Source organism: Salvia miltiorrhiza, chromosome 6 (genome assembly GCF_028751815.1).
Source record: "Salvia miltiorrhiza cultivar Shanhuang (shh) chromosome 6, IMPLAD_Smil_shh, whole genome shotgun sequence".
NCBI classification, from domain to species: Eukaryota; Viridiplantae; Streptophyta; class Magnoliopsida; order Lamiales; family Lamiaceae; genus Salvia; species Salvia miltiorrhiza.
Genome location: NC_080392.1, coordinates 15287091 through 15408462, shown reverse-complemented (window position 1 = coordinate 15408462; position 121372 = coordinate 15287091). Strand labels below are relative to the sequence as shown.

At 36.3% G+C, this 121372-nt stretch overlaps 9 protein-coding genes and 1 pseudogene across 14 annotated transcripts; 8 read left to right on the top strand and 2 right to left on the bottom strand.

Moving 5' to 3' along the window:
* The first annotated feature begins 3486 nt into the window (after window positions 1–3486).
* Window positions 3487–6403, top strand: LOC130990143 (pentatricopeptide repeat-containing protein At5g48910-like). Its single transcript, XM_057914347.1, has 2 exons — window positions 3487–4511; window positions 5506–6403. The coding sequence occupies exons 1-2, from the start codon at window positions 3654–3656 to the stop codon at window positions 6331–6333; spliced, it is 1686 nt and encodes a 561-aa protein (XP_057770330.1). The 5' UTR covers window positions 3487–3653; the 3' UTR covers window positions 6334–6403.
* Window positions 6404–6565: 162 nt separating this feature from the next.
* Window positions 6566–10642, bottom strand: LOC130990142 (probable galactinol--sucrose galactosyltransferase 2). Of its 2 annotated transcripts, XM_057914346.1 has the most exons (13): window positions 10488–10600; window positions 10151–10268; window positions 9673–9886; window positions 9350–9585; window positions 9174–9264; window positions 9042–9090; window positions 8864–8955; window positions 8677–8787; window positions 8459–8581; window positions 7806–8358; window positions 7514–7716; window positions 7120–7426; window positions 6566–7024 (listed from the first exon to the last, which is right to left on the bottom strand). In XM_057914346.1, exons 3-13 carry the CDS (start codon window positions 9861–9863, stop codon window positions 6692–6694), a joined length of 2289 nt encoding a protein of 762 aa, XP_057770329.1. In that variant the 5' UTR covers window positions 9864–9886; window positions 10151–10268; window positions 10488–10600; the 3' UTR covers window positions 6566–6691. The 2 variants fall into 2 exon arrangements, with proteins under 2 accessions (XP_057770329.1, XP_057770328.1); XM_057914345.1 differs by lacking the exon at window positions 10151–10268 and having other exon boundaries at window positions 10488–10642.
* Window positions 10643–14968: 4326 nt separating this feature from the next.
* On the top strand, window positions 14969–17647 carry LOC130990554 (MYB-like transcription factor ODO1). The gene is made up of 2 exons (XM_057914778.1): window positions 14969–15090; window positions 17269–17647. The coding sequence occupies exons 1-2, from the start codon at window positions 14969–14971 to the stop codon at window positions 17645–17647; spliced, it is 501 nt and encodes a 166-aa protein (XP_057770761.1).
* A 14495-nt stretch (window positions 17648–32142) lies between these two features.
* LOC130990141 (pentatricopeptide repeat-containing protein At1g51965, mitochondrial) lies at window positions 32143–35528 on the top strand. Of its 2 annotated transcripts, none has more exons than XM_057914343.1 (3): window positions 32143–32999; window positions 33274–34559; window positions 35255–35528. In XM_057914343.1, exons 1-2 carry the CDS (start codon window positions 32253–32255, stop codon window positions 34477–34479), a joined length of 1953 nt encoding a protein of 650 aa, XP_057770326.1. In that variant the 5' UTR covers window positions 32143–32252; the 3' UTR covers window positions 34480–34559; window positions 35255–35528. The 2 variants fall into 2 exon arrangements, with proteins under 2 accessions (XP_057770326.1, XP_057770325.1); XM_057914342.1 differs by having other exon boundaries at window positions 35215–35528.
* Window positions 35153–37404, top strand: LOC130990553 (pentatricopeptide repeat-containing protein At2g37230-like; annotated as a pseudogene).
* A 5886-nt stretch (window positions 37405–43290) lies between these two features.
* LOC130990140 (calcium-dependent protein kinase 32-like) lies at window positions 43291–47586 on the bottom strand. 2 transcript variants are annotated; one of them, XM_057914341.1, is made up of 9 exons: window positions 47137–47586; window positions 46413–47047; window positions 45723–45846; window positions 45492–45635; window positions 45144–45296; window positions 44916–45031; window positions 44640–44807; window positions 44151–44381; window positions 43291–43831 (listed from the first exon to the last, which is right to left on the bottom strand). In XM_057914341.1, exons 2-9 carry the CDS (start codon window positions 46890–46892, stop codon window positions 43676–43678), a joined length of 1572 nt encoding a protein of 523 aa, XP_057770324.1. In that variant the 5' UTR covers window positions 46893–47047; window positions 47137–47586; the 3' UTR covers window positions 43291–43675. The 2 variants fall into 2 exon arrangements, with proteins under 2 accessions (XP_057770324.1, XP_057770323.1); XM_057914340.1 differs by having other exon boundaries at window positions 46413–47136; window positions 47218–47474.
* A 25142-nt stretch (window positions 47587–72728) lies between these two features.
* Window positions 72729–75030, top strand: LOC130990138 (remorin 4.2). The gene is made up of 2 exons (XM_057914339.1): window positions 72729–73349; window positions 74693–75030. The coding sequence occupies exons 1-2, from the start codon at window positions 72894–72896 to the stop codon at window positions 74873–74875; spliced, it is 639 nt and encodes a 212-aa protein (XP_057770322.1). The 5' UTR covers window positions 72729–72893; the 3' UTR covers window positions 74876–75030.
* Window positions 75031–89666: 14636 nt separating this feature from the next.
* Window positions 89667–95190, top strand: LOC130990137 (uncharacterized). Of its 2 annotated transcripts, XM_057914338.1 has the most exons (9): window positions 89670–92048; window positions 92123–92441; window positions 92521–92620; window positions 92701–93397; window positions 93504–93601; window positions 93686–93818; window positions 94082–94384; window positions 94463–94564; window positions 94659–95190. In XM_057914338.1, the coding sequence occupies exons 5-9, from the start codon at window positions 93504–93506 to the stop codon at window positions 95067–95069; spliced, it is 1047 nt and encodes a 348-aa protein (XP_057770321.1). In that variant the 5' UTR covers window positions 89670–92048; window positions 92123–92441; window positions 92521–92620; window positions 92701–93397; the 3' UTR covers window positions 95070–95190. The 2 variants fall into 2 exon arrangements, 1 of the variants encoding a protein (XP_057770321.1); XR_009090842.1 differs by lacking the exons at window positions 93504–93601; window positions 93686–93818; window positions 94082–94384; window positions 94463–94564; window positions 94659–95190 and having other exon boundaries at window positions 89667–92048; window positions 92701–93496.
* Window positions 95191–96074: 884 nt separating this feature from the next.
* Window positions 96075–99159, top strand: LOC130990136 (guanylate kinase 2). Of its 2 annotated transcripts, none has more exons than XM_057914336.1 (11): window positions 96075–96499; window positions 96906–96941; window positions 97046–97144; window positions 97239–97315; window positions 97391–97520; window positions 97610–97972; window positions 98046–98167; window positions 98258–98393; window positions 98476–98524; window positions 98607–98712; window positions 98796–99159. In XM_057914336.1, exons 2-11 carry the CDS (start codon window positions 96939–96941, stop codon window positions 98911–98913), a joined length of 1203 nt encoding a protein of 400 aa, XP_057770319.1. In that variant the 5' UTR covers window positions 96075–96499; window positions 96906–96938; the 3' UTR covers window positions 98914–99159. The 2 variants fall into 2 exon arrangements, with proteins under 2 accessions (XP_057770319.1, XP_057770320.1); XM_057914337.1 differs by having other exon boundaries at window positions 96764–96941.
* A 14143-nt stretch (window positions 99160–113302) lies between these two features.
* On the top strand, window positions 113303–114592 carry LOC130990552 (uncharacterized). The gene is made up of 2 exons (XM_057914777.1): window positions 113303–113381; window positions 113694–114592. The coding sequence occupies exons 1-2, from the start codon at window positions 113303–113305 to the stop codon at window positions 114590–114592; spliced, it is 978 nt and encodes a 325-aa protein (XP_057770760.1).
* The last annotated feature ends 6780 nt before the right edge of the window (window positions 114593–121372 follow it).

Below are 121372 nucleotides of genomic sequence, written 5' to 3'. Positions count from 1 at the left end.
CCAATTGGGTTAAGATCTAGGTCGGGTACAACCCGGGTGTACGGTACATCCAGGTTGTACAGGAGACCACCTCTAAGTTGATACAAAATTATTCGGTACACAACCTAATTAAGAGGTATAGTTAATCGAGTCCAAGGGTTTTTTAGAACAGTAACTTCGGTTGATTTGGAAATTAGGACAATAACTTTCGGACTTGTAAAAATAGGACACTAATTAATAAGTGTTGCACCCGCAAGACATTTCTCTGCCAATTATCGAATTTTCGGACTTTTCCGCACTGCCCAAGCACATGACAATCCGCATGGAGGGATTGATTATGTGGCAAACACGTCATTTTTATGGCTCCGGGTAGGATGTCATGTACTTGGTCCGTGCGGGAAAGCCTGAAAATTCGATAATTGGCCGAGAAATGTCCTGCGGGTGCAACGCTTATTTATTAGTGTCCTATTATTACAAGTCTGAAAGTTATTGTCCTAATTTTCAAATCAACTGAAGTTACTGTCCTAAAAAACCCTCGAACTCTAGTTAATCAGGTCAATTTACTGGATTTCGAGCTAGTTCTTTCGGATTATCATAGGTTATTTAGGTGAGTGCTAATTGAGTTGAAAAATTTTCAGATTAAACAAATTTCCAATTCTAACCTTACACGTTTGGGTTTCGAGCTAGCCCATCGGATTAATCAGGCTCAAAAATTTATTTTAAAAAAATTAACTAATACTCCTCCCGTCTCGCAAAGCTTGACAAGTATTCCTTTTCGGATTGTCCCGCGAAGCTTGAACACTTTTCTTATATGGAAATTTTTTTTCGCTTTATTCACCTTTTCACTTTTTCACCCATTATACTTAACATACAAAATACCAACTCTTTAAAATCCGTGCCGAAAAGAAATTTCTCAAGCTTCGCGGGACAGAGGGAGTATTATAATTCTTTTGATAATATTAAATTTGTAATAAACAAATACAGGCATAATTAAGTAACATTTCAATATCAACTTACATAATAATCCCTCCGTACTTATAAAAAAGTATCCATTTGTAAATGACACGATTTTTTATAAAGAAGTTAAATGCGTTGTAAGTGGAGTAAGAGTCCCACTTTATTGAGAGTGAAAAACTTACTAAATATAGACTGGATATATTTTATGTGAACGGACGAAAATAGCAAATTGGATACATTTTATGAGTACGAACATCTAAATATTTTATGTTAAGTATTGAATTGAAAATACAAAGAAGTAAAATGATGAGTATAACTTTCTAATATTGAATCAAAATACATCTCACAAACTTTTGAAAAAAATATATTATTATACTAATTTTCATAAACAAAATAATGAATTTGAAAATCAAATAATGAGAAAATTTTCATATAATTTAGTAAACACATTATTTTCGGGTCAATCTTATAGGATTTAGGTTGTTTTATGAGCTATTCAAACTGTAATTTTATGGGATTGCAAATTTTCAACCTTAATCCTCTTAAATTAATAGACTAATCGAATCAGTTCACGAGTTTCAGGCTGAATTGACGATTTTCGGGCTGGATTAACATCCTAGATATGAGGTAAAACTAGTCACATTACCATTTTAAAGATAAAATAGCCACTAAGATTAAAAAATAATTTCCACGTTAAAGTATATATTTGCCTTTCTTTTTGTGAATTACATAGGAGCATCCACAATGCTTGTTGCTTAGAGGGGTGTCTTAGGAGTGGACCCCACCTAAGACACACCCTTCTCCAATGCATTGTGTCTTAGGTGGGTGCTTAAATCCCCATTTCCACAAAATTCATATTTCTACACTTTTATTTTTAAAATTAAAATTTCATTAAAATTAAAATTCTACATTACAATAATTTAAATAAAATTAAAAACATAATTAAAATACGATAATAAAATAAAAAATAACATAATTTCCTAATTTAAATAAGCCCTCGACGCTTGAGCACTTCTTGGACTAGGTGGTTGTGCAAGGCCAATTGTGCATACGTCATACCCGTCGTGTCCTTGTTCAAGAGCTTCATATCCATCTCCTCCTGTTTCATATCGGCTTGCATTTTTTTGACCTCGGCGATTTCCCCCGTTTTGAGAGCATGCTCCCGCATGCTTTCGGCCACCTTCTCGAGGGCGTCGGAGAACGTCGATCCTCCTCCCGAAGACCCTTCTCCCTTCTTCGCCTTGCCCTTGTCTCGCTTTGCTGCTTTTTGGCCTTGGGGTCTCGCCATGACACTCGGCTCCGAAGAAGTAGTGGTTGCTCCACCATCGGAGCCCTTCGACTTTTTGGCGGAGTGGACATCCCCGGCTTGCGACGTGAATCTTTGGCAGTCACGAAGCACTTTCCAAGCTTTGACGTAGGAGAATTGCTTCTTGAAATTCGCCTCGAACATCGTCTGGGCTTGTTGGAAGATTTGATCGTCGCTCATACCACTCCCCCAATTGTCCTTGCAAGTGTTGTAGAAGCCCTCGAAGAATTTTGTCTCCCTTTGGACACGGGCGAAGTGGGACTTGAGATGATCCGACTTTCGCGGCGGCGCTCCCGACGTATTGAGCACGTTGAACTTCTCGGCGATTGCTCCCCAATATTGGAGCAACTTTTGGGAGGTCCCCAAAACATGATTGTGGGTTGCCTCCGCCCACAATATTGCCACGAGCTCGGACTCCTCGCTAGAATATGCAGCGCGGGTGCCCTTGGCTTTCGGCTTCGCCTCCTCCGGCTCTTCTTGAACGTTGGCGTTCGCCGCCGGCGTAGGAACATTTCCCGTAGCCAAGACATTGGAGGCTTGTGAAAATGAAGCAAACCCCATCATTGGAAGCCTCGTTCCGCCTTGTTGTTCGAGGTATTCATCGAATTCACGATCCATCTTTGGAAATGTAGAAGAGAGAATTATTTTTGGGAGAGAATTGTAGTTGAAGATGTTGGTGAATTTGAAAGAGTGGAAGAGTGGTATTTATAGAAGGGGAAAAAAAGAAAAAAAAATAAATTCAAAATAGCCGTTGAAATCAACGGTCGATTAAAAAAAAAATAGCAAACGGTCGAATTAATTCAAAATTAACGATTTTTGTTTTTTGTTTTTAAATTGGGAGCGTCCGAAGGACGCGCCATACTCTCTCCTCTCTCGCCCCGGGTCCAGGCTTCGACCCCGCCTCGCATCTGGGCGCGTCTCCAGCGCGCGGCCTCTTCCTTCGACGCGGGTCGATCCCGGCTTCGACCCTTGTGCTGCAGTTGCTCTAATGGATTTTTGGAATGCTATGAAATTAAGGGTAACATTGTAATTTGTAAGAATGGTAACTTTTTTGTTCTTTACAATTACTTTTATCTTCATAACATGAAAATGACTATTTTAATAGGATTAAGTCACGCACAAATTTTGTTTGATAATATATTTTTTTTTACTTGATTTTTGTGATAATTATTGAGAAGTCATGCATGTATCATGGTTTGTCTTAACTTATTTAATTGTCAATTGCCAATTATTTGGTCTGGGCCGGTATGGATTGAAGAAAGCCCAGATTTGAAACTAAAATTACAGTATAATTCTATTGCGAGTTGCGAAGCAAAATATTGGAAGCAGAGGAGAGCAGCAGCGCAGAAAAGGAGAGCTGGCAGAAAAAGAAGAAGAAAGATTGGCATTACTGATCAAGAAATGTCCCAACATGAGACTTCTCAATCAAATCCACGCTCACATTCTCACCCATCCCCACCTCTCTCCCTCCACCTACGCTTTCTCTCTCTCCAAAATCCTCTGCTTCGCCGCCTACCGCGATGTCCACTACGCCAAGCGCCTTCTCTTCCAGATCCGCTGCCCTAACATCTTCGCCTACAACACCCTCATCAGAGGATTCCTGCACCACGCCCCCTCTGCGGAGCCCATTTTCCTCTTCAGGAGATTGATTCGATCCAAATTCCCGCCCTCCAACACCTTCACGCTGGCCTTCGTCTTCAAATCCTGCTCGATGCTCCCGGCGCTCCACGAGGGGCGCCAGGTCCACAAGCACGCCATTACCTCCGGATTGGCTGGGAATTCGTTCGTGCAGACCTCGCTGCTCAACTTCTACGCCAAATGCGAGGAGGTCGGGCTGGGCCGGAAGGTGTTCGACGAAATGTCTGACAGAAACGTGGTCGCGTGGAGCGCCATGATCGGGGGCTACGCGAGGGTTGGGAAGGTGAACGAGGCGTTGGAGGTGTTTAGGGAGATGCAGAAGGGCGGGGTGAAGCCGGATGAGGTGACGATGGTGAGTGCTATCTCTGCGTGTGCGATGGCTGGAGCGCTTGATTTGGGGAAATGGCTGCATATGTTTATTGATAAGAAGGGGATAAAGAATGATCTTGAGGTGAGCACGGCGCTTGTGAATATGTACGCCAAGTGTGGGTGCATTGAGAAGGCGCGGGCTGTTTTTGAGGCCATGCCCGTGAGGGATGCAAAGGCGTGGAGCTCTATGATTGTCGGATTTGCTATCACGGGAATGGCAAACGAGGCGTTGGAGATGTTCCAGAGAATGGGAGAAGCTCAGGTATTTCTTTGGGATTTAGTCATTTCAGTGGTATTTGCTGTGGCAGTGCTTATCTTATTTCTAAAATTATTTGCTTTCGAGATTATGACCTTATGCAGGGTAACCTTGCTCTTTCTTATCAAGTTTGAACTTCTGTCGCTTAATAATAGGGTTTCAGAATATTTTCGATATTAGTGTATGTATTGTACGTACGATGTTAATTATTTAAGTTGGTTTGGAATTTTACACCAAAAATACAATTTAGTGGTTTGTATTATGTTTAATATCGATGGAGTATAGGTTTTGTTCGTGAAATTTGATTAAAATCCAAAAAAATACAAGAAAGCTATATTGAATAATTGCTGCTTTAGCCAAATTTTCTGTTTTGCACTATCAGATTTGTAAAAAGCTAGATTTATATGTTGCCATTAAAAAAAATTCAGGTGAAGTAATAAAGATTTTCACTATAAAAACTCATGTATAAAACTCAAAAGATAAGAAACATTAAATGGATTTAGATAATTGTCTAGTTGAATTAACTAGTTTGAAGTTTAGAGAGGAATCTTGCAAGTGCGTGGAGTGAATATATTATTTGCTATTGGTTGGTTATTTTTGGCACGTTAGTATAGTTATTGTGATTCATGTTCAAGATTCGAGCATGCATAGCCTCAGATTGTGCTGATGCTTGTGATTGAATCTTGGCATCTATCATCATGACTCGTTTGTAAAGTGCATTGTTTGGATTAGTCTCTTCTCTCTCTCTCTCTCTCTCTCAACCTTGTTATAGTTATTGTGTTCCATGTTGAAATTTGAGCATGGATATGTGTTAAACAACCTTCATGTCAATTCTTCATGAGTAGTTTGTAATGTGCAGTGTTTGGAATGCTCTCTCTCTCTCTCTCTCAACCTGTTCCATGTTCAAGTTTGAGCATGGATAGTCTCAGATTGTGTTAAATCTTGCCACCCATTCTTCATGAGAAGTTTGTAACGTGCATTGTTTTGAATTTTATGTCAGGTTGAGCCTAACCATGTGACCCTTATTGGAGTGTTGTCGGCATGTGCCCATGGCGGCCTTGTAGCCGAGGGGAGGAAATATTGGTCGAGCATGCTTGACTGTGGGATGGAGCCGTCTATGGAGCATTACGGCTGCATGGTTGATCTATTTTGTCGTGCAAACAAGGCCGAAGATGCATACGAATTCGTGGCAAGCATGCCCGTTGCTCCTAATCCAGCAATATGGCGAACATTGGTGGTCAGTTTCAAGAAGAACAAGATGTTCCACAAAGGCGAGGAAGTAGCTAAGCAGCTTCTTCAGTTGGAGCCACATAACGCAGAGAATTACATACTGCTTTCGAGCTTGTATGCATCTGCATCAGATTGGGTTAAGATGAGTAGCGTGAGAAGGCAGATGAGAGAGAGGGGGATCAAAGCTGTGCCCGGGTGCAGTTCCATTGAGATCAATGGGCATGTGCATGAGTTTGTGATGGGCGATTGGTCCCATCCTGAAGCTAAGGACATAACCGATTTCATATGTGAAGTGTCGGAGAGGGTTCAGGCCAGCGGTCATGAACCTTGGATCGCGTCTGTTTTGCAGAATGTTGGTAATGGGGAGAAGCTGGATGCTCTCTGGGAGCACAGTGAGAGGTTGGCCATTGCATACGGTCTGTTGAAGACGAAGGCGCCTGCAACTATTAGAGTAGTGAAGAACCTTAGGGTCTGCGAAGACTGTCATGAAGTGACAAAGACTATAAGCAAGTTGTACAATCGCGAAATCATCGTTAGGGATAGAATTCGGTTCCACAAGTTTGTCGATGGAGTCTGCTCTTGCCAGGACTTCTGGTGAATCTTCATTCATTGTTTGATTTCAAGATTCTTGGCTCCTAATTCAGAGTGGAAGTTTTGGATCACATTAATTTTGGTGAGTTTCTTCACATACAACTAACTGTTTTGAATTAAGCCCTTTTTCTTATACAATTACAAGTATTTGCTTCATCTTCTTCAATTATTCATTATCTCTTAGTGTAACTCTCCATAAACTCGATAAAAGAACCATGAGAGAAGAAATAGTTAGACGATGACAAGAAAAACATAGATGATTTTATTGGAGGAAAAAAGGCTAAAGCTAGAGAGAAAACTACTCTCCGAATGGGACGAGGCCATCTCGGACTAGGATTTGCATCTAGATAGTAAGTATGCACTACTTAAACTTGGATTTCAATGGACCATCTATGCATTTCCTCTTTGGGAACTGGGATCATCAGAGTTGCCAATCCGCTTGCTGCTTCGTAGTTAAACTCAGTTTCGACATTGTCCAGGGTGCATCTCAGTGGCCGTTGAGAGCAGTAGACTCCGAAGCGCCCGCATCCTCTAGCCTTGAGTGCAACTATAGCGACAGACGATCTGCTTTCAGTTGAAGCCTCTGAGTCATTGTTGGTTATGGAAGTATTGTAGACTTCAAACTGCTCGACAGCAGCACCGGAGTTGAACATGTCGAGCAAGCCAATGGGAGCGAAGGCAATGCTGTCCGTGACATTCTGTTTTGGGTAGATGAGGTAGGTCGTCAGTTAGAGTAAGTAAGAAGCCGGTGCTCTGTTAAAAATGGAATGCGGGTGTGTGATGGAAAACGTACCTTCACAGGGCAGAAGTGGAAGAGTTCGTATTCGAGAACCTTGAGTGTGACAGGCAATGAAGCCCCTTCTGGCAGCCGAACTACCTCTCCTGATCTATGAGCATAGGCTACAGTCTCACCCTTCCAGTCCGGTCGAGCTATTTGAGCAATTGAATCGACATCAGTGGCTCGAACAGAGCCAGTGAGAGTGCCGGGGGAGGCATTATGGATACGCGTCTTCTTAGTTACTTTGCACCACCCTGCGCCCTGGCAGTTGAATACGCCAACCACCCCGGAGCACTTGTTCACGTTCCAGATTTTAAGCAAGCTGCAAAAGACATGGTGGAAGTGGACATTAGTTTCTTGGTTGGTGATGCAGGGATAGAAGGCGTTAGGAAGAGATGATGCAACGAACCTCGTCCCATCTCTGGCTGGGTCGACAAAGAGGCAATCTAGTGTGGGTCGTCCGGGCAATGATGCTCTGAGAATTGATCCGTCGGGGAGAACCAACTTCTTCAGAAGCTCGAAGTTGTGGTTACCAGGCTTGTCGCTGACATAGATAGCACACCCTCCCACGGATCGAGCTGCAGCGTGGTACTCAGCAGCTGGATGCAGGCTCTGTAAAAACAAGTGTAGGAATCAGCATCTCACAATGACAGCATGAAAAATTTGATGATTTCAAAGAACTATAGTCGAGTAGTACTCACATGGAACATGTCCCAATCAGGCTGCATGAATTCACCCAAGAATACAGTGTTGTAAGCTACTGAAGAAATGTGAATGGTGTGTGAAGCAGGATCACGAGGGTAGAAATCGTCGGAGGCTCTAACTATAGCAGTCTGCTTGGCACTGTAGAGTCCATCAGTGTTGTGGCACATGCAAGCGATACAGCCGTTGTCTGGAAAGTTGCGTGAGACAGAGGCTTCTAGTGCTTGGTGATAGCTACGAGTGAGAGATACTCTACCGCCATGGCCAGCACCGAGAGTCTCAATGATGTTCTGCACGTCGACTTTGACTCCATCCACACCACATGAAGACAAATAGGCGTGAAGCTCGTTGTAAAAGTTGAAGACCTTCTTAGGGTGTACCAGGCCCAAGCCATGAACAGCAAGGCTATCCATGACAATGTCCGGCTGGTTGCCTAGAACACCAGGAGACTGCACCGGGTATGCCAAAGCTGTTTCGTAGTGTTCCATACCAGAACCGGAGGGTTGCACCCCGCCCCAGTAACCTGCCAGAGCGTGCCAAACGTAGACGTACCTGAAAGTATACAGCAATAAATAGTAAGTCGTTATGTTTAGCTCGATTTGATCTGATAAAACCATAACTTCCTAGGCAAAAGTTTACTTGGTGATCTTACTTGACATTGTGCTGCTGCTTTGATGTTTTCACGACCTGCTTCAGACCGGATTCTTGCTCATCGGTTTGTCCGTTTTTCTTGAATTTTTCGTTCTCCTTTATTCCTGTTAGCCTGTTTGCAAACCTGTAGATCAAACATTGGAGATATCCTAGATAAGTTGCCTGAAGTTCACAAAGTTTATTATACTCGGAAGAAATTAACAGTGAGTTGTCTCTTACTGGGCTCCTTCTTGTACAACAGCTTCTGCGGCATCCTTCACCTCACTTCCGATTTGTTGCCAGCCATCGTCTATGATGAGAAAACGAGGAGGTGTGCCTCCCTCCGACAAGCTGACAAATTAAACACACAAGGTAAGCGACTTAGTTCGCGTTCTACAAGTTACATTCAAAGCCGACAAGAACTTACCTCTTGAGCCCTTCTTCGACACCCTCTGCGGTGACATCAGTGTAGAAAGCGTCCCAGGTACACCAGCCAAACCAGTCGATGTATGAGGGCATCTACACAGTCGGAATTCATACATATAAGCATGCTCTGTAATATTTTTCAAAATCTTGAGCAGTTACAAAAAACAATATATTCTCACCTTCTTCTTCTCTCGGTGCTGAAATGTTTGCAAGTGTTTCTCCACAGCTCTGTTTTACACAAATTTCTCCATATTAGAAAAAGAAGCAAGAGAGTGTGAATTGAAAAGAGGTTGGCAAAACAGAGTACTTACTTCACAGCCTGATTGATGACTTCAAAAGGATTGGTCCCAGCATGCATGTAAACAAGGTAATGCCCTTGATTGGTTTCAACAGCATTATCGCCTGCAGCAGAATTATATCAAACAATGAGTTTGGTGCGGTTAAATGATTCTTCTCTTGCCCATATATTGATGGAGCTCGAACTCACCACTCTCGAGGCAAATCTCAAGCTCGTTCCTCTCGTTCCCCTGAAGAACAGCGCGAAACTGCCCTTCGAGAAGAGGCAGGAAGACTGTGTATATAGTGGGCCTGTCTTCGCGCTCATCGTCTGTACTCTCAACGAGCATGAACTGGGTCTCCAACGGAATATCCCGCCCGCAGGTTCCCATTCTCTGCGTCATCCACCACAGCTTGAAACGGAATAGGCACATGAAGCGCACACCCCTTTTTCCAGAAAAACCAGTTTAATTATATTTTGGTGTTTGAGAAACGAGTTTACAATAGAGAGAGGGCGAGGGCGAGGGTGCGTACTCTAGAACGCCAACTGGGAAGACGTGAAGGCTCTTGCTATGAGAGGCGGTGGCGCCGATGAATGCGCCGGCAAGGAGGCCCACGCCTGATCCTGGAGTCAACACAATGTTATCCGCCACACCTGTAAGTATGGTTTTCCCATGAACCATAAGCTTCCCTTCATTCACACAGATCTTTGGTGTCACCGTCATCTTTCCACTCGCCCTCCAATTCTCTGTCGTAACAATGTTTAAACAGTTATATGGAGTTAAGGAGGAGGTCAAATTCAAAAACAGAGCTTCTTTGTCCACTTTTCATCAAAATTTCTCTTTTGAGAGAGACAAACAAACAAGGAAAAGTAGCTGGAAAAAGGTGAAAATTGAATCAAAAGAAATGAATCAATTTTCTCTGAAGATGGAAGCTGGAAGTACAATCGGCCTTGATAACTGAAAATGATGGGCAGAAACAGAGAGAGACTAATGCAATTCGAGGAAATCACCAGCTCGACAGAGCTTCGACGATGGAGTCGAAGGTACAACACACGCTAAACGTACAACCACACTCTCTCGCAAACGCACAAACGGAGGAGAATATCGATCCGCAGCCAAAGCAAAAGCCTGACGTACAATCATTTTCTTATATAGTTGCACCAAATTAAAACGAAGAAAATCACGGATTAAAAAAAAAAAAATCCTCGAATATTCCTCAGTCAGCTAAAAATCGTAACTGAATATCCTCTGCATGCATCTACACTACGATTCGACTGGAATGACATAACTATCGTGAATCATGGAAAAAGACTATTTAAACATTTCCAAAAATCCAGATATTTTTACCTAGCTTTGAGAAGCTTGGTTGTCTTTCAAATGCAAACGGGTACGTGTAAATCTGCAGAGTTGAGAGATGGAAGAGAAGTGAAAAGGAAAGGTAAGTTGAGACGGAGCTAAGTTTATTGTGAAGACGAAACCACCTGGCGCTTTATATATGGTGATGAGGGTTAAATGTCGAGCACTTCGTCCAAGAACCCCAACCACAAGCTGACACGTAATCTCTACTTACTTGTCACCAAGGGGAAGCAAAATGCAATCACTCCACATGCCAAATCCACGTACCCCCCCCCCCCCCCCACACCCCAAGTCCTTTTGTATTGTACTATCTCTCCGTCTATAATTTTTTTTTCAAGACAATCGATGAAATAAATCTTTTTATTTTTTGATTATAACAATACTTCATTTGTCCCTACTTTTTCATATTTTCAATAGGGTTAATTACGCGAAAAATCATCAACTTTGGGTGAATTTTCAAATTTTTCATGAACTTTTTTTTAATTAAATATTCCCTGAATGTAATCGACTGAGCAATTTTTCTATGGTTTTTTCCTCCGGTTAAGCTCCGGGCTGAGCTGGCGCCTACGTGGCATTACATGAAACTACGTTGTTTTGATACATTATATTAAAAGACGTCGTTTTGACTCAATTACGCATCAAACGACGTCGTTTGATTGTTAGGGTTAAATCAGATTTAACCCTAAATAAATTTCACCACCCTAAATTACATTTCACCATTTTTGCTTGACTGCAACTGTTTGGAGAGAAATTGACCTAGGTAGACGATGAGATATTGTGAAGAAGGCGCCGAGAAGAAGACGTACGAGGAGATATTGACAACGAGATTAGACGCGATTTTGCGAAATGGGGGACAGGTATCTCGCTTTACCATTGAATAGAATTTGTCGCCCATAGTTTTTGCCGCCCTTAGCTCACTGAAAAATTGAGTCATTAGGTTAGGGGTTTGAAATCTAAACTTTTCATGCGTGTGAATCTATGATTTTCATTGTCCATTGCATTGAATTTCTGTTTTTTTTTTTTTTTTTCATTTGCAGTGATGAATTTGGTTTGTACATTCATCATGGTGGGAAGTTTGTCAACTTAGGTGCAGGTAGATTGTACTCTGGTGGTGATGTTGTAGGTATATTCGGATTAGATAAAGATAGGTTTGAGTACCTTGACTTAGAGGACGAAATCAAGAAGCTTGGGTATACTAATGCTGGTGGTGTTGGCTCCATTGGCAGAGCACAGAAACTGTGCTCGCCATGTCTATATGAACTGGAAAAAGCAGTTCAAAGGAGTGGCATTGAAGAACATGTTTTGGCAAGCTGTGAGGGATGCAGCAATGGAGACTCTGAAAACTGAAAATCAAATGGCATATGAGGATCTGCTTCAGAGAGATCCTACCAGGTTTTGTAAAGCCTTTATTTCTACATGTTGTGTCAGTGATATGGTGGATAATAATGTATCAGAGACTTTTAATGGGTATATTCTTAGTGCTAGGGGGAAACATATCATCCATATGTTAGAGGAAATTAAAAGTGGGTTGAGGGAGAGACAATATAAGAAATTACAACATGTGAACATTGTCACTGATTCAATTACACTAGCTGTTAGAAAGAAGCTTGAGAAACTTAAATCACATGCTAGGTATTGTACTTCTCACCCTGGTCTAGGAGGAAAATATGAGGTCTCAAACAAAGAAGATGGGTTTATTGTGTCTCTTCATGAGAGGACATGTAATTGTAGGACTTGGGAGATAACATGTATACCTTGTACGTGCTATTTCTGCTATTCATTTCATGAAGGAGGATCCAGCCACATATGTGCATAAGTACTTGAGCACGGAAACATACTCCCTCCGTCCCAATAAAAGTGGCCACTTTTTTTTGGGCACGGAGATTAAGAAGGAGATAGTTATGTTTAATTAATTGTGGTCCACCAAAATTAAGGATTTAATTAAAACTTCTTCTTCCTCTCACTGCATTTGGGCGATGGTGACAGTGTCGTCGAACCAGCCGCCTGAAATCATCCCCAAATCAGACTTCCGACGATGGCAGAAATCATCCACAAAAATGAGGGGGTTTTTTTAGCCAAATCAATTTAACAAAAAATAAGCACAAATCATCCCCAATCCACAAAAAATAAGCACAAATCATCCCCAAAAATGAGGCAAACCGCAAGAAATGAAGCAAACCATCTCAAATCTTGCAAAAATCTTCAAAAAATGAAGCAAATCTCAAACAAAAAATGAAGCAAAATCTTAAATCCCACGAAGATGTCGACTTCGTCTGAAGTTACAGAGCGGTGGTTTTTGAGACAAGATCTAGTGCTCCTCCCGTGGGCGTTTCTATGGCGTAAGGCCTGAGAAGAGAGGCAACGCCGACTGGAGAGGCGGAGCGGCGAAGAGACGGCGTCGACTTCTGACAGCCAAATCGACGGCGGCGGCAAAGCCCTAGCCCCAAATCGGCGGAAAAGCCCTAGCCCCAAATCGGCAGCGGCGGCAAAGAGCTAACCCGCGCCGCTCTCCGATTCGTCGACTTCCGACGGCCAAACCAGTGCAAACCCTCGCCGCCGACGAGGTGAGAGACGAGAGAGGGAGTTGAGAAGGTGACAGGCGAGGGTGTTGTGTTTTTTGAGGGAGAAGAGGTGAGAGACGAGAGAAGGAGTTGAGAAGGTGACAGGCGAGGCCGCGAGGGGTGGCCGGCGGTCGTGGCTGACGGCGGTGCTCTCCGCCGGAGAAGAAGGAGGCGGTGCCGGTGGTGTGTTGAGTGTGGTGAATGATAAGTGAGAGAGAGATGAGTGAGATAGTGGTAAATAAATGAGATTTAATTAGAGAGTCCTAATTTTAATTAAGTGAGCTTAATTAAATACTAATATTACTACTTTTAGAAAGTGGCCACTTTTAATGGGACAAACCAAAATGGAAATGTGGCCACTTTTATTGGCACGGAGGGAGTATTTGAAAGGCCTACTCATTCCCACTTGAGCCAATCAATGGTGAGAGGCTATGACCAAAGGCTCCTGGATATTTAGTTGAGCCCCCACAGGTGAGGATCATGCCCGACAGACCAAAGAAGAAGAGGAGAAGAGACAAGGATGAGAATGACCCCAAAAATCCTTCGAGACTGAGAAAGATAGGTACTATGATGACATGCGAAGGGTGTTTACAAGTTGGGATAATTCAAGAGGATGTACGAATGATGAAGTAGAGAAGCTTGATGGTGAGAAGAGAAAGCCTGGAAGACCAATAAAAACCCCACTCCTTGAACCCATAGAGCCTACACACCCAAGACTCTATAGAGACCAGAGAGTCCATAGAGGTTGCATCAAGAGGAAGGGGCAGGGGCAGGGGCAAGCCCAAGGACAGTGGCATGGGTAGGGGCAGGGGCAGGGATATTGCAATGGAGAGACAAGAGGTAAACCTTAATACTACTTAAGTTTGTTATGTTATTTCCTTCAATTGATCTAATTTTAAGTGGATTTTCTTTAATTCATTGTGGGCAAGCAAAGGAATATGACATTACATTGGAGAAGAAACAAGCAACTCATATGTTGCAACTGGCAGTTCAGAGCAACAAATCCCAAGAGAAGAAGAGCTATCCATCCAAGGCCCTATACTAGAAAACCAATCCAACACTTGAAGAATTTTTGAAACTGTTTCACCATGTTTTTTATGTTTTCTTTTTGCCAAGACATGTGCTTTTATGTCAAGTGATTAACATGTTGAACTTGTAGCTACTTTTGAATTCAGTTATGCCAAGACATGTTTATTTGCCAAGAATGCCAATCCAACAAGTTTGTTACGTTATTTCCTGTCTTTTGTAGCTAGTTTTATGTCAAGTATTGATCCATCTGTTATGTCTTTTAATTCAATTATGCATAACCTTTCTTGCCCAAAAACTTGATGTTAAAATCAACAGAGAATTACAGAAATCCATTGAAATCCATTGAAATCCATTGTAAAGGAGATTAAAATGAGATTACTGGGAGATTATAAAAGGAATGGTAAGAAATCACCATCAATCCTAAGCAACAAAAGACTGCATTACAACATAAACAACTCCAACAACACAAGCACAAATCAACATATTCTTCTTCAAAAACTTGTTGCTCTTATCCTTCTCCATTTCGAGGAGTCTTAATTCATCCTCCAACAATCTAATTCTCTTCATAATTTCCTCCATATATTTCTGTAGGCGATAGCATTCTCCAATCCAGAAGTTTAATTTTGCAGCTTCATCATCTTGATTTCTAGGATTTATTTCAGGATCTACCCACTCAAAGAACCCACATTGTTTCTACAACAAAAAGATTGTTTCTTTAAGGAAAACTCAAAAACAGATATAAACTCGAAAGAAAATAACATCACAATCACCTCTTTGTTGGAGCATCTCAAGAATTGTCGCCCAAGATTGAGACGCATTCTTGACGTTTTCATCTCCACTCGAATTCCGCATGTACATTCAGGGAATGAAAAGAATGTAGCCATGGAAGAGGCGCCTGAAGATGAAGATGCCGAGAAATTCATTTCAATTGCTCAAACCCTAATCGACGTAATGATTGCAGGATTGCGGGATTTGTTAATTTGCCCCAATCTATACCTAAATCGGTTATTAAAAAAGAAGGGGATAAAAACGACGTAGTATTACATGCCTTTAAACAGTGTCGTATCTTATTACTGCCGGTGAAGCCACGTCAATTTTCAGATAACTTAAAGGGTACCATATCAGCACTCAATTTAGGGCTTTCTCAAAATCATGGAAAAATTGTTCAGTCGATTAAATTCAAGGAATATTTAATAATTAAAAAAAAATCATGGAAAGTTTGGAAATCCACCCAAAGTTCATGATTTTTTGCGTAATTAACCCTTTTCAATACGAATTAAAACAATACAAAACTAATTATAACAAATTTTCACCACTTTTATTTGTCACTCCCTCATAGAAAATTTTATTGTGGAATGAGGAAGTATTATGTAATTCATCCATTCATGAAAAATAATACTGCTCAAAATGGCACAAAATTTAATAAATTAGCTGAGTGTTGTGAGTGGAATAAGAGGTCTATTTTTATTGTAATTCTATTTTTTTTTGAAATAATTGTAATTCTAATTTAATTAACTTGTTTCATTAATCAGTCCTGTAATAACAATACTACTCTCTCCGTCCCTGAAATAAGTTCATCTTTTTCTTTTTTGGGACGTCCCCCAAATAAGTTTCTTTTTCTTTCTTTCCATTTTAGACAACTACCCACCACTAATAATACTTTATTTATTCTTATTTTTAACTTTTTCACCACTCCCAATACTAATTATAACACTTTTTCACCTTTTCATCACTCCTAATACTAATTATAACATATTTTTCTTCACTATCAATACACTTTACCACTTTTCCTTAAAACTCGTGCCGTCCCCAAAGAGGAACTTATTTTGGGGACGAAGGGAGTACTAAATAAAGGCTAAATTGAGGAATATAATTAATAAGATATACTTATAAAAAAGAAAAAGAAATATGAAATGAGTATATTTTTGTTGGAAAATAGAAGAAATATCCCATCCTAATTCTGATGACCCAAAATCCTTAGCTTTTCTTTTCTCTAGACTAGACTTTTTGCTTGAACTTAACTGTTAGAGTTCAATCTTTTAGCTAGACTGAAGTTTATGGTTAACTGAAGCTTCTTGATGTCGAAGACCGAAGAAGTTAAAGACTGAAGACTTAGAAGATCAAAGCTCGACTGAAGATAGAACAACTTAAGGGAGATACTGGTGATACGAAGGACATCGTGAACTAAAGACGTTCATTTAACAAGAAGACAAACTAATTGAAGACAACGACTGTTCAAGCGAAGGACAAAAGCTCTAACTGATTATTCAGTTAAACTAAAGTCTCACGTGCAAACACGTGTAAACAACGGAGCTTCGACTTGAGTATATCAGTCAACATTTTTCATCAGACTGAAACGCTGGCACCCGCATTAAATATTTCTGCAACAACATTAAATGCACCTGATATGAAGATCGTCCTTTCGAGTACATCAACTTTCATTTTTCGTGCTAAAAATCAGAAGCATCATGCTCCAAGGACAAAAAGGACTCAGACCTTCAACCAATCAAGAGCTAAGAAGATAGAAGCCTCAGCCCAAAGCACGAAATATCTCACAACGGCTAAAATCCTAAAGACCATCTCTCCAACGGATATATTCGGGACTTCACCTATAAATAGAGCTTGAGGATCACCTTCAATCTTAACCGATTCAAAGACTAACGCTGAAGCTCTGTCAAAATTCTCAAGCCAGCCTTAACTTAGGCAAAATTTTGAATCGAAGAAGAGAGTACTTAAACGTAGTAAAATCAGTCTTACTGATTACCTAAACTCTCTTAGAAATAATTTAGGCAACTCCTGTTGTATCCTAAGCCTAGAATCGATTACTTGAGAGCCTGTTCTCAGTAATCTTAGTTAGAAGATTTTGAACCCCTTTTCAACCGAGAGAAAGAGTGTTTGAGTAGAGAGGAGTTCAAACCAGTGCTCTGACTCCAGAGATCTTAGCTAAGCGCTGGAAAAGGCATTTGTGTGTCTTAGCGTGCTAAGAGTGAGCTAGAAATCCAACCCAGTATGTTGGTACTGAAAATCCGTCCCATTGATTATGACACACTTTTTATTTTAATTTGTTTAATCGATAATAACACATTCTAAAAGTAGAAATGATTAGGCTCCTTAACTCTTCTTAATATTTGTGTCTAACTTACTTTACACTCTAATAAGTGTCATGTCTGTTTTTGCATTAGGTGGTCTAAAACAGCGACACACTTTCCGGGAAGGACAGACAACGAGATCAAGAACTACTGGAACACGAGGATCAAGAAGAAGATGAAGCTCAAGGGATTGGACCTCGTCACCCACAAGCCGGTCCAGACGAAAACTCGCGATTTTAAGACGAACAACGGAGAAATGCAGCGTCATCAAAACCTTGGATTTCAAGAAACTACCGTCTCATTAATCCCAAATCTCAAAGATTATGATGATCAAATGCAGCATAAGACAGAAGAAGGGTCGCCCTCGAATCAAAGCAGGGATGATTCTTGCATCAAGAATTCGGACATGGGATCTTCACTTGTGTTCCAAAACAAGGAATCTTTGGGGAGTTTCACCATGGATTCTTACTAGAATTTGATGGATAATCCGTTTTTCTGGGATTGTTTCACCGGTTTGGGAGAGAGTTTTCCATGAGTGGAAATATAAAAATTGAGAATTTATTGTTGTTAATTATTGTTATCGTTGGTGTAATGTGCATGTAGTGAAGGTCAATATCTTTTTTTTATGTGTTCTACATCACTCACTTAATCTTGATTCTTTTTTTTCTTTTTTCTTTTTTTTTTTATTATTATTATTATTATTATTATTATTATTATTATTATTATTATTATTATTATTATTATTATTATTATTATTATTATTTCTTTCTGTCGCACGAGTCCTATCATGGGCGAAAATTTTATTATAGGCTTGATTTTATGATTTGGTTTGTTTTAACTGACATATCTAAGTTATCATTACTTACTATATAGTGTACCTATTGTATCATTGTTGGATTTGTGTTGCGAAAATTGTCAGAGTTCTAAATTTTTGACAAAAATTTGGGTGCAACATGTTGGACCATGCAACATGATGATCAATCTGCAGCATATGCTCCAATTCGAATCCTTTATACCATTATATTGTATGATGCAAGACAATTTTTCTATTCTTGCGATTTGATAACAGGGGCTTTTACAAAATAATCGATAACTTGACAACTTTATAAAAATAACAAAAATATAGAAAGATTGTTTGGTAGGTGCTGAAGCCCCCTCACTTCTTAATCGAGTCCATCGTTAATGTTCAGGGACGGATCTAAAGGCCAGGCACCCCAGGCCGTCGCTCGGTCAATTTTTTTTTGTTACCTATAAATGTATGATTTTAATTTTTTTTATTTATATATGTTAATCTCGTCCGGTCATAATTATGTCATTTCAAATAATTATTCAAGATTCAACTCGTTTTCTTTATTGAAATTTTATTAGATTAATCATCCGGTGAAATTTCGCCCGGTCATTATTAAATTTCTAGATCCGTCCCTGTTAATGTTGCAGGGTAGATTTAGAAAGAAAGCATAAAATGATAGTATTAGCATTTTATTGTAATAATATGTTGGAGCAAATAATATTTTTGGGATGGTTAATACATAAACTTCGAATTTTTTGTTAATGGTTTCAACTAAAATTTCGGATACAGTTAACGTTAAGATGCTAAATGTATTGCATGATATTTTTATACTATAAGCTAGTTACGACTAAAAAGCAGAGTGAGAATTTGTTTTGTGGACAAAAATTTAGAGGCAAGTGGGAATATGTTTCGTGGACGGAGTGAATATCATTTATATGAGTTGGGTCTGGATATGGATTCAAATCAGAGTGCGGGTTAAAGTTTAAATGAAGGTGTAACCCGATTGTACGGTACACCCGAATGTACTCAAGACCACCTCTATTTTTTTTTTTTACTCTTTTATGTAATGTAAAGGTCTCGCTTACATGTGAATTGCTTATTTAATTGTAAATTAGGTACCCCACGTAATTCCAAAAAAAAAAAAACAAAAAAAAAATATCTAGCAAGTTCTTCCAATAATTCCCAATAATATCAAATTAATCAAGTTAGGTCACTCAATTTATTTCACATATAAATGTTTCAAAACGTCATTGTTAAGCTGATGTTTACCTTTAATAAAGCAATGATTGCGTGTTTTTTTTTGTTTTTGTTTTTTTTTTTTTTTTTGAGAATGACGCGTTATTTTTAAAATGATGGGATCAACATAGCAAGACCAATTATTACACGGTTTTTAAGGTCACGAAATTGTACACTTGTTCCATTTACATGCATTTTTCCATATATACTCCCTCAATGTTAGATGACCAGAAAAGTTCAAATAATTAATCTTATTTTTAATTAAGATTTAATTTTTTCTTCTTCTTATTCAGGACTAATTAAAATTTAGAGATAATTGCACGTAGATACATTAATTTTGATAAGAATTTATTTTTAACACAAATTTAAAAAAATTTAATAAAATACACAAATTTTAATTGTCGTTTAAATTTGACTCGGTCAAATCTTAGAATGTTCAAAATTGTCCACTCTTTCAAAAAAATTTTTGCACAAAAGCCTAATTTCAAATTTATGTTTACAAAAAAATTCACTTTTGAATTTGACAAATGTCCGAGATGCAATGTATACATGATTATTCTCCAAAAGATGGAGGATACAAGAGATAGTCTACGAGACAATCTCATATGGTGTGAATGATAACTTGAAGGACATGTTCGTCGGGAAGAAGATATAGAAAATATTCGTGAAATTATCATTAGTATTGAATATTATCAAGTCCATATTTCAGAAACTGTCGAGTTCCAAGCAACAATAAGGAGAATCCAATCAAGTATCCATATCGAATAATTATCCGGATTCATAATTTCTTTGGAGTCTCCTCCCACATAGGATTAATTACTTAATATATTAAATATTTTATAAATCCTCAATAAAAATCCTTTCCGATACCATTTTTGACGAGAGCGTGGGATTTATTTTTTAATTTATAAGAAAACATATTCATCAAGGTAATTTATTAAAATTTTAGCCACAAATTTGAAAGTGAATTTTTTTGTACACATAAATTTGAAAATGAGCTTTTGTGCAATTTATTTTAAAAGATGGGATATTTTTGAACATTTTAGGATTTAACGGAGTCAAATTTGGACGACAACTAAAATTCATGTATTTTATTAAAAAAAATTTAAATCGTGTTAAAAATGGATTTTCATCAAAATTAGTGTATTTACGTGTAATTATTTTTAAATTTTAAGATATTTATTGTAGACTTTTACTAGATATGTGGTTTTTAAGGATATGTTTACTTTGTCTATTAGATTGATAGAAAATATACAATTGAATATCTAAAAGTTAGATGATCAGATAAGTTTAAAATTACTAATTTTATTTTTATTTATCATATCAATCAAAATAAATATCCTCTATGAAATTTCATATATATATAAAGGATTAATAGTGATTCCTCTTATATATATAATGATTTGTTAGTCACCTTTCCTGAGCATTGAGCACCACTAATGTTTAATTTATGTTGATATTATTATTTTTTATTATATATATTTATTTTGATTCTAATACCTAGAAATTATTATTGTTCAATTATATTTTCCCTTTAACTTTAAATAAGTGAATGAAAAGAATGAGTTGAGATTTGATTTTTATGTAATTTATTTTTATGCTAATGAAAATTCCTATGTATTAAAATCAAAATAAATGCATAAATTAAGAAAAAAAAATATGAGTAGTGTTCACTCACAGAATGTGACTAGCATATCATTCCTCTACACGCAAGATATAACACTTCTCTAGTTTAATAACATGCAAATCATATATTGAGATTTTTCATATTTCTTTCTTCTACCAAAAATATGACATTTTTGTTGATTCTAACATCTAGCAAGAGTGTGAAAATTTTCTTTTTAAGACATGATTCTATATTTTTTTTAATCTTTACAAATATTTCTTACTTACAAAAAAAAATGCATGACCCCCATTTAATTCAATTGCAATTACTCATTTCATATAATGATGAGACACTTTTTTTATTAAAATATATACTCATAAAAAGTGTCATTTTTTTAGTGGACGAAGGTAATTTTGTACTTGTACTTTAATTTGTTTTCTCAATTATATGGTTTACATCCAAATCTAATACTCCCTCCATCCCCAAAATAAGTTCCTATTTGGGGACGGCACGGGTTTTAAGGAAGAGTGGTAAAGTGTATTGATAGTGGAGAAAAATATGTTATAATTAGTATTGGAAGTGGTGAAAATGTGAAAAAGTGGTATTGAGAGTGGTGAAAAAGTGAAAAGTAAAAATAAATAAAGTACTCCCTCCGTCCGCCAAAAGTATGGCACTTTGGCTGGGCACGGAGATTAATAAAATTGGTGATGATGTTGATGTAGTGGAGAAAGGGTCCCACCACTTTTTGAGATGTGTGGTGGAGATTGAATTTGGGGTGGGTTTTTTGTAAATAAAGAGTGTTTGTAAGGATAAAATATAAAGGTGGATGGTGGGACCATGACTTAAAAAGGAAAGTGGAATACTTTTTGCGGACGCCAAATATAGTAATTGTGCCATACTTTTGGCGGACGGATGGAGTATTATTAGTGGTGGGGTAGTTGTCCAAAAATGGAAAGAAAGAAAGAGGAACTTATTTGGGGATGTCCCAAAAAGGAAAAAGATGAACTTATTTCGGGGACGGAGGGAGTACAAATTTGACGTAGAAAAGTAGCAAAAAACCAAACCGTCCAAATATGTACCGAGAGCTATGTTTTTCAAACTTCTTTCGCTAGTAAATATTGATCACCCATAATTAAACCTTTAATTAAAAGATGTAATTGTGCTTGAAATGAAACCTAACAGTGCTTGAATTAAAAGCTGTAATTTTCGCTATGTAGTACTCCCTCCGTCCCACTCCAATAGGCTCATTTTTATTTTTGGAATATCCCATTTCAATAGGCCCATTTTTTTTTGAGTAAAAAAGTTGTACATAATTGGTGTGGACCACACCACTTTACTACCACTTTCCTACTTAAAAAATAAGTTTTCTTAGCCTCCGCACCCAAAAGAAGTGAGCCTATTAAAGTGGGACGGAGGGATTAGTAATTAAAAGATGTAATTGTGCTTGAAACCTTTTTCTTGTTAGTGACATGGTTACGGTCGTGGTTTATCAATCATGGCCCTAATTTATTATTAATCAATATGTGTGGCTCCTAATCTTCGCTTAGAGTGCATAGATCGCTAGTCAAACAAATATTCAATTGTTTAAAGTCGTTTGGTATTTTCTTAAACTTTAAAAGTTAGTATGTTATTCACAGGATTTATATAACTATTATCTCTTGCTGCAGTGATGTAAATTTATTTTTCAGAAATTTTACATAACTAAAATATTATTTATATTATTTTATTCAAGGAGAAGGTTTTTTTTTTTTTTTTTGCACGAAATTCGTCCACGCTACAAGCAAATTGTCTACACATCTACGAAATATTATTACCATTTATGTGAGGGCACGTGTTGTTTTTGAATTGAAGGTACCACTCGTGATGCCGAATGGCAAATTGTCGCATTCGAAAAAATTGTCGGGGCTACCGATGGTACTACTCCGTAAAGCATGATGAGTTGTCTTCTTTTTATAGTAATAAACTTCCATTTCAGCAGAGTTGTCTTATAAGTTTTAAGGGTAAATATCATGAAAACCCCTGAACTATACTCATTTCATCAAAAATACCCTGAAACTTTCGAAATGTTTTCTAAACCCTCAAACTATCAGGTTTTTATCAAATATATCCTGCATTTATTTTTCAGTTACAAAAAACGTGATGTGGCTCGCCGGATGCCACAGTGTAATTTATATTCTATTTTTTAAAATGACATGGAAAAAACGACTTCGTTTCGTACCATATTCTACCGCGTTTATCCCTAATTCTAGGTTATTAGCATGAATTTCAAACACGATATGAGTCAATTTTAAATTTCAGAATGAATTTTTTAAAATAATATGGTACGAAATGACGTCGTTTTTGCCATTGCATTTTAAAAAAACTAAATATAAATTACACTATGGCATCCGGCGAGCCACATCACGTCTTTGGTGATCGAAAAATAAATGCGGGATATATCTGATAAAAATCTGATAGTTTGAGGGTTTAGAGAACATTTTGAAAGTTTCAGGGTATTTTTGATAAAACGGGTATACTTCAGGGGTTTTTATGATATTTACCCAAGTTTTAAATTCTAATCAATAGTAGTATGATTTTCTTTTCCAATAGTAGTAAAAGTAGGGGTAAACAAAATCGAATTGAAATGAAATGTTTTAAGTTATAATAAAATATATAAATTATTTTTGAAAATAAAATAATCCGCACCTACTATAAAATAAAGAACCTAAATCTTAAAACATAAAAAAACTTAACTTTGTATTTTCTATAATTGAAAACCAATTTATTGTTTATAATTGAAACCGACCACAATTGATATTTCAACTATTATAAATACACAGTTAAAAATTTATGTTTTTATCCCTAAAAAAAATTATGTTTCTAAATTCAAGTTCTTTATTGTGTATTTGATGTGAATTATTTTATTTTAAATTTTTTTTGGCATTTCCTTGTATTTTGATTTCGTTTAATAATTTTATTCATTTATTTATTAAAAATGCCATTTAATTTCAATGTTCGCCGTACAAAATTACAAATTTAAATAGGAAGTTTTTATTATTAACACAAAATTACATATACAAAATTATTTCATCTCATAGTCCAAGTTAATTACCCAACAACAATATAAAACTATACAATATGAAGATCCCTAATTTTGTTTTTACCATATCTTCTTCTTTTTCTTCTCATCGTTCTACATTTTCCAATCTAATTCTTATATCTTTACAATTTGTTTTGGAACTTTTAAAAAGAAAGGAAATAGAAGAGAGCCACTACGAAGAAGTTCAAGGTAGGATTACAAATGCTTTTAGGACATTTCCAACCTTTTACACTGAACTTAAACCACAAAAATACTCTTTATATATTTCATCACCATTTACTTTTTCCATTTTTCAATCATTTCCATTTTTTTTCTCAAAGTATACATTGACTTACAAAAAAAATTAATCGTTAATTTCGTATAATTACTTTATATACTATGTACATTTTTATATTATTAATGGGCGTGTAAAACATGAATCGACCCGAACTGATTTCATACTGAAAATTGGCCCAAAACTGCCCTGATTTTCACCCTTTTTCACATGTTACTTAGACATCAATTCATATACTTAAAAGTTTTTAACTTATATACTTGAAAGCTTTCACGACGGAATCAACATGCTTTCATGACAGAAGAAAATCTCAAATCGACTGATGTTGTGATGAAACTGCCAATTGCCACCACTACCTACCTGTTCAAGTGAGCTAAGTCATTAAAGATCGAATGCCTACTGCTAAGGGAATAAAGTCTGGTATATTTGATTTGAATGGAAGTATAACTTCACTTTCTACCTTATTATATCGACATTCATTCATTGTTATTAGGTGCATTCTCCTCTCGTAATGTGTAGATAATTGGTAGCAATTCTGAGGAGCTACAAAAAATGTTTGGGAAGCATTTTTTCTCAAAGTATATCATTATTTCGTCTCTCTCGTCTCTGTTTCCTCTCAAATCACGCCAGGCCTAAACCCTTCGATATCTCTCCTCATCCTCCTTCAAATTGCTTGTCATCGCGGCTCAGCCACGATTATTGCCGTCCATACTATCTCTCGAAATTTCTAAACCTTATCCCGATTGTTGTCAGCCGCGATTGCCCACGTTGTCAAGACTCTACCGCCGACCGGTCGAACACTTAACAACAGTCAATTGGACCGCTGCCGACACAGTTATTCAATTTCTCGCCTAAATAGCAAAGTCCAGCCACCACCTCATTCGCCCATGCTTTTTCCATCTTTCTAATTCTTATTCTTTCTCTACCCTATTCACCTAAATTTTTGGAAAAAAAAATCTGTAAAGTAAGTCGACGAAGAAATTACGATGAACACAAAAAATTTACGTGGTTCGGGCTGAAACCCTACATCCATGGGACCAAGAAAGGGAGCTTCTATTATTGATTCGCGAACTGAGAATTTTACAAGGTGTTACAAGTGTTGACTGGTGTTACTACATTAGACACCCAATTGCTCATTATATAGCAAGCTTTGAAAATAACGAGCTGTAAACAACCATCAAAGAAACCGTTATGCAAAACTGTTATGACTTTTAGCTCTGCAAAGGAAACTTTGACTCTGTCTCTGGAGTGTTGACTCTGCCTTGGCAACTCTGACTCTGATATGCCTCGGCTCTGACTCTGGCAGCAGCGCGATCTCTCTGCTCTAGCAGCGGCGCGGTCTCTCTGCTCTGGCAACCTCACCAGAGTAAACATTACAACACCAGAGTATACAAACTAGATTATAAGCTTACGAAATCATAAACAACAAATCTCCACCTGATTTCTAAGCTAATAATCGACAACAATAACAAAGGCTCCAGTTCTTCCTCCGAAACATTTTAATTCTGTATCAAACTTCAAATCAGCAGATTTACCAACTTAAGACAATGCTCAAACTTAGCAGTAGGCAAAGCCTTAGTCAGCGCATCAGCTGCATTCTCCTCTGTCCCAACTTTCTCCATCTTCACCAATCCTTGATCAACTATATCTCTTATGAAATGCATTCTGACATCTATATGCTTAGATCTCTCATGAAAAGTTTGATGTTTCATAAGATACAAAGCACTCTGACTGTCACACTTCAAAGTTACAGAACTTTCCTCAATACCAAAATCATGCACTAATCCTTTGAGCCACACAGCTTCCTTGACAGCTTCGGTTGCAACCATGTACTCTGCTTCAGTGGTTGATAATGCAACTACAGATTGTAGTGAAGATTTCCAACTAACAGCTGATCCAAAGAGTGTGAAAATGTAACCTGACTGAGATCTCCTGTTGTCTGTGTTAGCAGCATAGTCAGAGTCAGTGTATCCCATCAAGAAAGGCTTGCTGATGTCTTCCTTCCTCTGGAACAAAATAGCTTTGTCTGCACTGCCCTTTAGATACCTCAGCACCTTCTTGAGAGCTTCCCAATGCTCTCTACCAGGATCCACCATATACCTGCTCATAACACTTATAGCTTGTGCAATGTCTGGCCTAGTGCAGACCATTGTGTACATCAAGCTTCCCACTAAATTTGAGTAAGGTATATTTATCATTTGGTGTCTCTCTACATCATTATTTGGCTTTTGTTTATCTGAGAGTTGAAGCTGAACAGCTAGGGGCACTGTAACAGCCTTTGATTCATGCATATTGAATTTCCTTAACATCTTCAATATGTAATCTTTTTGACATAACCATAGCTTTCCAGCCTTCCTATCTCTCACGATATCCATCCCAAGAATCCTTTTAGCTGCACCAAGATCTTTCATTTCAAACTCTTGATTCAAACTATCTTTGATTACCTTGATTTCAGCCTTATCTTTGCTAGCTATTAACATGTCATCTACATATAGCAGCAAATATGCAACACTAACTTTATTCCTTTTCTTCAAATAAACGCAGCTATCATATGCAGATTTTGTGAATCCCATCAACTCCATATGCTCATCAAACCTTTTGTACCATTGCCTTGAACTCTGTTTGAGACCATATAAGCTTTTCTGAAGTAAACACACCTTGTTGCTTGTCTCTGGATGTACAAACCCTTCTGGCTGGGCCATATGTATCTTCTCCTCCAACTCTCCATGTAGAAATGCGGTTTTAACATCCATCTGCTCAAGCTCCATATCAAACTGAGCTACAACTGACAGCATAACTCTGATGGAAGTATGCTTAACCACAGGTGAGAATACTTCATTATAATCAATTCCCTCATTTTGAGTGAAACCTCTTGCCACCAATCTTGCTTTGTACCTGGTCTGCTCCTTCCCAATAACCTCAATCTTCTTCTTGAAGATCCATTTGCAGCTTACTAATTTCTTGTTCAGTGGCTTTGACACCAGTATCCAGGTACCATTCATTTCAAGAGAGTTCATCTCCTCCTTCATGGCTAAGAGCCATTGTTCTCTCTCTGGTCCCTTCATAGCCTCTGCATAGGATTTGGGCTCCTGATACTCCAGCTCCTCTGCAATGCTTAGAGCAAAGTATACCATCTCAGCTTGGTTATATCTCTGAGGTGGCTTGGGCTGCCTCCTTGCTCGATCCCTTGCTAGTTGATATGAGCTTAGATTGTCAGGGTTGCTCCCAACATCTTCATTATCTGCAGCTTGTTGAGGGACTTCAGTTGCTCCACCTGATTCATTATCAGCATGGTTCCTATCAAGCAATTCATCCAACAGAATTTTACCATCTGCATTTTCTTTCTCTGGATCAGATCCTACTTTATAAGGCATGAGAGCTTCATCAAAGACTACATCTCTGCTGATGTATACTCTCCCCATTCCTGGTTCAGTGCACCACAACTTGTACCCCTTCACACCCTTGGGGTAGCCCAACATTACACATTTTAAGGCCCTTGGTTCAAGCTTCTCTTGTCTAACATGTATGTATGCTCTGCACCCAAAAGTCTTCAAATGTGAATAGTTGGATGTAGAACCATACCAGAGCTCATCTGGAATTCTGAATTCAATAGCGGATGAAGGAGATTTGTTGATCAAATAGGCTGCAGTGACAGCAGCCTCTGCCCAGAATTTCTTTGGCAGCCCCGAGTCAAACAACATACACCTTATCCTTTCCAGAATGGTCCTATTCATCCTCTCAACAACCCCATTCTGCTGTGGAGTTCCTGGGACTGTCTTGTGTATCTGGATTCCCCTTCCAGAGCAGAAATCATTGAACTCCTTGGACACAAATTCCAAACCATTATCAGTCCTCAAGCACTTCACCTTGGTTGCCTTTTCAGTCTCCACCTCATTACACCACACTTTGAATTTCTCTAGTGCCTCAGTTTTATCCTTCAAGATGAAAATCCACAACTTCCTAGAGTAATCATCCATTATAGACATGTAATATCTCCATTTTCCAAGACTTTCAGTTTGTGTTGGTCCCCACAAATCAGAGTAAACATAATCCAGATGAGCTTTAGATGTATGTTTACCTGTATCAAATGGAAGTCTCTTGCTTTTGCTTAAGATGCACTGCTCACACATGTCCACCTTGAATGGAATAAGGTTGCTGATCTTGTTCTGCTTCAGCAACTGATTGAGCCCTTTCTCTCCAACATGAGCCAATCTTTTATGCCACAAGATTGATTCATCTTTCTTCATGGAGTCGGACTGCCCTGTGATGGCTGTTGCTTCAAGGTAATATAAACCATTCCTCCTCATCCCCTTCAAAATGACCTTGTTGTCTTTGGTGACAACAACTCCACCCTTTACAAATCTCCATTCATACCCCTTCGTTTCAAGAGATCCAAGGGATATCAGATTCCTTTTCAGACTAGGGATGTACCTCACCTCCATCAAAGTCCTGATGGTGCCATCATGCAGTCTGAACTTTATACTCCTCTTTCCTTTGATTTCACAGGTCTGGTTATTTTCAAGAACTACTGTTCCTTCCGATTGAAATTGCAAATCAGTAAACCAACTTTTAACTGGACACATGTGGAAGGAGCACCCTGAATCCAGTATCCATTGGTCATCCAAATCACCTTGCATCACATTCAAAGCCTCTGCAGTGTCACACTGCTCTTGCTCCTTGGGCTCTTGCTTCTTGGTAGTGTTGGACTGCTTTTGGCTTTTCTTCCAAATGTGGCAGTCCCTCTTCCAATGGCCCGACTTCTTGCAGTGATAGCAAGTTTGAACATCATCATCAGAGTTCTTGTTTCCCTTCTTCTGTTTACCCTTCTTGAATTCCTTCTTGGATTTCTTGGATTTATCCCCTTTCTGTTTTACAGTCAAGCCCTCACCAACAACCTCTTTCTTGTGAGATGATGTTGATGACGCCTTCTGCAGTTCCTTAGATTTCAGAGCAGACTGAACCTCCTCCACAGAGATGTCACTTTCTCTCCCATACAACATAGCATCATTGAGTTGATCATATGAACTCGGGAGAGCATTGAGTAGGATAATTGCCTGATCCTCATCTCCTATTCGCACATCAACATTTTCAAGATCATCAATGATCTTATTGAATACCTCCAATTGATCATCAATCGATTTTCCATCCAAGATTCTGTAGGAGTACAACCTTTGCTTCAAGAACAACCGATTCGCAAGAGATTTTGTCATGTAAATCGCATCCAACTTTGCCCACACCGCCGCTGCAGATTTCTCCCTGGCTACCTCCCTCAAAACCTTATCACCTAGGCATAGGATGATAAGGCTATGGGCCCTCTCACGCATTTCTGCTTTCTTGAGTTCTGCCTCCACAGCTGCCACAGAATCCCTTGTAACCGTCGATGAAGAAGATTCATCATCCCCTTTTAGAGCTGCCGCCAAACCTTGCTGGGTCAACAATGCACACATCTTGATACGCCATAACCCAAAATCATTCTTCCCCGTAAACTTCTCGGTCTCAATTCGTGGCATCGACATTCCTGCGTCGGTTGTGGATCAATATTCCCACAGACGGCGCCACTTGTAAAGTAAATCGACGAAGAAATTGCGATGAACACAAAAAATTTACGTGGTTCGGGCTGAAACCCTACATCCACGGGACCAAGAAAGGGAGCTTCTATTATTGATTCGCGAACTGAGAATTTTACAAGGTGTTACAAGTGTTGACTGGTGTTACTACATTAGACACCCAATTGCTCATTATATAGCAAGCTTTGAAAATAACGAGCTGTAAACAACCATCAAAGTAACCGTTATGCAAAACAGTTATGACTTTTAGCTCTGCAAAGGAAACTTTGACTCTGTCTCTGGAGTGTTGACTCCGCCTTGGCAACTCTGACTCTGGCAGCAGCGCGATCTCTCTGCTCTGGCAGCAGCGCGATCTCTCTGCTCTGCCAGTAGCGCGATCTCTCTGCTCTGGCAGCGGCGCGGTCTCTCTGCTCTGGCAACCTCACCAGAGTAAACATTACAACACCAGAGTATACAAACTAGATTATAAGCTTACGAAATCATAAACAACAAAATCGAATAAAAATTCGAGTAATTTCAAATTCGAATAATTTCTGCTGATTTTTTATTTTTGTGTGTATTTGCTCATCTCTTGTGTGAATTATATAGATTAGATCTTACTGTGTGAATTGTAGAAAAAGTATTTCAATCATTACTCTCTTATTTTCATATTTGATTTATTCGTAGATTGATTTTTTTTCTTTCTATTTCAGTTCATAATTTTTTGTTGATTGACTTATGGAGAAATTATATTAATTGAGAATGAAGATTTGGCAAATAGAAGAGATAGGAAACTGATTCGGCAAAAAGCAGCACACGTTTATTCAAACGGCAACTGAAATTTTGAAAGTAAAAACTATAAAAAGAAATTGCCGGGAAATTGTTACCGTTTATATAGATATAGATATAGATTTATTTACATATTTTTCTATTTTTTTATATAAAACTTTTAGAAATTCAAAAATACAATCTTTGTTATACTCCCTCCGTCCATGAAAAAGAGTCATGTTTTCCCTCTTTTTTATGTCCACGAAAAAGAGTCATGTTTCACTTTTTGTACAATTATACCCTCCATGGACTTCAATATTTATATTATTTTGCCATTAATTCATCTACCTCAATAATTAAAAATCATTCACTTAATTCCTTAATTAACACTAATCCTAATTTTTTAAATCTTCCAATTTCGAGAAACCCTAGCTCTTATCTTATTCTTGACTCTTGAGCAAAAGAGATTGCCACTGCTACTGGACCAAGTGCTCCAAGCTTAGGGCAAATGCCTCATCCGCCGACGAGGACGACGGCGCCGCTGGGAGCTCGCAAGTCCCTCGCTCTCGCCCTACCTCTTGAACCATGGTGACAGGGAAGAAAGAGACCGGAAGGCCACACAGCAATGGAAGGGCATTGGGGGCTGCTGGAACCTTGTGAAACATCCCCGTCGGCGGCGGCTCGCGAAAGAACTCCAAGAGGATCTCCTCCACCTCCTTCTCATTCCGGCTTCATTTCTTCACCCATTTCTTCACCCATTTGGAATTTGTTCAATTTCTTCACCAGCCCGGAGCTCCATCCGCCACTCGTCGTCACCGTCGCTCCCTCATTCGGCTGGAATCGCTGCCGTCTAAATGCAGCGCTACCTCCGTTTACATCTTAGGGTTGATCATCTTCTTTCTTCGATTTAAACTGAGGCAGAGTTCTTTATGTTTTTTCTTTTTTCCTACTCGAATGTGTTGGATGTAGTTTTCGTTGTCTATGTGTTGGATGTAGTTTTCTTTCTTCAATTTGGGAAGTTTGGTGAAGTGGAGTCTCTAATTAAGGATTCGTTCTGTTCCAGTCTTGAATTTCTTGTGCTCATTTCTTTGGATTGTTCTATGTGTAAAAGTGATGGTGCTTTCAGTCTAAACGTTAAGGGTGTTAGACTGAATTCAATCTAATTAAGGATTCGTTGTTCCCAGTCAGAGTGTTAAGGGTGTTAGATTGAATTCATGTTTCAGTCGAGATTTTCCTTGGCTTTAAGTATGAATAACTTCAGAAGTTAAATTGGGATTAAGCAATTAAAATTGTCATTAACACTACCCCTATAAATTTACTTTTACTTCACTTATATCTATTTTAACAATTTTCTTGAAACCCGTGCCGAACCCCAAATTAGACTCTTTTTTGAATACTTATTTTATTCTCTTTTCTACGCAAAAGTAACTGCTAAAACCTATGCAGTGAAGCTAAGGGCATCCACTATGGTGCTACCCCATAGTGGTGCCACCTCAACAATTACCTTATTTTTCTACAATTTTATATTTTCTCTACTATAACACTACCCACTTTTTACTATTTATGGACCCCACAATAAGAAATAAAAAAAAAGAAAATAAGAAAGAATAAGTTGAGGAAAGGAAGAAATAAAGGCGAAAATTAAAATAGGAGGAGTGAGAAATATGTTGGAGTCCCACCATGTCAGATAAGGAACCGGGTCCCAAGGGTGCCACCTAGATTCGAGAACCCCCCATAGTGGCTGCTCTAAGTGAACCTATCGACTGAAGCTCCCCACCATGCGCTGCCATCTCCGCCACCTCATCCCTTCCTCCCGCCGCGCATATGCCACCAAATACACCGGAAAAGTGGTGACATCCACCAACAAAGGCCGCATCTCCGCCATCGAAGTCGCTGTCACTCCTCCGACGCTCATCTCCGATGTCCGCGGCTACCCACTCCCCCGCCGCGAGCTCATCGTCGAAGCAACCAAACTCCTCCAATCAAAATCCGTCACGTCATCGTCCGATTCCTTCCTCGACCTCTCCGAATACCTCCAAGCCCTAAACGTACCGCCAACCACCTCTGAAGTGTCTGAAATTCTCAAAGCCCTTAAATCCCCAACCCTAGCCCTCGAGTTTTTCCACTTTTGCCGCTCGCATATCCCGAATTACCAACACAATGCCTTCACTTATAACCGCATTTTGTTGATTCTCTCGAAATCATCTCTCCCAGACAGGATTGACAAAATGAAAGAAATTGTTGATTTAATGGCGAGATTGAGGACTGCTGGGAACATCTCCACCATCAATATATTGATTGGGGCGTTTAATACCGTTGATGGATTGGAGAAATGTTTGGAGTTGTTGAAGAATTGGGGTTTGCTGTTGACTTGTTACACTTATAAGTGTCTTGTGCAAGCATATTTGAGGGCGAACGATTTGAATCGAGCATTGCAGGTTTATGCGCAAATTCGAAGGAAAGGGTACAACTTGGATAGCTTTGGTTACAACATGCTTCTTGATGCACTTGCTAAAGATGGAAAGGTTTGTATACCCATGTTATTGTAAGATTTTTCATTGATTCTTTAGATGGACGTATCTCTTAGTGTCTATGCAATTCATGTTTATATCAAGGTGCATGAGAATTGTATTTTATGAACATTGTGCATCGAGATGAATATTTAAAGTGTATATGTGCTTGGTTAAATTTCTTCAACAACATTTTGTAGATGTTTAGGTATCTGCATGTAATGTAGTGTTATATCTTGGGATGCCACAAAATCTAGTTTTGTTTGTGATGTGACGCGCTTCATGTCAGGTTGATGAGGCAAACAAGGTGTTCGAAGACATGAAAAAGAAGCATTGCAGGCCTGATGAATATACATACACCATTTTGATAAGGATGAACGGAAGGTTGGGCAAGCTGAAGGAGTCCGTAGCTTTATTTGAGGAAATGCTATCAAAGGATTGCAAACCGAATTCAATGGCTTACAATACTATGATGGAAGCACTAGTTAGGAGCCGAATGCCAGACAAAGCTATGATTCTTTTCTCCAAGATGGTGGAAAATAATTGCAGGCCTAATGAATTCACGTACAGTCTCATTCTCAACGTTTTAGTTGCAGAAGGACAGCTTGGTAGAATGGATGAGGTAGTGAAGATATCAAGCAAATACATGAATAAGTCAATCTACGCGTTCCTGGTGAGAATGCTAAGCAAACTAGGCCATGCAAACGAAGCACATAGGTTGTTTTGTATTATGTGGAGCTTCCACGAGAAGGGAGACAGGGATGCCTATCTCTCCATGTTGGAGAGCTTATGCAATGGTGGTAAAGTTACCGAGGCTATAGACATGTTGAGTACAACTCACGAAAAGGGAATAATGACGGATACTTTCATGTACAACACGGTCTTCACTGCTCTTGGAAAGTCGAAACAAGTAGCTCACCTCCTCAATCTGTACGAGAAAATGAAAAAGGACGGGCCGCCAGCAGACATCTTCACCTACAACATTCTGATCTCTAGTTTTGGTAGAACTGGAAGAGTTGATGAAGCTGTTAGAATCTTCGAAGAGCTCGAGAATAGTGATTGCAGACCAGATGTTGTATCATACAATTCATTGATTAATTGTCTGGGGAAAAATGGTGATGTGGATGAAGCACACATGAGGCTTAGGGAAATGCAAGAGAGGGGTTTGAATCCTGATGTTGTCACGTACAGTACACTGATAGAATGTTTTGGTAAGACTGATAAAGTTGAGATGGCGTACAGCTTGTTTGATGAAATGCTTGCTGAAGGCTGCTGTCCTAATATAGTTACATACAATATCTTATTAGACTGTCTGGAGAAGTCTGGGAGAAGTGCAGAAGCTGTTGATTTGTATTCGAAGCTTAAAGAAGAGGGGCTGACTCCAGATTCAATCACTTATGCTATTCTTGAGAGATTACAGAGTGGTTCGCATAGAACGCATAGAATTCGAAAACAGAATCCAATTACTGGTTGGGTTGTTAGCCCCTTGAGATGAAGCCGTTCTTGCTGCATATTCTTTTTGCCCAAGCTGCATCGTGAGATCCTTTATTATGCCAGTTCTCATCTCCAATTTGGGTAACTATCTTAACCTTTTCTCATCTCCAATATTGTGAAGAAATAAACTGTGGTTTAAGAACTTATTTTTAGAAAACATATAAACTATAGGTGTTTAGAAATTTATTTTACCAAATACTTTTCAAGAGCTTAAACATATAAAGTCAGCCAAACAACCCCTCAGTAAGGGAAGGGGTTGCAGAAAAGATAGCATGGATAGCTACTTCACGAAGAAAGTTTGTTAGTAAGCTATAAGGACTGTAATTTTTTGTGCTGACCGCTAAAACAGAGGATTCCTTGTCTTGTTTGTATATATGAAACTGGACCTTTAAATAACAAAACTCAGATATTCTTGCTCTTGGTCTGCATTAGAGATACTTATATAGTCAAATAAATTAAGTCGGCTACAAATAGTTTGATACAAAATCCTCAACACAAGCAAGAAACAAAAACATCAACTTGTGCTACCCCTTGGATTTCTGAAGTCTCGTCCTTTCAAGTATGCCTGATTTTGTTTTACTTGTTATATTCTCATCGACTATAAATGCACGAGATGCTATATCTTGAGATAATATTTGGAGGCAGTATACAAGTTATTATTGGTTTGCTTGAACATGAGATCATTCACAAGCGCGAAATCTCAAAGGTATTTGAAATCTTGTTTTATTGTGTGCAGTTTGATCCGTTTGAAATGAAGAATATTTTTTCCAATTCAGATTTGAGGAGGATGTTGAAACGGCAAAGTCATCTCCCAGCAAGAAGAAACTTTCTAGAGTATTCTCTGAGGACTACGAGATAGTGCAGAAGAAGATATTTGATCCACGAGGATCTTTTCTGAGCACGTGGAATAAATATTTCCTAATCTCATGTCTGATTTCCCTCTTCGTGGACCCCCTCTTCTTCTATTTACCCAATGTGGAGGAAGAAGCGTGCATGCAATCATCCCTAATAAATATTCCTACTGTTTCTGGTGGGGACTGCGGAATCTAAGGTCACTTAATTCATTCATTATATATGCTAATGCTCTCCATTTTCGTTCAATGTGTTTGTGTTAACAATGTTTGTTTGCAGTGGACCGGATAAGATGTTGAGTGAGGGGATTGAACCAACTAGGCACACCTTCAACATTTTGATTTGGTGTTTTTTCTTTCAGGGAAGGTGGAGACTGCGAATAGGTTCTTTGAGGATATGAAGACGCGTGAGATTATGCCGGATGTGGTAACATATAACACCATGATTAATGGGTATAATCCGGTTGGGAAAACGGAGGAGGCAGGGAAGTATTTTGTGGAGATGAAAGGTAGGAATATTGAGCCTACTGTAATCACTTATGCGACTTTGATCAAAGGGTATGTTGCAGTGGAGAGAGTGGATGATGCATTGAGGTTGGTGGAGGAGATGAAGGGATATGGGATTAAGCCAAATGTTGTTACCTATTCAACCTTGTTGCCAGGGCTGTGTGACTCGGCGAAGATGTCTGAGGCTCGGAGTGTGTTGAGGGAGATGGTGGAGAAGCACATTCCACCTACTGATAACTCTATTTTCATGAAACTGATGCTTGGCCAGTGCAGGGCGGGTGATTTGGATGCTGCAGTTGATGTGTTGAAGGCGATGATCAAGCTGAGTATTCCGACTGAAGCAGGTTATTACAGTGTTCTGATTGAGAATTGCTGCAAGGCTGGTCAATATGATAGATGTGTGAAGTTGCTGGATAAGCTCATTGAGAAGGATATCATATTAAGGCCTCAGAGTACTTTGCATATGGAACCGAATGCTTACAATCCGATGATTGAGTATCTTTGCAGCAACGGCCAGACCGCCAAGGCTGAGACCCTTGTGCGGCAATTGATGAAATTGGGTGTGCAGGATCCCATGGCCATGAATGCTCTCATCTGTGGGCATTCAAAAGAAGGGACACCCGACTCTGCATTCGAGCTTCTCAAGATCATGCTTAGGAGGAAGGTTGCTTCGGAGAAAAGTGCTTTTGATTTGCTTGTCCAAAGCTACTTGACAAAGAAGGATCCTGCAGAGGCAAAGGCCGTACTGGATAGCATGATTGAGAATGGTCATTGTCCGGATTCTACGCTATATAGGTCGGTGATGGATGCCTTGTTTGGAGATGGACAGGTGCAGACGGCAAGCAGGGTGATGAAGACGATGCTGGAGAAGGGGGTGACTGATCATGAAGATTTGATTTTTAAGATATTGGAAGCTTTGCTCATGAGGGGCACGTTGAGGAAGCCCTCGGGCGAATTGAGCTGCTGATGCAGAGGGGCATTGTGCCCGACTTTGACAGCCTGTTATCCGTGCTATGTGAGAAGGGGAAGACTATTGCTGCGTTAAAGGTATTGGATTATGGCATGGACAGGGACTATAGCTGCGAGAAGGTTCTGGATACTCTGCTAGCTGCTGGGAAGACTCTCAATGCATATTCAATATTGTGCAAGATTATGGAGAAAGGAGTGGTTACTGATTGGAGCAGCTGCAAAGACTTGATCAAGAATCTGAATGAAGGGGGTCACATCCTGTCTCGGATGATTGTAGGGATGGAGAAGCCAGCTCGTAGCAAGAAAGGAGATAAAAAAAGCAGCCATGGCCTGAAAATTGATAATTTTAGTATTAGTTTTGAGTCATCTTGAGGTGAGAATTTGATCCCTCCATCTTTATTATGAACTAAGGTTTCTGTGTTTTGAATTATTTTGTAGCATAGAAATCCTTTTTTCAGTTAATAACGCAGTTTTCATCCAGAGTTGATTTTCATTGCTTCAATCTGATTTGGGTGATTGTAGTAGACCTGGATGTATATCTCTACAAACAGGATAAGGATTTTTGTTTGATCTGATTTATCAGTATTTCTGTGGTTTTATATCGTGCTGTGTGTGGGATTGAGTTCTTTTTTTTTTTGAGGTAAAACCAGAACTTTCATTACTAAGGAACACGAATGTTCAACATGGCTCTGGAGGAGTGAGAAAGGCTATTGTAGAAACTGATTGCCAAAGGTTGTTTTGGAAAAAAGAGAAAGCTATTGGAAAAACAATTCACACCATCTCTGCAAGCCGCCAAGGGAATGAGTTTGCCGATACATTAGCAAAAATGGCTCTTTGTAATCGCACTTGTCCTACTCCTGTTCCTTAGTAATGAACTAAAAAAAAACATTAATTATTGCAATCACTAAACGAATGATTATCTATATGAGATTCTTATTTCAAAACGAAGCCAAAGATTTTTGTCATATTAATTTAAACTTCATATCAAGCTAAGGTTATATAGCTTGAAGCTTTTTGATTTTTTTCTTTTCTTTTCTTTTTTCCTTTTTTTCTTTTTGGAATTATAAAAATAATCCCAAAAAGGTAATAATAAGTCCATCAAAAACATACCCATGAATTAAAACAAACTATAATAAAATTTTATTAAGTCTTGTAACTAAGTTCTTAAACATGTCTCCGACATAGGCAATCTTACTTTGCAGATTTGTTGGATTTAATTGTCTATTTAATTTGCATAAAATTCTTCGCTGTCGAAATCCAATGAATTTTGATGATTAAACTCCACAATCATTTGACTATGTGGCCCACCACTTTGTAGTTTTGTACACTTGTAAAACAAATCGAATCTTTGCTCATAAGTCATATCTAATTCTTGACTAAATCGTAAATCATAGCACACCTATATAGGGCTGGGAATCGGGTCGGGATCGGGTACCCTACCCGAAAAAATCGGGTACCCGGTCCCGATTAAGACGGAAAATCGATACCCGATCCCGAACCCGAAAAAAAATCGGGTACCCTAATACCCGACTCGGGTACCCGAGTCGGGTATTCGGGTACCCTAATTACCCGGTCAAAATTACATGTTTCAGGTCAAACTGTGTAAAATCGGGTATTTCGGGTATTAGGGTACCCGATTTTCCTTAATCGGGTATTAGGGTACCCTAATACCCGAAAATACCCGATTTTTTTTTTTAAATTCGAAAATGTAACCACTAATTTCATGCCCAATTGAAATTGAAATTGAAATTGAAATTAAGAAATTAAAATTTAATTAAATTGAAATTGAAATTAAGGAATTACAATTTAATTAAATAATTTAAATACATTTAATTAAAAAATCGGGTATTTCGGGTATACCCGATACCCGATCGGGTATACCCGATACCCGATTTTTTAACACCCTAAATACCCGAACCCGACCCCGACCCCTAATTTTTCGGGTATAGGGTACCCGATACCCGATTTTTTCGGGTCGGGTATCGGGTACCCGATTACCCGATCCCGAAATTCCCACCCCTACACCTATACACCCCACACCACCTTAAAATAAAAATAAAAATAAAAGTAGAAAAATCAACTATTTCTAATTGCACCAAAATTGGGGGGGGGGGGGGGGGGGGGGGGGAGTGAAATGGGAAAACCATTCTTGAATGGATATACTATACTCCCTCCTATGTACTCCCTTCGTTTATAGTATTTTATTGAAAAACATACACTCAAGAAATAATGAAATACTATTAAGATTCAAAAAAAAAATGAAATATTACATCATATTTATTATTTTCAAAGTCTTATGGCTGACTCACGATAATACTAAAGAAATATGATAAAACCTGAACTTTGTCACTATTTTCATCTCAAGCTTTGAAATGATACACTATTTTTTTCTTAATTGAATACTTAACAAAGTCAGTAAATATATATAATGTAAGTCTTTTCTCAATTGAATACTCAAAATTGCTCTCATGAGCTCTCATCATTTATGTATTTTTTATGTTTTTCATCCGAAAGTGATTGTGTTACTAAACATAAATACTATTATTATTAAAATTAAATTGAGCATAATTTTCCACTAATATATATGCAAAAGCCCGAAAAAAAATTTACATGATAGAATATAAGGGGGTATTGAATATGCATTCAAAAAGCCCTAAAAAAATTTACATTATGAATGAATATAAGGGGGTATAGAATATGCAATCAAAATGGAGAAGGAAATTGATGGATTTGAAATTTCGTCGCTATTATCTCTAATAAATGAGATCAATGATAAACGATTACAGTTTGCTCATCAAGGGACCTATAAGGCTATAACAATAATAGTCAAAAAAGTTTTCAATAGTTGAAGATTTTTTTTTTGTTGGGGTTCATATTTTGAACCTATAATATTTGAAAAAGTTTTAAATAGGCCAAGAAAAAAAATATTTGTTGGGGTTCATATTTTGAACCAATAATATTTGTTTAGCTATTTCTTCAAAAGTTATTATTTTATATGAATAATACGTACTTAAGGAGATCAAATGTAACATTTTGTAACAGTTGTAATTGATTTCATTAAGGTATAAAGTTTAGATCAAAGCAAATTGAAAGATAATTGAGTAGTGATTATTTAGTTATGGGAGTTCAGTAGCATGTTGGTAGGAAGCTATAACTCTCTCATTCAATACAATTTAAATGTGACTTGTAACCGATATTGAAAATTGGATTTTAAGGTTTTCAAACATAAAATAAACCATATGTTTCACACTTGAAGGAAGAAAGCAGGTAAAGCAAAGTTAGCTGCTTATATAAACATGTTTCAACATCCTGCATGACTTCTCGTATTTTTGTATAACAACATATTTGATTCAATCTATTATAGTTTCGGGAGATTTAGAAGAGTGTGATCTTTTTCATATTTATTTTTCTCTATGATGAGGATAGAATTAGGGATTTCCTTTTTATAGAGAAAGTCCAAATAAGATACTTTAATTGCTCTAGCGAGAGTAATTGATTAAATGTGTGATATCTCATCATAGTTGGATTAAACTGGTAAATAGGATTAATAGATTGATTGTGTGAATTTGGTTAATAAATTTACTTCTCTAGGATCAGTCGTTTTATTATTTGATTTTATATTTGTTTCTTATTTTCTCTGTTTTATTATTCATACATTATCGATTTTGTTTGCCTGAATATTGTGATAGTTTGAATTGGGATTACTTAGGGTAATTTCTTTTTTCATTCCTCGTGGATACGATACTCTGCTTGCTATTTGTTGCTACAATTACATTGTTATAGTTGTAGTTTTGTTGCTAATAAATTAATGATCATCCCTACTAAGAAGTTATTTAGGGGACATAGGGAGTATTAAATAAAATAATTATCAAATTATTTTATATTAAATTAAAACTAATAAATGTAAATTTTAAATGAAATGTGAATGAATATCTAGTGAGTTGAAAGTAGATGGAAATTAGATCCATAATAATATTGGCAGGGGGGAGATCTAGGATTTATCGTTAGAGGGGCTGAATTTATTGCAGTCTGGCGTCTGAAAGTATTTGCATGGGGCTTCGGAGGGCGGGAGTCTTTGAGCCAAATTTTTGAACGTTTCATACAGTTCATTTTTATGTCCAAATAATCTTAATGAATTTAGGATTAGAACATAGTCACTTAAAATAATAAATAGTTCTTCACATTTCATTAATTCACAAGTACATTGAAAACATATAAAGGCCTACCTCTATGCATTTTTTTAAAAAAAATGTTTCATCTTCCAAAAAATAAACTAATTTTCTTATTAATAGTTCACAATTTTTACTTCAACTTGAGGATCGACTCAAATTCAATATTTAAAATTAATTAAGAAAGGGAAATGAGACAAAAATAATACAAATTTAACAAATTAATAACAAATCACTGTAAAATATTAAGCTATTAATGTGAATACTACAATTATTAAACTAATATATTACTATATTTTTTAGGGGGACAATGTATTATATTATCTCTTGTATTTCTTATATATATTTTAAAAAAACTCAAAATTTGGAAAGGGGCTTCAGCCCCCTAACCCCCTGATCCGCCACTGTATATCAACAAAAATAAAATTCAAGAAAATATTATTAAGATAAAAATAGGAAAATGAGAATAAGGTGATGTGCGTGTGCCTATAATCAGTGGCGGAGCCAGACTTTTAACTTACCAATTTTTTTTCTTCAATAAAGTTAATAATTAATAAATTAAACTAAATTAAATTAAATACCCCCCCCCCCTCCACAATTTAAAGCTCCACTTTGGTGTGGGCACGAAGACTAAGAAAGCTGAAAAAGGTGATGTGGATGAAATATAAGGATAGTTGACTAAAGTGATAAAGATAGTTGACTAAAGTGATAAAGGTGTTATGAGTGGGTCCCTAGTGATAAATTGTAAAAGTGTTTTAAGGTAGGTCCATTAGTGACAAAGAGTAGTAAATATAGAAAAAGAAGAAGAGTAAAAAAGTACAAAAAACAGAATAAGGCTTTAATTTGTGGACAAAAAATTAATAGCAAGTAGGGCTTTAAATTGTGGACGGAGAGAGTAATAATTATTAACATAATTACAACATTATTTAAATTTAAAAAGTACTTTTCAAACTGATATTCAAGTTCATACAAAGCACATTCAAAAAATTAAGATTGCTAAAACTTTGCAAAGACAAATTAGTTTTCAATATCAAATTCAAAAAGTAAATCTCTATAATTCAAGTATGACATGAATAATCACAAAAACTTCTGTGAAACCGGTTTCACAGGAGACCACCTGATTAATTATTTGTTCACTTCATCACAACGTCGATTCAACTTTAAAGTTTGCATGTCAATCACAATGTGAAATAGCCGAACTGAATAACTGTGAAGATAAAATCATACTCCTTCCGTCCCATTGACTGGGCGCATGCTTTGCACGGCCCAATCACAAAATTCGTCCATAAAAAAAAAACGATAAAAAATTAAAATTTGGAGCAGACCGCCATTTTCAAAGCAAAATAGCCGTTTAACGGCTCTTTAACCCTTTTTTCCTTTTTTAAAAAAAATAATTTATACTTTCCACATCTATGACTAAATAATAGCTCATTTAATTTCATTTTCAAACAATTCTCTACACTTTCTTCCTACTCTTGATTTGTAATGCAGCTTGAAATTTCAATGAATTTTAAATTTAAATCAATGTAGGATTTCCATTTTAATTATAATAATAAAGAACATTAAAAATAAATCTACAATGAAATCAATAATTAGAGAGCCAAGTTCTGTAGAGAATGTGTACTTAAATGATGGAGACCACTTTTAAGCATTCACTTGGGCTCTCTGCCACGGATGCTCCAAAAGGTGCCATTAGAAATGCTACGACACATTAGGCTGAACATTCAATAATTGTATATTCAATAGAGTGCATGAGACGTATCTCATAAATTATTGCACGAACCAGTTGTCTAAATGCATACGTACAACCAACACAACATATTCTTGTTTCATTTGTACTTGAATTCTGCAAACTCTAATTGTTTGAGGTTCTGACAACTCATGATTTGGATACATCCAAATTTTGTATCCATCTATTGCCAATTATGAGACTGGGTGATTGGTCCTCCTCAATCAATAAGATACCCGTACATTTTACTAAAGATTATTGACATCAAAATACACCAATTTTTGGTTTTGTATTTTAACTTTAAATTGATATTAAAATACACCAATTTAATGACTATTTAAATTATTGTAATTTTTATATATTCAGGCTAAAAAGTGAACACGAGGACAAAAGTTCAAACTACTTTTCAATAATAACCCTTACTAATATCTAAACTGTGAGGTTCAAAAATTAATTTTCCACGCAAAAGCTTAAATAGGATGGACAAAAATTTAGCATGAGTTGACATAGAAATACAAGTATATAAACATTTTTTTTAATGCTCAAAACTATATGGATTCCAACGAGAAGTTGAAAAATCGAATAGCTAGAATAATAACGCTCGTGTAGAATTTTGAAAGTTGAAGAATATGTCTATATACAACTGTAAAGATATTACAATTCTTACCAGAAACATACACATTAAAAGATCCTTAATATCTCCGAATCTCTATCCCAGAATAGCAACAACAAACAAACCACACAAATCAGAGTAACATGAACACCAATGACCTATTTTTTGTCATCCTCAACCAAAAGAATCTTACAACCAGGCACATTTAACTTGAATATAATCAAAGAAGAAAGAATTAGAGCCGAAACCATCGTCTGTTTTTGCTTGAAGTTCTTGCAGTCTCAACAGGCGAACAGCACGAAACTATCGTTGTTTTTTTTTTTTTCCGCTCAAGTCGAAGCAAGTCAGTGTTCACCTCACTATCTACCCTCATTGTTCTTCTGCAAGGAGCCATCCTCCATCAATTTCAAGCTAAGACTGTTGTATCGTTCTCGCGAGTATTGCCTGGACGCTTTTCTCCAATCGGTGCCCGATTTCATCATTGCAGCAAACTCCTCGTAACTTATACGACCATCCTGTAAAAAAAACATGAAAAGCACATTCAATTCACCATGGGGGGTGTTTTACTTTAGGTCAATCCACCACATACTTTAGTGGATCGAACGATTTTGTGTTTGTCTAAATATGTAATCCTTCAGATACTCAATCCTAGGTATTCTCGATCTTATCTATCACTCAAAGAAAATGCCCCCTATGTCTAGTGTTGCTAAGCTCAACTCTCTAAAATGCCTCATAGGGAACATATAGTGTCATAGTTGACCGATGTTATGATATACAATGAGTGACGAAGTTCACAAGCACGGTTGATTTACTAGAAGAATTAGTGTTGCTAACCTTGTCCGTGTCTACATCTTGAATAATGGCATTTATGACCTCTTCACTGGTAGCTTCCGGCTCATCAGCGAAGGCGTCCCTCAGCTCTTCGATCTCTATATACCCAGTTCCGTTTTTATCAAAAAAGTCAAAAGCCTTGCGCAGATGGTCTTCATTTCCCAACTTCCTTAGGTGTACAGAAATGGCAACAAACTCCGCACAGTCGAGATATCCATCCTTATCCACATCGCCCTGCAAGGAGAGAGACTCGTTACTTCCATATCAAGGAAAACATAAGTATTCCACATGATTCCTCAACATGCACCTAAGTCAACATTGACTGAATTGTGGAAAGGCAAGATGTAATGGAAATGAACGATTTCACGGGGAAGGGAAGAGACTTTTGCTACAAAGCACATCTTGGAGGCAAATGATTCCATGAATTCTCTAACCTTTCAGAGGAGAAATAAAATCCTAAATATTAATGTCCGATTGCAAAAAGGCACTTACCGCTTCCATTAGAACTACAAGGTCAGATTCGGGGATTTGATGACCAAGCTTATGTAATCCAACTCTCAACTCATTGATGTCGATCTTCCCCTTGTTGCCTGTATCCATCAATTTGAATCCCTCCTTTATCCCCGCAACTTCCTCAACCGACAAATGCTCAGCAATCACCTGAAATTTGAACGAGAAATTTAGTACAAGAAAACTACAGCACGGTTGCAAGTTTAATGCAAGTCCGTGTATCAAACTCTTTTGCACTTTTATGAAGCAAGAAATTACCCTTAGAGCTCTTTTTTTCAACTTATTCATCATAGAAAATTGCATGAGCCTAGCTCTGACGGTTTCACCCAGAGAAACATTTGGAGCACTCTTTGCATTTTGTAACCAAGGATGATCTGCAAGTCCAAGAATTATGCATGCCAAGAGCTTCGTATTAGATACAAGGAATTGGAAGGGGGAATCAAGCAGTTTGTGCAGAAAATTAATCAATAGAAGACTATAATTTACCGAGAACTTCTTGTGCTGTGGGCCGTTGTTTGGGATCAGGATTGAGCATCTTCTTCACCAGATCCTTTGCTCTATCAGAAACTTTGGGCCAAGGGTCTCGTTTGAAGTCCACAGTAGAACGAATGATCGCTTGGGCAACTCCTTGTTCGGTTTCTGCATGTCAAGAGAAGTTTATGTAAGGTATACGTGAAAATAAGAGACTGAATAAAGGACATGATCTCTCAGACTTCCAGATATGCCAACCGTTTTAAGCATACTTGGATTTAGTTAATGACATTAGGGTGAGGGTGCTATTGCATTAACAGATATTATGGAATTTCGGAAAGGTAAGATATTATGGAAGCTTACCAGCCCAAAATGGTGGAACACCACAGAGTAATATGTATAGAATCACACCAGCACTCCAGACGTCGATTTCTGGACCGTAGTTCCTTTTCAGCACCTCTGGAGCCATATAATAGGGACTTCCGACTATCTCATCAAATGTCTGGCCTGTGGAATTACAATAGAATTAGTTATGAATGAAAAAGATCGACCTTATATCTGGCTGTACAACGTGTTTGAGTGCAAAGGCATTACCAGGCTTGAAGAAGACAGACAGCCCAAAATCGATAGCTTTCAGTGGTGCTGTTTCCTTCTTATTGCTAAACAAGAAGTTTTCAGGTTTGAGATCGCGATGTATGACTCCGTGCTTATGACAATTCTGCGGAGAAGCCCAACTTAATTAATTCACTCCTCACAGAAGCAAAATACAGATGCCACATAGATAGATTTCCACTCGAAAGAGAACAAATCATGGACGAAATAGTGGAATCGAATGATAGGGAGAACCACTTGGGCAGTTGGGTTTCTATAGTTCCTCAAAAGCATAATCAAATGAATAGCAACAAAACACGACACGCAAGTACAAAGACTAATACATCAACCTCAGAGATTATAACCAGTCACTTAGAATAAGACAATGTTTTTGCATAATAGAATCCAATTTCTCTAAAAACCTAGATGTGCAAAGTTTTATGAGTTACGAACTGTGGAAGAAAAAATGGAGTATATCCTCATATGTAACATACTATTTCTATTAAATCAGCATTGTCAATCCAATCTATCTCAATACTAACAAACCTTTCAGTGAAATGGTTACTGCACCTCATACTAACTAAACTACGCAACCCCTAATACTTGAATTAAAAAAAATCATGCATTAGAAATAAATAACACTTCAAATAAAATATCCCAGCACAAAAACTCCCAAGCCACAGAAATCCTCACCTGAATAACTTCAACAATCGTGCGAGTCACAGCTGCAGCAGCCCTTTCAGTATAATGACCTCTAGCAACAATCCTATCAAACAACTCACCACCCTCACACAACTCCATGACTAAGTGGACTGCACTATCATCCTCATATGTGTCCTTCAACGTCACTATATTCGGATGCTTAGGCAAATGCTTCATGATCTCAACCTCTCTCTTAACATCTTCAATATCCACTCTAGTCCTCAGCTTCTTCTTTGATATAGACTTACAAGCAAGAATCTCTCCACTGCTTTTATCAGTACACATATACGTGATCCCAAATTCACCCCGCCCGAGCTCCCGCCCCAGCTCATAAAACTCCTCTATGTTAAGCCCTGTTGGATTCTCCAACACATAAGATTTAAGCCCACCATTTGGAACAGGTTTCCCATCGAAGTAAGGGTTTGGCTTCTGCTCATCAGAAGTTTGCGGTACTGCACAACAATTACCCATTTTTCTCCAGCAAAACTCAAATCACAAACACAAGATCGAGTAAAATCCTAGCCTATCACCGACCAAATCAACCACATACAAATCCAATCGAATAGAGCTAAATCTTCAAATCTCAGATTTCTTCACTTATCCCGATCTTTCAGCCAGTAGGGTTTCTGGATTGCAGTAAACAGTAGTCAATAACCGCCAAAATTCAATCTTTCACATCTAAAATACACAAATATAACGAAGCTTCGAAGCCCACCTGAAAAATCCGAAGTTGAATGAGAGAAGTGCCGATTTATAGTGACCCCCAAACAAAATCTATCCTTTCCAATCCAATTACCTGATGCAATCTAGAAATGGAGGGATTCTCAAACCAAGAAAAGGAAATTTTGAATCTACAAAAGATAAAATGGATTTCTATGAGTGGTAGGACGGTGGGGGGTCCGATTTGGGGGATTTTTGAGAGGGTTGGGAAAGCGAGATTGAAGAAATGCTGAAATTGGGAGTGCGGAATTTCAACATATGAGCTGCTGATTTAGAGAGTCAAAGAGATTTCATATACACTTTCCTCCTACTCCGCCTATCTAATTCATTTCTTTTCTATTTTCTTTTTTTGTCAACTAATTTAGTTTATTATAAATCATATTAGGAATTCTTCTATTAAAATATCCTCAACTTATGCTAGATATTTCGTATTGGACTTATTAAGCAATTCAACTTGAGCAATGTAATACTCCTTATTTAGACTTATTATTAGCTGGCCTAAGTAGATTCAATTATTCAATATACACTCGTAAGTAGCTGTTGTTAGTTAAAAATAAATTTAAATTAGTAAATCTTAAGATTCTAAATCTAAACTCATGTAAATAGGGTCATATATCTTAACTTCTTCATTCTAAATACTTTAATAAATTATTCTTGTGAATTTATTTATTTTGAATTGTTCGTACATCGGCCCAACTTACAATATTTGAAGTTTGAGGTTGAAGCAAAACCTGAAATGCCTACATTACTTAATGTTACTATAAATATAGATTAGTATAAGTTGGTACTATTTTATTTGCAAATCTAAATTACCCAAACTCTCGATAAATTCTTATTAAATTTCCTATAATGCAGCTTAACTTATAGAAATGATAACTAAAAATCATAATTCGATTTTCATCATACTTGTAAGTTATGCACGATTCAAAATATTTGTACAATAATAAATAATAATATCCTTTGTAGCCTTTAAATTGGCCGCACCTTTTAGTTGCTCAACTGTTTTTAACCATTGGTTTGACTTTTTAAGTTTGAATAGACATTTCAGTTTCACACTACCAGGTCAAAAAGTTTTGCGATTTTTCTTCATTACACGTATTTTTCAAAATATTCATTTTGGAAATTTCTTTATTTTATATCACGTGATGAATGAAAATGAAGTGGCTGGCTGCTTCTTAGAAGCTTATTTTGGAATCTTTTTTCAAGAACGGCCGGCCACCGAGTCAAACTCGACGATTTGACTCATAAATTGGAGGCTTAATTATAAATCTTATACTATGTCCATATTATACTCAATTATAAATCTTATATTATGTCGATATTATACTCGGGGGCGTTCACTTTGCATTATTGATAAAATAGATAATTGAGTATTTTTATCTTTAAAAATAGGATTATTCTAATCTCACCAATTTGATGGGATAATTAAGAATTAAGCAAAACTAGTTTGGAGGATAAAAATAATCAAGGGTCTCGGGATATGCCAAAGTTGCAATTCATCAAAGTAAACAAGGGATTAATCTTATTATTTTTTATCAATCAAGGCTTATCCACCAAAATAAACACTCCCTCGTAGTATATATATGTCGTTACACAAAATTTGTAATATTTCGTGATAAAAAAAAAAGATATTAGCATACACATGTATTGATGTATAACGTTGTTGTTAGATATGACAAGCTTGTTTTGTTGTGTTTTTTTTTTCTTTTTTGAAAAAAAATGGACAAATAGAGAAAGATTAATTTTTGTAATGAGTTTTTTTGAGGCACATATATGAACACACTGGCGGAGCTAGGGGTGGGGCAGGGGGGTCACTGGGGCCCCCTGGAATTTTAAAAAATACTAGGGTATTTCCGTAATTTTATATTAAAAATAAAAAATATATATAATTTTATCTACATCATTATCTTGTTGAGTTATTTTATACTGTAATTGATATGTAAGTTTTAGAGTTAAGACGTTTAGAATAAGTAAACACATAATTAATCTATGCATACCATGCTTGGATTTAATTCTAGAGATTTATTTTTTGAATTTGATATTAAAAGTTAGTTTGCCTTACAAACTTTTATGGGATTTTGAAAAATAAAATCACGGACTATTTAGAATTTGCAATTTTAACGTCTTTTGAGTGTGGCAAATTAAATCACTATTTTTTTTTCAAGTTTTGCAATTTCACCCCCCAATATTTTTCTATTGCTAGAGTGTTGAATTAGAGCATACGTGGATTAGTAAAGACGACGACGTTTTTGTGAGGCCTAAACGACATCTTTTCGTACCATTTCAATTGAAAATTTCTCCAAATTAGAAAGAAACTGTATCATGTATTTGCACTATATATAATATTCAATATTTAGTAATTTTATTGCAAAATACATTGCAACATGAATATGAGCTTGAAAATATGTTAAAATGTGTTTTTTGTAATTTAAATAATATTACAATTGTGTTATTGATTATCATTTATTTTTAATTTAATCTAATTTAATTTTTATTTTTTAATTTAATTTTTACTTTTTTTTACAAAAAAATTTGGACCCCCCTGAATCGAAAGTCTGGCTCCGCCCCTGTTAATGAACATGACTAACAAATATAGGGTTATCGTTTAAATTGAAGTACGATATTCTTAGGAGCATGCATGATGCATAATTTCGATTCAAAATAAACACCAAATCACTTATAAGTTATAATGATTTTGCATAATTATGTGACTGAAAAATAGCAGCACGTTATTTACGAAAACGCGTGAGATTCTCTGTTCTATATTGTACTATTTTTTATTCTCTACATAATATAATTACTCTTTGTGGGACTCATTTTACACTAACAATTTTATTAAAATTTGTGCTCTCTATCTCATCATGAAATTTTTGTGGTGAAGAAAGTACTATTATATTATATTATATATAGTGCATAAACTTGATTACTTTACTTTAAAAAAAATTGAATTTGGATTGTTATTGTAATGCGAACTCATTTTATTAATTAGTGGAGATTATTTTAATTAGTTCTCAATTTATAATATTTCAATCCATTAAAAAAAGTTTAATATCCTAATTGTATTAAAATGAACATGTATGTGGGTTCCTCTCACTTTTTTCTAAAATTACAAAAGATATATATTATATAATTAAATAAGCTGCATGAAAGCATAACCTCTACATCACACAAAGGTAAAATAATAACCGCACGCAAACGGGATCATTATCGCACGCAAATGGGGTCATTACCTACACAAAGGTGGAAAACTAACCGCATGCATGCGGGATTGAACCCAAGACCTCTCACAAAGGAGAGTCTTTGAATGTCTCATTTTTGCAATTTAAGTTAGGCATCATTGACGGTCCCTCTCACATTTTAATTAAAATATATTTTTAGTTTTCTCTATCCTCGTTAAGCAGGGGTATCACTACTTTATATCCCAATTTTTTTTTAATTAATGGATAATTGCATGTAAATACACAAATTTTGGCCAAAATTCATTTTTGACGCATACTTAGAAAAGTTCAATAAAATATACGAATTTTATTAGTTGTTCAATTTTGACTCTAATTTCATCTTTTCCAAAATTAAAAAATGACATGATGTTTATGTGGCTCACTGAAAATGACATGGCGTCTATGTGGGATCTATATGGCCTCTATGTAGCCTCTATGTAGCGTCTACATGATTCATCGGAGTTAAAATTAAATAATTAATAAAGTTTGTGTATTTTTTTTTAAGCATGCGTCAAAAATAAATTTTGATCAAAGTTAATGTATTTATACGTAATTAACTCTTTTTCAATTCACGTACCCCAATTTTTTTTAGATATTATTAATGGGACAAAGAAAGCGATATTTAAGAAGTTTTTATTTTAGGGAGAATAATATTTAAGGTGTTAATTACCTAAAAAATGTTTATGGTGTTAGATGCTGCCCCCACCCCATTTATAGAAGTTCTAGCCTATCAAAAAAACAACATTTTAATAACGTAAATTAAATTTCATTATCTCTTTTAGGTCCAAATAAATTAGTAGTATTTAGTTGTCACCTTTGACCCTTTCCAATGTCTACGATTGTTTTTTAAAAGATTCATGGGCCGCTCGAGCATATCTTTCAATTTAGCAGTCCAACTCAATATTCACTTGCTCCTTTGGTCCGTCAAATAATTTCCTATTTTTTTTTTATCTTAAAAAAACTCTTTATTTTTAAACACTATTCCATCATCGGATGGAGGAGAGTTGGAAGCAGGCCTGGCCCGGTTAGTCCTTGTATCAATGTAAAAAAACAAATTATTGTTTAAGTGAACATTTGACCCATAAACCTTTTGTTTAAGAGAGTCTTATCCATTACGCCACAAAATCTTATTGACTCTTTACAAACTTTATTTTATAAAGTCTTATTTGTTTTTAGAAAAAATCTTATTTAATTTTATAAAAAATATTATTTATATTCAAGCAAAAGTTTCATTTGTGAAAAAAAAAGGTTTAAAAATCTTATTTGATTTTATGAAAAATATTTGCTATTAAGAAAAGTCTTATTTTCGGAAGGAGGCCATCTTCTACATGTACCTGTATTCTTTTTCTTCTTCTTCCAATACATGTACTCTTCTTCGTCATCATCTTCTTCTTCCAATAGTTTTAGTACACAAACATGAAGAAATTAAAATCTAGAAGAAGCAAATGAAAGAAGTTTTACGTAGTGTTTGAAGGATTACACATTGGAGTATTCTCTAGTTGGGAGATGTATGCACCATTCATCCTCGGTTATAGAAGAAGTCTTATAAAACTATTAAAGGAAGTGGCAAAGGCCTTCGAAAAATATTTAGAATCGATAAAGTGTGCAGAAGATTCTTGGAGTTAAGGGTATTGTTGTGGAATTGCTTGAATGATCAACGTAGCAAGAACAGAAAAGAAATGAACACAAACAAGATTTACGTGGTTCGGATTTTTCAATCCTACATTCACGGAGAAGAAACGATCCACTCTATTTCACTATGAACACTCAAGAACTTTACAATTACAATTGAGAACTCTCAACACTAGAAGAAGTGTATAGCCTACAAATCTATCAAGATTGCTATGTATCCTCACTCTCAACTAGTTTACAGTAATGGAAAATATTAAGCAACAACTCAACAACTAATCTAGGTATTTAAACAATAGAAATAGCAGTTAAGAAGATTTGAGCTGCGCGCCGACTTCTGGAATGAAAGAACAGATCCGTTGGATCTGTTTTAACTAACCCTAAAACTGAACTCCCTTAACTATTGCATATTTGCTAATTGATCCCTCAGCTATAGACTAAACACCCTTGCATATTCTACCAGTCAGAGGAATCGAACGCCAGAGTAGAGAAATCAAGACGCCAGAGGAATCAGAGTCAGAGCAGCGAAATGCATCACCAGAGAAATCAGGTCCAGAGGAATCAAGTCCAGAGCCGTGAAAAGCATCGCCAGAGAAATCAGAGTCAGAACAGCGAAATCATCATTCCGCTGGCAACTCATTTCTCTGGCGAGGTCAGAGAAAACGTATAGACTAATTGTATGTAGATACTTTACTCACAATTCTCCACCTTATCTAATACAATTAGAATACACCGAGCTACCTGCATGGATTAGACAAACAACTTGCTCTCCTCAAGAGAGTTCATACCAATCAAAGAACAACACTTTTGGAACTTAACAGTTGGTAATGCTTTAGTAAGCACATCTGCAACATTATCATCAGTTGAAACTTTCTTTACTACCACATCACCTTTTTCAACTAAATCTCTAACAAAATAAAATTTAACATCTATATGTTTAGACCTCTCATGAAAAGATTGATGTTTAACAAGATGAATGGCACTTTGATTATCACAAAGAATAGAGACAACCTGTTGATTAATGCCTAACTCAGATAGCATACCTCTCAGCCATATACCTTCTTTCACTGCTTCTGTAACAGCTATAAATTCGGCTTCTATAGTGGAAAGAGCTACCACAGATTGTAGTGTAGATTTCCAGCTCACTGCTGTTCCATAAAGTGTAAATACATATCCAGATTGGGACTTCCTTGTATCTGTACTTCCTGCATAACCCGAGTCAGTAAAGCCAACTAAAACTTGTTCTAAATTAGTAGCTCCACCTTGAAACATAATTCCTTTATTAACAGTTGCTTTCAAGTATCTTAATACTCCTTTTAAAGCATCCCAATGTGCCTTACCAGGATTTGCCATGAACCTGCTTACAAGACTTACAACATAAGCCAAATCAGGCCAAGTACAAAGCATATAATACATGATGCTTCCTACCAAATTTGCATAAGGAATAACACTCATGTCTTTAAGTTCTTCAATAGTAACAGGACATTGCTTATTAGACAATTGGATATGTTGAGCTATAGGGACCTGAGCAACTTTTGCTTCATTCATATTGAATTTTAACAATACTTTCTTCAAGTAATCAGATTGAACAAGCATAAGTTTCATATTTTTCCTATCTCTCTTGATATCCATACCAAGAATTCTTCTAGCAGTCCCTAGATCTTTCATATCAAATTCAGCACTCAGTGATTGCTTTACTTTATCAATTTCATTACTAGAACTACTAGCAATAAGCATATCATCAACATACAAGAGTAAGTAAACAACCACAGACTCAGCAACTTCTTTCAAGTATACACATCTATCATGCAATGTTCTCTTGAAACCTATACTTATCATGAATTCATCAAACCTTTTATTTCACTGTCTTGGACTTTGCTTCAGTCCATACAAAGACTTTTTCAAGAGACATACCTGACCTTCACAGCCAGCTACTTCAAATCCCTCTGGTTGATTCATGTATATAGTTTCCTCTAACTCACCATTTAAAAAAGTTGTTTTAACATCCATCTGTTGCAATTCTAAATCTAGGTGTGCAGTTAGAGCAAGTATAAGTCTAATAGAACAGTGTTTAACAACAGGAGAAAAGATTTCATTAAAATCTATACCTTCTTGCTGAGAGAAACCTCTAGCAACTAACCTTGCTTTATACTTGATTACCTCAATGCCTTTGTAAACCTCCACCTTTTTCTTGTATAACCATCTACATGTTACACATTTCTGGTTCTTAGGTCTGTCCACCAAGATCCAAGTCTTATTTTTCAATAAAGACTCTATTTCCTCCTCCATAGCTTTGATCCAGTGCTTGCTTTCAGAGCACTGAATTGCTTCTTTATAAGACTTAGGCTCTCTGTAATTTACCTCTTCAGCTGCTGAGAAAGCAAAGCTAACTTGATCTGCTTCAGAGTATCTGGCTGGAGGTTTGATTACTCTTCTAGCTCTGTCTCTAGCTAGATGATACTCACTGAGGTCCTCAGTATTAGCCTTTTGTTGATCATCTTCTTCCTGTTTTATACCTGTCACTTCTGATACTCTAGACATTTCATCAATAATAGGTGTGTTATCACTAGTTTTATCAGTGTTTACTTCAACTCCTTTACTAGTATACTCAGTAGTAGATTGCTCTTTTAGAGGCATTATGTTTTCTTCAAACACTACATCTCTACTGACTAGAAGTTTTCCATTTCCAGATTCTATGCACCAGAGCCTATACCCTTTAACCCCTGTTGGATATCCCACCATAACACATTTCAATGCTCGGGGTTCCAACTTATCCTGCCTAACATGCATATACGCTAAGCATCCAAATTTCCTCAAGTTTGAGTAATCAGCTGCCCTACCAGTCCACAGTTCTTCAGGAGTTTTAAACTCAATAGCACTAGAAGGGCATCTATTTATAAGATAAGCAGCAGTGGTGACTGCTTCTCCCCAAAATTTAGGTGGCAAACCTGAGCTAGAGAGCATACACCTAACTCTCTCAAGGAGAGTTCTATTCATTCTCTCTACAACCCCATTCTGTTGGGGATTTCCAGGTACTGATTTATGTCTTTTAATTCCCCTATCTTTACAATATTCTTGAAATTTTTCAGAGGTGAATTCTAAGCCATTGTCAGTCCTTAAGCATTTCAACTTACATCCCTTTTCATTCTCAACAGCACTACACCACTCAACAAATTTATCAAAGGCATCAGACTTGTGTTTTAAAATGTAAACCCAGACTTTCCTAGAGAAATCATCTATTAGAGACATGAAATATACTCCTCCACCTATAGTGGTGGTTTTGGATGGACCCCACAGATCACAATGAACATATTGAAGTGGTGCAGATGAGACATGTTTGCCAACAGGATATGGAAGTTTCTTGCTTTTACTTAATTCACATGCATCACAAGTGTTCAGTTTTTCATCAGCAGATAAACTCAGTATACCCTGTTTCTTTAGTTCAATTAATCCTTTTTCACTAACATGCTCAAGTCTCTCATGCCACAATTCAATATCACAAGTAGAGGCAATTTCAGACTCACCAACAATAGTTTCAGCAACTAAATGATACAAAGTCTGTTTTCTGGTTCCTTTCAACATAACTTTATCTTCTTTTAAGACATATATATCATTAACACATGATTTAAACTCATAGCCTTTCATTTGTAGAGATCCAAGGGATATCAAATTCCTTTTTAGACTAGGAATATATCTAACTTCAGTTATGAGCCTTACAGAATTATCATGTAGCTTTAACTTGATTGCACCAATGCCTTTGACAGGGCAGACTTGGTTGTTTCCCAAAACTACAGATCCCAGGTCCTTCATCTGCAAATCAACAAACCAATTCAAGTTAGGACACATATGGAAAGAACACCCTGAATCTAATATCCAATTATTCTCAGTTTAAGAAGATGTGATGTTTAAAGCTTCAGCTTCTTGGAGATTTTCAGCAAGGTCTGCAGTGTCTGAAGAGCTTTTTTGAGCTTGTTTTCTTTTCCAGCTGTAGCAGTCTTTCTTGATATGCCCTGGCTTCTTGCAGTAGTGGCATTTCTTGTTTTCCTTCTCATCATCCTCCTTCTTTCCTGATCCTCCCTTCTTTTCTTTGAAAGGCTTCTTGAATTTTCCTTTGTTGGACTTTGCTTTGACATTGAGGTTTTCAATTGCGGTTTCTTGCCTGCCATTAGATGCCTTTTGCAACTCCCTAGATTTCAAGGCATTCATGACTTCATCCAGGGAGATAGCAGTCTCCCTCCCATACAGCATGGCATCCCTCATGTTGTCATAGGATTTGGGCAGGGCACTAAGGAGCTGGATTGCCTTATCTTCATCTTCTAGCTTTACATCAATATCAGCCAAATCATCAACGGCTTTATTGAATTCATCCAGTTGATCAGATAGATTCTTCTCCTCTGAAACTCTAAAAGGAATACAGCCTCTTCTTCAAGAAGAGCCGATTTGCCAGAGACTTAGTCATGTAGAGTCTCTCCAGTTTAGCCCATACTGCAGCTGCAGTGTCTTCTTTTGACACCTCTCTAAGCACTTTATCTCCCAGATGCAGGATGATAGTGCTATGAGCCTTCTTTTGCATTTCAGCGAACTTCACCTTCCCATCTCCTTCTTTAGGTGCCTTCTCTGTGGTAAGAACATCATCAAGGCCCTGTTGAATGAGAACGACCCTCATCTTCATTCTCCACAGGGAGAAATCATTCTTCCCTGTGAATTTCTCGGTGTCGAATTTAGCAATCGACATTTAGTAGATCTCCAGTCTTGAGATTCAGCACGTCGTAGTAGTGAAAAGAATGGCGATTCCTCCACCGATCAAGAACTCCTCCGATTCAGATTTCCTCCGATTCAAATCTCAAACAGTTGGTGTGCGTCGATCTTTCGTTTCCCACAGACGGCGCCATTTGTTGTGGAATTGCTTGAATGATCAACGTAGCAAGAACATAAAAGAAATGAACACAAACAAGATTTACGTGGTTCGGATTTTTCAATCCTACATCCACGGAGAAGAAACGATCCACTCTATTTCACTATGAACATTCAAGAACTTTACAATTACAATTGAGAACTCTCAACACTAGAAGAAGTGTATAGCCTACAAATCTATCAAGATTGCTATGTATCCTCACTCTCAACTAGTTTACAGTAATGGAAAATCTTAAGCAACAACTCAACAACTAATCTAGGTATTTAAACAATAGAAATAGCAGTTAAGAAGATTTGAGTTGCGCGCCGACTTCTGGAATGAAAGAACAGATCCGTTGGATCTGTTTTAACTAACCCTAAAACTGAACTCCCTTAACTCTTGCATATTTGCTAACTGATCCCTCAGCTATAGACTAAACACCCTTGCATATTCTACCAGTCAGAGGAATCGAACGCCAGAGTAGAGAAATCAAGACGCCAGAGGAATCAGAGTCAGAGCAGCGAAATGCATCACCAGAGAAATCAGGTCCAGAGGAATCAAGTCCAGAGCCGTGAAAAGCATTGCCAGAGAAATCAGAGTCAGAGCAGCGAAATCATCATTCCACTGGCAACTCATTTCTCTGGCGAGGTCAGAGAAAACGTATAGACTAATTGTATGTAGATACTTTACTCACAGATATCTTCCCCGAAGCAACCATTTGCGAGTATAATTCTAGTGTAACATGAAAAAATGGTTCGGAATCTTGAAGGAAAATGTTTTATGCGAACAAGTTTGTATTTTTTTTCTTTTCGTTGCTGGTTTTGTGAGTGGAATTGTTTTCACAATTCCATATGTTAAATTGGCATTAGATTGTACTAGTTTTAGTTTTGAATAAAATGAAGAAAACTTTATGGATAATTTTTGTGTAATATGTTGCAATTTCATCGGTTCAAGTGGATGAATTTTAATTAATGTGGAATGATGAGTTTATTGTATTAGATTATTTTTATTGCATAAGCATCGATCATACTGCAACGAAATTGTTTTGTTTTGAGCCTTAAACTCTATAGGCAGAACTAATTTATGGCAGTTTGTAAATGATTGTACACATTAATCTCATGTGTCTTGTAAGCTTAAGGATTTTCTTCTTCTTTTCAAGGTTTCATAAGGTGTCACATAAGGTCTTGGAATCGATGCTCATTATCTTCTTCTTTTCAACACACAGCTATTTGAACATGGCTGAATGCTCAAATTTTCAATGTTTACTCTTTAGAAGAATAAAGATGCAATACATTACAATGCAAAAAATTGCTTTGTTGTGGAAGAGATGGGCTTCATAGATTTGCGTTGTTTTTGTTTGATTTTTGAGTCGAGAAATTTTGTCGAACATCTTGTGTATGTGTGCCCAAATGAAACTCAAGAGAAAATTTGAAATGGTCGATAGAACACAATAACAAGCAAAATTATATCGTCAATAAATTAAGAGAAATTTGAGATGATCGATAACATCTCGTATAACAAACCAAATTATATCAAAGTGGTTCGATATTACAAAATACTTAGACAAATGAATCCAAAAACCAACTAAAGATAGACGATTGCACAAGAAATATTCTAAACAACGGTTGAGCTGGAATATTGAACTATCACCTCCATCTTTCTCCTTGGGCAAAAAGCTGCTCAATCTCAGTCTCTCCGCTCACGGCCTTGTCACCATCTCATCAACCTCCGTCCAATCGCCATGTGAAATAGCCGCACAGGCACAAGCACAGCGCCTCCGCCATCGCTCGATTCCCTCCGGCTCACCATCAGGTCACCGTGCCCTAATTTGGTGATTTTGCTTCTGATTTTCAATAATAATAAAAAATCAAATAATAGAATATTAAGTTTCAAATTTTGCTTTTGATTTTAATCAGCATTCTTAAACTAAGTGACATTAGGAATCAAATATTTATTACCTATGTGAAATTTGAGGCCAAATAAAGTAATGCTAGTGAGTGTAGCAAGGGAGATCAACATTCGTGTCTGTCCGATGGGGCATAGACCAAAACACTTCTCATGTAAATTTGTGTTCCTGCATTCAAGTTGAATTTGTTTTATCATTAGCTTGAAAGCATAGAAGCAATATTCTCTTGGAGAAAGCAGCGGCTAATAATCTAATCATTTTACAATATGATATCTTTGTGATGCCCCAATTTTCTTATTAAATAAAAAAAGGTATTTTGAATAAAATATTAAAATTCAAACATTTAAAAATAACTCAAAAACCAATTTCAACGGAAAAATGTAGATAAACATAATAAATTTGATCTTTGTTCCAATTCTAAAATAAAAAATTATTTTTTCTTTTATCTTGACCATCGCTCGCCCAACCTCTCATCGCCCAAGTTATCTCCTGAAAAAAAATATTATTTTTAGGGTGAATACAAAAAACTCAGTGGGGTGCATTTATCCATATTATAAGAATCACAACAAATATAAGTGCAATAAAAACTGTCTGCTCTTTCATATTGCCCGAAGGCTATAACTTTCTGTCTCATATAATCCGTATGTTATAACTTTCTGTCTCATATAGCCCGTAGGCTCTGCCTACATCTCACACATATAATTTGAGTAAAACGTATAATAAGGATAAATGTTAAATGCAACGTTATAACCTCACCTTAATTAACCTTTCTTGAATTAATCTTGCAATTAAATAATTAAGTCTCGCACGCCGTTTCTAATATGAAATCATAATTAAAATATGCTAAATCAATGAGTGCACATGGACATGAATATATAAATATAAATAAAACCTCTTTTTTTCTAATATATATTGATAAAATTAGTGCACCTTAAAACACAAGTATATATCTAGATATATATTAAAACAACTACAGCTAATTAATAATAATAATAATAATCAAAACACCCTTAAAAGAGTGATAGTATTAAGCGAAACATGCAATAAATCTGAACTTCCCACATTTAAAAGCAAACAACATTCTGGAGATCAAGGAGTATACATATATACACACACACGCATATGGCTCAAAATGCAATGTATAAAACAATGCAGATTGTTTTAACTCATTTTGCAGACTTCAATAAATAAAATAATAATAAAAATAGGTATGCTGTTGTACACTTTGCTATCTATCTATTATATAATAGGATTAAGCCTTAACCTATGTGGCATATCTAAAACCTCACCATTTCAAAATTTACCATATATAATCTTCATCATTTATTAATTAATTAACTATTACATTCTATATAAAGATTCATTAATCATAATAAATATAATTAATAATAATGTATATATAATAATATTAACATTACATATAATCTAAATTAATAAATTTTATTATTTATTTTTTCTAGATAAAAATTAGATTTACATGTCTGATAAGAAAAAAATTATAATCTATATACGATAAATTATTTTAATTGAATGTTAGTGATTAGATGTATATTTGTTATATATTTCTCAATAGCGTACATATTATATGTATATGTTGAAATATATTATATTGTATGAATATATATATATATATATATATATATATAATATTTATATTCTTAATTTTCAATAAAATTAATTTTAAATTAAGTTTGAATTGAGACATGCACGTATATGTAAATTATAAACGGGTCTGCTCATTGATTTACATGTTTGCATAATAAGGCACAAATTCTATAAACTGATTACTTTAAAACAAAATCTTATTTTATGTCTATCAAAATAATTAAAATTTTATTTTTTATAAAATAAATCCATACATTTTATTTATATAGGGAAGAAAAATATATTCTTCATTTCTGCAAACTTTATTTGTTTCTGTTCGTCCATTACTACTACTACTACAATAATAATAATAATAATAATAATAATAATAATAATAATAATAATAATAATAATAATAATAATAATAATAATAATAATAATAATATATTTAATTTAATTTGAAAAAATAAATTGGTTTGATTAAGTAAATTATTTCTTCAATTTAATTTGATTATAAAATAATATATTTTGTATAAAATTTTAAAAATAAAATTTGGATTCAACATAGATTTTTTTATGAAAATCTATCAATTAAATTAATAAATAAATTAATACAATTTGAATCTCGTGTCAACTTTCTTAAGCTACACACAAGATGATTTTCAAAACTTAGTTATGGTCTTTCAAACTTCAAACAAGATAATGTTCACGAGTCAATTTTATTCTTTCAATTTTCAGACGGAATGATGCTCGAAACTCAAGATTTGAATATAATTAATGTTCACGAGTCCATTTTACTCTTTCAAATTTCAAACAAAATGATGCTCGAAACTCAATTATGATATTTCAAATTTCAACTGTACATGAAATAATACACAAAAAATTGTCAAAAAATTCAAGCTGCATACAAGATGATGTTTAGAAGTTAGTTATGATCTTACAAGCTAAAGATGATAATGATCTTTAAAACTACATACAAGATAATTCTTGTAACTTAATTGTGGTCATTCAAAGTTTAAATGAGATGATACTTACAAGTTAAATTTGTTTTTTTAAACTCCAAACGAGATGATTCTTGGAACCCAATTATAATATTTAGAACTAATAATGCATAAAAGTTTGTCAAGATTTTTTCAAGTTCCATACAAAATGATGTTTACAAGTTAGTTATGATGTTAGAAGCTCCAAATCATACAATCTCACATGTCAACTTTGATTTTTAAAGCTTCAGATAGTGATGTTAAAAAACTTGACGCATAAAAGTTCATTTTTTGTATTTTAAGGTCTAGACGAGATGATACTCAAAAGTCTGATGTTCAAACGTTAGTTGTCATCTTCCGAAATTTAGATTATGATATGATCCTACAAGGTTCAGACGAGATGATGCTCAGATGAAATAAAATTTTCAATATCGATACATTTTTCAAAATATTATTAAATAAAAATCTACATAATAAGAATATTTATTATTCTAACAAAATGTTAACATTTAATTGAGGAATATGATTCAAATTAATATAATTTCAACTATATTACCTTAAATTAAATAAATTTAAAAATAATTTATATAATAACTTAAAATAATTTCCCGTCGAATTTCGACGAGTAATACACTAGTTTAAATAATAGAGATGTAAAAAGATCTGACTACTTTTGAAAAGGAGAAGAATAGTTTTTACTAATTGGGTGCAGAGTCAAAACTTATACTCCTTAGAGGAAGCATCTCTTCGATGTTCATAATGAAAACACGGAAAGGAAGGGAGAATTGTAAATACAGAGAATAGGAAAAGGCAGCAGCCCGAAACACAGAGCACTTTCTTGCGAAACCAAAAAAAGAGGAAGAAGAAATTTACCTCGCCCAAGGTAATAGAGAATGAGCTTGGTGATTTTTAAAAGTGAGAAATGAGGTGAAAGTGTCTGCTATTTATACAAGAGGTTGGGAGTTTATTTTCGGCAGTAAAATCAATTAAGGAAAAATCATTCCATAATTTTAGATAAAATGCTCATGCTCATGCAATATCTAGGCGCGACTTATAAGACTTAAAATTTAATTATTGAAAAGAATTAAAGAAGAAAAATTTTTGTAGTTAAAAATATTTTGGAACACTACAAGTTTACAACATTGGTGTGGAAAATGCAGCATGGAGACAAGTATGCGCTTCTGTTGAGCTGTTTTGGATCTTCCCTAATATACACTACAAAATAATTTTTTACCAAGGGATTACCGACGGAAACTAGTCTCTCGGTAATCTATATCTATACATATATAAAAGCTGGTCCATCTAGCCAAAAAAATTTCCCGCCCTTTTACTCAATTTATTTTTGGAAAGTTGATCTATATTTGGAAAGTTGACTAATTTATAGGATGATATATATATATTTATGTTCTTAATTAAATGTAATTAAATCTACATTTAATTTAACGACATTTATTCCCATCATCTATATATGAAATTTATATGTAAAAATTTGTAGATCACTAATTTCAATTAAATCTTTTGTGAGAAATATTCATCCAATAAATAAAATTCAAAATATAAATACATATAAATTGCATGGGATCTTGTAGTCATTTGCAAAAGTGAATATTCTTTATGATTTACACGCAATTTTAGACTATAGATTGTTTTTTAATTCAAGAGAATAAAAAATTATTTACGAACTCGTAGCAATATCTCATATAAATTATTTTTGATTTACACGCTATCTCATAGATTGATTTCTAATTATTTTCAATTAAATCTTTTGGAGATAAACAAAAGACGGGCTATATAAGGCGGCTATTAATTTTTTGTTGTGATTTTGCAAAGTATGACAAATAATAATAATAATAATAATAATAATAATAATAATAATAATAATAATAATAATAATAATAATAATAATAATAATAATCTTACTAATGCTAAACACGACACAATAGATCATCAAATCATATCTCCATAAATCATGACCCACATTGATTATGTTTCTATGTTTTATCTAACAAATCAAAATACCAATATACCAATCAACTATCAACGAAATTATGAAATACATATTAAGTAGAGTAAGGTATTGATTGGTACGCATGATTAATGAGATTTTTGTATTATCTTTACAGCTAAACAAAGGAGACGAAGAAGAAGCCCTATCTCAGGCATGCATGACATCAGATCTAAGAGAGAGAGAGGTGATAGCGTGAAATGTGTAATTTGGCAACATTCCATATATATCTCCAAAAAATGTAACAACTTTTTATTATCGTCAAACCAAAATCAACTCCATTATCAAAGCATCTCATTCAATATAATATATTAAATATATAAGTTTCATATATATTTCCCATCAAATGTGTATCCCCGTGGCCTATATAAACTAACTTTTGGTGTGAAATTTTTACTTGTACTCACTTCTTCTTTTAATAATCATCATTTCTCTAATCACAAACATGCCGACCATGTGGTCTTTAGTAAAAAAATTGGAACAAAATAATGCCAGATCTGCAATGAATTAAATACGAGGCTATTTTATTTTGGAAGGGAAAATTCTCACAGACCATAATGCAGGACATCAAGTATTGATACTAAGGATGACACTGATACCAGTTGATCCAAGACTACCGCTCAAGTTTCAACGGCAGCAGTTCCCTATTATTGTTTCTTATGCAATGACTATAAACAAAAGTCAAGGTCAATCACTCTCTCATGTGGGTTTATTTTTTAATAAGCCTGTTTTTAGTCACAGTCAGTTTTATGTAGCTATTTCTAGAGTTACAAGTCGAAGGAGTCTGAAAATCTTGATATGTAATGAAGACAAAATAGATTATTAATTCTACAAATGTTGTATATAAATTATAAAGAAGTGTTCCAAAATTTATAATAATAAGATGACAAGTTTGCAATTGTCTTTTCATGTATTATTATTTTCACCTTTATTTTTAAATTTTAAGTAATTTAAAATGTTAGTCTTAAATACATTTTAGCAGTAACATAGTTGGTATAACAATTGTATAATAAAATATTTTAAAATAATTTATTTTAGAGATTATACAAAAGTGTTTTTCAGAATGTTACAATAAAATGCTTATATTGTTCGATGTCTTACTTAATCAGGTATAGACATCCTATGAACTTTTACGTAAATGGATGAATTTTAAAATAAGTTATGATATTTTTTATTATTTTATATCTTTATTTTAATTTTAATAACTTTCAACAAAAATATATTCATATTTCTTTTAAAAAATTAGTTAAGCAAAACCAAATTTTAACAACATATGTAATCCCGTGCATCGCACGGGTAAAACACTAGTATAATATAAAAGAGGAGTTTAACGTAAACTTTTTCCCACCAAAATTTCTCTCTCTTTATTTTTCTTTTTGTAGTTTTTGATTCTCTTTTAAAATCACCAACTTTAATTTATAAAAAAAAAAATTCAATATGGGTGTTAAATTAAAGATAATGACGATATCAATAATTTGATGTAAAAATTATAAAAAATAAATTTAAAACCAATAAGTTATTATAGTTTAAAGTCACAATTTTTTTTTCTCTCTCCTATCTCTTCTCTCCTCTATCATATCCTCTGTCATTTCTCATTTTTTAAATGTTACGATTCTTTCATTCATTTTCCCATATTCTTTCATTTTTTTTTATGTTTTTACTATATATTAGTAAATTGAAGAGTTTAATTTTGTAGTATCACATTTATTTAAATTTACTGAAATTGTATACATTTTATTTTTGAAAATGAATGATACATATCTCATGTACATCTTAGAATACTATATGATCCATAATGATACTTATTATCATCTATACTTGCTTTTGATATTTCATAATTTATATATTTATACACATTATCAATTAAATCAGTTAATTGCTATTTCAAAAATTGAAATTCGAATGTTTTCATATTGATATTTTTATTGAGATTATATTGTGGATAATTTATTTTTTATTGAGATCATATATGCATGTTTATATTTACTTATATATATATACATATATATATATATATATATATATGGTGTAGTTCTAGAGAGAACTACATTATTTGTGAGAACGGGAGAACCATCAAATCTAATGCATCCACTGTAAAAATTAATGCATTCGCTGTTAAAATTAATGCACTAAAAAAATTTAAAAAAAATGCTCCCTTCAGGATTCGAACCCAGGATCTGCATTCATCCAGCGAGATGATGCATTCACCGTAGATCTTGATGATCGAATGGCTGAAAATGGTTCTCCGGTCTTCTTTTATTTATGGTTCTTTCTTGAACCTCTCCCTATATATATATATATATATATATATATATATATATATATATATATTTAATATTTATTTATTTAAACTATTGTTCAATTTCGATGAAGTCGTGCATCGCACAAGCGGGCACATACTAGTTATCGAGTAATTAGCGAGAGGTATTGCATTCCAAATCTACCGATCCATTTACCGAGGAATTACCGAGTGAAGCTTTTACCAAGGGAGAACTTGTTCTCAGTAATGTTCAAATATAATTTTATTCAAATTAAATATAAATATAAATTAATACTTCGATTTTACCGAGGAACTAACTCTCTTGGTAGTGTCTTGGTAGAATTACACTACTACACCAAATAAGTTTCTTATTCACATTCCCCCCAAATTAGTCGTTAGTTTTCTTCTTCACATTCTTCACAATTTAAAACCTTAGCTCCATCGATTTCACTGTCTGCCACTAGGGATGGCAACGGGCCGGATCTGGATCGGGTCTGGCCAATACCAGATCCAGATCCGTTTTCATATACCAGATCCAGATCCAGATCCAGATCCATGGATCTGAAAATTTTGGATCCAGATCCAGATCCGTCAGATCCGCGGGTCCACGGGTCCAGATCCATGGATCTACTATTTTTAAATTAAATTAAAAAAAAGTCACAAAATCAATAACATCTAATTTCCATCATGAAAAATATAACACAAAATATTTTTATCTAATTACTTTTAGTTTTTATTCTTTTGAATATAATTTATTTATTATTTTTAATTTAGTTAATATTATTAGTAAACTAAATATAAAATATAAAAAATATATATAAAATAAAACGGATCCACGGGTCGGATCTGGGCCGGATCCGGATCTAAAATTTTAAGATCCAGATCCAGATCCGTTTTTAAAACTGAGATCCAGATCCAGATCCGTCGGGTCCAAAAAATTGAGATCCAGATCCGTAATCTGGACCGGGTCCAAGATCCACTGCCATCCCTATCTGCCACCAGCTACCTGCCGGCCACCGCCCACCGCCCAATCTATTTCGTCGCTTGTTGTCCACCTAATCTGCTCTATTACCACCTCGCTGCCGCCGCAATAGGATTGGGCACTTACCATCCAGGAGTCGGCCGACTCCGCCATTCGCTCTCTTCACCAATCATCTTCTACTCATCTCCGCTTTGTTCAGCTAACCTAAATCAGATCATCCCTGAAGCAAATTGAATGACCAATATGCGGTTTGTAGGATTTTATTCCCCAAAATCGGGACTCGGTATAGATATTATGAAGAGGCTTTCTTCACCAAAGTTAAAGGTGCCTCTAACATCTAATTCCTATCGATTCATTTTTTTTTGGTTCGAATCATCACTCTTTGATTGATTCCGTATAATCATCACTCTAACATTACCTTTTCCTACATTTTTTTTTCATACATATGAGTTGGTGAAATTAAGAGAACATCCTACATTCTTGTCTCCTCCTTGTGCGAGGTTCGCATTGCTATTTCAGTATTTGCAAGACATTCGGTATTATGATTGATTCCAATTTAAATTAGTGTGATTATTAATTTTTTTTTTCTACTTTTATGTGATAGGAAACTCAGCATCTTCTTAGCGAACCAGGTAGAATCCTTCAATTTCTGCTCATATATGCATCATAAACGAATTGAGCTTAATATGGAGGTGTATGTCTATTGATTATGTTCAGTTTTGTGGCTATGACTATCTTGATTTTGGTCTATTAACTTCAAGTGATAGTTTATGTTTTTTTCTTTCCACCCAACACTTGTTCTGATGCTCCTAGATTTAGTGTACTAATTTAAAATGACAAATGTAACTTGAAATCATGCATTATATTTTAGCATAAAAATTTAACTTCATATATATATATATATATATATATATATATATATATATATATATATATAGGGGCGCGCTCCAGTGAGACCTCATATTTTTCGTGAAACACTAGGACAATGAATAAGACATAGTATAATACTAATGAACAAAACATATATCTAATGAACAAGATGTATATACCGATGAAAAATAAAATTTAAAAAATTCGTAATGAATAAGACATATATACTGATGAACAGGGCCGTATATACTGATGAACAATGCAGTATATACTGATGAATAACAAAATTTAAAATATTCTGCTCCCTCCAGGATTCGAACCCTGCGAAAAAAAATCACCCTCCAGATACAATATCAGCTATATGATTGATAAAATAAACGCACCAGATCGTGCCCTATATCTCATTAAAATTAGGGGGTCTCATTGGAGCGGCCCCCTATATATATATATATATATATATATATAGGGTGTGGTTCTAGAGAGAACTACATTATTTGTGAGAACGGGAGAACCATCAAATCTAATGCATTCACTGTAAAAATTAATGCATCCGCTGTTAAAATTAATGCACTCAAAAAAATAAAAAAAAATGCTCCCTTCAGGATTCGAACCCAGGATCTGCATTCATCCAACAAGATGATGCATCCACCGTAGATCTTGATGATCGAATGGCTGAAAATGGTTCTCCGGTCTTCTTTTATTTATGGTTCTTTCCTGAACCTCTCCCTATATATATATATATATATATATATATATATATATATATATATATGTGAAAAAGTTCTATTGAGAAAGACCAATATTTAAAGAAGTGAGAAACAATCTCATCCATTGATCATGATCTATCAAACAGTCCAAAATTAAGATTCAATCCGCAAACGTCCCCAAACGTTCAATAAAATTATTGCTATGTTCATAAAAAACTATTGACATGTTCAACGTTCCTAACTTTCAGAAAAAAAAATTAATTTCTCCATAGAACTCAACCTTATATATACAAGAAAATGAGCTTATACAAGAAAAGGAGAAACATTGAACATGTCAGTAATGCGGTTGAACATGTCAGTAACTCGGCCCAGTGTTGCTCTTTTCGGATTCATTGTTGGCTATCTCAGTTGTTGACACCCATCAAGGCTCGGACTCTCTCTGTGCTGACTTGTGGGATGCTTTTGCTCATGCCCGTAAGCATGTTGTCCTCGATTTCTTTCATATTCGGCGTGATGCTAATAGAGCAGCGCACGTTTTAGCTCACTTTGCTCTTTCTGTAAATGATGTAATGATCTGGAAGTCAAGTTTTCCCACTTGGCTTTCGGATATTGTCATTTTCGATTTGTCTTAATACAAGTTCTGGTTTTCTTCTAAAAAAAAAAATACATATATATGATATTTATTTATATTCTAAATCTATCATGAGAAATGAGACATAACGGCTAAACCTTCCATATCAAATCAACTTCGACACGTTATTACTAAATTATTAGGTAAAGACATAGTCAATTTTTTATCCATAGGTCAGGGCAATATCATTTTTTTTCTCTTCTTAATATTGGTCAATTATATCCAACATTTTAAATTTGATTCCTTTTTGGCCTTTGATATCAGATTAATATAGAACCATATAGTTCTACATTTTTTGAAACGTCAATAATACAAAGTACTAGAAGATACAAGTCACACAATCAACAAACCAATGAAATAATTATATCCAAATTTGAAAATACTCAATTTAATTTAATTAAAAAAACATCAAATTTTGCAATTTGATTATACAATTTTACAAAAAAAACTTTTACTATTTTAAATTTTATTTGCATGTTACAGTGTTACACAACATGTTCCGATGTTGGATTAAGAGGGTGTTTGGCTAAGTTTATTTTAAAGAGCTTATGAGCTCTAGGAGCTTATAAGATGTCTCAAGAGTTAATAAGATATAGTTTCTTAAAAGCTTATAAGTTGTCAAAGTGTTTGGGTAATTGAGCTTATAAGCTAGAGAGAGAATTTTTTGTTAGTGAGAGAAAATCTTTGTTAGAGAGAAAAAATCGAAGAAAAATGATATATGATGAAAATAAAAAATCATAGTTAAATTATTTTTGTAAAATGAGTGTTGCTTATTAGATAATGAGAAAATAAATTGGGGTAGATGAACTTATTTTTTGTCAAACACTTTGAAAAAAGCTTATAAGCTAGCTTATTTTGTCAAACACTTTGAAAAAGCTTATAAGCTCCTAAACAACTGATAAACTGTTTTAAAGAGCTTATAAGCTCAGCCAAACACCCTCTAACATTTGGATACAATAATATTCTTTGGGGTCGAACTGGAAGAATTGCGACACAATTCTTTTGAGCAAACATGGACCGGTTTTACCCCTTGGGTCCTTAAAATTTTCCACTCTATGATATATATATATATATATATATATATATAGGGAAGGACTACCGTGAAAATATTTCTTAAAATAAAAATAAAAACGTTTTTCAATGTATGAATTTTATGTAGAACACGTATGAATTCATTCAACATGGTTACGAACTGTGAAAAATAAATTTTTGCTACATTTGAGATTCGAACTTAGGACCACGAATTCATCCAACAGGGTTACGAATCAACCATAGATCTTGATGATCTAAAGGCTGAAAATTATTTATATTTTAAGAAGTGTTTATATATATATATATATATATATATATATATATATATGGAAAAGTTTGATTGAGAAAGACAAATATTTAAAGAAATGCGAAATAATCTCATCAATTGATCATGATCCATCAAATGGTCCAGAATTAAGAATAAATCTCATGTCGATATTTTGTTGTGATGAACATGTCAGTAATTTTTTATGAACGGACGTATTTGTTGGAAAGATATATTTGTTTAAAATTTCGCACTCCAGGATTCGATATATATATATATATATATATATATATATATATATATATAGAGGTGAACTATAATAAAAACACATCTTTTTGTAAAAACTAAAAACGGCTGAATTCTATGTAGAACACGTATGAATTGGCTGTGTAACTGTATGAATTGCGAAAGGTCCTGAATTCTATGTAGAACATGTATGAATTGGCTTAATTCATACAGTTACACAGCTAATTCATACGTGTTCTACATAGAATTCAGCCGTTTTTAGTTTTTACAAAAAGATGTGTTTTTATTATAGCTCACCCATATATATATATATATATATATATATATATATATATATATATATCATGGGGGAGGGCTAAAATAAGTACACATTTTAAGATATAAAATAAGAATCATTTTCAGCCCTTTAATCATCAAGATCTACGGTTGATTCGTAACCATGTTGGATGGATTTATGGTCCTGAGTTCGAATTCCAACGATAGCAAAAATTTATTTTTCACAATTCATACATTTATATAGTGAATTCATACGTAATCTACATAAAATTCATACATTAAAAATTGTTTTTATTATTTATTTTAAAATGTGTTCTCACAACAGCTCACCTCATCATCGTCATCATCATGTGTAACATCTTTCATTTAAGTTTATGTATATAAAAGAGATTAGTTGCCTAAGATTTGCAACCTCCGCAAACCTCGACACACTTAAAAATTGTTTGAAGATGTATACAATCAGTATCAATATTTAAAAAGAATTAAATTTGATGATCCATTTTTGTAGAAAGAGGGACCTCCTTTTGGTTCAATAATGGAGGATGTTGTATTTATCGTTTGTGATTGATTATGACTAATCCACTACCAATAGCGTAGTTTCGTCGACTCATCAACAAAAATAATTAGAGAGGACAACTCATACAATCGACAAAAGTTGAAGACGACATTCTTTTTTTCCCCTATCAATGAGTAATTAATTAATTAATACTCATTACACGTATTCCTAAAAAGATAAAAATTCATCATTACACGTAGAATATCACAATGAGTCAAACACTTATACCCCTTCAGGAAAGAAAATAGAGTGAGAGCTTTTTTTTTTTAAATACACTAAACTTAGGTTAATTTGAAAAATAGGACAATGACTTTTGAAATTGTAAAAATAGGACATTAATTAATAAGCGTTGCATCCGCATAACATTTCTCGGCCAATTATCGAATTTTCGGACTTTCCCGCATAGACCAAGCACATGATATTTTATCTGGAGCAGTAAAAATGATGTGCTTGTCACATAATCAACCCCTCCCTGCGGATTTCATGTGCTTGGTCTGTGCGGAAAAATCCCAAAAATTCGAGAAATTGACCCATAAATGTTTCGCGGGTGCAACACTTAATAATTAGTGCTATATTTTTACAAATCTGAAAGTTATTGTCCTAAAAAATCCTCTGATTCAAGAAAATATCATGTTCAAAACGTAGAAATAATGTAGATAAAATATATGCATGTATATAATGTGCACTTACGTAAATTAAATATGAATTGAAACAATATGTTTTAATTTAATTCTTTAAGATGATATGAAATAAAATGTTAGTATGCAGTAACTAATCAATTGATTAATCATGTTTACGTGTCTCCAATTTTTAATTAATTTCAGAAAATGTATATTTCCAACTTTCAGTTTCTATTAATTAATATTCAAAATATATCTTGTTATATAAAATCCGTCGATAGAATGATGAGTCATTTTATCGAATGGTGAAACGACGTCACTTTAATGGATGTGGTTGAACAAAAAATTTCTATCTAAAAAGTTTAAAATTTCGGCGAGTTGACTCATTATTTTGTCATTAAAGTTTGTATAGTGGAACATTTTTTGAAAAATGTTGAAAGTTGAATATTGAATAAACACAAAATCTCCTGTACATCCGAGTTTACGGTATACCTGGGTCGTACCCGACCCGGATCCTGACCCAATTGGACTATCCTACCCGAATGTCAAGTGTTATATAGTGTCATTTCGATATAGTGTTAGTGTCATTTCAATATAGTGTCATTTGTAAAACAAAATATATAGTGTTAATGTTATTTTCGAAATAGTGTCATTTGTAAAATAAAATAATATTAGTGTCATTTCAAAATCGTGTTAGTGTTAATATCATTCCGTGTTAGTGTCATTCTGTGTTTTTTTTCTAAACCCGCGATCAACAGTTGCGGAAATTAACAAAAATAGATTAACCCCTTAATTGTACACATTGGTCCATTTAATTGAATATCGAAGAAGTGGAAGTCTCTTACACCAGCAATCAATTCAAGATGCTTAAACAAAACAAAAAAACAAAAAAAAGATCTTACACTAGCAGTCAATTCAAAATTTTTTCAAAACAAAAACAAAATAAAATATACGCATATCATATCCAAATATATATATAAAATATTATCAATTAGTAATTCAATCTAATAGTAATTCACACATTAGATTGATCTGATCATTACTCCATGACCATGACTAATATCAAAGCTTAAAACTCTCTCTCTCTCCAAATGTTGAGCGAGCAAAGATTGACAGGAGGCAGCGCAAGAAACAACATCCACAATGAAGATGATGATGGCCATATGGTTAGAGACATCCATGCCTTGACGCCGCCGTCATCCATGGCGTCGTCGGCCTCCGGCGAGAACTTCACCACCATCAGCCGAGAGTTCAACGCCCTCGTCCTCGCCGGCTCCCGCTTCCGAACCGATCAGAACCAGTCTGGCCCCAACTCGCACGAAACCAACCCCTTAGCCATCGTTGTCGATCCTCGTAACGGCGGCGGCGGTGGTGAAGAGACGACGATGCAGCGAGTGAGGAAAGAGGAAGCGGAGTCGAAGATTAGTGCATGGCAGAATGCGAAGATAGCGAAGATTAACAACCGGTTTAAGAGAGAGGAAACCCTAATCAACGGTTGGGAAGATAAGCAAGTGCACAAGTCTTCTTCATGGATGAAACATGTTGAGGTAATTAATTAAGGCTAATTCTATTATTTTTGTCAAGTTTAATTTGGTCTAGGGTTGGACCAGTACGGTATGCCCAAATTTTTTCGTCATACCGTATATCATACCGTAAATTGTGGTATGAGATTTTTCATACCGTTATCGTACTAAACTCTTCGACATATTGAAGATCGGTATACCGAAAAAATCGGTATGAACTTTTTCATGCCGATGTCGTACCAATAGTGCGGTATACCGTACCAAAGTTCAGTATACCGAAATTATTGGTATATCGTTTTATGTCTAAATTACCAAAATTTTACGGTATACCGTATATCTATACATACCGAAATTACATCAAACAAAAATAATTATGAAAATAAATTTATAATTTATCATTATATATATATATAATTTATTTCAATTGATACGGTATATCGGTATTCGATATATATTGATACCGCAGTATACATCGAAATACCGGTATATACCAAAATAACCGGTATATACCGCGTTATCGGTATATCGCGGTATGAGGAAATTGATACCATTATCGTATCGAAACATTTCGGTACGGTACCATACCGTACCGAAATTTACGGTATTACCAAAAATTCGGTATTTTCGGTATTTTTTCGATACGATAAGTGCGGTATACCGATTTTTCGATATTTTGATCCACCCCTAATTTGGTCCAGAGCGGAGCTAGGATTTTAACAAGTGTTTCTTATAAAATGAAATGATTGAGAACTTTAAAATGTAAGCCAAATTCGTATGAGATTTGAGATTAATTTAGGTACGTACCTAGCTTAATTCCTTGTTAACAAATTCATACGTTCAAGGTGAATTTATGAACCAAATTCATATGAGATTGAAGATGAATTTAGGTAGCTTGTTACAAATGATATATTCGTCCTCTTCGACTCTTCTAGCATCGTCATATAACTCGCCAATTTATATATTAAAGTTTGTGATTTGTAATAAAGCATAACCTATTATATAGGGTTAAACCATAACTTTTCTCTATGATTTTCATTTGGTAGCTTAACAATAATGAGAATTTGATCATTGTACATGTCATTTTCATTAATCATTATCATTTGATATATGCTCTTATTAGTCCAAAAAATAATTCAAAACTACACATATTCTATTATATATACGTATAACTCCAACTATTAGAATTATTAATGTCAAACTTATATATAGAGGATATTACGTCCGGCTTAAAATTTGGTCACGCGTAGTTTTTCCACCAAAATAAATCCAACCTTTTGAGGTTGATAAATAATTAATATGTTCTTGCTTTTTATGTTGTGAAAGTTATGTGTTTTAATTGAAAAAAGAAAACTATACATGAATTTTAGAGAAAGATAGAGGAAAAGAGAGCAAAAGCGGTGGAAAAGATGCAGAATGATATAGCAAAAGCCCACAGAAAAGCAGAAGAGAGGAGGGCATCTGCTGAAGGCAAAAGAGGCACAAAAATTGCTAGGGTTTTGGAAATAGCCAATTTGATGAGAAGAGCTCCTTCGAAGCGATCTTTCTTCTAATCAGCGTATCTTTCAGTAAACGAATTTGAGGATCGATGTCTCATGTGTGAACGTTCGCACAATACGAACAACTCACATATTCGAACCACTCACATATTCTAATAGAATCCTTGTAAATATGCACTATGTCCAAGTATATTTATGTTTTTTTGAAATTGTCCTTATTTTTTGATGATACCCATAATCATATGATGGGCTATATGTGTGAGTATTTGGGCCCATTTAATTGATATGAATTTGGACGATGTAAAAATTATATAACTAGTTGGGCCCGAGACCAAATTGTGTCTGGATCCAATCAATGAATGAATGAGAACTGAGAGATACAGAAAAAGAAAAGTAACAGAAATAATATTCAATGAATGAAAAAGATATACTTGTAGACCTCACCTTCCTAGAAGTTTCTGAGTCATCACCTTTCATTTTCTATGTAGTTGCAATATATTATCACTTTAGAATAATCGTTATCAAACTACATAGTAATTTATTATAATGCCAAAATTTCCAATTCATCCGTAATTAACATGTAATGCTATAATGATGTTACCATCTTTTCATTTGTCGCAAAATAAATATTTCAAAGTTTATTTGTTCACAAGAGAGTTGATGTGATATACAAGAGAACTGACATTCCCAAAGTGTGGTTGTGCGGCCTTTGCATTTTCAATTTGATTAATAAATATTTTGGTGGACATGAACTCTGTTGCGACGACAACAAATTGATTGTTAATTTTGACCTAAATTGATGTTAACATTATTTCAACGTTTATATTTATAAAATAAGTGAAAATTCATGCGTAATTAATAATTGAACAACATATATCGACCTTCCAATTAAAGTTTTTAATTATTTACGAAAACTACTTTTACGTCAGTGTGATGCAGGGAGACATTAATTTTTAAAAAATACTATATAAATAAAATAATTTTATATTTAAAATTTTAACTATTTATTAATAATATATGAGAATAGAAAATTTTATATTGTACAATATATAAGTTGAAGCAACTATTGCTTGTCCTTTAAAATAAGAATTATCGTGAATTAATATTGTTAAAGTATGATATGTAAGTATTTGAAACAATGTATTTTGTTGAATTTTCAAATGATTTAAGCAATGCATCCTCAAAAAGATCGGTATATGCATAAAAGTTATTATCTTACAACCCACTATGAAAATTCATTCAAGTCTTTGGATTCATATTTTAAAGTCTAATGTTCTTAGTCAATCATAACACCGTGTAATTGAACCATAAATATGTTGACTAATATTAAAGAAAGAATAAATAAATAAATGTATGTTATAGTTCATGATAATCATAAATTTATCGATATCAAAATTATAGTAATTTTATTTACATTTACTGACTATTTTATTTATTTGTACTGAACACATGTGATCATTTTAGACAATATTATGTAATTACATATTTCATTAAAAAGAAATTATATAATGTGGTCATATTAATTATATATATATATATATATATATATATATATATATATATGGGCGCGCTCAAGTGAGACCCCTTATTTTTCGTGTAACATGAGGACAATGAATAAGACATATAATACTAGTGAACAAGACGTATATCTAACAAACAAGATGTATATACTGATGAAAAATAAAATTTAAAAAATTGGTAATGAATAAGACATATATACTGATGAACAAGGCAGTATATACTGATGAATAATAAAATTTAAAATATTATGCTCCCTCTAGGATTCGAATCCTGCGAAAAAAAACCATCCTTCAGATACAATATCAGCCATAGGAATGATAAAGTAAACGCACCAGATCGTGCCCTAGATCTCACTAAAATTAGGGGGTCTCATTGGAGCGGCCCCCTTATATATATATATATATATATAGGGAGTGGTTCAATTGAGAAGCTATACATTGTTGAGAAGTTGAGAAGCAATCTAATAGATGAACATGTCAATTAATTTTTATGAACGCGGGTTTGATATGGGGTTTGATCCTTGGCGATGGCATATTTTTTAACAAATTAAATAGATTCGTATGTTCGTCAGTTATATTTGGTATGTTCAAAGAATTTATTGATCTGTGGTCTAATTGTCATGTTCATCAAAATGTATTGACATGTTCATCTATTAGATTGCTTCTCAACTTCTCAACAATATATAGCTTCTCAATATAACCACTCCCTATATATATATATATATATATAGACACACACACACGTATGAAATACTTTAAGAGATAGAACGATAATCAATACAATAATTTATAGTGTTATGATTTATGTTACAATCAATTTGATGTGATTATAATTAATACACAATGAAATGTACAAAATTTCTCTTACACTTGCTGTGTAAATGTTCATGGAAAAAAATATGTTAAAAGTCTATGTATAATCATAAATCTTATTAATATTGATATTTTAATATTTTTATTTGTGTTTATTGAATATATATGTTATATATATTTACCGAACATTCATGATCATTTTATACATTAGCATAACTAACACTTATAATCTATTTAAGAGATAAAAGAAAAAAACTTAACTAAGTAACAATAGAAAGAATTACAATAAAAAAAATTTATATGCATGATACGAAGTAGATAAAATACAAAATAAATAAAAATATTAATATATATTCAAAAATAGTAAGATAAGTTTGGCGACAAGAAAACATAATTGACTATTTCTGTAAATGATTCTCCTTTTATATATATATAGATGGATTTAAAGTTGCAGGATTGAAGCATATGCCTTGTAAATATAAATAACTATATTATTTTATATATTTAAAACATCACTTTATATAATTATTTTATATATTTATTTGCATTGATTTAGCCAGACCAAATATATTTCAAACGGGCCAATTAAGCTAGCACCAATACTATTTATTTTATCTTAAACTTCTTAGAACTCTTCCTATCTTCCCCCAAAAAATAAATAATGTAAACAAAATATCTTGTTTGTACCTCACCTAACCTCTCTGCAACTTGTTTTTTAATTTATTTTTTCATTATTTATTAGTCAACCAAAATTCAATGGAGTATAGTAGATTTTACTCAAATTTATTCCTTGACTTTCCAGATTTCTTAAAAGAGAAACATCTTTTTGCAGGCGTAAGATATTAATTGGGCAATCGGCTACAAAATTAATTAACTTAATTTTAAAGTTCCAAATCGAACATGGTAGGTACCATTACCAATGAGTTTGGAGATGTGTGGATAATGCAGGTTAAGAAATTAATAGTGGTTTAGTTTAATTTAATTTAATTTGAAAGAGGGTGTGACTTCACATGGGCCAAGCCGCCTAAGTCATGTGTATTGGCAATGCTTTGTCTACTTATAGTTATAGTGGGCCAACCCTAACTTTATGGTCCCGTCCACAGTCATGCCACTTTTCTTTGACCGCACTGCCGCCAATAGGGGTGGGAATCGGGTCGGGTTCGGGTACCCTACCCGAAAAAATCGGGTATCCGAACCCGAAAATCGGTGAAAAATAGTACCCGATCCCGAACCCGATTACTAAATCGGGTACCCTAATACCCGACTCGGGTATCCGAATCGGGTATTCGGGTATCCGAATTTACCCGAGCTTGTCCAGATCCAGAAATCAAAAATCAAAATCAAAATGAATTGGATGCCAGAAATGTAGGAGCAGATCGAGACTGCTGCTGCGCGGTGGTCAGGTGGGGGAGACCGGCGACGGGGTCGCCGCTCAGGTACGGAGGCATGCGTGGCCGCGTGGAGGCTGGAGCAGTGCGGCCGCGGCGGGAGGGAATGAGCGGCGGGAGGGAGTGAATGAGAGACAGAGAGTGACGACAGAGAGTAATTCGGGTAATTGAGGGAGTGAATTAGCGGTGGGAGGGAGTGAATGAGAGACAGAGAGTGAATGAGAGACAGAAAGTAATTCGGGTAATTGAGGATTCACACATTATACAATCCTAAAAAATTAAAATTAAAATTTCAAATCCCCCCTTATTTTTAATCGGGTAATTCGGGTATACCCGATACCCGATCGGGTATACCCGATACCCGATTTTTTCACACCCTAAATACCCGACCCCGACCCCGATCCCGAATTTTTCGGGTATAGGGTACCCGATACCCGATTTTTTCGGGTCGGGTATCGGGTACCCGATTACCCGATCCCGAAATTCCCAGCCCTAGCCGCCAATCAACAAATATAATCTTTAAAAAAAAAAAAAAAAAAAACACTACTTTTATCTTTTAGGTGTTGCATTGATTTAATTATCTGGTTATTTTAGCTATTTGCAACTGCTACGCGTTGCATGGATATTCGATGTAGGAGTTTTGACATCATAGTCTTAGCGCTCGAGTTAGACGGAATTGATTTTGAAATTGGGATATTTCTTAGTAGAACCATTAATAAATAAAAAGTAAAAATACTCCTCCGCCTACAAAAAAACGTATCCTATTTATCCTTTTTTTATCCACGAAGAAGAGTTGAACCATCATATCATACATTTTTTCCTATATTTAACTATAAATTATATTTTTATTTTATCTTTTAATTAAATATGTATTTTTATTTTACTTTTTGGTACTAATACTACCCCTACAGATTATATCTTTATTCTACTTACACAACTTTAACAACTTTATTAAAACATGTGTCCACCATAAAACATGACTTTATTTCATGGATCAAAAGGAATATTAGATAAGGGTAATTACCTGTAAATCCACAACGTTTACCCGGAATTGGTTTTTGCTCCTAATTTTAAAACTCTATTTTTAAATATATAATCTTTTGTTTTTGTCTCGAATTTGTCCAGTGACTGATTTTTTCTTACGTCGGCACCGAAAATGACACGGTGGCAGCCGAAATTGATACGGTGGCAGCCGAAATTGACACGTAAGCATATTTTTGACATGTGAAAAAAAATTAAAAAAAGAAAAAAAAAAGAAACAACCCACATCATCATCTTCCCCAACCTCTCCCACTCCCAAACCCTAATTCTCCCCCTCCCCACCCGCCGCCACCACGCCGGCGCCGCCCCCTACCACCACTGAACAACCCATTTTCTCTTCTTCTCTCACAAAATCGACCGACCCTCTCTTCTCTCAACAAATATCTGTCAAAACGAACTCACGCGCACGACACCACACTTCTCCTTCTTCCTCAACAACTGCCGAAGTCCCCTCTCTGAAATTTCGGCGACAGCAGCGGCGAAGCCGCCGCTATCGTCTCTCCCTCAAGCCTCATCTCTCACTCACTCCAAATCTAAAAGGCAAAAATGGCCACTGCAATCCGAAGCCCTAAATCCCCAAATTCAGTCTCCACCCTCATCTCAACCTCTCCTGCATCCCTCTTCTCCGGCCAACACTCACAATCACACAGAAATTCACAGACCAAGCACACACAGACCCCTTCTCCGGCCAACACTCACAGACCACGCAAATTGGCCACAAAATGTCCTACATTTCCAAAATTTCTAGGAGCAATTACAAACGAATTGAAATCAAATCCTCCGAGCACAACGAAATTGAGAACGAGAAAAAGGTCTCCACCATCGTCATCCCCAACTTGGACCGCAACCACCGCCTGGGAGGGAAGGGCTGACGGGGGGTCTCCGACGAGTCTGGGGAGGGAGAGGGGGAAGTGGCCGTGCCGAGGTGGGAGAAGAAGGAGGGCTGACGTGGGTCTGGAAAGGGGGAGGGCGGCGGCGGCGGGTGGGGGGGAGATGGAAGGGGAAAGAAGACGATGGGGTAGGAAGGGGTGGGATTTTTTTTTAGGGTTAAGTATCAATTTGGCCCCTAACGTAGAGGCCCCTGTAGCTATTAACACTCTATGGGCAGGAATGTGTCAACTAAGCCCCTGAAGTACCTAATTTCCGCCAATTAACCCCTCCGACTTAACGGACGGTTAACACCGTTAACTATTTTAATTTTTTAATTTTTTTTATTTTATTGGTGGTGGGTCCCACACCATCTTCTTCACCAAGCTCACCGGAAACACGCCGGAAACCTAATCCACCCCTTCCCTGAAACTCCGGCATCGCAGCGGCGACAAGCTCATCTCTCTTTCTCACGCTCTGCTCTCTCTCGTCTATCCATCTCTCACGCTCAACTCTCTCTCTCGGCCTACTCCCTCTATTGCGCAAAGGCAGCAGCCGCCACCTTCCACCACCGCCGTCGCTCCTCGCCACCACCACCAGTTGTCGTTCCTCCACGGCATAAAAGCGGCAGCAGCAACAAAGTAACAACAGCAGCAACAACTCGACAACAACTCCAGCAGCAGTTGGCGCGCGCGCGCAGCTTGGCCGCGCTGCCGCACCACCACCGCGAAGCCACCACTCTCCCTCCTTTCCAGCCTTGAGCGCCACCTTCGGTCTTCCATAGCAGCGAAAGGAGCAGCAACAAAGCGGCTGAGCCTCCTCAACGCGCCGCTTTGCCGAGCTCGCCACCAGAGCTCCGCCGGCCACCGTCGCGTCACGCCGGATTTTCGGGGAAGGGGTGGTTTAGGTTTCCGGTGTGTTTTCGGCGAGCTTGGTGAAGAAGATGGTGTGGGTCCCACCACCAATAAAATAAAAAAAATTAAAAAATTAAAATAGTTAACGGTGTTAACCGTCCGTTAAGTCGGAGGGGTTAATTGGCGGAAATTAGGTACTTCAGGGGCTTAGTTGACACATTCCTGCCCATAGAGTGTTAATAGCTACAGGGGCCTCTACGTTAGGGGCCAAATTGATACTTAACCCTTTTTTTATTTTTGTTTTGTTTTTATTTTATTCCACATGTAATAAATATGTTTAGGTGTCAATTTCGGCTGCCACTGTGTCAATTTCGGCAGCCACCGTGCCATTTTCGATGCTAGTGTAAGAAAAAATCGATCATCAAATAAATTTGAAACAAAAACAAAAGATTATAGAATTTTTAAATTAAGAACAAAAACTAATTTCGAACAAACGTTATGAATTTACAGGCAATTACCCCTATCAGGTATGGATCAATTACGTATTTTTTCTTAAAATAAGTACTTCACGAAAGATAGGTGCACTCATATGCGCACATCATTGTCATAGGCACTCATAAGATCTGTCATTTTTATTTATAAAATTTTTACCTTTCTTTAAAATATATACTATTAAAAATTATCCCATACAAATTTTTGTCCTATACTAATTTTATATGTTAGAGTATATTAAAAAGATGTTTGACTAAAGTTTATAAATTCTTTAAAATAATTTATAATTTATTTAAAAGCTTATAAATATTTTTAAAATATTTAATAAAATCTACTCCTTTGTTTCACTCTAATAGTTTTATTTTCCTTTTAAGGACGTTCCACTAGAATAGTCATATTTCTATTTTTAGTAATGATTTTACACTACAAATAATGTGGCTTCACACACCTTTACACGTAGGGGTGAGCATTCGGTTATATGGTTCGGTTTTTGCTAAAATCAAACCAAATCATATTTTAGTTCGGTTTAAAAAAATAAACCGAACCGAACCGAATTAATCGAACAAACCGAACCGAATTAACCGAAATTTTTATAATTAAAACCGAACCGAACCGAAAAACCGAATTAATCCCAAAAAAAACCGAAAAAATCGAAATTTTTGAAAAAAAAACAAAAAATTTTAAAAAAAAAACTATAAAATTAAAAAAAATATTAGAAGTTAGATATTATAAAATTATAATTAAAATATTATATATATATATATATTTATATAAATATAATTCGGTTTTTCGGTTTTGTTCGGTTTTAAAAAATCCGCACCGAACCGAACCGAACCGAAAAATCGAAATTTTATGAAAAAAAAATCGAACCGAACCGAAAAATCGAAAAACTCGAACCATATTTTAAAATTTCGATTTGAATCTGTTCGGTTATTCGGTTTCGGATTTTTTGCTCACCCCTATTTACACGTACACTTTTACACTAAAAAAACAAGTTTCTTAATTTTCGCGCCGAAAAGAAATATGCTATTCTACTGGGACGAAGGGAGTATTATTTTATATGCAACCATCATTTTACAAATATTATATTCCATCCGTCTCACTCTAGTAGTCCTGTTTTCCTTATCGGGACGTCCCACTAGAATATTTCTGTTTCTATTTTTGGTAATGATTTTACACTACAAATAATGTGCCCCCCCACACTTTTACACTAAAAAAGCAAGTTTCTTAATCTCCATGCCGAAAAGAAACAGGACTATTCTACTGGGACAAAGGGAGTATTATTTTATCTACCATAATTATATATATATATATATATATATATATATATATAATTTTATATACAATCATCATTTTACAAATATTATTTAACCATATTTTATTGTTTCTATCATACACCCTTTCAAAATCATCACTCTTCAGTTTATATAACTATTTAATAAAGAATTTCTATCTCTAATACAAAATTTTCTTTCTAACTTACAAGTTTAATTATTCAAACACTTTGATAATTTATAAATTTTTGAAAAATTATACTCTTATAAGCTATTACTTAAAAGCTTTGTTAAATAAGCTTAGTTAAAGACCCTCTGAATCTTTAAGAGAAATACGTGGTTATTAACATGCAAGACGCCATTTATTATGTTATGGTCAATTCATGTGTACTCCATACAACTAAATCATGTTTTCTTGCAATAAAATTTAACTCCTAGCTATATTTACATACTGCAATTTCTATTACAATTTAACTCCTAGCTATATTTAGATACTGCAATTTCTGTTAAAATTTAACTCCTAGCTATATTTTTAAATACTGCAATTTCTATTAAGTGGGATTACACTACTTACCCAACCACCATAGCCGCTTCGCGCTATATTTATATGGAGTAAATAAAAGTTATTTCGATCGTGCACATTGTCTAAACAATTCGAAGAAATTTTCATATATTATATCTAGAAAAATTATAGATTAAAAGAGAGCTTGATTGTGGGGTGTTCGGCTGAGCGTATAAGCTACATGAGGATATTTAATTGAGCTTATAGGCTCTTTTAAAAAACTTATAAATTTTTTTAAACAGTTTATAAGCTGTTTAGGAACTTGTAAGCTGTTTAAAGTATTTGGTAAAATAAGCTCATAAACAGCTTATAAGCTTTGAAAATAAGCTCCCAAAAATTAAGTTCCTCTACCCTAACTTATTTTTTCATAATCTTATATGTAACAATTATTTTATAAATATTATTCAATTATAACTTTTTATTTTCAGAAAATACTATCTCAAGTTCATCTCTTTTCGATTTTTCTCTCTCTAAGAAAGATTATCTCTTTAACTAAAATTCTCTCTCTAACTTATAAGCTTAATTATCTAAATACTCTGATAACTTACAAGCTCTTAAAAAAATTACAACTTATAAACTCTTGAAACATTTTATAAGCTCCAATAGCTTGTAAGCTCTTTAAAAATAAGCTTAGTCAAACACCCTTTATATATAGTTCGTGAAAGATTAATAGGGGTGTCAGGGGGAGCACCTACATCCTGACTAATTCTTTTAATTGTTTTTTACCTTATATTTTGTATTCTTTTGATTTTTTATTTTGTATTTTTTTTAAAGGGAAAGGAAAATATTATATCAAATCGTGATAAACAACATCTGTACGCTAGGACGAAAAGTCAGATTTTTAGATCATTACATCATTGAGTCAGGGGATTTTTTAGGACAATAACTTATGTTGATTTGGAAATTAGGACAAAAACTTTTGGATTTGTAAAAATAGGACACTAATATTTTTTTTGAGTAAAAATAGGACACTAATTAATAAGTGTCGTAAAAATAAGACATTTCTCGGCCAATAATTGGCCGAAAAATGTCATGCGGATGCAACACTTATTAATTAGTGTCCTATTTTACTCTTAAAAAAAATTAATGTCCTAATTTTACAAGTCCGAAAGTTATTGTCCTAATTTCCAAATCAATCTAAGTTACTGTCCTAAAAAACCCTCGAACTCTTACATCATTAGCAAGCAGCAAAATTTGCTAGACAATGAGTGGCCCGATTTACCTCCCTCGGACATGATGAAACTCTAAAATAATATGCTCTTTAGCATGCACAAACTTTGCGTAAAGCTCATCACAAAGGGAATTCATACCATTATGCTCCTCATGATCTACATGCACAACCAATAAGGAGTCCAAATACACCACAATCAAACCTAAATTCTGCTCAAGATAGAAGCCAATTCCCAAAAACAAAGCATGGAGCTCCTCCATCAAAATAGTCTCAGTACTTCCAATGCAACGAGCCACAACCGCACCGAACCCGTGTGATCTCTGATGAGAAACCCGACTCCAACAATAGTGCCCCCATCATGAGTAAACACATCGACGTCAAGCCGAAAAACACCTCGGCGAGGGGGGATCCATCTTACTGTTGTTGAGCAAAGACCCTACAGCGAGCCTCTTAAAAAAATTTACAAAACAACTCACTCCCTTCAATCATATTTAAGCCGCCATGAGTATGGTTTCCATGTTTAACATCACACAACCATCGCCACATCCACCAGGGACGGATCGAGAGTAAGGCGGTGGGGATACAGCTGTGCCCCAAAATTTTTCTTTTTTAATAGTATTTTGTATATTATGTGTTAAAATATTTTATAATGAGTGTTTTGTACTCCAAAAAATTATATTTCCCTTTGCTTCAGGCTTCAGTCCATGTGTTATGTGTTTAATTATTTTTTTTAAAAAAACTAAAAATTAGAAACAAATTTGAAAGAGGTCGAGAGTCCAAAGGTTAAGAAAAAAAATAAGAAATGACTGCCTATCAATACTTGAGAGTTGAGATCTTGAACTTTGAGTTAGAAAAAAAATACTCTTTTCATTTTAATCTGTCATACTCCAAATTCAAAATTCTAAATCCACCATAAACAAACACATAAGAGCTCGAAATCCTCCACCCCAAACTCATCATGAATCACCTTGCAAATATCTTCCAGAGCAAATTGGTGTCGTCTATTGCTAGAAAATTTTGATTTGTACTTTCCTAAAATTAGTTTTCTACATCAGCTCATATCTAGAGCAAAAATGTCTAACTAACAGTTTAACTTAAGTTACATAATACTCCATCCGTCCCATCTTTTTTTTGATAAGAAAAGTATATTAAAATAAACGAAAGGGAGGCACCAGAAGTACCAAAAGATTACAGAGTCAGCGGGAATTCATCATTCGACATCCATCTATGAATCCCCACACCATCATCGACAAAACCGAAAATTTTACCCTAGCTCCACACTCTAGCTTTGACTTCTCCTACCAAACTTTCAATCTCCCACCTTTTGTTGTCAAACCTGCTCTCATTACGCATTTTCCAAATAAGCCAAGTAGTACAACACCATAAAGCCATCAAAAACTTCTTATTTCCTTTCCGGCAACTCAAACCTGTGAAGAACCGAAAATGCGCGGGAACGTCATGTGGCTGCACCACACAGACCCCAAGCCATTGAAAAATTGCTTCCCAAACCTTTGAAGTCTTTGGACAATGGAGCAGCACGTGCTTCATGGATTCTTGACGTTGGAAGCAGGCATTGCATCCCACTTCGACTTCACTCAGCGACACATTTCTTCTCAAGAGATTATCGCACGTCGAGATTCTGTTCTTCAAAATTCTCCACGCGGTAAGCTTGACTTTGTTTGGGATAGGGATCTTCCACACTTTGGCGCTAGTATCCGTTTCCTCCACCACCTCTGTTTTCTCATTTGCTCGCTCTTTAAGAATTTGATAAGCGGACTTGGCTGTAAAACCTCTCTCGGTTTCGCCTCTCCATGCCCATCCATCTTTGGTACCTGCACAAAGATTCATCCCAAAAACAAAACTGACCAGCTCTGAAACACCATCCCTCTCTCTATCAAACAACTCTCTTTTCCATCTCAACTCCCAGCACCACCCTTCTTCGATCCATTTCCCCATTTCGCTAATCAAAGCTTCTTTGTTGACACTCAACTGAAAAAGTCGAGGGAAATAGAGCTTCAAAGGCTTTTGACCGACCCACCAATGACTTCAAAATTTAAAGGACTTCCCATCCCCCACCTTTGGCTTCAAATTTTGAGCAAACCATGGATCGCTCATACCCCCCGCCGCTGCAACGATCTTCGGCCACCATCCTTCTCGAAATCTGCCTCTCCCCACGCATCCCAGACCTGACTCTCCCCACTCAAGCTCACCATAAATGGATCTAACAACTCTAGCCCAAAGGAGATCTCTTTCTGTAAGGTATCACCATAGCCATTTAACAACTAATGCCTGATTAAACCACTCAATATTCTTAATCCCCAAGCCTCTTTCATCTTTTGAAGCACAAAGCACCTTCCACTTCACCCAAGCAATCGCACTCTTTCTAACGCCCCCTCCCCACAGAAAATTATAAAGTAAACTATTTAAAGAACTCACAGTTGATTTTGGTAAACAAGAAAATGAGAGCTGGTAAATTGGTATGGATTGAAGAACAACCTTTACCAGCGTCACACGACCCGCGATAGAGAGCTTCCCATTTTTCCACGAATCAATTTTATTTCTCACCTTCTCGACCAAGTAGTTCCAGTCAGCAACCTTTTTGCCCTTGATGCCCAGTTCTTTGATACCGAGGTAATTGAACGGAAAAGAGCCAACCACACAGCCCAGGACAGCCGCCATCCTCTCAATCTTACCAGCCTCGACCTCGACTCCAATGAGACAATATTTTTTAAAATTCACGGCGAGCCCTGACATAAGCTGGAACACTCTCAGAATCCTTTTGATTGCCATTACGTTTCTTTCTTCGTCCTCTACTAAGAAGACCGTGTCATCGACATATTGGAGATGTGAGATTGAAATGCTGTCACTTCCCACCTTCGCCGGCTGAATCAAGTCCTTCTCCACGACACTCAAAATCAAAGAGTGGAGCCCCTCCGCTGCAACAAGGACGAGAAACGGTGAAAGTGGATCCCCCTGCCGTAGTCCTCTTTCTAACCTCAAATCGCCAGATGGGGAGCCATTCACCAGAATATTCGTCGTCGCCGAAGAGATACAGCCTCAGATCCATTTTCTCCATAACGGCTCAAACTCCATTCTTTCAAACATCAAATCCAAATAATCCCACTCCACTGAGTCGTAGGCTTTTGCGAAGTCCACCTTGAAGAAAATCCTCCTCTTCCTCTTCTTTGAAGCCTCCGCAATTGCCTCATTCAAGACCACCACCCCATCAAGAATGTATCGCCCGCCAATGAAGGCACTTTGATTTTCTGAAATAACTGAATCCATAACCTTTTTCATCCTATTCGCCAGTACCTTCGCAATAACTTTGTAGATACTAAAGATAAGTGAAATAGGTCTGAACTCCTCGAGCGAGCTGGCTCATTCTTTTTTCGGGATGGGGACGATGAATGAGGAGTTGCATCCCCGAGGGATTTTGCCATTGGAGTGAAATTCACTCATCACCTTTAAAAAATCTTTCTTGATAATCTCCCATGACGTTTCCCAAAACTTGAAATTAAAGCCGTCTGGTCCCGGGCTCTTGTCACCGTCACAGCTCCAAATGGCGTCTTTAATTTCTGGTTCCGAAAAAGGTTTGATCAGCTCCGCATTGCTTGCTGCAGAAACTTTCCGAGCGGCAAAATCTCCCGATAGCATAGGTAGGACGCGCTGCCTTTTCTTGAAGTGGTTCTCGAAAAACATTTTGACCATCTCCTTAATGATCATTTATTCACCATTTACTTTTTCACCTACACACAAAATACTACTTTCTTAATTTTCGTGTCCAAAAAAAGGTCTAAAGATAATCGATACGGAAGGAATATATATTGGACCAAATAAATTGCATTTTCTGATTCATCCGGCCAATAACTTAAATTCACACAAAAGAGGGTATTTTAGTTATCACTAATACTATTTTTGTATGCTCATATAATTAGTGATGAAAATTTGGAAACCCTCGCCCAACATTAATAAATACTATGATGAATTTTGGTCCGAGATTCCTAAATCTTGAAGTGCAAAAAATAACAAATTGTGTATATGATAAAGAACAAGACATAAAAAAAATTCAATATTTATACTGATAAAATATCAAATTACTTAATATTTTTCACTCGCACTAAATATCACTACAAAAAAACCTTATTTTTGCGACGGAATTAGAGACGGATCCCCAACACGGGTCGTCACGTACGACGGATTTTACGACAGAAATATGGGTTCGGTCGGGTCTGCTTTTGAGACGGAATTTAAGACGGAATTTTCGTCTCAAAATTCTAAAGATGGATATTTTCCGTCTTAAATTTTAATTTAGAATTAATAATAATAAATTTAAAAGTTAACGACAGATAACTTCCGTCTCAAAATTTATTTTAGAATTAATAATAATAATAATAAAATTAACGACAAATTATTTCCATCTCAAAGATTAATTTAAAATTTATAATAATTAAATTAAAATCTAACGACAGATTTATTCCGTCTCAAAATTTAATTTCAAGCTTTTCAGCGCCAGATTTCTTTCTCCCTTCTCTCCCCTTCTTTTTCCATAAAATCCTAAATCCCTAAATTAATGATGAACCCTACCGCCTCCAGCCACCCCACCGCCGTCCACTGCCTTCACCATTCACCGTCCTCCGCCTCCACCGGCTATTACCGCTGAGGAACACCTTCGCAGCCCGCGCCGTCAGCCTCTACCTCCGCAACGTCTGCAATCTACAATTCAAGGCCAGGGGATCTACGAGAAGAAGAACCGAAATCGCCCCTCCGCCGCCGCCTATTCTGTTTCGGCAGAAGTTAGAGGTCCTGGATGCAACAAAGTGGGGCAATGTTGGTAGGTTTATCAATCACCGGTGAGCTTGTATCGCCGGTGGGGGAGAGACGATTTTGTGTTAGACTTAGTTTGAATTTTATTGAACTATTTTTTATATTGTTGGTGAATGGTGATGAATTTGGGGATTTGGGAAATTTGAGAACTTAGTAGATTAAAATTGTTTGAACAATATTCAGGATGAATCTTAACCGGGAATGGATGTATACATGATATCGTGCTGATCGCAGTTTAAGTTTAGATTTTTTGGCTGGATTAGAATCGTTTATTGAATTTGCAACCAATCAGCCAAGATTTATGGATGGAGATAAGATTAAGTGTCCTTGCAAGAAATGCAAAAACATACCTTATCAACCCCAGTTTGTAGTTCGACTCCACGTTGCCCAAAATAAATTTATACCCAATTATCATATTTGGAAGTTTCATGGGGAAACCTCAGAGAATGTGACTATTTCGACTGCTGAGCGAACAAATACGTATAGGACGATGGTGATGGATGCTGCTGGTCCTACTTTTACAATGGAATACACAGAAGAGCCCCCACATCCTGAAGCTAATTTTTTTTTCGATATGTTGAAAGCCGCCGATAAAGAATTATGGCCTGGTTGTGAGACACATACACAATTGTCTCTTGTTGCTCGTCTGATGGCATTGAAATATGAAAATAATCTATCAGAGAAGTGTTTTGACCAAATCTTGCAATTAATGAAGTAGATAGTACCCAAAGATAATCTAGTGCCCAAAAACTTCTATGAAACCAAGAAGTTGTTGCGTGGAATGGGTTTACATGTCGAGAAGATAGATTGTTGCACCAACAATTGCATGATTTACTGGGGCGATGATAGTGCATTGGTTGAGTGCAAATTTTGTCAGCAACCACGATACAAGAACATCAATGAAGATCGCCGGGGAAAACATAAGACACAATTGGCGGTTAAAAAAATGTTTTATTTTCCCCTAACTCCTCGACTTCAGAGACTTTATGCATCTAATGCTACAACAAAAGAAATGCGCTGGCATGCATCACATGTAGAGGATGGTGTGATGAGGCATCCTTCAAACTCAGCTGCATGGAAACATTTGGATGTTACTTTTCCTACATTTGGATCTGAAAGTCGTAATATAAGATTGGGTGTTAGTACAGATGGATTTCAACCATTTGGTCAATCTGGCCAACAATATTCTTCGTGGCCTGTTATTTTAACACCATACAATCTACCTCCATGGATGTGTATGAAGGAACAATATATGTTCCTAACTGTTTTAGTGCCAGGGCCACGCAATCCTAAAGAGAAAATTGATGTTTTTCTACAACCACTCATAGCAGAGTTGAAAGAGCTGTGGGAAGTGGGAGTAAAGACATATGATGTTTCCCTGAAGAATAATTTTCAAATGCGAGCTGCTTTGCTTTGGACCATTAGTGATTTTCCGGCGTATTCCATGTTGTCTGGTTGGAGTACTGCTGGAAGATTAGCGTGTCCACATTGCAAGAGTGAAAGTGAAGCTTTTACTCTATCATGCAGTGGTAAACAATCTTGGCTCGACAATCATCGAAAGTTCTTACCTCCTAATCACCCTTTTCGTAAAAATAAAAGGGCATTTTTGAAGAATAAGATTTGTACTGCTTGCCCACCTGAAGTAAGATCAGGATTTGAGGTTTTGAATGAAGTAGAGAGATTCGGTCTTAAGAAAGTGACAGAGTTGGATGGGGTTGAAACAAATATCCACATCTCTAAGCAAACTCAATGTGGTTGGAAAAAAAGAAGCATATTTTGGGATCTGTCCTATTGGAGTTCTTTGTTAATTAGACATAATCTCGGTGTTATGCATATAGAGAAGAATGTGTTTGACAATTTGTTCAACACTGTGATGAATGTTCAGGGAAAGACAAAGGACACTCCAAAGTCTCGAGAAGAGTTGAACAAATATTGTTTTAGACCAGAGTTGATGAAAAGTGGATCACTTGCAAAGTACCCAAAAGCTTGTTACACACTGGACAATGCTGAAAAGAAGGTGTTGTGTGAATGGTTGAGAGAACTGTGATTTCCAGATGGGTATGTATCAAACATGAGTAGATGTTTGGATATGAAGAAGTTGAAGATGTTTGGGCTAAAAAGTCATGATTGTCATGTGTTAATGCAACGAATATAGCCCATTGCATTTCGTGAGCTTCTTCCACTACATGTGTGGAAATCAATTACTGATTTGAGTATCTTTTTTAGAGATTTGACATCTACTAGCATTACCGTTGATGACATGTGTCGGCTACATGAAAACATTCCAATAATTTTATGTAAGCTTGAGCGCATTTTCCCTCCAAGCTTCTTTGATTCAATGGAGCATCTACCTGTCCATTTAGCCGACGAAGCTCGAATTGCCGGACCAGTACAATATTGTTGGATGTACCCATTTGAAAGGTACATTTCATATTAATAACTATACTATACAATTATATGAATACTTGTAGGTTTATTCATTATTTAACTCGTAGGTATTTGCGAAAGTTGAAGAATAATGTGAGAAATAAATCGCGAGTTGAAGGTTCCATTTGCAATGCTTATCTAGTGGAGAAGGATTCAACGTTCTGTTCGTATTATTTTGAGGATTATGTGAGTACGAGGCATAGAAATATACCACGTAATTTTGATGGCAGTAATGCTTCACATGACGATCATCTAGATAATCTATCAATTTTCAAGCAAGTTGGTTGAAGTTTTGGGAAGATGTCAGAGATATTTGACAGACGAAGAGTATGATGCTGCTCATATATACGTTTTACTCAATTGTGAGGAAGTTGCAACATATATAAAGTAAGTTTTCTTTGATACATTATATTTTAAAGTTCAAATAATTATCAAATCTTTTCTTATAAAATTGTTATGGTCGAAGCTTATTCGTTGAAGAAATGGAAGTTGCATATCCAACAAGAACAAGATCTGAGATCGATAGTATGTTGGATAAAGACTTCGCAAAATGGTTCTTCACATATGTGAGTTATAATAATATTATAGAATTATTTGCACAATAAGAATGTAGTTGTATAACACGATTGACCTCTATTCATTGTAGGTACAAAATCCTGCAAATAATATCGTCAACACTTACTTGCGTGACCTATCTAAGGGGCCATTGCGAGAAGTGAAGACATATCATGGATATTATGTAAATGGATACAAATTTCACACTTTGACTCATGGGACACGGAGAGCGACAATGAATAGTGGAGTTTGTATAAAGGGTCGAACTTTAGTGCAACCGAAAGTGACTTCTATGGGAGGTTGTTGGAAGTATTTGAATTAGAATATCCAGGCCTACCTATTAAAAAGACCACATTGTTCAAATGTGAGTGGTTTGATAACTCATCATCGGGTACATTGGTGCATCCTGATTTCAAATTGGTTTCTATAAACCATCGACGTAGGTATCCAAAATACGAGCCATTTGTCTTAGCTAAGCAAGTCATTCAAGTGTTTTTTTGTTCGTATCCGAGTTTAAATCGAAGACAAAAAGATTGGTGGGAAGTTTGCAAAATTAAAGCTAGACCAAAAGTTGAAGTTCCTTCCCAATTATCTCATGCTTTCCAAGAGGATGAATTGGATAGCCATAGAACCCCACTTATAGATGATGATCCGATTTCAATTCATCCAAGTGGTGGTACAGTAGATATTGAAGATGACGATCAAGATGAAACCGAAGAAGAGGTTGACTTGTCTGATGAAGATAATGAGGAGGAGGATAATGATTTAAGTGATTCTGACAATGATTAGTATGTTAAATGTTAAAATATTTGTTATACATGTTTATTTTTTTGTAAATTGATAAGAATACATGTTTTAAATTTATATTAATTTGTGTGTATTTTTAATGATTAGATGAGTGGAGGAGGGACTTCGTCATCACGAGTCTCGGCCAGTTCTTCAGGATCTGCAGCTGATGATGGTGGTCGTGTGGAGTTGACTTTCGGCGAGGGGTATGAAATTATTTAATTTTAACACTTACTATTTTATTTTGAAATTATTTAACTTTAACACTTATTGTTTTATGTTGGATTCAGGGACTTTATGTATCCATATCATGCCGTTCCAACCACAATCACAAACAGTTTTAAAACCAACATGGATCATGATGGCTGGACATGGAGAGCAGTGCCGGATGCAACGAAACAGGATTACTGGGCTAAATTTAAGGTTTAATTACTTATTGTTTTCAATTGTTTGTTGGGCTGTGTCCCTTAATTTTATGATAAATTTTAGTTATGTTGATTTCAATTTGGTTTTGAATTGTTTGTTGAGCGGTGTCCCTTCATCTAATGATATATTTACTGAAGTTGATGATATTATGAATTATTTGGTATTGTTTTGGTTTGTTGGGTTGTGTCCCTTCATTTAATGATATATTCACTTTATTGAATTGATATTGTTTTGGTTTGTTTGTTGGGTTATGCTTGCAGAAAGTGTATTGGTGGAAGGATGACCTCACTGATGAGGCGGTATACGCTAGGTGGTATGCCAGGGCTACTGTTCGTTATAAAGATATGATTCATAAAATGAAGAAGGGCAGACCTGAGCGACCTCCTTGGATGAGGCAGAATGTGTGGGAAAAGTGGTTAGAATATTGGAACAAGGATGAAGTGAAGGCTAAGGCAGCCAAAGCACAAAAGAATAGGATGTCTGAGCCTGATGGGCCTGGTACTGGTATTTCCATCCATAGAGGAGGGTCGAGAAATGCCCTACAGCAGCATGCTGTAGTACTGGTAAGTTAGTATTAATTAAATACTAACTTAAATTTCTTTAAATTTTTATTAACTATTATTAATTTGTTTGAACTGAAGAGAGAACAAGGAGTTCCAGCTGAAGAAGTGGACTGGAGTATCTTCAATGTCTTGCATGCGAAGGCTGGAGAATTCACCTATCCCAGAGCTCGAGATGCATACGTATGAAATCCTTAAATTAAGTTATCACAAATTCATCTTTATGTATCTATACTTAATGATTAACTTATAAAGTTTTTATTAACTACAAAAACAGGCCCAAGTGACTGCCAAGACTGCAGAGCTAGCTCAATCTCAGTTAAATGATGGCTCTGAGTCTCAGGAGGTAGACATGAACAGGTTACTACTGGATGCAGTTGGAGGCGTATCGGCCAAGAAGCGAGTTTTTGGGATTGGTTCACGTTCTCATGCTTACACCTCCACCTCTAGATCCAATCAAGGAGCCAGTTTTAGCTCACAGCCTCAGCTTGATGCAGTTTTAGCCGATAAGATGAAGGAGTACGAGGCTCAGATGCAGGCTAAGATGGAGGCTAGAGAGGCGCAGATACGAGAGGAGGCACAAGCTAGAGAGGCTCAGATGCGTGCAGACGTACAGGCACAGTTGCAGGCACAGAAAGCCGAGTTCATGAAGCTGCTAGCTGAGATGAGGAATCTACCACCCCCTTGATTATGTTTGTTTTAGGAACTTGAATCTATTTTGCTAGGTGCTAACTTAACTAGAATTTGGATTGTTAGATACTTTGTTGATTATCGTTGACTATTTGGATTGTTGGATACTTTGTTGATTATCGTTGATTGTTGGTTACTATTTAAAGTTTATCTATTATGTTGCATGATGAAAGTATTAGAATACAGGTAAATAAAAGAATTAAAAAAATAAAAAAAATGGCAATTTTAGCGACGGAAATTCCGTCTCAAAATAAAAAAATAAAAAAAAATAAAAAAAAACGGGAAAAAAATCTAACGACGGAAATTCCGTCTCAAAAGAACAGCGGCGGCGCCGGAAAATGATCGCCGGAAAATCTAACGACGGAATCCTTTCCGTCTCAACTAGAGACGGAATTTTCGTCTCAGTTTCCGTCTCAAAATTCGGTCAACACAGACGACCACCAGTCGGTTAGAGACGGAATTTTCGTGGCTATTCTGTCGTTAGATTTGAGATGGAAAACAAAATCTGTCGCTAGAGAATTTAGTGACCCCGTTTTCAGCGTCCCCGTCGTTCAGTCGCAGTTCTGTCGTAACCAGAATTTTGAGACGGAATGTTCAGGATTTTGAGACGGAATTTCCGTCGCTAGAATTAATTTTTTTTGTAGTGTATGCACAATATTACTTATTTCATATTCATCAACACAACACATCAAATCATCAACACATATAGAGATTGTCGACAACATCACGTTAAAAATTAACCTTAAAAATAAAATAAATACTTAAAAACTAATTTAAGAATGAGACATTCTCCTATGCAATCGATTGCACCGTACAATTAGTTTCTGAATAACACTATTTCAACATACATCTGATGTTATTTGTATGTTGAAGTAGTGTTATTCGAAAATGTTCAAATATTATTTTTTAAATAAAATAATGTCATTCTAGCAATCAATTATACGATTGCACCGTATATAGCGTAAATTGGTAATAAAATAAAAAACGTATGTGATCATGGGACAATGTTTATACCCAGTCAAATTTTCGTGGAAACCGTCGTTTGTTCCCAACTTGTCGAGGAAAAAGAATAAAGAAAAAGCAAGAAAAGAGAGGGATGAATTCTAGAAAGAGAAGGAATCTAGAAAGAGAAAGAGACATATCGCCCTCAAATTGCAGCATAGTGAACTGAATACGACAGCAAATCAACCTCTCTGGCATACTTAATACTAATTCCAAAATGGGAGCGCCTCTCCCTCCCAAATTTTCTTGCAACTTCTTCAAACTTTCTTACTTTCTCAATCCCAAGCTTCCCCTGCCTTAAAAATCTCGCCTTGGATTCACCCTTTTCGCTGCACGCACATAAATAAAAGGAGAGAAAAGAAAACAAAAGAAAAGTAAAGCCATTGTAGCAGCAGTTTGATCCAGTGGTTTTCGGGTGGATTTGAGGTGGCATAATTCTTCTTATTTTTAATGCTTTTTTTTTATTTTTTTTTTCTTACTGCTTTCAAAATTTTGATTTTTCTGCAATTTCTTGAGCTCTGTGTTATCAATGGAGGTGTGGAGTTTTCGTAGGATGCAGCTGAATGTTGTTATTATATGTTGTTTTAATTACTCAAATTATGTGGCGGGCAATTCGGGTTTCTGTTATTTGAGGCGTTGATAATATTTAATCATTCCTTTTCTTTTTCTTTTTCTTTTTCTTTTTTTCAGTTAGATCAATCATTGTGTGTTTGTGTGTTTAAAGGGAGCTGAGATTTTATGCATTTTGGTGTAAGCTTTTTGAGCAATGAGAGCTGTGAGCATTAGATGTATATTTGGATCTCATGTCTCGATACGTTTTCTCTTGCAACAGATTATTTGTTGATTGGTTGGATTGCCTCTATCAATGGTGAGAGCTCATATTTATGATCCATTCTTGTTAATTATAGGGGAAAACAAAAAAGAAAAAAATTGATTTTCTCAAAAATGGGCTTAATCATGTGTGTTGATCAGGGGGAAGCTCCGGCTTTCATTGCTGATGATTTTTCAAATGGGCTTCTCTTGAAATCGAAGGGCTCCGAAACAATCATCAATATGGGCTGCAATAGAACAGTATGATGATTCAATATCTTGAATGAAATACTATGCTTCAAGTGTCCTTGGTTATGGATAAATCTTGGACCTCTTTTGCTTTATTTGAATTCAGTTTGTCATTGGTGCAATGGGAAATGGATCTGATTCATCTGCTGGAGTTCGGATTTTTGAGAAATCTAGGAGTGAATGGTAATGATCTGATGTTAGTGCAGTTTTCTTCAATTTGAGTTTTGAGTTAACTCAGAATTTTGGATTATGTTGTAGGGTGATTCCAACTGTATTTGGGACGAAGCCTACGCTATCAAAGGGCCACTCGGCTATAGTCTTGGATGAAGATCGGATTTTGGTTATTAAGGGTAACTCGACCTCAGATGATTGCTTTTGGTTTCTCGAGGTTAGCATCCTTGCATAGTGTCACTAGGGAGTGTGCATGTACATCTCTTGTATTATCTAGTTTTGATGCCTCTTGATTCGATTCCTTAGGTTAACACTGCGTTTGTTAGAGAGCAGAGAGTTAGACTGGGGACTGAAGTGGTTGCTTGGAGTAAAGGTGTGGTAGGTGAAGCTCAAATACCCGTTGTTATCAGTGGTCCTTCGGGAGTTGGTAAGGGCACGCTCATTACCAAACTGATGGAGGACTTCCCAAAGATGTTCGGCTTCTCAGTGAGCCACACCACCCGAGCTCCAAGAAACAACGAGCAGAATGGCGTCCACTATCATTTCACCGAGCGTAGTGTGATGGAGAAAGATATACAGGATGGGAAATTCCTAGAGTTTGCAGCGGTTCATGGGAACCTCTATGGAACCAGTGTAGAATCGGTTGAGGTGGTTACTGACCAAGGAAAGGTATCGAATCGTCGTTTATTGATGAGACATGATAAGCATTTAGTTCAAATATATGATTCTTGATTTTATGCAGAGATGCATTCTTGACATTGATGTCCAAGGGGCTAGGTCAGTGAGGGCTAGTTCTCTCGAGGCCATATTTATCTTTATCTGCCCTCCTTCGTTCGAGGAGCTTGAGAAACGCCTTCGTGCTAGGTAGGCTAACCTTCTATGTATCAAGTGTCGTCGCCTTTCTATACATCAAGTCTCGTGTTATTGACACAAAGTTCATATTTATCCATGCAGGGGAACTGAGACAGAAGAACAGATCCAAAAGCGACTGCGAAATGCAAAGGCAGAGATTGATCAGGGAACCTCGCCCGGGCTCTTTGATCATACCTTAATCAACGATGATCTGCAGACATGTTACGAGAATCTTAAAGTGATTGAATCTTATTATTTTTCCTCTATATATGTCTGTATTTCCAACAAAATACTGAAATTGAATCTCACAAATCTTGCAGAAACTATTAGGCCTTAGTGATGGGAATGCCAAGGCTACCAATTTATCAGGTAAGTTTTGATTCTATCCAACTAAATGTTGCCTGTAAAATCTTTTGCTCGTAAAATGAGATTAGCGCGCTTGTTTTTCCAGCTCCAGAGATGGTCCACGTGCCTCTGGAACATACCGTCTCAAAAATTGACCAGAAGATCCTCATAAACTGCACTACTCCACAGCAAGAGAAACCGGCTAGCAACATGTATTTGACTATTGACATGAAGTCACAAACACAACTTGGATAATTTCATGATGAAATATTGATTACTCGAGCTTTTCTTGCAGGTTTGTGCTGGATTTATCTTTGATCAAGGGTGGTGCCCCTGGCCGGACGAGGGGTCTGAATTTCTACGCTGCTGAACCATCTATGGGCGGCACTAATGGCTTCAAAATGGCAAGCTAACATCAACCCCTCGCTTCATTTTCCTTTATAAGCTTACTTGTTTACTGAGTAGTAAAGGGCATGCTGCTTTATAGATAAGCGTATGCAATAGCTAACAAACTATTTCACTCCCCGCGAGGAGAGTGGTGATTCATGATTCATACGGATGTAACATGTTATTACACATTCAATTCTCGTGAGGAGAAACATGAATATTGATCCTCCCGTTGTTCGGATATGATAAAAAATCAAAATTCCTTCTTTACACATGCACTTCTTCCTATCTTTGGTAGCTATCTTTTTCTTTTTTTGGTTGTTGTTGTTGAACAAATATTTTTGAAAATTGCGTGATAACAGACTTAAACCCGAGACCTTTAGCATCGTGCGTTAACCACTTTACCAGTAGACCAATACATACACACCGTATCTTTGCTTTTTAGATGGTAAGCTGCGTTCATTCCATGAAAATTTTGAGTCTTCATGAAAAGGGGGAGACAGGTAGCGTTTTAGGGCAGCTTGATCATCGACTACAGTGAATTCTTGCATGTGCAGAGCCACCTAGTGTGTGTACTGTGTGTGAGTAGTCTATTTGCATGGGATGAATTCTTGAAAGGAAAGCAATCAGTGTGGTAGACAGCTGCATGTTGTCTGTGCACAAACCACATGTTTGTATCTGTGATTCATGCAGCACATGCTTGCCATCAATATTCAGGGAAAAAAAATTGGACCACCTTTGCAGCCAATCTAAGTAGATTGTAGGAATTATACGATTTTTTCTCGATTTTTTTCAAGATATCAACATTCGTACTATGCAACTATATGTTGTTTGGTTTGATGGATTTGATCATAATATATTGTTTGGTTGGATGACTTGACCCGATACTTGGGATTAGTCTTGTTTCATGAGTCTTAGCATTTCCACTAGAAACAATGGTGTCAAATGGCCACATTGAACATGCAAACACAATATTTGGCCACTAATTGAAAAAACACAAATTATGGCCATTAATTAGGCAATATGCCTAATATACCCCTAATTGGGCGGACTGGGTAGGGTCAGAAGCGCGGGTCGCGTGTCGGGTAGGATCAGGCACGCAGGTCAGGTTAGGCACTTATGGCACTATTAGTGCCATAAGTGCCAACGAAATTTTTTTTTACTCCCCCTGCCCTGTCTACCCCCGACCCCACCCACTCCCAAGCCAGAAGGAACTTTTTAAACACTTCCCCTAGGGTTTAGATATTCCATTTAGGGTTTAGATTATCCATTTAGGTTTAAATGTTCTATTTAGGGTTTAGATGATGCTGTTGTTTCTATATTTGTTCTGCATGTTTGGCACTTATGGCACTAATAGTGCCATAAGTGCTAAAAAGACCATTTTACTTTATTTTATTTTGGATTTTCGTTGACACTTATGGCACTATTAGTGCCATAAAATAAAATAACAAAAGTAAAATTTGATTTATTTTTATCTAGGGAGAGTAAATTTTTTTTTTGTTTTTGGCTTGGGGGTGGGTGGGGTCGGGGTCTGAGGGGGTAGACAGGGCAGGGGGAGTAAAAAAAAATTCGTTGGCACTTATGGCACTATTAGTGCCATAAGTGCCTAACCCGACCCGCGTGCCTGATCCTACCCGTCACGCGACCCGCGCTCCTGACCCTACCCAGTCCGCCCAATTAAGGGCAAAAACGTCCCAAAGCTATAAAAATGGTCAAAATTTATGTTTTTTCAATGAGTGGCCATAATTTGTGTTTTATGATCCATTTTGGCTATTCCAAAATTTTACTCTTTCCACTATGACAAATTAAGCTCGAGTAATCTTGCGCCAATGTAATCTCGAGAAATGATTGGTTAATTTAATCTCAAGTAACCGAACACTACTAAGTATATCAATTGAGAAAGGGTTGGTAGAGATATTGTACTCCTTCTGTCCTAATTATACAGGTTGATTGAAATTTGCACGTGAATTAAGAAAACTATTGAAAAAGAAAATATATAAATAACCTTTCTAATATTTTCATATTTATTATTTAATGCGAATTAATATTAAAGTCAATCAAAGAAGTAAACGAGTAAAAAAAATATTTTTTGAGTGTGTTCTGTTTAATTGTAAATTTATCACGAGTCCTTCATTTTCTATAAGAGAGAATTTCACCTTTTCTCATTCTTTCTTTTTCACTTCAAGGGGTATCATGTTATTCTTTTATTTTGCAGTGATAATATCACTCCCTCCGTCCTACTCTAATTGACTCATTTTTCATTTTGGGATGTCCCACTAGAATAGGCTTGTTTTTCATTTAGTAAAAAAATTGTACTTAATTGATGTGGATTACACCACTTTTATCTTCAAAAATGAGTTTCTTAATCTCCGTGCCCCAAAAGAATTGAGCCTATTCTAGTGGAACGGAGGGAGTATCATTTTTTTGAATGAAAATGAAGAATAAAAAAAATGTATAATTCTCTTTTGTCGAAAGAGAGAAAACAAACGAGACATTTAAAGAGATATAAAATAAAATAAAATTTATAATAAATCTAAAACTAAATAGAACACACCCCTTTATGAAAACCAACTTATCTATCTAAAACATTCAAAAAAGTAAAACAAGTTAATTTGATTAGGATGGAATACGTATAATAATATTGTGTATGGAGTTATTTACTAGCCGAATTGTGACTTTTTTTAGATATATCTGCAGTCGTTGTCTAGGAATCTCGACTGAAAAAGTGTAGTAGAAATATTCTATTCTATTATGATAATGTACAAGTTGAATTGGAAACGCAAGTAGTTGTATGCAGATATATGTTTGTTGGTAGCTTTACCAAATTGGTATGAATCAAGGCATATGTTCCAAGTGGACAAGAATTGGATATTCATGAAATAAAATACTATGAGATAAACTAAAATTCATTCGCGCATCTTTTTTAAATAGTGGAAACACCAACTTTTGTGATTTTATAAATTCGAAACAAACTCACACGACGAGCTCGATATCGAGCTCAACAGTATTAGCCAGTTTGATAAGTTTGATTTGAGATATAAAGAAAAGATAAGTTTCATTTATCACTTTATACCTTTTTTTTGCTTGGACATAATAAAAAAAATATATATATATCTAAGAAATAATGATATTTTCCTCAAAAAGAAAAAGAAAAAAAAAATAGTGATATAATTTTATACTACGTACATTTTAAAGTGGATAAATATATTATCATTCAAATCAAACATTTATATAAAATATGATTCCTGCTTTTAATAATAAATTTATACCTCATTGTATTATCATTTTATTTAAAGAGATAAAAAGCAAACACACTCTTAGGATTGATTTGAAATATAAAAAATGGACCAATTTTATTCAACGCCTTATATGTCGTTTGCTACTCAACTCGAACCTGTAACTATTGAGCAAGACTCGAGTCATATTGTAATGGTGGATTAGAATATGTATGATGTATCCCTGTTGCAAAATGTATAGGGTATGGGTGGGTACAAGTGTTAACAGGTATGCTCGTCTTTCTTTTTTTTTTTTTTTGAAAGGTAAATAAAATATTAGTATTTTTAAAAAGAGTACAAGGGGACCGGGGTACTCAAATCCATACAAAGTATAGAAAAATATAGATTACATCGCCTAGCAACTTAGGCAATGTTCGATTGGAAATATGTAATAGGATCCGAAAACCAATCGTGAGACGAATAGCAAAAATGGCTAGCACACACCGTTTTTCTCCATCTCTACGTGCAAATAATAATACCCTTCATCATTTTACTGCTATCAGAATATCCACCTATAAAATTCTCGCATTTTTAGCTTTCCAAATCTTCCAACAAACACAATATTGTCAAATGATGTTGAATATCAACTTTGGAACCTTATTCCTTCCCAGAGTGAAGAAGATAGTAGAGGGATCTTTAACCAATTGCGAATAATGTTCCACATAGTAGAAGAAAACAAGTATCACAACAGAACATGATCGAATGATTCCTCTCAAAAAGAGGAGAATGGACAGCTTTGATTATTATTTTCGAGCATGATTATTCTCTTCATCAAATTGCATATCGTAGGTATAAAACCTTACTCGTAATGCATTACATCCAAATATTTCGAAATGGTGTCGGGGTGTTATCCACGATCAGGAATAGTGAGTATATTTCTTTAGTTGGAAAGGTATACCATTTTACATAAAAGAGTTGGGCTTTGAAATTGAAATAGGTTCTTATTGTTTGAAATTGTATCGAGATTATTAATCAATTATTGTTTGATATTTCATTTGTTTATATACATATTTTATAAATTTAAATAAATTCAAAAAATTAATTAGTATTATTATAAGGGTTTAGGACGAGAATAAAATCATCAAATATCAAATAGGAAAATGGAATACTCCTATGTGGCATCACCATATTTTTGCTTTTCACCTATCCTAATTCTCCAAATATTTTCATATTTATTCATTCTTATTTATCTGAATCTTCTCATCCCATATTAATTTTTTATGAGATTTCACCAAAATAAGATCTGTATAAAAGGATGCTCTTATTCTCCAAACCAAAAATTATTTAATTTTATTTTTAAAAATAAATACTTGTAATTAAATAAATTATTTATTCATTTTAATTTGGTCATAAAATAAGATATTTTGTATAAGTTTCTAATTTTTTTTGGATTACACATTGATTTTTTTATGAAAAATTACCAATTGAAATACTGAATAAATTGATATGATATAATTTCAATATCACATCAATTTTCTCAAGCCTTAGACGAGATGATTCTCAGAACTTAGTTATGGTATTTCAAACTTCAAACAAGATGATGCTCACGAGCCATTTTTATTTTTTCAAACTCCGAACGAAATGATGCTTGAAACTCAGTTATGGCATTTTAAGCTCTAAATGAGATGATGCACAAAATCATGTTATGGTTGTTCAAGCTCCATACAGGATGATGTTTAGAAGTTAGTTATGATCTCACAATCTTCAATTTGTATAATCTCACAAGTTATCCCGATCTTTCAAGCTTCTAATGAAAATGATGTTTAGAAGTGAGTTATGATATTTAAATAATCAGATATTGATGTTCAAATGATTGACACATTAAGTCAAGTATAGTATTTTAGGGTCCAGACGAGATAATGCTCAAAAGTTTGGCGTTCAAAAGTAGTTATTTGGGAGTGTAGAAAATAGAATGACGATAATAGAAAACATGTAGAACCGAGGCGAGAATAAATCTCTCTCCTTAAGGCAAAATTACTTCCGCTCTGTGTTTGCAGATCTACACTAATTGCCCCCAAGATACAACAATTTCGGGATGATAGACGAGTCCTTAGCACTAGAAGATCGCTATCCGGTCGAACGGCTTGATACTCGGGACTGAGTATGTAAACTAAACTAATATGACAAGATTAATTATCTAAATTTGTTGGTGTGTTTAATCTCATTCTGGAGGGCCCTATTTATAGTGTTCCAGGGGTTTTCTTGATCGGACGTGACTTTTCAATCCGAAGTGGTGCACCCTTCTTGTTCGGAGAGTTGTGTCTCTTCTGTCTGAAAGGGTGTACTGTTTGGGCAAACAGGTGGTCCGAACTAGCGTGCCTCTTCGGTCCTTAACCGTTGCCACGTAGGTTTGGGCAAACAGGTGGTCCGAACCATCGTGTCTCTTCGGTTCTTAACCGCCGCCACGTGCACTGTTTGGGCAAATAGGTGGTCCGAACAGTGGCTATCTTTGGGCATAAATTACTCATTCAATTCTTTATAGATTTGAACAAGTAAATATACCAAATTAATCTACTCAACATGTAGATTCCAAAAATACTTTTTAATTCCATTAATTACAAAGTAATTATGGCATTAAATAAGCTATTTATTCCAACAAACGTCAGATATTGTCTTTCATGTTCTTGATGATCATCTGGTCTTACAGATTTGAGATGGAATGATGTTTAGATGACAAATGAGATTTTAAATTAATTCTTATCTGTCAATATAGAAAAATTATACAAAATTTTATATAAAATGGTATTTTTATTATTATTCTAATAAAAAGTTACTCCCTCCGTCCCAGCTTTTTGTATCCACTTTTAGTTGTATTTAAAAGTAGATACAAAAAGCTGGGACGGAGGGAGTAATATTTTATTGACAAATATAGTTGAGATTAGTATAATGTAAATTTTATTACATCAAATTAAATTAATTAAAAAAATAATATAAATAATTTAAATTATAATTTAAAATTCCGTCAAATTTCGACGGGCTATACACTAGTTGTACGTAAAAGAGTCGGGCTTTGATTGTTGGAGCGAGACCCTGCACAACAAAGCCATGCTTGTTTTTGAGTTGCCCCATCTCTGTCTTTCCACTGCCATGAATTTGCAATTCACCTAACTGCTTTTCTTGTGGGCTGCCACATATGCTCTTAAATAATGAGAATTTCTTTTTGGGGGGTCCTTAATTGGTCTGTAAGTTCTGCAATAGCATACAAATTGCCTACAGAAATAAATTGAATAAGAAAAATCATAATCGGTGGGTTGAACATGAAAAATTTGGGAATTCTAAATTGGATAAGAAAAATAATAGGGTTAATGGTTGAAAATACCCCTTTTCATAAACAAAACCTAAAATGTACCCACCTATTTTAAAATATACAAAATATACCTACTTAGGACAACTTTGCCCTTTAGCTATTTCCACCCTTTGCATTACTATGTCCAAACTTGTTATTTTCACTCCAATTTTGCTTTGGACAAGTAATTGTTGGAATTCTCTTTACTTCATTATATGCATTAATCCGCGCTTATGGTATATCGGCTGGAAACTTTCCTCGTGCCCGATAGATTACTCTGTAATCTGGGTCTGGACTGTGAGACAATGCCACGTACTTTTAAGCAAAAACAGTTTAATTGATCCTTGTTCAAAATGGTATCAGAGCGGATTTTTATGGAGGAATTATATTATTTTTAATTTATTTTATAATTAACCTATGTGGGAGGAGACTCCATTTAAAAATTATGGATCCGGACGAGTGTCCGAGATGTGTACCATACAGGAATTCTCTCCAACATTTGGAGAGCGAAACCACCCGTCTACTAGACGGACTCAACTGGAACAATCGAGCCCTCGTAACCAACTTACGACGAGGAGAAGATGTCGAGATTATTCGTGATATTATCACGAGTATCCAATTCTACCATGAGAATCTCATGGGACTCGCCGCAACCAGGACGGCGATTGAACGAACCAGAGACGAGGCCCATCAGTCGCACGATTGATGGAACCAAAAAACAAGGCAGGAGTAGCTTATCCAAGCTACCACAAGATCGAGCCGGACTCTTCCGAGAATGTCAACTTGCGGGAGATTCAAAAAATGGTGGAATATTACGGCAACAAGCTGTATGAGCTACCAATGGAGATGAGCAAAATATCACTCAAACAAGAGGAAATACTAACCCTCTTGCGTGATATCCAGAAAAGAGTGGAGGACATCGAACGGCGAAAACCATGTTCAGGAAAAATTCGGAAAAAATGGTCCAAAGACTCGACGTATCCACTACCACTTGATGCAGCACCCAAGGAGCTGACACCGGAGGACATAATTCGAATCATGAAAGGCAAATGAATAGCCTTGATCGAATCGGATTAGAAGATCTACAGGAGTTAGCAGAATCTTTTGCTAACCTCAACATGGTTGATCTAAAGATGAACCAAGGAGATGAGGCGCCCAAAACTGAGCCTCAAGAAGGAGAGTCGTCAGAAAAATCAAAGAAAGGTGCGGCTCAAGAAAACGCGGGTCAGTTTCAACGAACCCGACGACGACGACCTCAGATGCGGGATACTCCTGTAGGAAAGGTCACATTAGAACCAATCCATCAATACGGATTGATTCTCAACCTCGATGAAGCCAGTTTCAAAGATTGGGAAGGACTCATCGATGAATGGGCTTCAGCAATGAAGATTGTGATCGCCACGATTGATTATGACAAAGAAGAATTTGCCAAGATCTTCGAAGCAAGTTTTGCAGGCATGGCAAAACAATACTGGGATAAAATCGACACCCAGGGAAAGAATGATTTGTTTAGCCACACGTCAATTTCTGACATCCTTGAGTTGGCCGCTAAACAAATTAAAATCCATTTCTTGGGAATGGGTTTTTTCGAAGGATCCGCAGAGGAGAAGCGCAAGAAATATCAACAGGCACTATACAATCTAAGATTGGTGGTGCTAGAGCCAAAAGCTCTTGATGAATTTCTACGCCTGTACACCCTATATGTCCATATGGGGTTAGTTGATGATCAGACGGCCAAGGACCTCTTTTTCACAAAGTTTCCGAGTCCATGGAGGGAAATGCTCATCAACGAGTATGTGTCACCAGGAGAATATCCACTTGATAGTGCATCAAGAAGGATGTCATATGTTCACAAGAAGCTGTCCGAATGGTGCCAGAAGGCAGCGGACCAGAGGAATCTCAAGAGATTGAGGAGACTCAATAAGAAATCTCCATTGATGTGCGACAACATTGATCTTCCAACAGAGATTGGTGCTGAATTGCTGTATCAAAGGAGGAGCCGAAAGAAACATAGGTACCAACCCTATGAAAGAAAGTCTAGGAGAAGTTCTTGGAAGCCAAGAACTATGTGGACCAGACAGAAGGCACGCTCCTACAAATCAGGCCAACGGAGCGGACCATCAAGAAATCGATTCTCAAATCAAAAGAGAATCCCGGCGAGAAAAACTTTCAGGCGTACTCAGGCCAAAGCAAATGAAAGTTTCAAAGATTGCAACTGTTGGACGTGCGGTGCAAAGGGGCATATCTCTACCAATTGCCCCGACAACGAGAAAAGAGGGATAAAGAAATTCGAATCCACACAGGATATCGAAGATGCTCTCTATTACCAGAAATTGATACCCGTGTATCAGTTTGAAGATATATCATCTGATGAGAGCATATATGAGCAAGAAGAAGTCTTTAGTTCTGAAGATTCGGAGATAACTGATGGATCAACCGGAGACGAGTCAGACTAAAGAAGAACACGAGGTACACCACACCCAGAAAGAGGATCAGAATGGGTTTTCTAGTCATTTTCTGATTCCACAAGAGGAGGTGGTGAAAAAACTCGTGAAAACACTCAAGAAGGAAACCGGAGAGGTACAGACATACCAAGGGTTTTCCAATGGGAGATTGAATCGAGTTTTACATAGCTTGATTCCATCCAAAAGGAAGCATCATGTCTATTTTGGCGTTACAAACCGAGAAATGGCGCTTCCAATTGAGATTACAAGTAATCAGGTGGAAATCCAGCTGGTTCCAGCCGAAGATATAAGGCAGGATCTTAAGAAAATGAAGCCAGAAGTCGCAAGTACGATGAAATGGATTCATATTGGAGCAATTCAGTTGGTAATCAAATCTTCCCTCTTCCCAGGGACAGACCAACCAATTGACGTCGCACTTTGCGACAAAAGGATCAGAGATGCCAGAGAATCAGTTCTTGGAGGTTTTTTGGGCAATCTCTATGCCAAGAAGATTATAACCGAGTTCTACCCATAAATCGCTTATAATCTGCAAGATTCATCCTTCAGCCGAGCCCTGACACTCTATCAGGACTACAAGAAGAAGGAACTTATGACGGGAGGAAATAGGCCATACTCATTGACTTATCAGGTCTCGTATACCTTATCAAATTCCCATCACACGGAGTTATTTCTGGGAAAAGAATTTATTGAAATTCCAGAAATATTCAAGGAGGTAGCCAAGGCAGTCAATCCAAACCGAGTGGAGATTCCCCAGATCGGAGAAATCGACATCGACGTCGGAGACAAACAGGTGCTTAGTCATACCCAGAGTCTCAGACTGGGAGCACCAAGGTTATCATTCCAAGGAAATAGGCTAACTTCAGGGCCTATAACAAGGAGTTTCTCTCAAATCTATGAGAGGAGGGCGATTCAAGAAACACCAGTTCAGGACATGAGAATCAAACTCAAATGTCCCGAAGGATGGAGAAAGGTTTCCACAAGATTTGATACAACTAACAGGGAAAACAAGTTTCCTTGTAGTACGTTGTATTATTTGGCGAATCTAGGAGACAACCGATACATCGGAACTCTAGAGGTTGGAGGTTTTGAAATCCAGACCGAAGGCCAAGCCGGACAAGAAGCGGATGTCCTGATCTTAGGACGAGATTTCCTTGACAAATATAAACCATGGTCATGGAAATCAGGAGGAATGGAGATCACAATTGGACGCCAAAGAGTGATGATCCAATGACAAGTCCATTCTCGATATACATCTCTGTAGGGATGTTGTATGAGAAATTCAAAGCAGAATATTTTACTGCTTACGTGGATTCGGGAGCAGGAATCTGTACATCAAAACGAGGAGTCTTTCCAGCAGAAGTAGAAGAAGATCTACCTCGAATTGCAGGAAGAGATTTCTCCAAAAAGATCTTGCTTCTATCAAAGGGAGTAAAACAAACGGAAATATTGATCGGCGGAGCAGGACAGACACCTTGGTACAAGGTCAAGACTCCACCAATTTATTTCCATGATACCGGAGCAGATATATTATTCGGAAATAATTTTCTGCAAAGCTTCAAGCGGTACATACAAGACAATGAAGCCAGGAGGCTAGTGTTCACAACCAATTGTGATCACAAGATCATTGTGCAAAGGCTCAATGGAGCTTTTCATCGCTCAATGCCAATCAAATTCCGCAGCAAGCGTGGTGATGATGGCAGACTCTGGAGACCCCTAATGAAGGATCAAAGGAGATTCGGAGAAGTTTTGCTCAAATGTAGAACTGAGGGATTCCCAAATCTCTCCAAGGAAGAAACTCAAATCCTCAAAGTATCCCTGATATCACACAAAGATATCAAGGAAGAAGAACAGGTGTCCATTGCCGACGTCAAAAGGAAAATTCAGAAGTGTTACCATGAAAATCCTTTGGTATGGTGGGACAAGAACCAGCTCAAAGCCACCTTAAAAGTTAAAACTGGAAAGGAGCATGAGTTCGTAAGGTTCAGACCTATCCTGATGAACCCTCAAGATCAACAGGATATGATGAGTATAATCAAGGAACACCTTGATTTGAAATTGATCGAAGAAGGAAGATCACCCTACAGCAGTCCTGGATTTCTGGTAAGAAATCATGGGGAGATCAAGCGAGGAAAGCCAAGATTAGTCATTAATTATAAAGGGATTAATGACATTCTTGAGTTTGACGGATACTTCATCCCAAGTAGAGAACACCTCATCAACTGCATCAGAAGTGCAAGGGTATTCTCAAAGTTCGATTGCAAATTAGGTTTCTACCAGATTCGCATGGAGGAAGGGAGTAAGAAGTTTACAGCCTTCTCAACTCCACAAGGACATTATGTCTGGAATGTCATGCCAATGGGGCTAGCCAACGCGCCTCAGATATTCCAAAGAAAAATGGATAATCTCTTCAAGGATTATTCTTCGTTTATGTTTGTTTATATTGATGATATTCTCATTGCATCAAAGAACATTCATGAACATGTCAGGCATCTGGAGATCTTTGCGGATGTTTGCCAACAAGAAGGACTAGTGCTGTCTGAAAAGAAGGCAGTCATAGCCACCCAGAAGATGGAGTTTCTGGGAATTGAGATCGATGAATCTGGAATCATTCTACAAGATCATATTGTGGAAAAGGTCTAGAATTTCCCAGAGGATCTCAAAGAAAAGAAGCAGCTCCAAAGTTTTCTCGGAGTTGTTAACTTTGCAGGAATGTTTATCAAAAATCTTGCAGAATACCGGAAAGTTTTCAGTCCGCTACTGAAAAAAGATGTTCCATTTATATGGAAAGAGGAGCATCGGGAGGGTATGAAGAAGTTAAAAGAGATTTGCAAAAATCTCCCAAAACTTTCAATACCACAAGATGAGGATGACCTGGTCCTCTATACAGATGCAAGTGATTTCTGGTGGGCAGCTGTGCTCACAAAGATCACTCCTTATGGAGAAGAACCTTGCAGATATTGTAGCGGTCTTTTCTCCGACAACGAAGCTGTGCGATGGCACATCAACGAAAAGGAATTCTTTGCAGTGCGAAAGGCGTTTAAAAAATGGCCGTTTTTCTTACTTGCTAAGAAATTCGTTTTGAAAGTAGATAACACTAATGTTAAAGCTTTCTTAACAAAAAAGATAGAATCTAAACCTGAAAAGGCTAGATTGCTTAGATGACAAGCAGAATGCCAATATTATGATTATGATATTGTCATCTTGAAATCTGATCAAAATGTTCTTGCAGATTTCCTAACAAGGGATGGAGCTCCCTGAGGTGGAGGCCATCGAAGCAAAACAGGCGCAGCTCTTTGAAAGCTTAGAGTTGCTACAACAGGAATGGCAAAAGTGTGTTCTACACGCCAAACAAGCAGAGAAGATACAAGCGGCCGACGAAGCTCAAGTATCTAACCAAATTGATGCATGCTTCATGAAGATGTTCAATCTTCAAGAAGTAATCAACAAGTCGCTCTTGTGCGTTATCTGAGATAATCGGATTAAAGCAATGCTTTCCGTACAGGGCGGATTACCTGTAGCAGGGGATTCAAGTACCCCTAGCCCAAGTCCTAAGGTGATGGTTTCACAGCCGGATCCCCAAGGAAAAGATGTTGTTAAGGGGTCACACCCTGAATCAACATGTCAACCCTCCACCTCTGGGGTAAAAGAGGAAGAGATCAATCTTAGGCCAATGACAGGCCAAGTTAAGGTTGATACTGATTTTATTGAAATTTCTCCTTCTTGGCAGATGTATCAAGACCGGTGGGAGAAACTTCTCACAAGAAAGGGCATTAATCCGGGAAATTGCCGGATTGATGTTGGTGGAAAATATCCTCGGGTATGGACGACTCCAGGAGCCAACCCGAACGACGTTAAAGAATGGTATGAGTTCGGGGCGTTAGCCTCAGTTTATACCACCTCTCCAGCCTTCACCGAGATCAAGGGTCTACCCAAATGGATCCAAAAAACGGTGTTTGATGCATGGGAAAACAACGAATCCCTCAAACGGGGAGATGTTCTGGAATTGTACTTTTTCAGGGCAGCCCCAGAGCCAGTTGGAAAAGGAATCCATGAAGCCTTCCACTTCATCAAGCTTCGGAGACCTGACACGGGAGCCCTGAACCGGATCAAAGTTCCCGATTTCCAGGCCGCATTCGTCTCAACATTCAAGGAGGACCAAATCTCCACTAGACGAGCATGGGGTCTATGGGTCTGTCTCACAGAGATGGATAAAATGAAGTCCAGATTCAAGTTCTACCAAAGTTCAGATCTGGGAACGTTCCTGGTTAACACAATGACAACTACGACCCCTTTTGCCAAAAAATCTTTCGAAAATAAACGGCAAATGTTGTGGGAAAAGAAGATAGCGGGGAGCAAGGAGACTCGTCGCAAATTTTGCAACATGGCTCATCTTGGCCATTGGATTGATAAAGTCTGCGATCAATGTTCAACGCAGAAGGAGCCGGAATTCGGCAAAGGATTCTTCCCAAAGCCTGACAGAAGGAGGTTCCGGTCTGATGAACATGATGAGCATCAGACTCCAAAGGAAAGAAACCCTCGGGCACCAAAAAAGTAAGGTGGCCGATAAAGCAAAGTGAATCATGTGATTCACAGCAAGGATCGCACCCACAAAGAAAGCGAAAATGGGTGGAATGATAGGAGGACCACTCACCAAAAGTTCCAGGACAAAAGTGAGTGGAAGAAAAAAGCAGCCGGCCCCTACCAATATTATCACAAAACGATAAAAGCAAGGGTCCAGCACCATGTGATGACATTAACAAATGTCGGCAATCATAGCCGACAAAAGAAGGTGGATATCACATTCAAGAAAGCTGGCCACGAAGATAGAATCTGAGGCCAACAACCGAGCAATTATAGAGGGGATCAAACCTCTATATAAACCCAAGTTCTGGAGAGAAGAAGGCATCCGAAAATCACAACACATTTTCACAAGCACTCTCTCTCTCTAAATTATCTTTGTAATTTTTTCAGTTTTCAAGTTTTTCTTAGTTTTTAGTTCTTTTAAATTTATGTACACAAGTATTATCTACTAATGAGTAGCTAAACAAGTTAGTCTCCTCCCTGAGGAAACTTTTATGAAATAAATTAATTATTATATAATTCCTCTATAAACGCTTAGTTTTGTCCAACTATTCCGGTTGAGTAAAAATATTTTCTTTATTTTTCCAACAAAGTATTGAGTCGACGCTTAGTGAAGGAGAAAGGTTGCAACCATCTCTTGCGAGTGCGTGGTTGGAACGTGCCTGGTGGGCAGACGAGCCGTAAAACGCAACGGACTGACTCCTGAAGAAGACCAGTCGACAAAGGTATAATGTTGGTTTAAATTTAAGATTTATTTTGAAGTGTTACGGAAGCATGTTGGGCCTGATTACTTGTTTAAAAAACAAAAATGGTTATAATGAATTATAGGGAATCATTTGTTTTAAGGTTGAAGGGTATATTGCTCGACGCACTCGACGTGCTCGTTGGTTTGTTGGCGAGCAATGCACCAGAATGTGCATAGGGGCATTATTGTCTTAAATGGGTAGATTTTATATGTTTGGAAAAGGGTGGGTACATTTTTGTTTTTGTCTTTGAAAAATGGTACTTTCCATTTTGCCCCAAAATAATATCGGTGGGTCGAACATGAAAAATTTGGGTGGAATTCGAACTCGTAATCTTGAACTATAAGTTCAGTTATTCACATATTTTGAATTTCATATTTTGAATTTCAACGTACGATCGTCTGCGGAGACAGGGGCTGATTGCTCCTTCATATTGTTGTTTTTGTTTTAGTGCAGAAGAGACTGCCGAGCATATTTTCTGGCAATGCAGCAATATTCAGCCTATATGGCGGGAGTTCTTTCAGTGGTTTAAGTTCGATGATTTCTCTTACGATATACACAGTTTTTTTGTGGCTGCGTGGAACCGCGACACCAGCTCGCATGTGCGAACTTTTTGGAAAACTGGTATTATCACTCTTATCTGGGCGATCTGGACTCTCCGTAATGCTTGCATCTTCAAATACAAAATTTTCTACGCCAAACATCTTCTTCAGATTGTGCGGGTCGCTTTCAAAGAGGTTGAGGGTAGTTTTACAAAGATTGGCCATATGAGCAACACTTGGTCGGACTATTTGATCCTTCGAGCTATTGACGTCACCACTAGAGCTGCTCCTCCTCCGGATATGATTAATGTTCATTGGTGGCCACCGGTCTCGCACTGGATTAAAGTTAATACGGATGGCTCTGCTTCGGGAGCCCCGGGAAAGATTGCTGCTGGAGGTGTCTTTCGTGATAATGTTGGTTGGGTTCGTGGCTGTTTTCACTATAAGGGTGGTACTGGCTTTGCGTTTGAAGCTGAGCTACTCGCGGTTATTATGGCAATTCAGATTGCTCATAGTCGTGGTTGGTTTGCTCTCTGGGTCGAGTCTGATTCCACCTATATAGTTAATCTCCTTAACACACGTTCTAATATTGTTCCTTGGAGATTTATTGCTTCTTGGAATAAGATTCTCGTGATTCTTCAAGACTTCAACATTCAGATATCTCATATTTATCGAGAGGGTAATGTTCCGGCTGATATTATGGCGAATGAGAATATGACGGAGGGGTGGTGGCCGCATGAAGTGGAGGAGATTAAGAAGGCGGTTAGGTTGGATATGGCTTGTCATAGCCACGTTAGATGGAAAACGAGATGAATCTCTGTTTGGTGGTTGGGTTTGGGGCGTCACTTGAGCTTGTTTGCAACTGTCGGGTGCGCTCACAGTTGGGGTTTGAGTGGTCGGGCTCTGCTGGGTGCTCGGTGATGGAGTTCTTTTTCCATCAGCGTCGAACCTTTCGCTTTTTCTCTAGCAGTTTGGTCATTGAGGTGCTGGAGAGATGGCGGTTTTTGCCAATGGTTTGGCTGCATTCTTTTCTGATTGCTTCTGCAGGTGATGTCGAGGAAGGCAGCTGGGCCGAGGTGCCTTTCTTGGATGATCTGGAGGGAACGGTGAGTGATAGTCAGATGATTTATGGTGGAGTGGTCTCGGCTGCTCGAAGTTGGTGGATCTGCTCTTTGCTCGAACAGTTGGTGGGCTTGTTTGGCTGCTCGGACCAGCTGAACTCGGGGGGTTCGGTGGCTGATTTTTCGTCGATCTTTTGGGGGGCAGGTGGTGCTGGTATTCGGTTTTGTGATGCGACGACGTTACCTTTTTATTTTGACCGTTTCAGCGCTTACTTCGGGCATGGTGCGGCGGTGGTAACTTCTGGTTCTATCGATACTCTTCATGGAGTTTTAGTTTTCGGCGACGGCGTATCACCGGCCGAAACTATTAGCTTCTCTTTGGTTGTTGTTTATGGGGTCATTTCGGCGACGGCGTATAACCGGCCGTTTTTGCACCCTTTTGGTCTGGTCTTTGGCTTTGTGATAAGCTCACGGTAACGGCGTATAACCGGCTGTGTTGCTTCTTTTCTTTTGTTTATTTTGTTTGGTTTTTTCTTTTTGCTCGAGCTAACGGCGACGGCGTCTAACCGGCCGTATAGCTCTTTACTCTTGGCAATCTGGCGACGGCGTCTCACCGGCCTATTGCCTCTGTTCTGTTTTTCGAGGGGTGAGAGCCGGGTTGGTTTCGGGACGATGGTTAGGCCGGAGTTTCGGAAACTCTCCCTTCCGCTCTCTCCCTCTTTTTTTGTCCTTTTCTCCTTTCTAGACGGGTACTCTTTTTCCTTTTTACGGTTTTTCCCTCTGGGTTTTCCGTAAAAAGGTTATAACGAGGCTCGGCCCTTAGTTTGCTTTCTTGTGCTCTCAAGGGTTCCTTAGGTTTTTTCTTTTTCTTTTTTAATAAAATTGCATTTTAATAATATTTTGAATTTCAGATACAATATGCAACATACTATTGGTGAACATCTACGTTACACTTACACCTATTGGCTAGTTACACTTACACCTATTGGCTAACATGTAGTCCACTTTAACATATTCTTTTCCTTTTCTTTTTAATTTTATTATTAATCAAATTTACAAATTATATAGTATAAAAATCAAAATTTAATTTATTACTTTCTCCTTTAACATAGAAAAGAGGAAAAAAATAAAAGTAAAATAGACTTTTATTTTTATGAAGTTTATGACGATCACAATTTCTGAGGTTTAAAGAACTAAAGATGCACAAATGAATTATAACATGACATCAATATAAGATAAAATATACTCCCTCCGTCCCAATATTCATGTCTCCTATTCCTTTTTGAGCCGTCCCATTTAACTAGTCTCCTTTCCTTTTTTGGGTAAAACTAGTATATGCTCATTCGTGCGATGCACGACAGACATTGAAATTAAATGATAAATTTAAATAAATAAATAAATTTAAACAATAAAAAAATTAAATATAAACAAATACAAAATATATTTTAATAAAATATAATAGTTCACATCAATTACTCAATAAAATTATGAATTTAAAAATATAAATATTCAATTTATACAAAGTGCAATGATAATTAAAGTTATTAAATAAATTTAAAAATTATTCGTTAATGAAAATTTGCGCTATGTATATATTATTCATGATAATAAATATTTTTATACATACGCAAATAAAAAGTTATAAATTTTTTAATGAAGAGAAAGAAAATAAAATATTTTAATATTTTCATAACTTATTCATTTTTTATGATTTTTATACTATATTAAATTTAAGATACATACTATTAATTATTTTTTCATGATCAAATTTGGTGACGTTTAGAAAATAATTACAATATAAAAAAGTAAAAATAAAATAGTGAAATTTTTTGTGGAAGAAGAGAGAAAAAGAGAGGAAAAAAATAGAGGGAAAAAACTCCTCTTTTATATATTATATAGATTAGGGATGAATTAGTAAATTAATTAGCTATACTATAAAACACAAAAATTAACCCTAAAACCTACCCACCCCACCCGATCTGCCACTCTCTCTCTTCTCTCCTCTCTCTGAAATGAATCGTCCCCACTCCCCCATCTCCTCTTCTTCTTTCACCACCTCCAAGCTCTCCACCTTCCACCACCTCGCACCTCCGCCGCCATCCTCCTCATGCACTGACTCCACGCCTCCACTGCAAACCATCCTCCGCCTCCGCCGACTCCAACGCCTCCGCCGCCTCGCGCCTCCGCCACCATCCTCTTGCACCGACTCCAACGCCAACGCCTCCGCCGCCTCCACCATCCTCCAGCGCCGCCTTCCACCGCTTGCACCGCGAGCAGATCTACTCAAATAATTTAGGGATTTGCTCGAAATGGAGAAAATGACAGTGAAGAAGAAGGAGGAAGTGACGCCGACCGAAGAAGGAATAAGGGCGGCGACTCGCCGGCCCCTCAGCAGCGGCGGCGGCGGATTCCAGATGGAGGAGGAAGTTTTGGGGCTGAACTTGCATGTTTCGATTTTGGGAAGGAAGGTTGAACATGATTTAAGAGAGGGAGTTAGGGATTGATTGAGTGTATGTGTGGGTGTTCAGTGAGCCAGAGAAAGGGGAACGGAGTCACGGCCAACAGCCTCGCCGGCGGCTGAAACAGCCGGCGAACGACGGCGGCAGAACTCACGTACAGAGAGAGAGAGGCGCAGAGACTTGATTAGTCAATTTAATTAAGAAATAAAATAACATTAATTAAAGCACTAATTATGTGGTCTCTACTACTTTTACATCTACTTTACCTCTTCTAAATACCCGTATCCAAAAGAAAGGAGACTTCATTATTGGAACGGAGGGAGTATATGCTAAAAACCCAAAATAAAATAAAAGGCATAGAAGCAAAAAAATTCACAAGTTTGGAGGCCCAGAAAATAATGTCTAGCAATAAAGTAGACATGTCGGCTTAATACAAGCGCACTTATGATTTCCAATAGGGTAATTGTATTGATAGCCTCCTTTTGCTCATTATAACCCATATTTAAAATAATAATAATAAATTATTACTTAGTTTACTATTTTATCCTATAATCCACAGCCATGAATTGAATATCTATATTTCCTGTCGGTTGAAACAACTCTAGCTGTCTCTCCTCAAATTTGTGTGTGCTTTTACCTCAACTCTCCTCCCTAATTTTCGTTGCAAACATCATGTATTCAATGGCCCTCATCTCATTTATGCATGATGCTTTAATTTGTCTGTTAGAAAGCAAAGTTTATGAGCTTGCTGAAACAACAATCCGCCTCCGCCATTGTCACTTCCCTTTGTCTCCTACCTATCCTCTCATTCTCAAGGATTCCATCAGATCTACAGCTTCTTGCGGCGTCGCATGCCATTGCCAAGCCTCTGCTTTCTCTACCCAAAACTGAATCTCCACATTTATCTATGCCTACACTACGGAGGACGAACCAAAACTATAATTTATTAGATATTTACATTGGGGCTAAAATTCTAAAATTTATAATTATCTATGATTATTATTTTTGACCGAGGCTATAATGAGTAATATGGGGGCTACAAATAGAATCACCCTTTCCAATATTCACATTATGTGCCATTCAACCCAAATTATAGTTGACAATACTTCTTATCCACAAACGAAAACTGAATCGAATCCAAAAAGTTGACTGAATTGATCATTTTTTGTTCGATTTTCCAACTAGTTATTGCTTCCATTTTCGTTTTTCTATTTTGAATCGAAAATAGAACCGAAACGATAATTATATATATTTATATAAAATATATATTAACCATAACAACCAAACTATATCAATAAAATATATTCGTCTTTCTCCGTACTAAACTTTGTAATAATATTTCAATATTTTTTTAGGCGATAAAAAAATTGTAACATAAAAAATGGTTCTCACACGTTGCATAACATTAGTATACAATACCATCTCTAACATTTACTATTGTGCAACCTAAACGATATATATGTCATGTTTCCTACCGATCCCAAGCTTTAATAAACACTTGTGTATGTGTCAGTTTAATAAGAAAATAATTAAATTTAAGTTTATTTTCTGAGAATCGGTAAAATTATTTAGTGTTAATATATATTAGTAGCCTTATTCATTTAAAAAAATATTAAAGTTGTGAGAAATCTCCCGAAGTAGCCCAATCTGGACCATATAAATTTATCCAATTTTTTTTGAATTTTTGTCAGCAAACTTTGGGTTCCGATTGGATATGCTTCAAATATTTGTACATGAGAATTTTTGGAGTTGGATTAGTTTTTAGAAGAATTGCAACTCATCTCTTTGACAATGGCAATGGGGCAATCTCGACATTTTACTTTAATAAGTATTCGGTAGCTTTCTACTTCTATACAGCCTAAAAAACCGCCACAATTTCCTTCATATATATATTCAGTTTCTATAAGCCCCAAAATCAATTTATTCGGAACCCCAAAACTCTATTGTATTAATTAAGATGCTACAGCTGTTCTTCACGGTGGCGTTTTCGGTGGCGCCGCTCATTCTCTACGTTCCGCCGCTGCGCAACCTCAATCTGTTCGTCGAGACGGCGGCCTACCTCTTCAGCGACGCCCTCTCGCACTTCATCAGCGTTTATCCGCGCCTCCGCATCGCGATCTCGCGCTTCCTCTCCCCGCACATCGCCGCCGGCTGAAGATAGAAGGTGGATTTTGGATTGTTGTTTTGCTTCTTTGTTTCTTACAGATTGTTGATGATTATGATTTTGTTTTTCCTTTTATTCGGTGTGCTTTGATGCTTGTACCTTTGACTATAGATACGAATATACAGGATTTTGAGTACTTCCAATGTCTATTTAACTGATACTACTACTTAATTAGTGATCGTATTTCAGCTTCTATTTTTAATACTTTTAATAGAAGTAGCCTAGGTATACTCTTTCCAAATTTTACTATATTTTAACGTTATCACTGTCATTAGTACTACATATAAGATGAGATAAAGAGTGATAATTAAAATCTAGATAAAATAATATATGAATTACATGAGATTGTTATTTTTGTCTTTGATAGACAACTTATAACTCAGAGATTAAATTTATAAATTATCATTTTAACTCTAAATTAATAAAAAAAAGTCAATAATATACTTTTCTCTTATACTCCATCCGTCCACGAAAAATATGGCATTTTTGTTATTTTGGGTGTCCACGAAAAGTATGACACTTTCCATTTTTTTTTTTTTTTTGAGACAAAGATAAACATTCATAAAACTCAAAGAATGTTTACATCAAAGGGGAGTACCAAACCAGAAGAAAGAGATGTAAAATTACAAAGAGCAAAAGCAGCTAGCTTATCGGCAAGGATGTTTCCTTCACGAGGCGTCCAACTAATAGAAGCATGGGTGAGAGAGTCCATTTTTCTGATAATAGCTCGCAGAGTGTTACCCAAGTAGGAAAGATCGTCTTCTTTCTTCAACAACATCCAATAAAGGGATTGACTGTCAGTCTCCAGAATGGCATCGTCAATTCCCCGTTCCCGACACAGATTTAGGCCTTCCAGTAAAGCTAACTCTTCCCCTTCAAGCACCGAAAAATTTCCCTGAATAAAACCATACCTACATCCCTCCACTGAACCCTCATCTGTTGTCATCACCACTCCAACCCCAATCCCATTCCCTCCATTCCAAGCCACATCACACGAGAGTTTCCGCTGCCCTTCACGTACACAAGTGGCCGTAGTCGCACCGGAAGGTTGTCCAGATGCTCGAAGAGGCGGCTTCCAGATCGCACGATTTGCGATCTCCAAACACTCAGCATGGGAGATTTCTTTTTGCTGGAAAGTGAGCAAATTTCTCGAATACCAAATGGACCAAGCTATCGACGAAAACTGAGCATGAACCTGTTGTTCGGGACAGCTACGAATCTGCTCAAACCAGTCGAGAATTGAACAATCTCCGGACATGGGTGGAAGTCGTAATGGAGAGACCGACCACACAAACGCTGCCCATTCACAGTCCCTAAGAGCATGTTCCATAGTTTTCTCATGAAGACCACATCTACGACACCATAAATCGACATCCACATTCCTACTTCGAAGATCTATAGCAGTTGGGAGTGCTTGAGCAAGACACTTCCACATAAATAATTTCACTTTCGGTATAACTTCAAGTTTCCAGATCCAGTGCCACAAACCCCCATAAGAGTGAGACGCAGATGCCTCCGATCTCATTTTAATATCCAAAGCCAATCTATAGCCCGCCTTGACAGAGTAAGTGTTGAGTTTTCCTCCCGGCCAGAAAGGCTTGTCACATTCGTGAGGGTTGCCACGAAGTTGAGCCACCACCCTCCACCGATCCTCTCCAGTCAGCGTTTCCTCCAGTTTCAGCAAATCCCACGAGTATCCATCCTCCTCCAGCAGCTCCGCAACAGTTGACATCTTAGCCTCATCATTTACCTTCGCCACCTCAAAACCTCCATTCCCTTTGGGTAACCAAGGATCCTCTCCTATTCGAATTCGATCTCCATTCCCAAGCTTCCAAGCCAAGCCAACTTCAAGCAATTTTCTGCCCACTAGAATGCTTTTCCAAACAAAAGAAGGATTATGAGCATTTCT

What these genes read in the sequence shown, in the direction of transcription:
- LOC130990143 (XM_057914347.1), top strand. Translation starts at nt 3,654, where the DNA reads ATGAGACTTCTCAATCAAATCCACGCTCACATTCTCACCCATCCCCAC. An exon ending in AGAGAATGGGAGAAGCTCAG is followed by an intron (nt 4,512 to 5,505) that starts GTATTTCTTTGG and finishes ATTTTATGTCAG; the next exon opens with GTTGAGCCTAACCATGTGAC.
- LOC130990142 (XM_057914345.1), bottom strand. Translation starts at nt 9,863, where the DNA reads ATGACGGTGACACCAAAGATCTGTGTGAATGAAGGGAAGCTTATGGTT. An exon ending in GTCGAAGAAGGGCTCAAGAG is followed by an intron (nt 8,788 to 8,863) that starts GTAAGTTCTTGT and finishes TTAATTTGTCAG; the next exon opens with CTTGTCGGAGGGAGGCACAC. An exon ending in TCCACTTCTGCCCTGTGAAG is followed by an intron (nt 7,025 to 7,119) that starts GTACGTTTTCCA and finishes TACCCAAAACAG; the next exon opens with AATGTCACGGACAGCATTGC.
- LOC130990554 (XM_057914778.1), top strand. Translation starts at nt 14,969, where the DNA reads ATGGAAGAGGCGCCTGAAGATGAAGATGCCGAGAAATTCATTTCAATT. An exon ending in CCCAATCTATACCTAAATCG is followed by an intron (nt 15,091 to 17,268) that starts GTTATTAAAAAA and finishes TTTTTGCATTAG; the next exon opens with GTGGTCTAAAACAGCGACAC.
- LOC130990141 (XM_057914343.1), top strand. Translation starts at nt 32,253, where the DNA reads ATGCGCTGCCATCTCCGCCACCTCATCCCTTCCTCCCGCCGCGCATAT. An exon ending in CACTTGCTAAAGATGGAAAG is followed by an intron (nt 33,000 to 33,273) that starts GTTTGTATACCC and finishes GCTTCATGTCAG; the next exon opens with GTTGATGAGGCAAACAAGGT.
- LOC130990140 (XM_057914341.1), bottom strand. Translation starts at nt 46,892, where the DNA reads ATGGGTAATTGTTGTGCAGTACCGCAAACTTCTGATGAGCAGAAGCCA. An exon ending in CGATTGTTGAAGTTATTCAG is followed by an intron (nt 45,847 to 46,412) that starts GTGAGGATTTCT and finishes GCTTCTCCGCAG; the next exon opens with AATTGTCATAAGCACGGAGT. An exon ending in TTGTAGTTCTAATGGAAGCG is followed by an intron (nt 44,382 to 44,639) that starts GTAAGTGCCTTT and finishes CTCTCCTTGCAG; the next exon opens with GGCGATGTGGATAAGGATGG.
- LOC130990138 (XM_057914339.1), top strand. Translation starts at nt 72,894, where the DNA reads ATGTTGAGCGAGCAAAGATTGACAGGAGGCAGCGCAAGAAACAACATC. An exon ending in CATGGATGAAACATGTTGAG is followed by an intron (nt 73,350 to 74,692) that starts GTAATTAATTAA and finishes CATGAATTTTAG; the next exon opens with AGAAAGATAGAGGAAAAGAG.
- LOC130990137 (XM_057914338.1), top strand. Translation starts at nt 93,504, where the DNA reads ATGAGTGGAGGAGGGACTTCGTCATCACGAGTCTCGGCCAGTTCTTCA. An exon ending in ATTACTGGGCTAAATTTAAG is followed by an intron (nt 93,819 to 94,081) that starts GTTTAATTACTT and finishes TTATGCTTGCAG; the next exon opens with AAAGTGTATTGGTGGAAGGA. An exon ending in CCAGAGCTCGAGATGCATAC is followed by an intron (nt 94,565 to 94,658) that starts GTATGAAATCCT and finishes CTACAAAAACAG; the next exon opens with GCCCAAGTGACTGCCAAGAC.
- LOC130990136 (XM_057914336.1), top strand. An exon ending in GAGAAATCTAGGAGTGAATG is followed by an intron (nt 97,316 to 97,390) that starts GTAATGATCTGA and finishes ATTATGTTGTAG; the next exon opens with GGTGATTCCAACTGTATTTG. An exon ending in GAGAAACCGGCTAGCAACAT is followed by an intron (nt 98,713 to 98,795) that starts GTATTTGACTAT and finishes CTTTTCTTGCAG; the next exon opens with GTTTGTGCTGGATTTATCTT.
- LOC130990552 (XM_057914777.1), top strand. Translation starts at nt 113,303, where the DNA reads ATGGTTATAATGAATTATAGGGAATCATTTGTTTTAAGGTTGAAGGGT. An exon ending in CGCACTCGACGTGCTCGTTG is followed by an intron (nt 113,382 to 113,693) that starts GTTTGTTGGCGA and finishes GTTTTAGTGCAG; the next exon opens with AAGAGACTGCCGAGCATATT.